The sequence below is a fragment of the Spea bombifrons genome, chromosome 5, assembly GCF_027358695.1.
Source record: "Spea bombifrons isolate aSpeBom1 chromosome 5, aSpeBom1.2.pri, whole genome shotgun sequence".
In the NCBI taxonomy this organism is placed as follows: domain Eukaryota; kingdom Metazoa; phylum Chordata; class Amphibia; order Anura; family Pelobatidae; genus Spea; species Spea bombifrons.
In genome coordinates, this window is record NC_071091.1 from 18,845,533 (window position 1) to 18,989,711 (window position 144,179).

General features: G+C 36.6%; 1 protein-coding gene across 1 annotated transcript; it reads right to left on the reverse strand.

Annotated features, from left to right (window-relative positions):
* Window positions 1-2,654: 2,654 nt before the first annotated feature.
* THSD7A (thrombospondin type 1 domain containing 7A) lies at window positions 2,655-99,731 on the reverse strand. Its single transcript, XM_053468186.1, has 29 exons — window positions 99,234-99,731; window positions 54,598-55,429; window positions 47,800-48,045; window positions 42,630-42,811; window positions 38,892-38,960; window positions 37,225-37,380; window positions 36,885-37,088; window positions 35,021-35,212; window positions 29,250-29,481; window positions 27,861-27,976; window positions 23,988-24,120; window positions 21,651-21,754; window positions 20,555-20,749; window positions 18,972-19,235; window positions 15,811-15,989; window positions 14,231-14,236; window positions 13,754-13,887; window positions 13,071-13,224; window positions 12,203-12,344; window positions 11,674-11,789; window positions 10,820-10,937; window positions 10,385-10,530; window positions 6,767-6,941; window positions 6,250-6,423; window positions 5,953-6,048; window positions 5,322-5,404; window positions 4,597-4,810; window positions 4,208-4,295; window positions 2,655-3,658 (listed from the first exon to the last, which is right to left on the reverse strand). The coding sequence occupies exons 1-29, from the start codon at window positions 99,373-99,375 to the stop codon at window positions 3,574-3,576; spliced, it is 4,977 nt and encodes a 1,658-aa protein (XP_053324161.1). The 5' UTR covers window positions 99,376-99,731; the 3' UTR covers window positions 2,655-3,573.
* Between the last annotated feature and the right edge of the window lie 44,448 nt (window positions 99,732-144,179).

A 144,179-nucleotide genomic window follows, 5' to 3' on the forward strand; every position in this document is an offset into this window, starting at 1 on the left:
CTGGAAGAGCAAGGTGGGCCGGTTCTCCATTCTACTAACAGGGTGTCTGCATCCAGTCCATATTTTCTTAGGACTGTGACTTAAGTACCTTGTAAATGGATTGGGGCCGCCTGTGCCCTATTAAGGGCTATAAAGAGCATTTATTTAAGTCAAGCTGCCCAAGGGTAATAAGCAAATTGTTGTTTATTTATTTATTTTGTTTATGTAGCCCGGCCAATGAGTGTGAAAATAAAACAGGCATTGGCTTATTAATCCAGGCGTGGTTCTGAGTCCTTCCTACCCTAGAAGACTGTGCCGTTACATCAAAATCCCATACAACATGTCAGTCTTAATGGGGGTTTGTCCATATATATATATATATATATATATATATATTGTTCTAATCTAAAGATGTATTCAGTTGAACTCACAGAAAAATGCATTATGTAGTCTGCAAAAGCGAAATAGTTGTTGTTTTTGTCAATGACTCATGTAACAAGAATAGTTGTAGTTATTTTGTGTGAAGTAAGGTTAAGTAAGGTTAATAGGTTAGAATAAGAAAATTACATACAAATACATTTCTACAAATAATTACAAAAGTAAAAACGTTTTATAGAAATTGTACACTTTGGCATATTGCTTACCATCTAATTGTGTATGTGGAATTTATCTGCAGGGATATGGGTGAAAATAACGTTGAAAAGAAAGTGCAGACACAACAAAAGTAACAATTAACAATGCACTCCAGCGGTTTAGCCTATAACAAGTTCTTATGGTACTCCAATTCCAGCTATGAGTGGATTTATCCATATATAGGAACTACTAAGGAACCTTTAACTTCTTCATAGTTTATTGTGAGTGTGAGTTGGGCCAGCTATTAATTTGGTGGAAACCTCACTGGATAGCATATATATATATAAATATATAAACTGATTAGGTCTATACTGGTCATCTGGGCTCCAAAGGTAACCTTATATCATTCATTTAAATATTATTACATTTTTGGGTTTGAACAACTTGTGGGATATTTTCATAGTTTCTTATTGTAAACTTTAAACTGACTTATTATGTAATTTTCCCAAGATAAGATCCGTTATATTAACAATGAAATTAAATAATTTACCCATAACACATGACACCTAGATATATTTTTTTCCCTTTTTTTTTCTTTGTCATCAATGTTTTTTTTCAGTATTTCTCATTCATTATTATTTCCTAACAAGCTATCACTGCTTTTTCCTTTAACACCACTGCAAATAAAAGATAACATATATAATCCCATATTATTTCTAATCATTAGTTAGCTAGTGATACATTTTTTTTATATTTGATAAGAAATGTGATAGATAGATATTGTAGGATTATATATATATGACAAGATACCAGCTGTTCTTATTATTCTAATGATGCATATAGGTTATTATCAAATAAATAATGGTTACAACTGACAAATGACAGTATAGTTAGGGAAAATTGTCAATATTAAAAACATAAAGGCAAAAAAACACACAATAGTTAATCGAAGAACATAAATATATAGTCGCCAGCAGCAATGGATTATATTGTTCCTTTAAGTGTTGTTTGAGTATAGATATTATGTTCCTGTTATATTAGTGTTTGGCAAAAGAATCGATAAAGAAACTTAGCAGCAACAAGAATCTATAAGTATGAAATTCCAAGGCTTTTGATATGTCACTTGTGATGCATTTTCTTTATGCAACATAATACATAATTCATAACTTAAAAAGCTAACCACTCACATAACCTGTTCATTAATTGGACTGAACATAGAACAACCTATTTAGAGTTGAAGAAAGAGAATTTTACCAAGAGAAAATTTCAACAGAGAAAAGGGTTCTTTTCGGTAAAGACAATAAATATCTGGAAATCACTACCTACAGACGCTTTGCTATGAATTTCAATTGATGCCTTTAAATATGTACAAGATACGTTTTTTTTTTTAGCAAAGAAGATACTACAGGGATTGAAGCTGGTTATAAAGACTAAGCGGTTTGGAGTCAAGAAGCAGCGTTTCCCCTTTTTGAGGCACAATGTGAGGTTTTCGCCTGCTTCTGGATCTACAGTGGGGTTGAATTTGACGGAGCTGTGTCTTTTTTAACCTAGATTACTATGTTAAGAAACACAGGGATGGGTTCTCAAAATCATAAAAATCAAATAGCATTCCTTATATCACTTGGGATCTTGTTCTGTTCATCTTAATCAAATAATAGCGTGTTAGCTGTATATTGTTTCTATTCATTTTTGCAGTTGGTGAAATACACAAGGAATTACTAACTGCTATATGCAAAAGTATAGAGTTGGCAGTCAAAAAACATGTACGAAGACTAACAGCTGTTTAAACCATATGGGACGTAATAGTTTCCTTAGTTAAAGACATATAGAAAAACAGGTTCAGAATTCCGGTAACAGACAATAGAAAAACACTGCATGTATAATCATGAGGAAAGCACAATAATTAACTGCAGTCATTCAAACCTGATTCAAGAATCCTCACAACGTTAATTTTCTAAAGGATTCACAAATTATATTGTATCAGGTCTGATGGAACCATATTTGAACAAGATGTATTTTACAAGGTAGTGAAAACGTCAATATTTTCGGGGAGGGGGTATTGAAATTATACCGTGTATGGATATGAAGAATGGCTATCATAGTTTTTGTTTTTTTGAGAAGCACATTACATCCATTCATCTAACTAGAAAACAGCTATTTTGACAAAAGTAATGAAATATATGTACACATGAAATTGTTGATTTTTCTCAGTCCCAAAACTCTACTCTCATTCCTATTTTAAACTTTTTTGCTCATATGTCTACATGACCCTTCTACACAAGACACAGCATCCCTTCTGAAAAGAGGCATTTTCTATGGCAATCCTAGTTAAGTGCATATCATGCTGCACTAATATAGTGCAAAATCTTGCCTTACACGTCGCAAAAAAAAGATGTAGGCAAAGTTACGAGAGATAGAGAAAGTAGAAACATTGTAACATTTACAAGTGAGTAATATTTATCAGAGAGCAGCTGCTAGAAAATACTGCATTTCAGGAAAATGTTCATGTATGCTGTAGTTGTGGCACAAACGTATATACAGTGAGTCTTGCGGTTCCATATGTGAGCTTCAAGTTCAGAGACAGGCTGTCCAGTCGATGAATGTCTTTGAAGATCAGTTATCTGTGCGTTGTTATATACAACTCTCATTTGACAAAAAAACACATTGTTAATTAAAGAAAAATGGTACGAGAGTCAAATCAGAGTGTGGTATCAACTCATGTGGACCTGTTGGGTCCAGCTGACCTACCAAACCTTTATCTGGGTTATTCGAATTGTGTGTTTACATAGACATGGGTTTTCCACCTGCATGTTCTTTGTAGGATTCTGGAAGAACCAAAGTACAGTTAAACTACCATGAAATTCGCAATTTACAGTTATTCTTTCAATAATCCATTGATGTACTATGGTTCGCCTTGTCTTTTTCTTTTTTTATAATGCATTTCTCAGATTACAAGTCTTCCGTTAAGTCAGTTGTCATTTTGGACGGTATATTTTTTCCAGGAATATTACTAAATGTAGTTTACATGTCTGCATCTCCATCGTATGCCAAGGTTAAAGGTTTCAGGCGGTTGTTTTGTCTTCTTGGCGGCTTCTTTGGCTTTTTGCTTTAAAGAAAAAAAGGAACACATATGAGCTTTAAAAAATATAAAGACAAAAACATCACAGTATTTAAAAAGGGGCTGTGAATGAATCTTGAAAAGATGGATGTAAGACATTTCTTGCGATGGCACCATTAACAATTTCTGAAAAACCTTAAATGCAATTTGCAATTTATTGCCTAACTTTTGCTTAAAACAACAGAAGTACCAGAGGTTTTATAGAAAGAAACAAAACCTAACCATCTCTCTTACTAGGTGACTTCCCAAGCTGTTAATAACTTTATATATAGGTAATGTAGGTCACCGAGCTAAGGCAGAATCTACATAGAGATCTCTTTGTTACTTTAAATGTCTACAGAAGTTCTAAAATTAGGTAAAACTATGTGTATATTTCACAATAAAATACAAGTTATTTGACGGTCTTTGAGCACATCTATACTAAATGCAAAACACTGTAAGAAAACAATTAGAATGATTAGTCAGGAATCTGTTAGAAAAGCGATGTGAAGGTTAGGACAGATCATTGTGATAATTGTGAAAAATCAGAAGACTCACCAGGCCAGATAGATCATGGACACAATAAACAGGAGTAAGACAAAAGCACCTGCTGCAACCCCATAAACCCAGGTTTTCAATCTCCCATCTAAAAGAGTGAATGTTAGTTCAGTTAGAGAAGCAGTAACTTCAGATACCAGTTAAAGAGCAATGATGATTAGTTGACTTGTGTTATTAAATTAAAGCAGCACTGAGATTAGCATAGTAATACAGGTCTGTTTCACCAATGTGCTATTGGTTAATGTCAGATTTGTATAAGCATGATGGTTTTACTTTAATGTTTTAATAATAATAATAATAAAAATATAATTATGTATATCTTATCATTTCTGTGCAGAGAAGCCTACCTTCTCTCACGTGGCTTTAAATATCACCTACGTCTAACTCACCTGATCCAAAAGGTTCTAAGATCCATGTCCTTCCACCGTACCCTGACTGACTGCTGGAGGGCTGGGTGGGGTTAACAGCTCTACTTGTTTTCACGTCACCCTTTTTATCTTCTATGGTGGGAATAACAACCACGGGAATTAAAGTGCACTGATCTAGTGTGCCGTCTGATGATGTCACTTCAGTGTAGCCATCTTCACAGCCGCAGAAGCCAGTCTTTAAGAAAACAGAAAACCGCATGATTCGCCCTAAAGCGCATATGTTTAATGTTATTACAAAAGTCAATATTCCATCCCTGGGTGTGCTTCTCATTCTGCTTAAAATTTGGTAGCCTACACTCTGGTATTTCTGATCAAATTAGTTATATAGATCATCCAGTACTCCTACCATTGCCTCCAGCCAAAGGTTGCTTCATTACTTTGTAACACTGTGGCTTTAAATCATTCTAAACATGTTCTACCAAACACCAGGGAGTATTTTATGCATAGCAGAAGGCTAATATGAAAAGCAATAAAATAACAGAGACAATGTGTGGAAACTATTACATTAGTCCCTACAAATTAACATTTTCACAGCAAGAGCACAACAATTCATTAATCATACTTAAGTCACACTTGACTCAAAGCAGTTTTGTAACGGAATGTTGTATTTATTTCAGAATATACAATAAATGGAGTGGAACTTCTTAACAATTTGTTTTTATATTACCAAGTGGATTGGTACATACCTCCGTACAGTATGAGTGAGGCTGAGTACAGGGAGGAGTGCATGTCCTCTCACTCTCTGGCTGGTAAACCTCTAAGCATCCTCCTGTGAAAAGAGACAATTATAATTTTACTATAATACTGCACCAGAAACACAAACCATATACACATCCCACACACATTAGATTTTTAGGTGGGACATACTCTCTTATTTCCAGCTATGATCATGTGGACACTGTCCACTGAAGAAATGGGCCATTCTGGTACAAAGTCATCCAAAGTGGAGCAATCAGCAAGAACATATACATTGATTGCTACGGGGATTGTGTCACTTTTTATTGTTTTGTACAAAAATATCCACAGTTGCAATCTATGCAAAAAGATCATTAGGTTTAATCTAGGCTCCCGTGAGAAACCACAAACCAAAATGCTTTGCAAATAGACAGCTCTATAGAAACATAGTAAGTAGTGGTATTAATATGTGTACTCAATATATTGATCATCTATGATCAGTCATTACTTACTGCTTAATAGCATTCAAATTTTTCTTTTATTACCCACTCAGATAAAATCTCGAATAAATTTGATCTGTTCTCCACTACAATCTAGGTGATGACTTCAATCAATTATTGTTGTAACAAGTCAAATATTTACCTGTCACATTTAAACCATCAGACCTTTGACACCAAACAGATCGGAATGATCCTTTCCATGGACTAGACAACCATTTGTACTCAAAACACTGCCCATCTGTGCAAAAATACATAAAATAATTATTACATATTGAAATAATAACATTTATTATCAAATACTCACATTTAATGTTGGATGGCTTTATCTTTGTTTAAAAAATCATGACACGTTGTTATTATGTCCTGATATGTAAAACCCCGGAATTCAAAGAGGGTGTACTGTACTTTCTGTTTCACACAGCTGTATTCTCTTACTTACCATTACATGACTTAGTTTCTAAAGTTTGTTCTGGGCAGAGATGTTGATTTTCCATTTCTTGAATTATCACTGCACGTGATCGTACTTTTACTCCTCCAAAGCCTAGATCTTCCCCATTAACACATGTCATCTGGCACAAACTCCATTCAGACCACTCGTTCAAGTAACAGTCTCCTAAAGACAAAAAAAAAAAGAGCTGCAAATATTTGTCTCCAAATAGATGTTGGGCAATCCCCAACACAGAGTTGGGTGTATTTAGGCATCCGATAGCCTATAAGTAATAAGTACATGCTAGGGAGCACATGTGAGCCTCTAGATAGGTTACATGGAAAGACAGTGATGTCCTTCAACCCCAGCCTAGCCATGATAGTCTCATGAAAGGAACTTGCACAAACCTTCTGAAGGTCAACAATGATTGCTACAATGTTCCAAGTATGTTTAATAATAACAATAACAAAATCCATGCCGTAACATAATGTTAAGAACATATATTTGTTGTCTTGATTAATGACTTTACCTGGACAAGGAACAGTGCAAGATTCCTCAAGGATAATGTTGTTTTCACCATTTACAACGAGTTCAAGATCTGCACAAAACTCTTCATCGACAATTTTACCAGGATCTTCCTTGGATCCATCATAAACTACACAGGAAATGTTTCTGAATCGTGTCCCCTCTCCACATTGAGCATCCTAACAAAAAACAATGACATAATAAAGAAATAAAGTGTGTAAAGCAAACTTTTCTGAAAATATTTTTGTAACAAACTACAAAACATGGAGCAGGTTTTTACATACAATATTTTAGCCTTTATAATTTAAAATGTAGTCATACTCTGAGAAATTATTTGCATCTATGTTCACCAAGAGGCAGGGGCGTAACTAGACCCCTCAGGGCCCGGGTGCGAGAATCTGTTAAGGGCCCCCCACCCCCCCAAAAAAACATGATTTTTACCCAACAATTTTTTTTCAACAAATTCAATTTACATATTGAATCATTTCTGTAAAAAAATCAAAGAAAAAGGGGCGCATGTTCAAAGGGCATAATCAAAGAAAAAGGGGCGCATGTACATAGGGCCCTTTTTGTACATGTGCCCCTTTTTCTTTGAATACATAAATAATCTTTCCACCAAAACAGCCTGACTGTGGCATTTTTGCCACCAAAACAGCCCGCCTGTGGCATCTTTGCCACCAAAACACCCCGCCTGTGGCATCTTTGGCCCCATAACAGCCCGCCTGTGGCATCTTTGGCCCCATAACAGCCCTCCTGTGGCATCTTTGCCACCATAACAGCCCTCCTTTGGCATCTTTGGCCCCATAACAGCCCGCCTGTGGCATCTTTGGCCCCATAACAGCCCGCCTGTGGCATCTTTGCCACCATAACAGCCCTCCTGTGGCATCTTTGCCACCATAACAGCCCTCCTGTGGCATCTTTGCCACCATAACAGCCCGCCTGTGGCATCTTTGGCCCCATAACAGCCCGCCTGTGGCATCTTTGCCACCATAACAGCCCTCCTGTGGCATCTTTGGCCCCAAAACAGCCCTCCTGTGGCATCTTTGGCCCCAAAACAGCACTCCTGTGGCATCTTTGGCCCCAAAACAGCCCGCCTGTGACACCTTTGCCACCAAAACAGCCCGCCTGTGGCATCTTTGCCACCAAAACAGCCCGCCTGTGGCATCTTTGCCACCAAAACAGCCCGCCTGTGGCATCTTTGCCACCAAAACAGCCCGCCTGTGGCATCTTTGGCCCCATAACAGCCCGCCTGTGGCATCTTTGGCCCCATAACAGCCCACCTGTGGCATCTTTGCCACCATAACAGCCCTCCTGTGGCATCTTTGCCACCGTAACAGCCCTCCTGTGGCATCTTTGGCTCCATAACAGCCCGCCTTTGGCATCTTTGGCCCCATAACAGCCCTCCTGTGGCATCTTTGCCACCAAAACAGCCCGTCTGTGGCATCTTTGCCACCAAAACAGCCCGCCTGTGGCATCTTTGGCCCCATAACAGCCCGCCTGTGGCATTTTTGGCCCCATAACAGCCCGCCTGTGGCATCTTTGGCCCCATAACAGCCCTCCTGTGGCATCTTTGCCACCATAACAGCCCTCCTGTGGCATCTTTGCCACCATAACAGCCCCCCTGTGGCATCTTTGGCCCCATAACAGCCCGCCTGTGGCATCTTTGGCCCCATAACAGCCCGCCTGTGGCATCTTTGCCACCATAACAGCCCTCCTGTGGCATTTTTGGCCCCAAAACAGCCCTCCTGTGGCATTTTTGGCCCCAAAACAGCCCTCCTGTGGCATCTTTCCACCAAAACAGCCTGACTGTGGTATCTTTGCCCCCCCCTTACACATCCATGCTATCTCTCACACACACACACACATATATATTAATTCACAAATATTTACTCACTAATTCACAGATAATCCATTCAATCATTCAGATATTCATACATTGATACTCATTAATTCCCTCATTCAGATACTCATTTACATATACTCATTCACAAACATTCATTCACTCACTCCTTCACAGATATTCATTAATTCTCTCACTCAATCTCAAATACTCCTTCATGCAGCCTCCCCTTACCTGAACAACCGAAGATGTAAAAAGTATGTGCCGCTCGGCGCTCGCAGACCAACTTGTTCAGTGCATAGGGGGAAGCAGATGCGCAGCAGGGTCATGTGACGTACGTCACGTACGTCACGTGACTGTTGGATTCCTGCGTCCCCCGGCATCCTCGTCTGCCAGTAAGTAGCGGCCCCCCGCGGAATTAATCGTGGGGGTTGCCCGGGCCCCCTAGAGTGGCGGGCCCGGTAGCAGCTGCTGCAGGGTTAAGGGGCAAGTTCCCCTTTTGCCCTGAGTTATAGACGGCCGTAGAGGCCGCATAGGCCCAGTCAGTCCGGTCCTGACTGGGCCTATGCGGCCTCTACGGCCGTCTATAACTCATAGACCTTGGGGCCCCTTGCCGCCGGGGCCCGATTTCGGGCGGCCCCTTGGCTTGGGCCCCCCTGCCACCGGGGCCCGGTCGCAGTCGCGACCCCTGCGACCCCGGTAGTTCCGCCACTGCCAAGAGGTCGTGTCACTGTGAAGACTTTTTGGAGTGGCAAAAGAAGACAGAATAAAAAAAAAACAGAAGATACAAGCTAAGAAGATACAAGCTAAGAAGCAGTGCTGTGCACCACGGGGACATTCAGAGTGAGAGTGAATCATTACATAAGCCATGTGGGTGAGTGAGAATTAAGCTCTTTGCTTCATTTCTGTTTGTTTTGTTGAAGGTCCCTCTTCATTTTCAGGGATTTGTATGAATTGTCGAAATTGGCAAATTTCGTTACAATTGCAATTTGTATGAATTTGAATGCACAAGTCTTCTAAATGGTACTCGTCATATAGAGGAGCACTAAGAAAAAACTAGAAATGAATTTAGTGAAAGCAGGTGTTCCGTACACAGCAAAAAAAAACAATTACTGAAATAAACAATACAAGTTGCACACCAAAAGCTGCTCCAGTCTTTTTAATTTATAAATCAAAGTACCAAAACATAAAAGCATACATAAATAAAATGATGCTCCCATATTTGCACGTGACTCAGCTTACAAAGAAAACCACAATACTTTTATATCATTTGGTTTCTGTTCTATAGTTGTAAGGACCATGATTCTGTGCTATTTGAAGAGCAAGTTCTAGGAACTTGGTAGCCTCTTGAAGATTAAAACATGGCACTGATTGTGTTCCACGTGACACAATGTGCTACATAATTGTGCAAATTTTTATGATGCATATATTGCCAAATGCCTTTAAGCGAGCCATTTGTCACAAAAATAGCAAAATGGTTCTTTTCACATACTAGCTCAGGCTAGCACAGCGTCAAAGGTAAAACTTAACTGAAGTGAACACAATATTTATTGCAAGATCACACTGGGAAATCAGGAACTAAGAGACACCCATGCATAACTTTATGTAAGTTGTTCTGCAGCAAGTAACAAAACCATACCTAGCACGCATTGTTGACAATACAAATATGACATTTACAGAAATCAAAACAAAAAGTAGTAGTTCCCCTTTAAGCCTTTATAATATCCCACCTTTTTTGAGCAACTAAAAAAATCACATCAGCATAAGAATTAAATCATATACCTCGACTTTGCAGACAGACCAACGTCCATATTGCCATCTATAGCAAGGCTTCACTGGGCATGGCTTGGATTGTTCCACTTGTGAGAGGCACGGCCTCCCATCTCCCTGTGCAGGCTGTATCACGGTTCTTTTACGTATCATTTTTCCTAAACCCCCCCAACACACACAAAAACACAAAATTAAATATCTACCTCTGAAATATGAAAACAGTCTTGCTTATTTTTAACGTTTGACTTTGTTGTTGCCTTGACTACATCAGTACCAGACATTTTGGCTATAATTGTGTAGCTGAAACCAGTAATTGCGGGAATTATTGGTGGTAGCTTTAAAAGCTTTTGACCTTAAAGGATGAGCCATTTTGAGCGTTTCAGTGGAAGCGCCCATCGAGCAATGACCTACCATTTCATTTTTAAAGATCTCACAATCATAACAAACCTGTAAGACCACATTCTTTGGAACACTCAGACCACTGGGACCAATCAGAGAGCTGACAGTTCACAGGACATTCCACCACACAAGAGGTATTCATCTGCCATGTCTTCTCCAAACCAAGCTATATGAAAGAGACATTTGACTTTAGTACATGATTGATGACACATACTGTAGTTAGGATAATCCATGCAAATCAAGAGGAATCAAAAGCATTTGTTTTTTTCCTCATCAATTCAAAATTAAATTGAGAGTTTATGACAATATGATTGTCCATCAAAGGAAGTCCTCTCTAAAAAGTAAAGCATTCCCTTCTATTCCGAGATTTTGATCAAATTCCATGCTGTTATTGTTGTGACAAAATACCCCTCCCCCATTTTTTTCAATCATAGGGACCTTTTATTCTTCTATCTCCATTCAACTGGAGTCCTTTTCATTTGCCACCTCTACCTGTCTTTCAATATCTTCTACTGTATTTATCCTTCTTGGCCTTTTCTACCCCTCTCGATTATCAGTTGCAAACACGTAACATGGTTCAACTGTATTATTATCACCATACAGATTAACTGTTATTTAAGCCTTTTAGGAGCACTATTGCCAATAAACCAGAAAATGTATTTTTGATAAAATTCCTATATAGTATCTCATGGTAAAAAAAAAACCATTAAAGATGCAGTATTGTTGAGGCTATGTCAGTCATTTGGAAGTATATTGATTATTAAACCTATAAATCAATAAATAAAATCTTCATTCCCCATTAACCAAAAATTCTAAAAAGTATTCTACAGCCATGCGACAGTGTTAACAGATGTCATCCAGAGTGCATTGAAGTTAATGGAGTCTTATATACTCACACTCACCTCTTCACAGTACTTTAGGTCAACAGATTTAGCGTCACTTCGAACACAGTCAAGCATTCTTGTTTTGATGCCATTTCCGCACACAGCCTTCTCACTCAACTGACAAGTACTCCAATCTAAATACATGGTTGGGCATAAATTAACGAGTTGGCTTTAACAGCACATTCAGAATGAGTTACAGTTCGTAAGAAAATCTACACAATAGTGTATAATGGTGTTCACTGTGTATGTTCAATTGATTAACTAAATAATTGTGCACACAAAATGGCGTCATATTATCTAGTACCAGAAAGGGTTCTAGTGAGCTTATTGGCCGTGAAGCATATAAAAACGTATTCAGGTGCAAAAATTGATTGAAGTGATCGCATTGCAACCAAAGGAAAGGTGCAAGTAACAGTTCATTGGTTATCGTGGTGATGAGACCCTTTAAACCATATAGTCTAGCATGTATTTTAGCTACTGTACAGAGCTAATGGCTGAATCCTTCCATTCGCTTATTGTAAGCATTTAGAAAACTTGTTTTCCGTACCTGTTACATTGTACTCGTAGTGGTAGCAATTCTTATTTAAATTACACGGCTCAGTTTCAATGGCAATATGGCAGGCTTTGCCGTCATCAGACTGTCGAATAGGTGTTGCTGATCTCTCCCGATAGGTGGTTCCATCACAAGGCTTAAGACAGAAAAATAGTGTTTGGTGGAAAAGTACATATTTCAATTCTGCAAATATGTTTGCCAAAGCTAGGAATGTAAGCTATTACTTTTATACACATTTTGTGATGAATCTGCAAATACTGATAACATACTAGACAAGCGGATTAAGCAAACAACCATTTGAAAGTTGAACAAGAGATTAAAATGCTAAACATCATTATCCATGCAGAAATGTGATTTGTATAATAATGAAAACCTTTTCGGCATACTCTTGTTATGGAGCCAAGTATATGTCTATATTATCATATTTAAGTCATAAAGATTAGCCCAATTTACAATCTTTCTCTGCCCATCAGTGGTTTCCGATCTATTACTAAAGGTTCCAGACAAAAATAACTATATTTAAGCAGAGATAACCTTCAACGGACATGCTGTTCTTTATAATACTCTGCTTGAATGGAGAACATGTACACCAAGCTATATGGTATTGTTGACCTAATAATCTAATATTCTGTCAATGTTTTTTTTATTTTACATTCGACATTTTTTACATATACACTTCAATCATTAATGTATTTCGGGAAGCAACTCATTTTTAATAACAATAAGCATTCTTTTCTAAGAGGCTGAGAAAGTTACATGCATTCCCACCATATAATGATGTAAAAGTATGTAAGTTTATGCGTACGTGGTCCATTTCTTTAGTTGTGGTTCAGTTTACATTTGAATTATTGAAGGGTCTTACCAAAGAGCACTTGTTCCATTGACTCCATTCAGACATTACGCAATCTTCGGGGCAAGGCAGTTTGCAGTTTCTTGACCCAAGAGGCATTTCTTCTGGTTCGCAGAGGTAGTCTTCAACCACGTCTGCAGGGCCATCTACTGTGTTCTGCATGCATCTAAAGCCAAGGGAAACAAAGACTACTATCTCAGCAACAGAACATTGATTTATAAAGTTTTATTGCTCTCGATCTTCTATATCAAATAGTCATCGTATTTGTGACAATAAAATGAAGCCGCCATTAAAATTGCATCTAAAAAGTGGTCCTATTTATCCAGTAAAAGCACATAGAAAACACCAGCTTGAACTCTGAAAATTTAAGAGATGAAACAATGTCCATATAAAAGTCTTTACAAATAGTCTTTATTCACGTCCTTGGACCGTTAATGAGAGAGCAACAAAAAAAGGTAGGTAGGTAAATATTTTAACTTAGGTCCCTCTAGGCTTCTCTACCTCATTAGCAGCTTGCCCTACCACCCTAACTAAGTTTTGCCCCCTCAATTCCCATAAGGAGTAGTTGGGACGAGCTCCCAGGTACCAGTCCTGGTCGGAGGCCGCTTTTGTAAAATAGTAATGAGCTTCTTCTCGGTGGTTTGTGCTGTAATATATGTATAGCTTTAAATTCATGTATTCTTGATTATTCTTACCTTACTTTTCTGGTCTGAACACCTTCTCCACAGTTCTGTTTCAGATCAACATTTGTTACTTTGCATATACTCCATGGCTCTGAGACCCAGATGTACTGATTGCAATCACTGTGACATGGAACTACTTCATACACCTATACCACAGGAGAGAATGCTGTAAGCCACTCAGTTTTTCTAAGGTTATTGAGGAAACATGATTAATTTATGCCGACCTGTATAGATATATGGAATCAGCAACCATCTGATTGCATTAGCCCCCCACCACACACACACTAAAAGGTTCAATTTAATATATTTAAAGTATCAAAAAGAAGAATGTGATAATGTGATAGGAGCTTACAAGAACATTTGCATTCCCATATGGAAGAGACTGCAAATGAAATTTGTATTTTTCTTACTTAACTATACATCAAGTTAAACACATTTAATATGGTGCAACGTTAGTAAAGACAAAAGGATTCAGAAATATCTTCTTACCTGAGCCTATTGAGTGCAGAAAACAAAAAAAGAAATAAAAGAGAATTAAAACATGCAATGATTATTATATCATAAAAATATATTTTGTAATTTAAGCTAGTGTTTCTCAATATGTGTAGGAAGCATCAATCCCAGTACTTCATGGTGTTTCAGTACCTACATGTCTGTTTGATTGCTGATGTTCATAGTAATTGGTAGGAAGAAGTTACATATAGGGTTATTATAAACATAGGTTTGGAGCTTTATAGTGGGAGTAAACATTTAGTTCTAGTCACTAACTCTCTACCTATTTTAAGGCTTTTGGGGGCTAGGCATGTCTTTATGTGCAGGTACCATTGCCTCCACAATTTTGTCCCCATCGCACCTATTTCCCATTAGAAGGTGTCATAATAGGGGTATATGGATAGAAAAATATGTTACTAGGTTCTTGATTGGAAAATGGTTTTGTTGATTTAGGCGACCCCCCCAGTTATATTCTGGCAACACAATAAGTTACATTATATGTTATATACATAGTACCTAACAATAAGAAATATATATTCCTGCTTGAATACCTAATTCATACATACATATATGTTAGACAATTTATTAGAATGATAACCCCAATGTAAAAAGTCTCAACAAAGACACATTTAATACAAATTTGGATGTTAAATGGAATAATTTGACGTGGAATTCTATTTTAGTAATTGAACCTGAACTCCACTAGAGGGCAGCACAGTCACATACTATGGAACACACTGAGCACAAAGGACAGTATCCTAAGCTTTTAACAAAATGAAGAATTTGATACTAAAATCTGTCTTAGATTACAAGTAAACCTTTCTGTCCATTTTCCTCTCTGCAGCAATATAATAAAATAGAGTGGTTATATGATGAAGAGTACATGATGTTTCAGCGAAATGCAACGCGGTGATGATGATGCAGTCCTACGGAGAGTTACTTAATATTCTGAGAGCACACTCTCAGTTTCCACATTCCGTTATATGATAATCAATCAGCATTATAGTTATTCTCGTATTTCTTTTCATTCTAGATCAGAGGTTATTAAAGTAGATCAACCACTTCCCAAAAGCCTTTCATTCTTGCTAAGCATCCTGTCTTGAGGTATAACAAATGCCCATATTATAGCTCAGAGTCTTTAGTTTAATATATATTGTGCTCTGTTACTGTACTCAATTACCTTAGTCACTAAGTATAATCCTTAAGTTATGTACATGAAACTCAGTTTAGGTGGTCCAAGGCACACACTGCTCCTACTCAAATAAGGCACTAGACCAAGTAAATATTCGGCACATACCTATAATAAGGACTGAACCTTGAGTGTCTGTTGAAAAAAAATGTGAATTTATCCTAGAAGCTTTACCTAGGGAGTGCAGACACAGATTCTGTAAAAGCCTACCTATAGCCGCCTAGATGGCTGCATTAGGCATGTTGTCATAATCAGGCCACCCCAGGCTTTAATATATAAACCCCTGTTTATGGAGACTTTGATGGCAATAATAATAACCTAATAAATTCTCCATATTCTCAGAAAGCTAACTAAATATCCCTTAATATAAACATCAAAGGCCATTTACCTGATTTACATGATCCAGTTTTGGGCATGGTCTTCCACCATTATAAGGCTTCTCCCGGAGCCATTTGGAACGAACTTTGACACCGCTCCCACAGGATTTACTACATCGGGACCAATTGGACCACTCGCTTAATTTACAGTCAGATGGGCATGGAATAATACATGCTTCCTCTATATAACCTAATAAGAAAAAATGTTAGGCAATTAATGAGGACCTACATAAAACCATGAAAATTATACCACTGGATTTAAAAAAAATACATTTTAGTTAAAGAAAACAAAACTATTCACCAATAATTCTGATATTGTATGCATATTTAAAAAATGAATTGAGTAAATTACTATACAATATATACAAAACTTGTTATGATGCCTTCTATAAGATATAATAAAGATTTGGCGTATCTACGGTATTTTCATATAAATAATTTATGAAACTATAAATGAAAGGCTCCTGCTGTACATAAATTAAACAGATGAAAGTTACAGCTGAGACATTAAAGTCAACAGAAAAGGTCGACACAATAAAACAGGCCTCATAATTTGACAGAGGCTGGTATTTGGAGACACCTGGGTATCTATTCTAAACATAGAACATGTTATGTGAAATAATAAAAACGTAATGGCTTCTCTCTTGAGATATTGGTACTCCTCTGCTGGTGAGTAGAAACAATTGGGTAAAGTCGAATGCTGGTAACGAGATGATTAGAGCTTCACATTTTCTAGGAATTGTCCAAAACACAAATGTTTTCATTTCTTACATATTTGATAATATATCTGTGTTTGTTGTGAAAAGTTGACAGATAAATAGATAGAGAAATTATATTTTTTAACTAATTATCTCAGTAGAATTTTGGGTATCATATATACTAAATATTATATTGTAAATTTGTACCATTATAAAACAAGAATTGAATATATACAGAAACTCCTGTTTTTCAATTTAATTTTTAATTTTGATTTTTATTGCAGGATAAAGTATTACATTTACACAGATGCAAACATTATTATTAATTGGAAACCCATAACTTTGAACTTTATGTAGGCCAGGATTATTCTGCAAATTTTTTTTGGTAGCGTAAACTATCACATTAATTTTAAATAAGAATTGACAGTAGTTTTTGTACATATTGTAGTGTTTTTTTTACATATATAAACTATTTCTTTATGTTAATGTATAATGTTGTCTAGTTGAACATCTGGTTAGCTGGCCAACTTGGTTACCAACCTTTTCTTTATTCTTTAAAGAAACTGCATCAGGTAGGAGTAGAGTAGGCAACAGGCATTATGAACAGCCAAGGAATGGGTGGAACCAGTCAGGAGGGGGGTTGGTTAAGCAACACACACAGATCAATGGTTTAGAGAGTTCCCTTGGTCAATAATGTATAGTATAGGAGAAACATCCACAAGAAGGGGCAGGGATGAGATGGGGTAGTCTTTCACGTAAATGCTACAAAAGCTAGATCAAAATATCCTGCAAGCAGTGACCAAGGGCTCAACCCTGAGATATCTGCCACCTTGTGATGAGTTTACAGGGTTGTTGCCCTAGGTCTAGCCCTCAGACCTAGAATGTTGAGAAGGTCCTCGTTTCTCCAGTATTCTTTGTGCAGAGTTCTGGAACAAGGTGTCATATGCCAGTATTCCACTTTGGTTCATGCAGAAAAGATACTACGGAGGTCCGCAGGGAAGTCAACAGTCTAAATGGGCTTGTTTAAAGGGAGATCCTAACAGGCCTATTAAGATCTGATGTGCATCAGGGTGGGTGATTGGCTCCTAGTAAGGATGTCACCCCCCTGTGGCCTAAGCCTAGTCATCTAGTGGCTAGAATATGCCACTACTGGCACCTATATATTCTTGACTATTCTGCTGAGATAAGGGAAGCTTACAAAGCTTATTCATGGAATGATGTATGTGTTCACTTTATTAAAACTTAAATTAATTAGGTAATCTTACAATGAAAGTTGTATTTGTAATTGGAAACATCTTATTTTGTAATACTACAAAACCACATACCTTTATTTATATATTGGTCTCAATCTCTTATAAAACTAGCTGATAATATAGATTTGCCTTACACTAACACTTGAATAATAACAATCATTTATAAACATTGGTTATTAGCTATAATAGCTCTATAACATGTCTGGATAAATGTGCAATTAAATGTGTAATTAGCTGAGGAAACTATTTTCATTAATTAGCTACAGTGTAAAGTGATAGTTAATGATCATACGGTTTGTCATTGGCTAGATATGTGCTAACATATTAGCTAATGTTATTAATACACAATAAAGCGTTAATGCCTCTAAATATAGTTATTGTCCAGCATTGACTGTTTTTTCCTTTTGTTACTACTTTTTTACTCAAGGTTTATTTGGTATGCGGGTTTACGGTTAACCCCCGACAAACTTACCAATACCAATATAACCTCCACCACCATTGCATTTTAGTAAACACTGAGGTTTGTGTTATTTAAGGTGGGATACTTGCATAGCAACTACCTAGTAGTCTTTACATAAACGTTCCCCGGTTTTGTTACTGCATCAGCAGCAGATAATGTTAACAGATATACCCCATAGGGAGAAACGGCCACCAAAAAATGATGAGAATTATCACTTAAAGTGAACATAATAGGAAAATGGTCATCGGCTTGGAAAAGAAAAACCACATACGGGAACAGGCTGTTTTCTTCTGGGCATTTATAATGATGCATATTGATTTTTTTTTCCAAGAAATGTTTGAAATTTGATCTCCTTACAGAACACACGTGAAGATGATTTTAAGAATAATCCTATAAAGATCATCTCTCTTAGAATTTTTTTAGAATCTCAGGATGTGGGGGGCACCCTAGAATCCTCATAAAGTTATGTCACTATAATGTATCCTTTTCATTATAATAGATAAATAAAGGTTTAAAGTCTTGGACATCTTAATTAACATATAATATTTTGAATCACCTGCATTACAGATGGGACTCCTATGTCTTTTTTTTCCTGCTCTAAAAATTAGGGCGACCGAGCCAATAGTATTAAAGAATATCAGAAATTATCAAGACTTATTACCAAGGATCAAGACACTTTATAGGTTATCACAACTGAGCTAGTTGCTTACACTACCAGCAAATCATTACAGTTTAAGAGAGTAAAAACAATATTTGCTTACCATGACTATTGCATCTTGAGGTCTCTACAAGTCTGTTGTTTTGATCATAACATGCCATGGCCTGGTAGCGATATCCTTGACCACATTCCTTGATGTCTCCTTGAACCTTCATTCCCAATAACACCTCCACTTTTCCTTCTGGCAAAATGCAATCCGACCAATTACCCACAGGCTGAGCACTGTATTTGTCACATGGACAGAACTGTGTCTCAATCAATGGATACAGCTGGGAGTTTTTGCACTTGTCCTTTTTCTTACTCTTCCCTGAATATTTTTTTAAAAAAAAGTTCATTTGAATAATATAAAGAAAGAACACAAAGCATATTTCACAGATATCTCTTGAAGACTGTATTACGCTAAGACATTTCCAGCATGGATTACTAAACGTGTTATTTTATCACAATTGAACAGAACGCTCCAAGATATGGATTCTGGCACAGGAGATGGCACATGAAGAAAAATCACTTAGCACATACTGCGGCTGCCCATTTACAGAGACTGGGTTCTCAGCATGAAAGGGATGCAAAAGAAATGCAAAATAAGATTAATATTAAAGCTGACACTTAATCTGAAGTCATTTCTTACATTTTATAAAGCCATGTCTCACTGCAAAGTTATTTATGAGATGTTCAAAAAATGACTTACAATAAGATTTGAAAAATCCTCCGTAATGACACAGAGCCAAAGAATAGCATTAAAAAAGTGTCTGAAATATTATTCTTCGGTCCCTCATACCACAATAAACACATTTAAATCAGATTTTACAACATTTTGATAACCCCAAAGGCTACACATTTTCTTTTAGATTTATTTTTTAATGTACCTATGAGAGAGACAAAAAAAGCTTTACATTTTTTTTAAATTAAAAAATCAATATTAACAAAACGTATGATTTATTTAAAAAGTGAGTGTTTTAATTTAACCTTACTGATGCAAATATTTTTCATATTATGTTATCTTCATACCCGAATATGAAGTATAATATTTAAGAAATGTCTTCTCGCTCTTTTATCATAACAGATAATATTATTCAATATCCTGTTTATTATATTACATATAAAAAGGGAAGACACCAATAAGAAAATAGTTCATTTTAGTGTTTGTCATTCCTTTGTTTTACATTTTATTATAAATTTACCATAACAGGCAAAAGTAAATAATAAAGTCACTTTCTGTCTCATTCCCTTTAATCTTATAATAGATTGTAAGCTCCTAAGAGCAGTGTCCTCTTCTTCATCTTCATACGACTAAATGTGAGTGCATGTTATTGTTAACTTTCACTTTTTCTTGTAATAAGGCTACATTATCTAGATTCATCTGTCAAAACAAAGGGGTCAGTTACATTTTGGGCATAAAAATGTGATTGCAATGTAGCATTTTATGGTTTTTATAAACTATATTTTCAAGGAATAATATTACAGAATTGTACATAATCTATAGATCTACAAACACATTGCAATAGTATAAATCATCAGTATTGTTTTATGTACAGATACGCTGTGGGTTCTCCTGCTTAGTATATTTAGTGTGATGGACTGGTGAGAGAAATGGTTTGGAAGTTTGGTTAACATTTTTAAACATACCAAGAAGTGAGCGCTTTCTTGTCCTGACTGCTCCACAATCCCCATTACATGGTGAGAATTTCGACCAGCTGGTAAATTGACAATCATCCTGGCATGGTATCTGACAGTGTTGGGTTAAAGCTGGAAATGGACCAGCATGTTTGAGGCAATCTGTCACATCTGCTTGAACTCCATCTTGCCTGCGACATGTAATTGCTAAGTAAAATAAAAGGATTAAAGGGTCAGTAGGGACAGTTGGATATCCCATTCAGCCCTACTGACAAGTAATATACTTGACATGGCGTTACAGAATATGAGGCTGCAATGCTCATCTCCAAATTCAAGTCATTAGGCTGATATGAACATAATGCAAACTCAGCTGTAGCGAGTTGCTTAAGAGCTGGGCTGTAGAGTTGGTCTACACTAAAGTCAAAGGGTTTTCAGCTTGGGTAAACTCAGCAGTCATGTGGACCATCATGTAAGATCAACCAGAATGCAGTCAAGTTCTTCAAAACAGTATTAGTCTTAATATGCTTAACCTGAAGATTGATTATATATCAACTATCATCTCAAGCTGCTAAAAATATTGCAGAACTACAAACCACCACTGATAAATATGTTTATCGATACATTTTCTGACACCTGGGTACATTATATACAATCGATTGAATAAAAATGATTTTTTTGTTTAATTTTAATTTTCACATAACATCTTAAATTAAATCATAATTGCAAATGAATTGTGATACATAATTGTACAGCAGAATGATGCTTAAGACAGGTGGCAAATCAAATTATGAAACAGAAACAACAGTTACAAATCTATTTTACATCAGATACTTTAATCAGTGCTGTATAAAAAATAGTGAAGTGACAGCTGCATCCTATCCTCTACCCCCAATCCATGCTGCCCTGAACTAGAAGAGAACCAAGTATGTAGAAGCACCAGAACAGCCAAAAAGGGAGAGGGCTTTAACACTGTTTGTGCCTGGGGCAACTGGAATGTAACTATGGTCATGCGAGTGTTGAAAAGCATAGGAGAGTACATTAATATTAGTTTATCTTTTTTTTTCATTTAGTAATAACGCATAGGATATATAATTGCAGAATGTCTCACCTCTGGCTTGTAGTCCTGGGCCACAAGTCTCATAAGCTCCAGGACTGTCCTGGCGGACATACCACGGTACCATTTGGCATCTTCTCCATTTATGTGTCTTCCACCTGTACTCGATAACATGACAATTCAATACCTTATTCATATACATACTGCCCAAATCATTATTAAATGCTATCCGTAACATACATACATTATGTTTTTTTATTGGACTAGGTAGATGGATGGGTTTGTGTATTTTTTAAAGAATAACAGTTAATGATAATCATTCGAATTTAGAAATCATATTTGTTTGTAAATCTGAAAACTATGGGGTGCCATATTGACATTTTACTGCACTACAATAACAAAAGAAATCTGCCCTCAGCATGTATTACGGAGACCCTACCATGTCATCATATTGACAGCAGATGTTTATTTTTATTTCCCGGAGGTGTCCCAGGGAAATCTTGATTCTATGTCTAATGCTAGCATATGGACCTTTGAACTCTTTTCATTATAGTTAATCACCAGGGATAGTAATACTGATGATTCCTAAGATTTTGTTTTTTTTAATATTTTGTAGGCTAAAGAGGCTCTGGTATTAAAAAGGCTGATCTGGTTCAACACAGAAAAGGTTAATAAACACAAAAATGTATTAATATATTAATATAAGCAAGATAGTTGCCTATATAGGGGAAGCACACCTAAAGTTATAGAACATAATGATAAAATAGGCCCTAGTCCCCAGAGATCTTTTCTTCAAATTACACAAATGAATATATCACTTGCTATGCAACTAAAGTGCTGTGGCTGTTTTTTCAATATGCTTAGTATTTTTACAGTACAACTGCCTGTAGAGGAGTTTTAGGGTAAATCAATGTTTATTGAGGTTTTCATTTTTTGTGAAAAGAGACAGGGGGAAGGGTACAGAAAATCTGTAGAGGTGTTTTAAAAGAGCGCTGGAAAGGGGGAATTCCCAATTTTTACTCATATGATTTTAGTTTTGTTTTTTTTAACCATAGGTTTTTTGTGTGTTTTACTTGTAATTCCGCATATAGCCACCAGGGTATCTACAATAAAAAAAGGGTAATTTACATGATGCACTGCACTTCTTTTTGGGGGGTTTCTGTGTATTTCCTTTATGTAAGTGTTTCAAACAGGACTGTATAATGCACATTTAGTGTATGGTCTACCAAATATATTTTGTGTTGCTTTATCAATGGGCCACTTGGTTGGACTTGCCCCCAGGACTGAGTGTAGCTAGTGCCTTTCCGAGGTGTCTGTTTTTCATGCCGTGTTATAGTACCTACATGATACCATAATTAGCATTTCTGACACAGGATAGGTCCATCCTTTTATTGGAGACAATTTTGGGTCTCCAAAGACACACTATTTTGAGGGATTCTATTTATAATAAAAAAATAGGAAAGTTATTCCAGTCTGTGACAGCTAAAGTGGGGTTCTACTACATGATTTACATGTTTCTTCCAGAATAATAGATACAAACAATTTAATAGCAGGACTTTACTCCACTATATAAAAAAAAGATCGGGAGGATTTATTTAATGACTGTGTTCCAATTACTTTTCATTTGAGTGCGCAAAGAATCACAGAAAAAAAGAAAAAAAATATGTTAGGAAAACGACCTGTCACTTATAGAGTCATCTTTTATTTTTCTCTTTCCTCTTAAACAATTTGCACACAATGAAATCCATTGCAGATTCTATGTAACGAGACCTGCTATAACAGGCCAATTAATGCAGAGTTTCTTTCTTTTAGAGTCTGTCACCTCCTGTCAACGTATATTTTATATTCGTATGCATGCCACATAAAAATTGCCTCTAAACTACGATCTAATGAACTTGGCTACTAGTCAGAAATTCCAAGAGAATTTGGATTTGTATGGTAAATGATACGGTCTCCTGCATGCTATTTGTAGTTGCTAAGTTTTAGCTTTCCTATGAATTCAGTGCAATTGCCCATTTATATTTGTCATGCAATAACCTATATAATGACAGGAATGTATGTTATTGTTGTATATCATTATATGTGAACGGGCCCTAGACCCAATTATAAAAGAAAAAACAAAACAGGAGATGGCTAATATGACACAGAAAGGTAGATGACCTGGTACAAGTGTAACTAAATATATATAACTTCAGATGACTCAAAATGTGTGATGCAATAATAAATTCATTACAGGTAATTTAATGTCTGAGGAAATACAATACAATTACAAAGGCTGTCAGCTCAGAAGCTGAAACGTAGAATCCATCATCTTGCTATGACAAGATCAAATTTAATGACTGAAAGTAGTTGCGTGCAAATGGTACAACTCCGCTAAGTGAATTTTCTCACCTGTAAGTGTGACAGATAGCTGGGGCTTCACAATCATTCTCTTCATACAATGTGTCAGGACAGTCCCGGCCACCATATGAAGGAAGCTGAATAATAACCCGATGTCGAGTCTGTTTTTTAATGGCAGCCTCACCTAAAGCAGAAAACATGGGCTGATTACTATAAATAAATCCTTTCTCCGGAAGGTGATTGGTAAAACGACCATATAAACACTTTGAAAGTTATAAGGATATTGAAAAGTAGATATCATCAGATCATTTTTGTACCCAATATCTGGAGAAAATCTCACCTTTCATAATTTAATGACTGGTTTTCGATAGACTATGATAGAAAAAAGATTTAGAAAAAACAGTGACACATTTTATCTCTGTTGATGAATCTGACACCTCTGTTTTTCCATCTTACATTTTCAAATTGCAGTCAATGATGATCTCCTGCTGTTGAGCCGAGCCAAACCAACCCTGTGCTAAGCAATACATATGGGGAAAGGGATATGGATGTTTGCACACGTAGTACACTGTTTCACAAATAAACAAAATTATATTGCCGTATTGATTGTTAGAGAATAAAAAAAATGGAGCTGAATTGGATTGAGAATAAGAAGATTATAGTATCCGGTTGTTTGGTTGCTTCTTATCAGATACCAGATTTTGCTCATAACGCTCATAACCTTTCACATTGGTTGTCCTCCTTCACCGCAAAAAATATAACTTTAAAAATAATTGTATTTTTTTTTCTAATTAATTATTAAGCAGCCAAAACCACAACCCTCTCACTCTACATGTTGGAGTTCTGAGAGTTCCAAAATCTTAGAATTTCAAACATTTGTCATATTCACACTGTACTTACACTATGTACACACTAAATCAGCATTAATATTTCAGATTCGATAAGGGTAGCACACCATATGTACAGAAGACTGCCCATGGCCAGAGCATTCAACAGCTATTAATTAAATATTTTTTAATATATGCTTGTGTTCTGCTGGTCACAATAACTCACATGAGCTATTCAGGATACATGTTAAACAAATACCACCAGAACCATTCCAATATTATATTAAACTATGCTAGACGCATGCATCAATACAGTTTCACATATTTCAAAGTAACCACTACCAGCACAGTATTCTGGATCTGAACCTTAATGATTTTTGATAAAATATGCAAACAAATTAACGCTTCCACATGGAGATCAGTGCAAAGGGTAAAGAAATTAATTAAACAGAGTGCTGATCCTATATCATTCCCCTTTCTCTTGCAGTCAAGATGAAAAGAGAGAAAAATAATCAGAAATACAATTAACTTATATTGCCAATGGGTTAGGGTTTTTTTTTGTTTTAGTTCTATTAGAATTAAAATTCATCATAATGTAAATGCCATTTATGAACATAGCTAAATGCTTTGATGCCTGTAGTGGGGCTTGCCTGTGTAAGAGGAATAAAATGCTAGGATGACAAAAAGATAAAAGGTGTTTGAATGAAAGCATATAAATTGAAAATAAAAATGTTTCTTTTATGTTAAAAAAAATATTAAAGACTTAGTTGATAAGTCTTCAAGATATAAAAGAAAAGATTTAATTTGGAAGGTTGATAATGCATACCCTACAGTTGATTTCACAGCACTGTGGCTTCTTTTATTTTAATCAGTCTGAAAGTGTACACATGACTCGGGCACCATCCAATCAGGTGGACCTACCATAAGCTACCCACCCATAACCCAATAAAGACAAAACACAGAGTTAGGGTTCGAAGAGGCCACATTGTTTTGTTTCTGAAAACACACTGTAACGTTAGCATCAAAATACTCATGGACATTTTTTTAGCACAAATTTTAGCAAACCTTCAGCAAGATCCCATGAGAAATTGGCCTCGGTGTAAGTGTAACAGTGCATGAAAGCTCAACCACCAGCTGCAATTCTCCTAGCACGGTGGGGCAATAAACCGGGAACACCGCAGGGGCCCCACTCAATGAGGATTTCGTGCACTATAGCCCCTCGGCTAGTGCTCTTAAAAGTCCTCCATGTGAGGGCTACCTCCTGCTCTAGTGCCAGATCCCACAGGACCATCCGCCAGACCAGACACTGGAAACTACCTAAAAGACAGGTAGTGAAACAGCACAGGGATTGTGAAAGGCATTGGTTTAGCTTTGGAGAACAGAAACTCCTGGTGTGGTTCTGAGTGAGTTAATTTTAGATGCATAGGATTAGGGATAAGAGAGAGATGGGTAAAAAATACCAAACATAGACCTGTCAGGGGGGAGGGAAGGCTTGCCAAATGAGGATATAGGAGCAACAAAGAGACTTCTGCAAACCAGTCAATGAGGTTTCTTCACCACAAAACTGAATATAGTCACAGCAGACTAAAAATAAAATACAGGTATTATATATGTATTGGAGCAGCAGTATCTTTCCTCACAAGCAGATCCACAAGAGTACCCGGATATCGCCAAACAGCACATCAGAGAACCAGAAAGACCATGTCTCTATTAGCAAGATGTTCACAACATCCATGCAGGATGTTAGAGTTAGAAGAGGAGCAGATGTGTTGTCTGCCCATCACTCGAAAGGCACTGAGGTGGAAACCTCAAGGCAAGTGGAAAAGAGGCTGTCCAAGAAATACCTGGAAAAGTGACCTTGAGACTGGCACCAAAAAGATGGGATACACCTAGAAACCAGCTAAAGATAATTGCCCAGGACAGAGGACTCTGGAGATCCATAGTTGGTGGCCCATACCCTGACAGGGTTGAGAGGCATAAGTATAAAAGTATTGCATTAGGCACCGGAAGATGGAGTTGGAACTTTCACTAGTTTACCCCATAGCTTACTCCAAGTGGAAGATTGGGAGGCCTACAGTAAGTTTTGGTCATATTTTTCCGAGCTGGGAAACTGATGAAATAAATTAATAAGGATTATAATGGCAAATATAAAAATTTCTGAGGAAGCACTGTGAGTATGGTTCCTGAGTTGGTGTGAGATATTCTGGGTGTGTGAATGCCTTCAGAATACAATAACTAGTAAATTTCATCTTAAATAAGACCTAAGTTGGAGTCTTTAAGGAGAGGGAACAGGTGCTGGAAATATTATTTGGACACCAAGGAACATATGTTGTTATATAGAAAGATTACAGGAATAATTCATTTGTTTAATGAGTAACAATAATGAAAGAGCATTGGTTAGGCAATACACAGTGACTATGTAAAGTTCTACAAAAAATATTTACAAAAATAAATAGTCATTCCCTTTTAAATATTTTTTTAGATAAAGATTATTTAAGCAGGACAGACTTGATAGTTTAAGTAGTTGCATTTGAAAATAGAGAGATTTAGAACCCTTTGTGTATTTCATTAATAGTGAATACATACAAAAAAAACCAATTATCATATGAAATAGCCCTTTTGAAGAAGTTATATATGGGTGTTTTGTCATATTGTGTATATTCTTCACTTCTCTGTAGTATGCTTAATAATGCTTTATGAGATCCTGAGTTATTTCACATAGTGCTTAGTCAGGGTTAACGCTGACCTACATCTCATGATCACTCTACTGTGTGGAGTTGATTTTTTACAGCGGAAGCATTTTCTAGGTCACAGGTTCAGTCAGGGATCAAAGATAACATGATTCAGGATGGAAATATAATCATACTGTGGAACAATGACAAAAATACTTGTAAAAGGTATGAATTCTTGTAATAACTCATATATGACATTCACTGACAAGCAAGATAATATAATTATATATATATATATATATATATATATATATATATATATATATATATATATTTTTTTTTTTTATTATTTTTTTTTTCAGTGCATGCATTTGACACACAAAGAATAATGTGAAAAGTAGAATAATTGTAAGCAGTAGTTTTACCTTCTTGGCAGGAGGTCGGGCAGTGCGTCCAGTCACTATATGGAGTCACAATGCAATCTTTTCGACATGGAAGCAAACATGGTCTCATTGTTTCTGGTCGTAGACTTTCGGGACATCTAAAGAATGCAATATTAATTAATTTGGAATGAAAGATGCATTTATTTATATGTATTAAAATGTCGAGGGAATGTTAAAAATAAATACATAGGATAATTATGAAACAAATGAACAGTGCAATATCAAAGTTAAGAAATCATTTTTGGAAGTCTCAAGTGTATGATGCATAGCACTTCACAAAACATTATGAACAAGTCAACATTTCTATTATTTGAGTGTTTGTGTAAGGACACATAGCTTCTTGTGTATGAAATAACCCTTTCAAAGGAAGTTGATACTTTTACATAGCTGTAGATATTTGAAATGGTTTTGGCTGCTTTAAATGGGAAAGCAATTTCTCCTGGTTTGTACTCATCATTTTGTGCTGAGTTCCTGCTGTGAAAACCAGCACATCCAATTTCAAATATCTTAAAAGAAAATTATATCCCAGAATTGGTTCAGCATAATTACCTTCATAAAATGTTTAGAGTCCAGCCAGCTGTTGTACTGATGAACGTGCTGGCAATTTTCTGATATATCTATAACTATATATTTAAGAAAATAAAGTTGCCATTTCCATTTTACAGCATCTACCGCTAAGGCTGCTTGGGTATTATAACAAGTCATAGGGAGATTATCTTTGGACCTCTGGACAACTGGGCAACTGTCAGCCCAAGGTTCCAAATTAAGTCAAATAATGGAAGCGTGTGCTGCTCTGCTTTGGATATATACATTTAGCTCTTCTTCTCTACATATAAGTAATTATTCATATACAGATGTACAGTATATAAAGGATTTCATATTCAAGCCCACAGAAAGATTTTTCTTCAGTTAAATTTTTCACTTATAAGGTTAGATTTTTTATAGCATAGCAGTCAATGCCTTTAAAGGGTAGCTGGATAACCCCCTTGAAACAGTAAGTTACATAGTTCCAATACCAATCTGATAACCTTTTAAATTTAAATATTGCCTATATGAATTGAAAATAAAGTGTCAATTATGTTTTTATTTTTCGTTTGTTTTTTCTTGTGCTGGATCGTTAAATACAGGTCATTAGAAAGGTTGCATGTAATGGATTTTATGTAATAAATTAGTTAAACCTACAACTGGTTTTAGGAAATATTCTTAAGTTGTAACATGATTTTGTTCAACTAACTTGATTTTAGTTTACTTGCAAGTGATATTTGCTAAATAACAAAATTTTTAATACTCAAGATAAACATGTAACAGGATACACATAAATAGTACTTCTTAAGCAGATTAAAGCCTAAAAACAAATTCCGTTATATTTACTTTTTAGGTCCAACCTGTCCCACGTTGACACGAACACATATGACTTTTCTTGTCTGCATTCCAAGAGCACAAGTGGATTCACCGTTCCAGCTTGTAGAGTTAAAACCTGACACTGTGACATCCTCTGTGCACTGGCCCCAAGGGCCTGTCTGCCAGTGATACACTGTACAAGGATGCTCATTGCAGCTTCTTATCTCTTGCAGTGTATTACTCTCTGGGCAGGGGACTCCTCCTGTAACATGCAGTATATAAAAATAAGCAAATAAGAATAACAGTGACACAAATGTATATGCATCCTACAGAAAATGTAAAATGTATATAATTGCTGTAAAATACTTTAAATGAGAGGAAATAAGATGAAATTGTGGAATAAAGCACTGTTATGGTTAATGTATGTAGTGATAGTTTTAAGGACTTCCAGACCAAAGCTCAAGTACCAAGAGAAACTTAATTTGTACTTAAACAGTATTGATAGGGTAAGGCCAGGGTATCTTTAAAGATACATGGGTCCAGGGCAAGCTTCCCCTCATAGGTCCCTTACAACTCCCCCAATTATACTTGAGTGGAGTTGAAGATCTGTGCATCTACCAGCACAGACCTCTCCCCTACTCTCAGTCTACATACCACCGGCCTCCAGCAGAACTCATAGGAGGAAGCATTAGGTATGGTCTGTGCTGGCGGCTGCTCAGTTCTTCACCTCAGGACTATGGCAGCTCTTGTAGGGGACCTAACGAACAGCTCCTACCTTTGTCCTGCATTAAAGATGGCCCTGGGTATGTCTATACGCAAAAATGAAATTATTGAAATTAGTCATACACATTAATGCTTAATCAAGCCTACTCTAAATCCTCTAAATTATATCCGCTATGTAGTGTACCTAGTGGGAAGCCCAGGGCTGTATAAATCCCTGTGTGAGTTGGCTTACATGGAAATAACCAAAATGCAAAAAATATCCTTTATCGTTCAGAAATCTCAAGCTGTTCATGTATCTCTCCCACTGGGATATATGTTACTCAGTTAGGAATTATGGACATTAGTGACCTAGATTTAGTAAAGATGACTAAGCCTAAGCAGTTTAAATCACTGGTTATATTATTACACCTAAAACATCTAAATTTAATTATATTTTATGTTTCTTTCACAGATAGATGTTAAAAGAAAAATAAGTCATCATATTCTACTGGTGTGAACATCACAGGAAAAAAAATATCTGTAGCAATACTACACACTATAAAAAGAATAAAATCCTTTGGCAAACTGTCATAGGATTAAATTATTTATTTTCCCAAATCAGGAATGTCAAGAGAGATAGATGGTTCTGCAAGCTGACTGGAGCTTCAGGGACAAAAGTTATTTCTTAAGAATCATCTTTTTTCTCGGTTCAATAGTCTCCAGGCGCAGACAATTCCTTATAAATTAATTTAATGTGAGAGAATAAAAATGGGGAAAAAACCTTTGTGGATATGAACAAAGAGAGCTACAGTTCATGTAATATAACTTAAATTGGGACACAACAGCAATTTTCCCTTTTCAAGGTCAAATCAGACAGAAACGTAGAATTTTTCAGAATAGGTTTTTAGTAGACTTGGGCGCCGGCCGACACTTAGTGTTCGTCTTCCTGTGTTCGGTTCAGGCGAATATTCGTGTACATTCTTCGTCTTCAGTTTTTGCCGTTTTTTGTAGAAGGGGTTAATTCGGGATTACCATAGTACGCACTACGCAGCAGGATTTTAAAGGTCCATACGAGCAACTCTATTGGTTGATGCCAGAGGAGGCCCCTGCAGGCTACCAATAGAGTCGCTCGCACGGCCCTTTAACTCCTGACGGCGAACCTATGGATTTCCGCTCCCGTTAACCCCTGTGATGCTGCATAGATAAGGTAGGCTAGATGGGGAAGGGAACAAGGAGATTAGTAAACGAATACGAAGATTCTTTGTCAGGGTCGGCCCTATCTGCAATGCTTCCAGTGAATGACCCGGCCTGTTCCTGACTATGAGTACCTCTCCATTCCTGGTCTTGGCGTGTATGACTACCTGTTCCAGTTCCTGACCTTGGCTCGTCTTATGTTTTTGGATTCTGATTTGGCTTATTATTTACTTGCCTTATATTTATTTACCAAAAAAAGTTTGTTAACTTGTATTCGTGTCTCTGTTCTAATTCTTGGTACACTGACTTGGCCACACCTCCTTGCTGCCTTTTATAACTAGCAGGATATGGTGTGCTCCATGTGGTCAACCTTGGGAAGTTTCCAGGTATGATAACCCCCAAAAATGAAGGTAGACTTATAAAAACAGTGGTTTATGGAGCCCAATCAGTCTCATGATGATTTTATTTTATGACCTTACTGTGTAATGATTACATAGATGTCAAGAAGGCACAGGGTGATTCAATCACTTTGTCATATACAGACAAAAGGCTCAACCTAGTCTCTCTTGTTTACAGAAAGTAAAATAGATACGATTTTTATGACTTCATCAGAAATGTAAAAATAAATGCTTTTAAACCAGGGTCATATGTGTTCATTGAGAACCCTTTACAATACACAGTGAAGTTAGCGTGTTAAAATGCCATAAAAGGCTACAAGTGTCTCTTTTAGTGACTATCCTGTACTACAGTCTAAAAAAGAATATCCATCATGGACTATCACTTCATATTGGACCTCATAAGCCCTTGATTTAGTCCTTACTAGCTGAGAAACTCTACAAAACTTAAGAATCCAAGTTATTTAGGGCCAGCTTTTCCAAACAGGTGTAACTTTGTATGAACATTGTGGTGCTTCCGTATCCCAATTTGTAATGTTCTTTAAAATTGTTCAACTCACCAACAATTACTGTTTTAATCTCCAAATTAATAAACTTTTGACTGTTGACTCCAGAAAATACTATTTTCATCTACAGGACAGTTTCTCTCACTTTTGTTTTTGTACTTTTACATCGTGAAACCAAATAAACAGAATACCAAACCATGAGAAATAGTTGTTTAAATTATAAGTATCACTTATACAATAGGCATCAAGCCAGCAGCAGAAGGAACCTTTGTAACATTAGCTGGACTATAATGTAGATATAAATCCTTGTAAATGTCATAAAATACCCCCTGACTTTAAATGTTTGCTCCAGAGTATTGACCTTTTTTAAGTAAAGTAATGTCATCCATGTAGCCCGAAGGTAATGGTATTGTAATTATAATTGTCATTATCAATTTAGGATCACTGGAAGATACAGAATAAATATGCAGCAATCTATTTAAAAGAAAATCTATTTTTTCTACCAATGCACATGTGAAAGGACCTTATTATCTTACATGTTAGAATTGTACGCTTTTAATTTTGTGGAGTACCGCCAATAGTACATTTGGATGGAAAATCCAGTTTATTTTATATTTTGATTTATGTACACATATACAAATCTGAAATGAAACTAAAATCACAATAAAAGAAATTCTAATGGTCAGTACCCAGGGCTGTGTCTAATGGTCAGTACCCAGGGCTGTGTCTAATGGTCAGTACCCAGGGCTGCGTCTAATGGTCAGTACCCAGGGCTGCGTCTAATGGTCAGTACCCAGGGCTTTGGGCAGTAGCTGATAAATTACTTGCAAATGTAACTGCAAAGTGTAAGTGGGAAGCTCTATCAGGCACTCCTTTTGAAAACATCATTACCAACAAATGTAGTTTCTCTATCTCTTGTTGGCACGATTCATGCTAGAAATATTTTCGATTCATTTTGTTAAACAGAATGATATTCTATACTGATATTGGCAACATTTTAGTAAATACATAAGCTATTTTCTAATACACATAGATTAGCTCAGCCTTCTTGTTGATTTTTGTTTTTCTCAGCATTTTTTCCAATTACATTGCCAGAGTGGGTCGGAATTAGCGGTCCTTTGGCTTGACTCAATGAGCCAAAGAAAATGTTAAATTCAGACTTTCCATGAAAATGTAGATTGGCCGCTAACTATATACTCATCATTAACCAATTCAGCTTCCAGGGCAGAAATAGTACAAACTCAAGTTTAGTGAGTGAATACCATAACAACTGATTCCACCGTGAGCATAATAGATCAAAGCAAAACTCTGTGCATCCGCTAAGTTAAGAGAATTCACAAATTAAGTTCAATTCAATGATATCAGCCGTAAAAGACGCTCCTTGACTTTAAGACATACTTTACTGTTAGTTTGTTTTAGCCTTCATAGGTCAACGATTTCTATGAGAAAAATATCACTTCTCGATTAAATAGACCACGTCAAAGGTTATAAAATAGAACTGCCTGCGAGGTGAGGTTTCACCAATTTAGAATACTTACTTGCCTAAGATCCATGCAATAAATGTAGCAGTCTTACATGGTAGTGGTTTAGATGCAGACCTTAGGGGCAATTTCGTTGTAACACGTGTCGTACTGCTACAGCAATTGCTGTGTAAGCAGATTTAAAAGATGAATTGAAGTAAATATCTTGTTTTTGTGCTCCTAACAGAATTAGGCTCTTGATGTTCAATATGGAACATACAGAGTTATCTGGAGCAATGGTCCTGAAACCAAATTATACTCCAAGGGGAACATAAATAAACCAGGATGGTTCTCTAAAAGTGATTTTTAATATACCGGCCTATAGAATATTTTTAAGGTTTAAACTAAAACTGATCTACCATAAAATAATCATAACAGTCTCATAATAAGACTGTATAATATAGCAGCAGCTATTTTACAGATGTGTAGCTGCTGATTTTTCACCAACTACTGCAGTTCACCTGTTTATCTAATTAATTAAGTGTTCTTTTTTCTATTTTATGACTGATCAGCTTTTAAAAAAATCCATCTGACCAATTGAGCCTCAGCTAAATGCGCTGCTTGTTAGAACGTTAGATTTAAGGTCTGCAATTATAAAGGGACTTTGTCTTCTTAGAATACAAATTTGCTTCACCTTGAAGCATTGGAGAGAGCCAGTCTGTCAGCTTGGATTGCTTTCATGTTCCAAGTCTGGTGGCTTGTCAGTCCATTCTGAATTTAAATTTACCTCCTGTAAGGACGTTCTACGGCTTGTGCCCTCTGAATGTTCTTTTGTTTCTTCTTTTGTGGAACGTGACTAGAATAAATCTGCTTTTCACTTATATATTATACAATATTTTGTAACTGTAGCTCTTGTAAATGCATCTCCATTATTTTTCGATACAGAGATTTGCTCTACTTTAGCCCGCTCCAGATTATAACAATTCTATGTGCCATGCCAGAGCCCTACAAGTTATCAGCCTTATTCTGTAACCATTTTTGAAATTACTCCAATCGACTTCTCTGCCCTGGTTAATTAAATTGAATGGTGGTTGCTTTGTCTCGTTATAACGGCTCACTAATTATCGTGTTCACCACAAAATCTGAGTTGCTGTGCCAATAAAATGCCAATTTGACATCCACTGTTTCCTATCATGCACATATTTTATTGAGGTATGTTACCTATTGCTCTTATGTTATTTTTTTTATATAACTATTGAAATAATAGTTTAGATAATTAATCTTAGAAAAAAAAATTCTGCCTGAAAACTAATTCCATGCCTAATCTTCAACAAATTCTGATTTCTAGCATATATGTTTATGCTTTAAGACGCTGGTCTACTTTACTTCCAATTTTTCTCTAATGAAGAAGATGTGAAACAAATGTAAGTTTACTGATCCGGAAGAATTTAATGTTCATGTTCAGCATTAGGTATAAGGTACGAGAAAAAAAACAACAAGCACCGCATTTTGGCAATTCCGTCTAACAGAATTTGTGGACTTACCGTCACCAGTATAAGCAAGGATAGAGCGTGCTCGAGTTTGTCGTCCTTCTGTTGTCTTTCCTGAACAGGTGTGTGAGCAGGAGGACCATTCAGACCACGTACTGAGAACACAATCCTTCGGGCACGGAACCTCACAAACAATAGGAATTGGATAGATGGCATCTCTGCATAGCTGTCTGTCAACTTCTTCTCCTGGGAGAGAATACAATTGCAAATATTGTATCTAATTTAAATAAAACTACATGGCCATTAAATTATTATGATTTATTATTTATATCTCATGTACAAATGTCTTTTTTCACTCTTGGGGCTATCGTTCTACTTGCGCCACTTTTGTAACTCAAGTGAGAATTATATCTGATTCATCTGTAAAATGATGAGTAATCTTAATTTTTCCTGTAAATTGAAGTAATTTATTAAAACTACTTATAGTTACTTATAGATTTGTTAGATGTGGCATATGAGTTTCCCAAAGTCCCTTCCACCTTCTCCTTGACGACCTTACAAAGGTTGCCTGAACTAGGCAGCCCAATCCCAAGGACAGTAACTTAAAAAAAAGGAGAAATAACAGCGGGGAGGAATAATCATGCAAAACTTGAGAACAGAAATTCAAAAAGCTCCTTGAGTATAAGGTGGTTCTCTATTTCATTTGTAATCTGTAAACAGTATGTAAACGTTTACTGAACTGTAAAATGTAGGATGAAGGGAAGATGACGGATCCTCTTTTAACATAGCTAGAAAGAAGTATAACTGGAGGATAAAATACATTTGCAATAACATTCATTAAACAATAAAACATTGCTTAAAAATGCCTCAAAAACTAGAGTATTACTTCAGGTCACCAATTAAATGTTAGTATTTTGTGATTTCTTTACAGGAACACAAACATTGATCCCTGCCTTCAGGAAAATGTTACAGATATCCCTGACCAATTAATTGAATCAGTATCTGTGATTCCTTCAGTTTAGAAGGAGAAGCGACAGTGCAAGATAGATGATGTGATAGTTGATATGGCCACGTGATGGCTAAAAGGTTCCGTTAACATATTGTTGTCAACTAAAATACTAATTAACGTCACATAATGACACTGATATATTCAGCTTGTTGCCTGGCTGCATAACAGATGTTAAAACATGTTATATATACATTTGCTGTTCTTGTTATACTGTATTAGATTTACTCAGGTTCAGTCATGTTAAAAGGTTTATAGAGATTACAGATTTCTTTTGCCATATTGTTTTTGACATTAATAAGTAAACGGGGAAAATGTTCTAGGGCCAATTTATGTTTGTAAACATTTTACTAAGCTGACACTGCAGTAACACTAAGACAAAATGCTCTCGTAGGTTTTATCCAAAAATAACAATAAATCATTGGGTCTACTTCATAATTATAAATGACTCATTCCGTGTATACCACGTGTTTAGAATTAAGTAACCTTTTGTTTTTAATAACTAGCTTGTAGTTAGTGTTTCATAAAGGAGTTCTTCCCATAATCCAGTTGGTGGTTTTCTTTGTTGAGTGATATCATTATGGGGCACAGAGGCTGCTGACAACATCAGGTTAGTCTGAACTTTCACATTTCGTGTTTTTTATGCTTAGAGGCATATGGGACATGACTCTAGAGCTCCCACAACCTCAATGTGGTCTAATGATGCAAAACATCATATACTGACACTGTTTCAATAGGTGGCATAGTGGCTGTGACTGAAGTCTGGGGTCTGATCTCCCCAATGACCCATGATCACCATTGCCCACTACAAACCAAAACAGCAGAGCAGCTCAGCAGGACAGTGCCAAACAAATTAGGACACTTAAAACGAGACAGTTGAGACATATGATGCCGTAGGGTCAATTAACCTACCATCACTATTAATGCATGTAACTACGGGCACCTGGGTGCCTGTTCCACAGTTGTTTCCATTATCAGGAATGCATTCTTCTAGTCTATCCAGCCGCCAATCATAGCAAGAAGGCTCTTCACATGGTATGGCCTCCACTAGATGAGGACAGTTACCAGTACCTCCTGTTGGCTCATTCATAATATGCCGCTTTCTAAGCTTGAAACCTATACAAACAGAAATAATGCATTTTAATCCAGAATATGATGGAGCTATATAAATAATTAAAAATAATAATGTAATAAATACATTATATTTAAATATATGGTACAAATTGGAGATTTTGTACAGCTCTCTACTCACCCTTTTTGCTCTGTTGATCATCACAACTTTCAAATGTGCATGGTCCCCAAGCTGACCAGGCAGACACTTCACACTCTATGGGACATGGGACATGACACAACTGGCTGGTACTTAATGGGGAGTCTGTGCATAGTTTTGAATCCACAGGTTTTGAAGCTGTAAGAGATCCAACACATGGATAGCATTATGTTTTCAATAATACCTAGAAAACAATTGCTTCCTTTTATGCAAGTTACATATTTGAAACTATACACTCCTTTATTTTTTGCTGTTGAACTGTAGTCCTAAAACATTTTCTCCAGTTTTGCCTAAGCAAGAAACATGAGTATAGAAATACTCTCTGACAATTGTCTTTTTTAAACAGGCAAATGGTTACGACTTACTGTAACTTGACCTGCTGTGATATTAATATTGTGTTGCCAATGATACATGTTCAGTCCTTCAAACAAGGTTACCTTCACACAGCTATAGTTCTTTGCAAAAATATTTAGGAAGTTAATACTAAAATAGGCACTTAAGAGAGCAAAACAAATGAGTATTTGTTCAGCCAAGGATTTCAATTTCAGTATTTAAGTGAATTTAAATAGTTTAAAAGAAGAAGTGGATCTATCAGTAAAAAAAATCTTATTTTATCAATGTGAGAGATCAAAATTTGTGACAATCAAGTTGATGCTGGTGACCATAGTGACAAAAACCTAAAAATATATACCATATTTGCTCAATTATAAGACGAGGTTTTTTCAGAGCAAATGCTCTAAAAAAAAAATAGCCATTGTCTTATATTCAAGGTCGTCTTCTAATCAGACCTCAAATAGAGGTCTGATTACTAAGATCCAGATCCCGCGCAGCACTGCAGGGGACCTGGATGCTCCTCTCCGGCAGCCGGTGGAGGTCTATGTGATGCACGCAGACAACCTCCCCTGCTGCCGGCACTTCTGCCGGGACTTCTATGATTGAGCGTTGGTGTCACATGACCTTTCGGTGCTTATTTATAGAAGCCACGGCGGACGTGCTGGCAGCAGCAGTGGAGGGTGTCTGGGCGCATCGCACAGACCTTCACTGGCTGCCACCACTACACACCAAGGAATCTGAAGCATGGGGAGAAGTCTAGGGAAGCACTGGTAAGTCGGGGGAGGGTAAGAGTGGCATATGGGGGGTTAAAAGGAATACCAGGGAGGCATCCAAGCTGTCAGGCTAGCATTGACCACCATTTCACATTATCGTCTTTACATGTTTAGCAATAAAAGGTTCTCACAATCTGTTTTTCATCTACCTGTCAAAATATTTTACAAGAGTATATACAACACTATTCTCCTACAATGCTTCCATGAGTGTCAAAGCTTGTAAGTATGACTTGACTCATACCGTGAAAAAACTCCTAGGTTACTTCACATTACAGGCAGAACATAGCTAAGTTAACACAACAGTAGTATAGAATCATCACTGGGATTGTTCAGTCAAGAAGGACCAGCAAATAGCCATATTTCCAGGACAAGGTAAACAGATGTAGAGGGAATGAAAACCGAGCAACGCTGGAATGTCGAAGAACAGAGAAGAGGCAATCAAATGAATTACTTAACACAACATAAAAATATTTCTTAATTAATTTGGGGTTCTAGGGTTTCCGAACAAACAACAAACCAATTCCAAGGTTTTATTCAACCCACCTGTTATTTCAAAAGTGATTGACAAAAATGGTGCTGCACTAGACTTCGATGGACTCTGAGCATGATTGTCTGAAATGAAAAGAAGGATGTACATTTTTACAACACTATATAGTTCAAAAATGAAAGTTAATTCATGCAAATGTTAGGTAAATATTAATTTGAGAATATTGAAAGATTTGGGCTATTAAAGAGTTAGCCATGTCTTTGTTTCAAGGACTCATGCAGAAAGACTCTGTAGGGCAAGGTGAGCCTCTGATTTTTTTTAATGTGAGGAACAGTCTTGTTTTACCATTTGTTTCATTTACACTAAATATTTGTGTCCCACAGTGTTCTGTTGCTCTGCTGTGTTTGCATATGTAACACTCTACAGAACTGTTTGGTTCCATACCTTTTAGCACAATGGCTTTTATAGCCTGCTAACAAGGTTCTGTCTTAAACCCTGCTGCTTGACTTGGGGAGGAATGCGTTGGGAACCATTGCCATTAGTATGTGTTTCTAGTGAAGCACCACTCATTTAGTTGAATGAAGGGTATAAATAATGCATAATAATAGAGTAACTAATTCCTTTGAAGAAAACAGATATTCTTGCTTCTTTAAAATGTTATAGTTTTTTTATTTTATTTGTTCTTATAAAAATGTTTCCTTGACTTTTATTTTCCATGGTCTCACATTCTAGCTATGGGTATCTAATCTTATATTTATTTATTCCAAAACATTTTTTATTAGTCTCCTCGATGCGTTAGATCTTTCCCGTTGAGGTTCTACATCCATCTGTGAACTTTTAAAATCAGAACACATTTTACATTAAAGATTTTTGTTAGATCTTCTATGATTCAGCAACCAGATGATATAAATCTTGAGTGATAATTTATTAAACCAACTTATTTGTATTTATTTCTATTATAAATATGTATTCTGTTAACATCTCATAAACTGTCAGTGGTCTTCAAGGCACCACCTATTTGTAACCCAAATGCCTCTGTGTTACTTTCCTAATATCCCTCTTTTTAAAGACATTTTCCGTATGCTAATTCCAGCTAACATGAGTAATTTTTTTTTAATTCACGTGAATTACATGTTAACTTGTGTAAACAATTAGCAATATTTGTTTAATATCACTTTTAAGTATATAGTATTGTAGACTACTTATTTGCTTGCAAATTTGCTAAATTTACCAATGCTTTTTAGTTTCACATAAAAAAAATATTTGAATTCATTATGTGTCATATTTTTGCAGCAACTAACGTGTGTTGTGTTCAAATGTAGGCTTCAGTAACTGATTTTTCACACATGGCTGCTGAAACACATTGAAAGGAAATAAAATTGATGGTTTAATTGAAAATGCTAATTTACCCTCTCCTAGTTTCAGCAATAATGTGTTTTGCTGGCTTTGCAATTTCCAGCTATTCTAGCTATTGACAATTTCTTTATGTGTTTTCTAGGCTGATTTTGCTAGTTCTTTTGAAGACTTCTTATACGGGAGTAAAGATTTATGAATGTTTGTGTTTGATTTCAGCATTTATAGTGTGGAACCATACAGTTGAATAACCAATTATTGAACTGCTTGCCAAATAGATTTTAAAAAGATCTTTAAGGCTTTAACGTCAATTTAATTCCATAATGAATTGCAAACAATATCCAAATGAGCCAAAAAATGTTCTATTAATTGAGCTACAGCTGGAAAAAATTATATTGGAAATAAGCATTTCTGTAACTTAAAAATCTTACTCAGTATACCATGATATAAAATAGTTCCTCATATAGCTGTACCATTGAAATGAAACAAAGAATAAGAGCAATGAGCCACCTTTGGCAGAGGCACATATTGGATAATGTTGTAAATAGGAATAAAGTACCATGAAAACAAAGTCAAATGGACATAATAAATAACCCAAACTTAACCCTTCGTAAATACAGCCAACTGTGTTATCAATCCTCTGCATTGTTAAAATAAGTTATGAAATACAGCTGCCAATAACAAAAAGCCAATCCAAGTTTTCGCGTTGCGTGTACTTTTTTTTGTGTTTCTTTCTTTCAATACTTTTTACAATTTCAAAAACATTTCAACATGATATTACAACTCCTCTCCAAAACAGCACTCCCCAATAACCCTATCTTGCCCTAGTTCAGATGTTCTAAGGTTGGGTTCTCTGTTGAGTGGGATGTCTGTCTTAACAGGAGTTTAATACCAGTACCCACAATCCAGTGGAAAGATATAGAGAAAGAAAGAGAGATCAGAGAATGTGAGAGATAATCCTGATTATGCCTCGGAAGATGTGTTGCTAATTCCTTGAATAGTTTTTGAAGTAGGCAGTCCACCCCTCAAGTGATTTTCCATATGGACCTATACTAGGACTCTTGCAACCATTCGGTAACAGTATAGCTCTCTTGGCATTAACCGCACCTCCTCCAAAAACAGCCATATGAATGTATAAAATTCATGTGAAAAAAAAAAGAGTACATTAGTATGAGGGAACACAAAAAAACTAAGAAATATTTCCTTATCAAAAAAATACTATAGAGAAGGTATGTCAATAGGTTGTGCGACAAGCTCACTGAGCAGAGCAAAGTGTATTCTGACGTTTTCAGGTCAGAAATATGAAATATCACAAGTACAAGAAGCTGAAATATAAGGAATTGAAACCTGGAGATCTATATATAAAACTCATCAATCACATTCAGTTGTTTACTGTCGACAAGAAAATCCATAAACAATGGTATTATGTGAAAGGAGGAACGCATCCCTTTATGGTGAATTACAGTTTTTTTAAATGTTGAAAACAAATATCAAAGGTAACTTAAAGTAAAATAGTTGAGGTGGATTTTGCAATTCCAATAACATTTCTAACAGCCACCTGTCAAATTCTTATACCTACAAAGGCAGATTTGCAGATATTTTATAGAATAAAAAGGCAAACCAGGATTCACATCTTAAAGATACACATTTAGCCAGTTTCTTCTGTCACTTCAGATAATTCTTCACCAGATACATAACCCATAAGAGCACCATGCTCAAGGGCTTAGTAGAGCAAACTAAACACTCGTCATATTTTTACTCACCTGCTATGAATATCCTAACTAATGTAACATCTAATAATCACTATCAGATGCTCTGTTTTTTTTTTTTACATAGATAGATAGATAGATAGATAGATAGATAGATAGATATTGATTTAAACTTTGATGTATTTATTCTACACAGCCAGTAAACATTCACAGTGCTAGTGGAAAAAGTAAGTGAACCATTGGGTTTAATAACTGGTCAAACCCCCTTTAGTAGCAATAACCACAAACAAACGTTCACGATTTTTCCTTACAGAACTTCTTAAGCTCAGCCATATTCCTACGATGTCTGATTGGACTTCGGTTTGCTAGCTCCTCACTCCAATTAGCTTTTGTTATTAGTTATTAGTTAATTGTGTTTGTTCATTATTGTAATTTAGATGAAGATCATATCACATTTTAAGACAATTTTATACGTAAACGCCGGCATTCCCAGAGCGTTCACTTAATTTTTTGCCATTGTTTATATTGTATTTATATTTTAGCTTCCAATAGTAACATAACCAGCTGTTGTTGAACTCTCGTCAACATCTAGGCATTATGGGAATTGTGCTTTATGAGAACCCAACAGGCTACACACAAACCAATGATTTTTGCTATTTTTTGTTAAATGCATAATGCATGTCATTAAGAAGTCTACACCATTTTCAAAATATGAGTAAGCTACGCATATACCTTCTTTATCCTTTACTGTGCTGAGATAAGAAAGAAGATTTTCATTGGCTTGCACACAGTAAATCTCACGCGTCTGAATTCCTCCCCCGCACAGGGCTGTCTGGTTACCTCTCCTTTTATCTTGTTGACTAAGCAAGGGGTCTATGCGACATTCTGTCCATTCTGTAGCTCTCCAGGCATACCTGTCGAAATCACACATAAATGAAGGTTATGATTAAAAATAATATATGTTAGATGTTAAAGTGTCTCAATCAAGGAATTCATGCTGAAAGAGGTGGAGGCAGGATGTGTTATGGGAGCCCATGAAGTCAAACATGAATCATACACATAGCGCACAATGCTAAATACATATTGTCATAATTTGGAACTTAACAGAATAAGCTATCCAGAGTGTTCCCTTTTTTTGAGAGGGTGGATTTGTGAAGGGGCAGCCTTTATTTACAGTAGGTGTGGAAGGGAATAGGTAGGGAGTAGACAGAGAGTGGGGATGGCTAAATTCTGCTACCCTAACCAGAGAAAAATAAACTGGCCTGGAGACCCGGGAAGACAGGGCTTCACCCAGAGACTCCAGGTTCACAACTCTGCATATCGTGGCAGATCACAAAAATGATTTTATTTTACATATAAATTCTTTATTATCTCAAATATATCTGTCTATCTATCTGCCTCTAGAATGGAAGGCACTCTCTAATCGAAAAATTTACTTGCCCTGGTGCTGATCCTCGACCACAAAGAGACATCTATGGAGAAAATAGGAGCACTCGCGGGACTTTACACAGAGCCTTCTTCAGGACATACCATATGATATATATGAATATATATATATATATATATATATACACCGTATTTGCTCGATTATAAGACGACCCTGATTATAAGACGACCCCCCAAAATCTAAATATTAATTTAGGAAAATAACAAAAAGCCTGAATATAAGACGACCCTATAGGAAAAAAAAGTTTTACTAGTAAATATTAATTCATGTAAACAATATTTTCATATTTAATAAAAGCTATGATTGAGAAAAATATATATTTTTTTATTTCCTTTTATTTGCCAACCTGCCCCCCCCAGTTATGCGCATCTGTCCCCAGGGTTGCCACTCTGCCCCCAGAAATGCCTTATACCCCCTATTTGCCACTCTGCCCCATGATGTGCCTTTTAACCCTCTATATGCCACTCTGCCTCCAGAAATGTCTTATACCCTCCTATATGCCACTCTTCCCCATGATATGCCTTTTAATCCCCTATATGCCAGAGTGGCATATAGGGGGTTAAAGGGCATATCATGGGGCAGAGTGGCATATAGGGGGTTAAAAGGCATTTCTGGAGGTATATATATATATATATATATATGCTAACAGCAATCACACTCCTATCAAGCCAAGGCAGCCAGTACATGCTGGAACCTGAGGATGATAGGGGTGTGAGTACAGCCTCCCTATGCCATGCTACCACCACCACCACCCTTACACATCCATACTAACACACACTCATTCACAAACATTTAAATACTCATTCATTCCATTATTCACACATACTTCACACATTAATCACAAAAACCCTCCCCCACCCCCTTACCTGAACTGCAGATCTCCCACTCGAAGACTTCTGCAGGGTCCCGGCTGTGCATGCAACTTCTCTGGCCCCGCCCCCAGAGGAAGGAGGGGGGAGGCAGAGTTATGTGACACGCTGCTAGCTTCTTGTTCTCCTGCTGCTCGCGATCAAAGCCCGGTAAGTAGCACGGCCCCAGCAGACATTTTGAGGTCTGATTAGAAGACGACCTCGATTATAAGACGAGGGGTATTTTTCAGAGCATTTGCTCTGAAAAAAACCTCGTCTTATAATCGAGCAAATACGGTATATATATATATATATATATATATATATATATATATATATATACATACAGTAGATAGATATACTTGGGATACTAAAGAATAATTTTTATAATATATTAATAAATACTATAGTATGTTTTTATTATATAAACACAAAGCTTCTTATAGTACATACATTCAAAGTATAGCAAAATTAGAATTTACAGACTGAGATAAACCACCGCATACCAACTGCCTGCTTGCAAGCTTACAATACAGATCGGCATTATTATGCATAAATCACCCTTGTAACGCACTGCAAAATCTGTCACTGCCATGTAATATGAAGATAATGAATTATTATAATTAATTTTATAGGTATATTTACTCATAAGAGACTGGAATTACATACTGTATCTTCACTTTAATTCAATATTGTGTGTAATCATACTGAACATACTTCAGTTGCATGCATAATTAATCACATAACACGTCCAACTTCTTTAATAACGAAACTTCTATATAAATATTTTATTTGACAGTAAAGTCTGCTAAAGAAATTCAAATAATTTTACATTATTTTAATTGCTATCACCCCATCCGTGTGTCTCTTAAACATGAGCTAGACTCTGCATTTTCAGACTTTTTGAAAAAAATGACAGCTCTGCATGAAATGCATGCTTTGAAAAAAGCATGAAAGAATTCCCCCCCTCCTTTTACAGTAAATCCATAATCACCTCATTTAAAAGTTGCACTGTAAGGTATTTTATGGCATAGTGCTGATTTCAGAACAGAGTATATGTAGTGCTGAGAATTGATGAATAATGAAGGATATGAGATGTTTCCTGACACTAATAATGTAACGCACCAAATTTATATTATACAGCATTATGATATACTGTATATAACATATAATATATCTATATATATATACGTACACATACCAGGGGTCATGGCTTTCTATCAATGAGTTGGGTTTCCCAAACTCAGATTATTGACCCACTGCAGCTGACTCCTAAGGTCCTTTTTACATTGCATACATTACATTTATTTATAAAGCACTAGCAGAATCCATAGCGTTGTTACAGTCAATGGGATAAATTAAAGTCACACATTATAACAACAAGTACAACAAGAGAAGAGTTTATATTCTAGTTGGTGGTTGGGGAAAGTGAAACAATAAGAGAGGACTGCTTGGATGGGGATTTCTTGATTGGGTATGGATGATCTGTTGAAGTTGTTGATCGTTCGGATAGCTTAATTATAATCATGGCAAAGAGTATTGGGAAGAAAGATTGTACATGTCTCGAAAAAGGTGGGTTTTCAGAGAGCTTTTGAAAGTTGCATATGAGGGAGAATGTGGGGTGCGGCACGGGTGAAATCCTGTATATGAGAGTGGGAAGAAGTAATAACAGTAGCAGAGAGAGGAATGAAGAGGTCGGTTAGAGGTGTATTTGTATAAGAGGGTAGGGGTATAAGGGGGGGCTCTGTAGGTCAGAAGTTCAAATTTGATTCTGAAGGGTATGGGGAGCCAATGAAGTGATTGGCATAGTGGAGCAGCAGATGAAGAACGGTGACAGAGAGAGAGACTTATCTAGCAGTGTTGAGGATGGATTAGAGCGGCAAAAGGCAGGAGACAGGGAGACCAGTTAGTAGGGTGCTGCAATAATCCAGACAGGATATCACAAGGGAGTGGTTTAGTATTTTGGTTGTTTCTTGGGTGGATTTGGGAGAGATTTGTCAGGTGAAGGTGTCAGGATTTGGTGAGGGACTGGATGTAAGGGATGCAGGAGAGTCCAGAATCAAGTGTGATACCAAGGCAGTGAACTTGGTCTGTTGGTTGGATAGTAGAGCTGTCAGGAATTGTGGACATAGCAGATGGTGCGATTACCATACGCATAGTCTTGAAGATGTTAAGCTTTAGGTAATGGGGCAAGTAAGAGGGTGAGGAGCAGAAATATAGATTCAGGTGTCATTAAATATAGGTGGTACTGGAAGCCAAAGGATGATATGAGTTGTCTGAAGGATAAAGTGTAGATCGAGAATAGTAGAGGCCCAAGGACTGAGTCCTGAGGAACATCAATAGATAGCGGTAGGGGAGAGGAGCTCCTGTTAATGAAACACTAAAAGCATGGTCAGAGAAGTGGGATTTAACCCAGGAAAGAGCTGTGTCACATATGACATGAGCATGGAGGGTTTATAGGAGGGGGTGGCCAACTCTGTCAAAGGCTGCATAGAAGTCCAAGAGAACAACTAGTGAGAAGTGACCTGTTGTTGTAGCTGTGAAGAGGTCATTAGTAATTTTAGTGAGTGCAGTCTCTGTTGAATGGTGTGGACGGAAACCAGATTGTAGAGTGTCAAGCACTACAAGTTACTCGTTCCAGCTGTTTGCATGCTAGTGGGAGAAGTGAAATTGGAAGGTAGTTTGATGGTGATGTGGGATCAAGGGAAGGTTTGATAGGAGAGATGATGGCATGTTTGAACAAGGATGGGAATACACCAGATGAAAAGGAGAGATTTAAGATGTTAGTTGGGGTTGAGGTATGGACACTAAAGAGGGATGGTAGGAGATGTGAATGTGCGTGGTCGAGGGGACAGGTGGTGAGGTGGGAGTACGAGAGGACCTCAGAAACTTCAGCAGGTATTACTGGACTGAAGCAGGTGAGGGTGGGTTGAGATGATAAGGGAGGCTGAGGTGCTATATGATTAACACCATGGGGAGGATGATATCCCTGGTGGTGCCAATTTTGTTTTTAAAGTAGGTGGCTCTTGGGCATTGAATTTATGTATTGTATTAAGCGCTGCATAAACTGTTGGCGCTATATAAATAAAAGATAATAATAATAATAGAAGTTGGAGGGCCCAGAGTGTATCTGTAAACTGTAGAGCATTGAGGTCTTAAAAACTTCCAGGGATTTCTCCCTAGTGGATGCTCCACAACTTCAATAGATGTAGCTAGCTGTAGAGCTCTGCAGGTTCAGCCAAACAAGACTTACTAGTTAAGGAGGAACCCATAAGTGTCTGTATAAGTAACCAAAGTTAACAAAAGCACATCTCTGGCTTATACTCCTCTGCTCTTGACAAGCTAGCCATTAGGTTGATGCACATTTGTACTGCTTGCGAATACACATTTGTACTGCCTGTGAAATAATAATTTTGAGATATTAAAGCAGATTTGTAGATAATGTTGCGTACTGCCTGAGAAGTTGCCTTTTATACATATTCCCTTTAAATACTCAGAATAGGTACAATTTACTTATCCTAATGCATATTTCATTTCGTTGTTATCTGTATATTAGGTACAGTATATATCTGGATATTGATATAGTTATTATTTGATGTTTACTTACTTAACACAATCGTGTGGAACGTCTGGTGGTAGAGTACACTGTTCCGTTTCTTCTAATTGTGGACATTCTTTCCCATTACCTATTGGAAACAGTTTGATAGTTCTTTTTCTAGTATGATGTCCACTAGAAGAAACTGCATCACATGCCTTAGAACATGAGCTCCACTCTGACCACTCTGAAACTTGACAATCTTTATCAATAACACAAGCCTGGAAAGTAATCGGCAGCTTCTCCTGTTGGCAAAAACTGTAAAAAAAAAATGTTAAATTGTTGTTAGTGCATGCTTAGATGATTTAGAAACATAGAAACATAGAAAGTGACGGCAGATAAGAGCCAGAAGGCCCATCCAGTCTGCCCAACCTCTGAGTACTCTCCTTTAGTACTTGCCCTTATCCTATATCTAGCTTGGCATTATGCCTATCCCATGCTTGCTTAAATGACTTTACTGTATTAACATCTACCACTTCCACTTCCATTTAGACAGACTAACTTTTTAAATGATGTATATCTGATGCGCCCCATTTTTCACAATAAGTGCTATAAGAAAATATATAGATTTCTATCTCTATAAGTCTAGAAATCTAGAAAATTAGATTTCTATCTCTTTTTACCATTTAACTCCTCCCCTAGATGCCTCTATTAAAAGCAGACAGCACACCACAGTATGCTTTCTGCACATGCTCAATTGATCTCCCATTCTAGTCAATGAGAGCTTCCAAAGGAGTCAATGGGTGTGGGAACAACCAATTGTTTGCATGCTACCTAAACACTAATGTGTTCCTGGCATGCATGCACTAGGGTGCTGCTCCAGTGACTTAAGGGCTACTGAGCATACGCAAGAGGTTTGCATATTAATTCTTCTTAATTTCAGTACAGGTAACCAAAGAAGGAGGAAAATGAGACAGAACTAATTTTCTAACTTGAGACTTCATTAATTAGAGTCCATGTAAGCTCAACTGCCATATGCATTAAAAAATATACATACAAACTTGGGGAACCCAACTCCACATTTTTAATCATCATCATCATCATTTATTAAGTTGAACTTCGAGGAAATGTAAGCATGGTAATATTAACATTTCCTATTACAATAGCTTATTAAACCTCAGATAAATTGTATTGAATCTCCTGTAATAATACAGTATATCAACGGCAATTTTAAGGGAAAGCCAACTGAGCAATACTCATAATTATAATGTATCTATAATGTGTAATTTGGATTCATATAAACATATGTATTTATATGTATTCAAACTGAATTTTGTACAACAGAAAAAGAGGACTAACAAGTCATATAAGTGAAAAAAATATTTTAAAAAGGTAAACTGTATTACATAGAGCTACCCATCGTAATATAAACCTGCTAGACATTGGATTAGTCAGTATTTTAAACATTCACATTTAACAAAAACTGCCTTACATAGACATTTATCGGCACCCGATATTATGCTCATCTCTGTGGATATAATTAAAAGCTCAAATTATAGCCCTGCACAGCAAGTCAAATCTGCCACACTGGCCAAGAGACAGTAGGCCACGGTATTTCAGAATATATTAACATTTATATTAACATTAACTTGTTTTGATATCCATCAGGTCATTGCACATTCCCAAGGACCCAGTTTTATGGGGCCACCAAATCTTCTTTTCATTATTTTGTGTGCTACATTCAGTACCAATATTAACGCCAAGCTAACATTTCTACATTAAATCTATTTTTGCTTAACTCTTGGCCTGCATAGTATGGGAAGCATAAAGCAGAGGAACTCAATACATTCAGGAGAATATTTCACCATACATCAAGTAAACATACTCATAGCTTACAATATACTTAAGCACATTTGCAAATATATAAAATATTTTTAATATATAAAAAGTATAAATCATGTGAGAAATAAAATATATATAAAAAAACTTTAAGTAAGTGTTACATACTAAAAAATACATAATAGCTAAGGGAATTTATTATTTATATATACACAACACACAAACATTAAACATGTATGTCTTTTTGTAGTATGTAATCTGATACTGTCACTAATACTTTTTTAATAGATTTTCTTAGTATTTGTAATATAGCTCACCATTGATTCTCTGCCCACTTTTCATAATTTTTCAAAAGCAACCAGAATTGTACTAATGAATGTAAGTGATTGACAGGTCAGTGAAATCTTTTGTGTGCTAAATTACAATGTATGAAATAAGAAAACACAATAGAATTAGGGACACGCAATTATGCACCACTATATTGAAATGTGTGAATAATGCATGAACACATTTTGTTAAAGTGGAGTTGTCAGGCCATTTGCATTACTCCTATACCAGGACCATAGTCATCTTTCTTGGTCCTGATATCTCCTAACATCCAAAGAAGACAATCACAACAAACCCTTCTTGTTACCCTGCACACATTAAAGATTATATGGAAAAGTGAAATTAGAATAGTAGAAAAAGAAAATAAAACCCAAAATATTCAATTCTTTGTTGCACCTTTCTACTTTACCGCTATCCATACCTCTGTGCTTATAATGGCTGCGTATAATTGACCTTCATCATTTTCGTAAAATGTGCTTTCCATCTAATGAATAGCTTCCATTATGACAGTCGTTCATGACCGGACTAGTTATAGTATAACTGAATAATGGCTTAAGAGAATCGGCAATTTCTGGTTTAGAGCTTGTTCTTCATTTGTACACTTTCATATTTTAAACGTAGCATTTTCTGCTAGAGTTAGTTGGTTACATGGAAAAATAGCATTTATCAAGGTTAATGTTAAGTGGTACGCAACGTGCCAAGTAGGATATTTATCTTAATGATAATCAACATATTCTGTTGCTTTCCCAATGTATCTAATAGGGCTGAAATAATAACCAAAATTTCTGTCCACAGCAAGTCAGTGAAGTGAGCTTTGTGCTCCAGCAACAGCCTAACACAGTAACTCTAACATATAGGACAAGGTTTAGGGGACCCAACTTAGGCATTAATACTACATCCAATCACACCCTCCGTCATGGATACGGCATATGGAATACACCACTGGTTGCACTCAGTATTGAAGGACAGGAAAGAGGAGTGGAACATGACATTTTTTGTTAATAAAATACATCTGTCTACTCTTAAATCACCCCTAACAATGCAGCAGGAAAATCCAGCCCTGCTTTCATAGTAACTAACTTCATCCTAACTTAAATTTATATTTTCAACCAATTTTACTCTACAATATGATGTTAATATGACTGTTGCTAAAAAATACATTTATACATTTATTTATAAGGGTTTGACGTAACCATTATAGCTACGTATGAACTCTGCAGGCAGCTTTTTACCTTGCTCTCTGGTTGGCAGCAGAGATTCTGCGCTATAAGAATATATATGGCGGAGTGGAATCTTTTCTAAAATAGCTCACTCCATAATGAATTTGGTACTATAATACTGAAATCTGACCTTCCTTGTGGCAAATTGGGGAGCAATGCATGATTTTGGAATGTATAGCTCACCTGTTTGGATTCCTAGGTGGTAGTTTAACCTCAGCATATTGCGGCTAAATCTAGCTTTACAAGATTGGAACTCATCAGTGTAATTGTTAACATGTGCAAGCTATGCAGGAGCTCATTTACTAATTACTATACATATTTTATTTGAACAAAAAACATTTCTACTTCATTTATTTATTGCTGTGAATGCCTGACATTAGAAAATTGTAGCTATTAAAATAAAAAAAACTGAACTACCGGTATTCTATATGAAATGGGAAGAAATATCTCCATGAGTAAAATAATAATAATAATAATAATAATAATAATAATAATAATAATTATAATAATAATTGCCATGTTTCATACATTTTGGATTAAACAAAAATAAACCGAATAGCTTTAAATGTCTATGCTGACATTTAGAGACAAAATTTTAAAATGCTAAAGGAGAAAATTGTTTCTAGTCTTTTTTGTAGTGCATAGTAATCTGGATTAATATATTATACTTAAAATGAAAAAGATTACTCTAGTTAATCTCCCTGCTATATATCCACTTCCCCTCTTCCAACAACCCAGTATTATTTATACTTACAATGAAAAAAATGTATTTCTTATGCATTGCTTTTATTATTTGATTTTCTATTTAAGACAACAAACAGTCCTGGATTAAGAGCCTCTAGGATCCCAAACTATCTTTTCTCTTACTTACTTGTACTCTTACAAGCCTGGCTCCACTTCTCTGTCCTGCCTCTCTAGTACTGTAGGGTCACGTAACATGACTCAGCTGAGCACCACCACCTTCCAGCTACAGTACACCGGACAGCTGCTGCTACCGCTGTCATGATTATCCATGAATGTAATTTATATAAAGTATAAAACAAAGACAGCGCTATACATATATACATTCTAACATTTGGGTATGACATATTGAAACATACTGTGTCAGACAGATGTTCTTCATCTCACAGCATCTATAGTGTACTTTCAAAGGTCTTCTCAAAAGCAAATGATGGATCACATCTATTGATTAATTGACCAGTCTAACTGCCTCGTTGATACAATTCAAGACATCTTACAAAATGCAAATTGATTAAGATGGATCATGATTGGTATTGGTTCTTAACAATCAGCCAACGCTGTTCTTTTGGAGCAAAATACAACTGCACCTCTCAAGTCTTTCGATGCAAGCCATTCAGAATTATTCTCTGTATTTTATTTGTTTTGTTATGTTGCAGGGTTTTTTTTTTGTTCTTTTACTAACCATTTAATGTGTTTTTATACATTTTATTGACTGTTTAGTTTGCTTAACTATTTGGAGGTACATCAGCTGTATTTACCAGTGCTTAAAAAACTAGATGTAATGTTTGCCTAATGTCCTCCTTCTAAATATCTATATTTTTGCCAGCTGGTAGAGGTACAGATGTAGTAAGAGAGAGGGGATTGGTCCCATTTATTAAACGCTGATCCTGGTATTCCTATTTGAGTCAGTATATTTCAAGTGAGTCTTTCCACTTGCCAAGCTTTGGAAACTAGATACTTTGAAGATCCTGCAAATCCTTCATTGCAATTTTAATTATGGTAAATAAATCCTGCTAGTAAGGTGCAGCTTCTCTGTATTTTCTATCTAGTTGGTATTGTCATGGAAAAATAGGTGCCTTCAAACTGTAGACTTCAAAAGCTTAAGTTCATAAAAGAACAAATATTGCTACATTGGTCAGTGCTGGGTTGGATTTTTTGGGTCCCCACAACAAAAATTTTAACGAAAACTTCAAGTACTCCAATATGATTGGAAATGAACATTTTAAATGTTACACCGCATCCATATCCCATTCCAAAAATGATGTTACAGGCATGGGTCTAGTTTGTCAAATGGGTTATTCTTACTGTATCTAACACATACAGTGCAAAACCCACAAAGCCTACAATTAGATGAAATATACTGAAGAAAACACTGAGGTGACACATCTGTGACACAGAGAGAAGGGGCCACAACACCACTGTCCAGTTTTGATGAGGTTGATCACACAAGCAAGACATTTATAATTCAGTTCATACAAAGTGTGTCCTTAACAGCACAATATAAGGAGGCTGCTTAAGTAGAACATAGCATCTTATTAAATGGTCAATAACCACAACATTATGAATGTAATACATTTTAAGCCCATGATAACTGATAATCAGGTCAAAATGAGGACACGATGTAAGTGTGAATTGCTGTAAGTTGAAACAATGTAAGTTGAGAAATACCGTACCTGAATTTCCCTCTTTTTAAGCGTTTGTTTTAAATGTTCAATGTGATGTAATAGCCAAGCTCAAAATTTGATTAATGCCAACTGTACTCTTTTAGCGATAAGAAATCTGTTTACTCTACTGTTCCCAGAGCAAACCTAGCCTGACAAGATGTGCCAAACCTATTACAAATTGCTGTCTAATTATAAGGGAAGTGGGACCTTTCAAAGTAATTAGTCTTTTCTATGTTACAGTTCAGCTAGCATCGCATACACATTAACAGTGGATCATTCCCCAAATAGATATTAGTTAAAAATCCCAATTTTCTTCCCATAAATGCACGCCAAATTAGTGTATAATCAAAAATGCATTTAAGAACAATTTTAATGCACATAATTTTTAATGAACATGGCAATAAATGCGGTAAGTGGCCTAGAAATATAAAATATTTAAACGCCCAGATAAGTGGCAAAATTGAAGTAATATGAAACCTTTTCACAGTCGCCTGCAACTCCATCCTAATATAATTTCCATTATTATGCGCTTTTTTATATTACAGAAAAGATACTATAACATCCTAATAATATAAAAACACAATTACATTCACAGAGACCATATCCATACCATTTCCAGTTTCACAGTACCTCAATTTATTTTATTCAGTCATTTTCACAGATTGCGAATCTACTTCCTGGAATGCACTTGGCAATTTCCTAAAAGTCTAATTGGAAATGTGTTTTGTAAATTGAGGTTAAATGACACCGTTGGTTGTTTAAAATATCATTTTATCTATTCCTAGAATGCACGCTGATCAATTTCTGAAAAACCTACTTGGCCTCTACTAGGAATACAGAAATAAAATCCAATATTAAATACATTTTATCCCATCCTGAAGATTGTGCAATTTGATTTTATTATTTTATTCATATTTTGAAACAACAGGTAACTTGCTTTTCTTAACCAAAACAATCAGAAATAAATGCAAATCCTGCTTTTAGTGTCATAATTGTGATTTTATGCATGTAGGGCGTATCAGATACATTTGTTAGCTGTGACTTTTTGTAAGTCAAAATTGGTAAAAAAAAGATTTTACCTGAGTGCTGCAGTCTTTCCGTTCCTGTGCATGCAGGTCACTATTCTTGTTTGATAACCGATCTGTATATCCCAGTATCTGCTGTCTTGTCTGTTTTTCCTATTGCGAGTTCTCTTCTTTTTTATGAGCTCTCGGGCCTCCGGATCCTTTACTGCCTTTATTTTCTCTTTAGCTCGTTCCCTGTTCCTTCCTCTCTTCCCAGCTTGTCTTATGTGCCTTGAAAGAGGTATGGAACATGAGCTCCATGGTCCAACATTTAGGCTGTATACGCTTTCTTCACCTTCACAGGGGGCAGACTGGCACATCTGGAATTCTGTCAGATTTGGACAAGCTGATCCTCCAAACTGAGCCATGGCAACTACATGGCGTGTTCTGTGCTGCAGTCCACTGCCACACGATTTGGAACATTCCGACCATGGAGAGAATTCTGACACAATACAGTCCTGAGGACAAGGAATTAGACATCCTTGCTCCAGACGGGGTTTGGACTCAAAGTATTCACATATGCTATCATCAGCTACAGCTCCAGTTGCCTTTTGGAGGCATGTAACTTCTCTGGTCTGAATCCCTTCCTCACCTTTAGTACATTCAGTATGTTTCTCAGATGTTTTGGATAAGATGGGGCTGCATTGATTCCAACTGCCCAGCTGCCAGTCATAGAGCTCCTTGTGCCAGTCGCAAACTCTAAAACAGTTCTGTTGGTTTTCTGGTCTGTCAGTCTGCTTACAATTTGTAGTGAGAGTTGACCATCCCTCAACATGGGCACACCAAACTGCCCTAGTCTGAATTCCTCCAGGTCCACATTCATCTCCCATACATCGGCCCCAAAGACCTATAAAACAAATTATCATTAATTCAATACAGATAAAATGCAGTGACAAATTCACTAAGCATCGGTGTTCAATGCAGATTACTTTTCAAATGACAGCTTGCCAGATAGATTCCCCCATTTGGGGAAAATAAGTATATGATAAATACTAATGCTATTTGTTTTTTATTTCACTAAGTTAGTTCATCTCCCATGGACTTTTCAAAAATAACATGATCATAACACTTCAAGCAAGAGTATACTTGAAACAAATGCAGTTTACATTTTGAATAACTCTATATTGCTCAGTTTAAGAACTCCTACAGAGACTGAGTAGTAAAATGACATTTAAGTAAAGTTCAATTTAATGGAAATCCTCGATAACAAGGTTTATTCTGGGGAAGGTTTATTGCAGTTTTATGTTATCACAAGCCTGCACATTGGTTATAGCAGTAGGCAGCTAATTAATGACGTCTTTTTTTATAAACTAGATCTTGGCTGCTGTTCTCGACACCAGTGAATGAAATAATGAACAAATATACCATAAAAATAATGGATTACAATAACTGGGGAAATCAAAGCCAGTTAGACTGATGAACCCAAACACCAACACCCAAAACAATGGGTGGAATGAAATAATTATAAAAACAATTGCAACCTCTTACTGTTTACTGGATTTGACACTTGCTGGGCCGACACTAGGATTTTTAACTCCCTAGTTGAACTGCCTTATGAGTGTCAGCCCCTTCTTCATTTACGTACTTCCTAACATAGATAACCTGCTGTCAGCACCTCTAATCAGTCTAGAAGTCAATCTATTTTGCCTAAATGGTAGAGCCAGCCCTGGATATTTCATACAACGCACAGTAAATATAACATGTACATCAGGGGTGCTCTAGTGTTTTGCAGGGTGAAGTCAACGAAAGGGAAACCTCATGCTGGTGGTCTGAGGCTTCTCACCTTCCTCATTCACTGTGTGTGTGTGTGTGTAGACAGATAGATAGGCAGATAGATAGGCAGATAGATAGTGATATAAGCACACATCCCAGACTTAGTAGAAAAGTACGAATATTTTACTTAACTAGAAGTCAACGTTTCAACTCCGGTATAGAGCCTTCCTAAATACATGCTACAAAAAATCAATACTTTTAACAATGGTCAGATACACTAGTACATTTATATTTCAATAAATAAACAATGGGGCAAAAGGATGCTTTATATAACATGAGAAAAAAATATTTTTTAAAATGGATATCATCCATTGGACATCAACCTGTCATACGGATCATTACATAGATTACAATGAAAAAATGGGATAGAGCAGTATATATTTTATGTCGGTTAATCAATGTTGGTCAATATTTTATGTTTTTATCTCATTTTATCTAACTACAATTTGTGATCAATTAATATCTGTAATTGAATCTAGACCATTGTGGATTTTGTATAAAGAAAAATACAAAGATATCTATTATTTTTACAAAACCAAATAAAATAAATTTGATTTTTAAAATTTGCCAGCCACTGTGTGTTGTAATAAGGTGTGCAAAACATTCATATTCCTACATAAAATCATAGCTGATTAGTTTGAACAGTGCAGCTGCCAATAAGTCAGTCATTCCATATTTCAGATCACTCACAAGGGAACCAATGCAGCCAGAAGCCGACATCAAAGTAAAAATGTTCACTGTAGTTAACATCAAAGCCGGTGTTTTCATGCAGCATGACCTTCATCTCCTGCCTCACTATTTCCCACTGAGAACCTTCCTCCGGTAACCTGTTCTGGCATAATTTTGCTATTTTTCAAAGTTCAGTCATACTTCTCTTTACTTTCAATAGCATTCAAAAGCCTTCATGAGAAGAGAAACTTAGGAATTTTTAACATTTTATTTTGTTGTAAATGCAAGAGCCTTTCACTCAGTATTTTCGTTGCTTTTTTAAAAATAGCATTTTGTAGAACTGCTATCCCAAGGAGGAAGCACACAAGTAGCAAAGAAGTAAAATCCTAAAACAAACCTTTGTGAAAATCTTTAAATCAAAGCAGTCCAAGTGACAAGTGTTCCCTGCTGAACTGAGATAGATACTTTCTTGATATACTTCTTAAAAATTGCATTTTATAAAATTCTGTGCCACTGTTGTGACAGATAGATGGGGTGTAACTATGTTTGTTACAAGGGTGTCTATTATTTTCATCTGTTTTTTTAAAAGGTGGCAAGGACACCTGGGGATTCTCCAGGTTTAACACGGAGTCTCCGGGTGAAGCCCTGCTTCCCCGAGTCTCTGAATGAGTTTCTTTTTTCTCCAGGCAAGGGATCGGTGCATGGCGATGCCTACTCCTTGCCACTTTCTGCCTGGCAAGGAGTAGGCATGGCCATGCTCTCACTAAGGGCTTACCCTGCCCCTTCATGAAGCTGCACCCTTTAGAAGAGGGAGAGCTCTGTGTACATTTACTCTGGGAAGTTCCATGGTAGGGGTTTTTTAATTATCAAATAAATCAATTTATGAAAGCTGTTTTTGATGTTATGGAAATGACACCCCACATTTCAAACACAAAACTTAAATGTAAATTAGAGCAGGGATTTATTCACAGGACACTGATTTGCAGCAAGAAACAGTTGCATTATCTATACAACATAGCCCTTCCACAAGAAAGGCGTTGGGGTTGGCTGCTCGTAACACATTGTTAAAATGTCACGTGTATGGTTTCATGAATGTCACAGTAGAGGACTAAAGATCAATACACAATACAACTGAGCGATATAGCAATTATTATAGTTCCCAGGTTTGTTGTAACTACATACAATCTTAGGAGGAGTTATAATGTTTTGGAGTTATAAGAAAGCAAAATGCATATTCAAATTTGTACATAGTGCCATGTCATCAAAGCATGAAGGCACGAAGTGCTAACTTGACTAATGTTCTTGGGTTTATGCTCAACTTGTATGACTTAAATCAAAGCTTTATTAGTTACTTATCTGGGGAGTAAACATTAAACTATGAAGACCACTCCAATTTCTATGAAAAGTCCAAAGTTGCATAGTGTCGATGGTGACAATATTGTTTCGTGAAGATGGTTCTTATACAGGTCGCAATTTTTTATATATATATATTCAGGAAGGGGATTGAAGGAAAAGTTTATTATGCAAAAAAAAGCTTTCTTTGTTTTATTATGTTTTCCGTTAATCGTTTTTCATCTTTTTTCCAAATGTTTAACTATATCCAATCTGATGTGACATTGTCAACTGCATGAAAGTGGAACATCATGAAAAGCACTGCCAGCTTGAATAATGAGAAAAGTCAACCAAGTCACACTAACAAGGTAAAAAAATGTTTACACTCTTTGATGCAAACAATGGAATCAGCTAGAAACATTTTTCCAGCAAACTGTCTTCACAGAGTAAAACATTTGTACTTGATGACTTTTCACTAGGCAAGAAACAGTAATAATAACCGACATATTTGGACCTAGGCTGCATAGGAGGGTGGAAGTCCCCTTGCCCCAAAACTGGAGGGGCAGATTGCCCTCTTGGGTTGTAGTTACTTACAAAATATGTGGTGAGGTTTATTTTTCTATCGAGACCCTCAGCTCTGTATTTTATCTTGTGGCAGATGGGCTAGCAAGGCACCGCATACCAATTTGCTATTAGAGCTTTTCACAACAAAGGATCAGACTTAAGAATCATTGCTTTTATTTTGAGCTGTTTTTCCTTAACTCAATGCCAGGGACGGTCATTATCAGATTTCAAAGCTGGTTTAATACATTGATGTAATGAGTTAGAAAATACCAGGGATGCATCTGCAATGAGGGACTTTTTAACATGACGGTATGTCAGCAATCATTTTATTGTTACATATGCAAATAAGCAAGGGACACAATTATTGTCACACCAAATGACTTATGCATATGCATAACCACTGAACTCAGGCATCTGGAGATGTCATCCTGTAACAGAAACCTGCTACATGTTGGCAAGATGCCATGTGTATATCACAACTGAATATGTCTATTTACAATGATCGAATGTATAGTTTTAAAACACTGAAGATACATATAGTGCAAATGATGACAAGCCTGTCTTTTAAACATTGGCAAATAAAAGCATATGAAAAATTACTAATTACAAATACTGGAAGATTTGTACACACATGCAAAAGCAGAGGTGGTTGAGCCGGCCAGTGATGTGGCATGGCTCATGCCACATGTCAACTTAGTCTGAACCACCTTCTCCCCTTTCATACTTATACTGTCAGTGATTCTGAATTGGTGGGCTTAGCTCAAGCCCACCAATTCAGACTCACTGACAGTATAAGTATGAAAGGGGAGAAGGTGGTTCAGACTAAGTTGACTTGTTCTGCCAAGCACTCTGTACTCTTGAAAGCTGAGCCAACACATTAAATGTATCAAAATAGCACTTAAATTAACCATAATGATACACATTACAGTTTACATAGAAAAGTTGGATCAGGTAAGAACCATGCGGCCCATCTAGTCTGCCCATTGTTCCTGGTGTAAAGACTCCGACCTTAATCAGCAACTGGCTTCATCTTAGGTCCAGCATTGGTTTATGCCGGCCTATCTACCACTTCTGTGAAATACATTCAACTAGGACCACGGAAAACCCTAATCTATTATATTACATGCAAATATATAAATTAAATATGTGAACAAGAGTTATAGTTAATGAAACATTCAATCGGAATAATCATTTTATGTTACTAAATGGGTTACGTTATAAAAATCACAATTAAAGAAATCAAAAAGTTACATTTGTTTTTTTTAAAAAGAGGTTTTCAAAATAAAAGTAATGGTTTTCATTGGTGTTAGCAATAACTATGTATTAACAATGGATTCTGGTACAGAGTTTAAAAAAAAATATTACCATAGAGACTAATGGGGTTCTCTTGATTATTGGACCATTTGTTTGGTTGCTAAGGTGAAAAAAAATACTATTATATCTTCCACATGACTCCTGTTATATTTTAATAGACTCAAATTCACCTTTAAATAAAACATTTCAAAATCCTGAACTGTCGTTCACTAGGATTAAATCGTTGTCCCAATAGCACAAAGACATACATATCTCCATCGCCGGAAACTTTCCGCTGCAAAATATGGAACCCATTGGGGCCAAAGGCCAATCGAACAGGCATGGCTACCTGCCAAAGAACTCCATTGGTCACTTAAAACTTTCAAACAAATTTTGACATTTAAATCTGATAAAATCACTTTTAAATAAAACTACTAAACTATTTTGGCAATAATTTACTATTAATCATCTGGAGTCAATTAAAATATCAAAGCCTTGGGGCATGATCATCTACATTGCCGGTTGGAAACTCAACTGTCTATGTCAAAGCTTGTGTTGTCGTTTTTTTCTCTTTTCTGTTTCCCTTTTATATCAGTTCTTCAGCTTTTAGTTTATATCATTGGACAACCCCCCTCCCCCTTAAAAAACCCTGATCATATTCTGAAACCAGTAATAAGCCTAAACCCTCATCAATACTAAATTGAATGGTCTGTCACTATGCCTATTCGTAATTAGAGGTGACATTGATTATATTGAGAACGCAGTGGACACCTTACATTAAGCAAGGACTAAAGGACAACGTAAATGTCAAAATGACCACAGATGGTCCTGTTTCTTTTTCTCTACTAAAAAAGAACAGGTTTTATATTCATTAAAATATTAAATAAAATATTACTGCATGAGATGTATAAATGTACAAGAATTTTTTTTAATTTCAGATTTCTTTAATATGTGTTATTTTTTTATTTGGGCTGTCAGGAACCGTAAAAATATCCTTTAAGATGACCCATATTACTTACTGCCGTGTGAAGCTATGGAAGTCGCAAAAAGATATTGTTGCCATTGTCATTAACATTATTTTCCACATATGGCAGTAATCTACTGAAATCTTGAATAAATGTAAGTCTTTTGTCTATAATTGTTTCTTTTATTAGAGATTTACATATCCAGGAGCTTAAAGTATGAACACTTACATAGTCATAGTGAATTTAATACAATTGAGTTATCAAAGATATTCGAAGATATTTAAATATGCATGACCCTAATTTGTTATTGAGTTCCAAATAAATATTCCTTTGACTTATACTGTCACTGTTGGCCGCATTAATTCAGAACTAGAACAATTAAAGAACCTGACCCATTTAAGCAAATTTAGCATTTTCTAAATAAAATGTCTCTCTTGTTATTTTTGTATTGGCATCATCCTAAAACATTATCAAATCTCAACAGAATGCTCTTTCTGTTGTGATTATATTTTTTGTATTTTATAAAAAAAAATCTTTTAGCATTTCAGCTTAGCTATAATCCATTGTCAAGGGACTCAAGAAAACCTAATAAGAAGTGCAAGTGATCTTACTTGCAGATAATGTTACACTGTGTGTCAAACCCTGAGAAAGCCTATTGACCCATCTGCAATAAATTTGATTTATTTCTTGGGCAGATCTTCACTTTAGAGAGTTATACATTTTTAAAGACCTGAAAAACCATGTTTAAGTGACAAGAACCTGCCTTGAAAATATAGGTAATGTGAACTATGGACATTTTATGCTGAAATAACAATAAAGGATTTCTTTTACATTCTATTGGAAAAGAGGAATAAATTTGAAGGTCATTAAGAACGGATTAAAGGACAGTTGAAGTCAGCTGGCTAATAGAAGAGAATACAGTAATATCGTCTTTTTTTGTATGTTAACCCAATACACATTTAGTATTTATTCTCTATTGATTAGTAGGTACACCTACTTTAACTAATGGTGTAATTATTACACCATTATACACAAATATGGCAACATGAATATTATATGTGCAAACGATACATTAGTTACATGTAAGAGACTTAAATAGGTAAACACTGTTCTAGCCCCCTACCATGATTGTTAATGTTTTTGCATCCATTTTTTGGGGGTCTATAGTGTATATCAGATGCCATTTTATTCAAGTAAAGAAAGTGAGGGAAACTGAATAGTCACAAAATGTTCTTTGTGTCTTTTGGGTTTATTGTTTTGTTTTTCCCTTTGGTTTCCTAGAAAAGTGTAAGATGTTGCAAGAATGGTTGCCCTCTAAATCTAACTATAGCAGAACCACCAAAATTGTCATCAACTAACTATATCAGAGCCACCAAAAATATATCTCAACCTCGACAATCAAAGGGTTAAGCCTTGGACAAATGCCATATAAATACAGATTTCTAGAAGAAGAACAAAAAAGGAGTGATCTTCCAATGTGTGTGGCACTGATTCATCTATTCACTGAACTGTGCAATTGTTTGATCTGTTTTATCAATGTTAGGAGAAAATAGATATACCAAATGTAAAAAAAAAAAGGTTTCTTGAATAAGACCTAAGGGAACAGAAGGCATATAATGGCTATATGAGAAGAAGAGGTCAAAACAGTAAGATATGTCACAGATACGAGTCCTCCGGCTCTACATCCAGTGTATAGCAATCTCGAATAATCATTACAAAGATAATCTTGTAGAGAAACAGAAAGAGCATATTGCCAATTTGTGCACGACCTATAAATTCTTCCACAAAGGGCATACCTGGTAAACTGGGAATGCTCGGGCATTGTATCTAAAGGAGAATTTTAAGATAGAAATGTATCTGCTTGTGTAAGTCATCGAGCGTAAGCAATTTCAGTTTTTCATTTAACCCTATTTCTGCTTTATAAAATATAAGGTTGGCTGGCCTAGCTTGTACAAATAAAGGGGAAGCATAATAACTCTGGGGGCAATTGACTGGGATTATAGACTAGTAATAACCATGCCCCTGAGATGCAAAGATACCAGGCACTCAATGAGCAAATGCTCATTAGGTGAGTTAAGTTACAATACACTACTACTACATACTACTATATACATACTACTACAACACTAAGGCAATACATACTACCAGATTGTAAGCTCTATAAATAATAACAACACACAGTATAACCCAGTATAGCAAACAAAAAAAATGTAAAGCTTTAGTAATGGTGTAACACTAAAGGTGACGGTGCGTACAGCAGTACTCAGTGGTACTTGGAGGCAGGGGTAGTAAGAGCTGTTCCGCCGTGAACACACGTCTTGCTTCCTGCTCCTCACTAGTCTTTCTTCTAAATATAGATGATGAGGTCATAACATGGTGCCTTAATTCTCTATGATAAACAATCCAGGCCAATCAGATATCAGTATCAAGATATAAAGTTGCACATTATGAAGGAGACATAATAATGTAAGCCTTGTTTTTTTGTATGATATAACTTGTGATCATGGCTATAACACGGGCAAGATGCAAGCACAATTTAATAATAAGTAAATTCTACTTTTTTAAAAGGATCATTATTCCAAGTATCTGGTAGCGTTCACATTGTGTAAGAACATGTTCTCCCATTCGCTGGTAGGCCTGAAAAGCAATAATTGGCAACTTCTTTCTCTGAAAAACTAATAGGAAGAGTGTTATTTTCTGTCAGATGGAGCCTCAGTTATCTAGTCATGCCCTAATCTCTACAAGACATTTTTATTGATTTGTAGATGCTCATTTGCTAGCTATACTGGTTTTGGTGCCTCTTCCCAGTTTCAGCTATTTCATTCCAGTTTACAGTCAATACTCAACACATTACAAAAGATTTGATCTTTGCTGTATACAACATGTTATTAATTTTATCGAGGATAATAAATTAATTCTATTGCAAGAGTTTTCTGGAATAATATATATTTTCTTGAGTCTAACACAGCATCACTTTGAATTACTGGATATGTCTAATGTTTAGTTATTCTGTGTCCACTGTATTTAAGTAATATCTCTTCTTATAGCTATTCTTATAGCTATTTTTGGGGTCAGATCAATGGCAAAAAAAACATTCACTTAAATAGTTTTGTTTACAAATTTCCAACTAAACCCAGAGCTGGAATATTTTTTCTAATCAAGCAGTTTATGTAGGATGAAGAAGGAAATTGAATATTCATGGCCTACTTGATACTAGTTTAGTTATTCTACTATTATAATTTTTCTTTTAATTGGCGTTCTGGAAAACGTTATCTGAAAATCTGTAATTCAATTTAAATTTCAAAATAAAGGGCATTCCATATTTTTAACGTCACTAAAGTATTACATATAGACTAAAATTCATTTGTGCAAAGTTGGATGTAAAATTGTTATATGTTCATTATGCATACAATATAACATTATGCAATATGTTTTTGGTCAGATATTTACCTTTTACCTATTAAGCTTAGATATGTAATAAAATCTAAAATTTAATGAAATGAAATTAATAACATTTTAATTTGTGGATTCCAAACATTTGTTATTTAATCATACTTATACATCTAAGGTAACAGTTTTTATAAAGGACTAAAACTGTATCCTCTCTATACAATTTCACACTATAGGAATGTAAATTGACTGAACTGTGGTTAAAAATTGGCTCTTAAGGCTAAGGGGAAACTTCTGCAAATGTAAGTGGCCTTTTTAAAACATAATATTAGGCCTATGAGAATATGTCCCGAAGGCACAATGAAAGAATACGAAACACATCAAAAGTAATAGACACAGCAGTTTGGGTTTCCTCCACAAAGGATAACAGTACCACAAACCAGGAAGCCCTGCTATAAATTTCATTGATTGCATAGTGTACATCACTTACGTGTTGAAAAAAAGAAATAACCTATAAGAAATAATTTTCTTAATATATTAATTAGTATTTTCCTCACACTAAACTGAAGGCACTGGCTAATTATTATTATTATTATTATTATTATTATTATTATTATTATAATGTATCCCATATCCTATGCTTGTAATGTACCCCAAGTTGTGACTGGTAGATCCAAAGCAATATCACTGTATAAAAAAAGGTATAGTTATATGACAGCAGTAAGTGGCAGTTGAGAGCAGCAATAAAAGAACATTAACATAGATCATTCAAATGAGGTTTCAGGGTAGAACGGTAATGAAGTGGGACAGGAAAAACAGGTAACCAATTGCAGAACATAGATGTCCCCCAACGGGAAGATTAGTCATTGAGACCAGTAACACAGTAGATGTAATATGAGCTACTTATAGCGATTAGCTCAGGCATTCAGTGTTAAACTTTATTATGTGCAATATGTTGACTCTATTCTCATTTAGCTCTCTTCTTGGGCTGTCAAAACTTGTTTAACCCTTCTCTGTTACAATTACATATAGAATAATATGATTTAAACCATGTAGAACTTGTGCAAAAATAGGGCAGCCGCGCCCAGACCTACCATGATACAGAGGTCTTTTCTGTTCTCTGCTTGTGTTGTGTGTGTAGGGCACTGGGATAAAATACCATATTCCAGAGCTCCAGATTAGGCCATACTGAAAAGATACTACCACTGATAGAAGAGACAACTTTGATTGCTATTAAATTGCATAAACTATGTCCGAAAAATACAATATTGGGCTAGGAAGAAAGTTTACAATGTTTAGTTTATTTGTTTTTCCCAACTGCAATATCATTATATAGGAAGATTTAATCTCAACATTCTCACGGTTTGTGAAGAGGATAAAATTATTCCCTATCCCTTTACATAAAGACACACTTAAAAAGGCAAACAGTTTCCTCCGATACTTACTAACCATAATATCTTGGAACAGTATGTATCTATTGATAACAATTTCTCATTTATTCATCAAGCATTCTGGAATTAATTATATATTTAGATAAGCTAATCTTAGTACTCGCCTGCTCTTTTCAGATAAAGGAATTACTTCATAGACACATTATTCTCCTATTATAATTAATTTAGCATATCTGATCATTCATTCGTGACACATCACTGATAACTAACAATTTACAAAATATGACTAAACTTGATTAACTGCGGCAAAAACAGTGATGCTTATAGTTATTTATAAAATAATATCAAATGGTTTAGGGAAGTGTAATGGGGTACAATAGGAGAAGACAGATAGTAAAATAGTTCCAGAACTTTTATTCCAAATTGCTTTGATCTTCTTAGATAAGTGATTTTGAATTGAAGAAGTAGCTCAGAATTTGCTCATACTGAGTGCTTCTTACATAAAAATGTGTCCTAGGAGTTGGGTTGCTTACTAGCAGCTCCCTAATCACTACACTACGGCAAATGATGCCAAGCGCCAGGATATGGCGTCATTCCCGCGCTCTGCATCAATACCCGGTGCATTGTAATTAGAGAGCACTAAAGCAGAGGTCTGAAATGACAGACCCCGCCCTCCCATGAAAGGATATAGGATGGAGGATGACAAAGGTAAGAGATAGGGAGAAAGGGGAGTGTATGTGTATATATATATATATACAGTATACATGTGTTTGTGTGTGTAAGAGCAGAACTTTAAGCACATTTCTATTTAACACTTCTATTTAACACTTCAGAACTGCAGCATGGTTCCCCGTGTCATTTTCTTTCCAGCTTTGCAGGACAATTATACACATGTAGCCAGACTCCACTCAGTTCCATTCCACACCTCAGACCATCTTTGGAATAAGTGTATTTGTGTGTTTGTAAGCTAGTGTGTGTATGTATGTGCATATGTGTGTGTAAGGGCAGTGTATGTGTATATGCATGTTAATGGGCAGATGTGTGTGAAGGCAACATGTATGGGTAGGTGTGTTTAAAGGCAGTGTGTACGGTCAGGTGTGTGTAAGAGCAGTGTAGGTATATGTGTATCTGTATGTACATATGTGTGTGTAAAGGTAGTTGTGTGTAAGGACAGTATATGTATATGTGTGTTTATGGGCAGGTGTGTATAAAGGCAGCATGTATGGGCAGTTGTGTGTAAGGGCAGTGTATGTGTATATGTGTGTTTGTGGGCAGTTATGTGTAAAGGCAGTGTAAATAAAATAACCTCTGTAAAAAATGAGGTGGGGGCACAATTTTCTGTTCTTGCCTCGGGCGCAAAAGGAGCTAGCTAAGGCTCTGCTTGCTAGTATGGTTTTAATGTTCGGTGGACCAACATTTTCACTGAACGTTCTTAAAAGCTATGTGACTCATGGTGCTATCTTGTAAAAAAGCTGGACCGCTAGTCACAAATATCACATATTTATAAAATATTGGAAAATAATGCCTCAGAGCTTTTAGACACACTTTTTCACACTTTAGAACTTGTTTGATCAAAGTTTAAACAAATTGCATTTTTGAAACTGCAAATTGTAAAGTGCTAAACAGCTGTGAACGGTTTGCGTACACAATATGGGATAAGCACTCTAATTTCAAGGGGACAGATATTAATACATTTCATAACTACTATTTTTTTTAAAATGTTAGCGTATATTATTGTATGGAGGATTAAGGTTTCCTGGTTTGCATGGCCCAGGATAGTTGGGCTTGTGGGGTCTATTTGTCCTTAGGAAAGGACAAGCCAAACTTCCTCATGCTTGTGATCCCTCCATCGCTTAGAGAAACATAGTGCTGAGATAAAAGTCATATCTCAGGTCTCCCTGCCTCACACAGAAATGACTAGACCATGAGCGTAGGCAGCAGAACTGTGGGGCCTGGGGAGAGAGTCCCACTTGCCCTGTCCATGGGCAGCCCTGTGATGATTAGTTAAGAAGTAGAAACAAAAATGCCCTGCTTGTTCAACACCTTTTACTAAAGCATATTGCTTCATTGTAGAGCGTACTAGCCCCAATTTGGTGAAGCTGGTAATCGTTGGCAATTGTTCTCTCTGCCTTGCATAATGCATAGTTCAGTAAGATGACTTTCAAGAACTGAATATAAAACGCTTTATGCAGGATTATCAAACCTATCACAGAAGCTGGAGTTGGCTCTTCCTAACTAAACTCAATTCAGCTAGATGGTTTCTGAAGGGCTGTAATGGGTATATAGTTACATGCTGGGAAAAAAAAACATGCATCCATCAAGTTGTTGTTGATCTAATAAAATATCTTTTTCCCAACAATATGTATTAAAATAACCATGTTAATTACTGAGCAATGTAAGTGTTATCCTGATAACCAAACCCTCTAGAACATGAGTTTTAAGATTCATGATTTACATATTATGAACTAATGTCTCAACATTTGGTATTTTGTATTCATAAGTGTACTTGAAATATCTTATAAATCTAAGAAATGCAGTTCATGAATTTCACAAAATCTGTACTTAAACATATAATTATCATACATAAAACCCACACAATTCTCCTTTTAGGAAAACAAACCATTTTCCATATTGTTTACAGGTGAAAATGATTCCACTAATGTGGCACATGACACGGACCACTGAATTAAGGAGATTCGAAGCAGTAAAACTGTGAAATATGCACTCACTGCATATTTAGACCTTGTGCTTTCATGGAGATTAATAGGGTACTTGTTTCGACATGATAAGCATGAAATTATTGTAGCTGATGAAATAACATTTATTATTTCTAAAGACTGACTTTACAAAACACTAGAATTTTAAATGAGCTAACGGGAGGGGAACTTTATGGTGTTTAACAGCTAAAAAAAAGAATTAAATCAATATTATTTTGTATTAAAGAAACAGGATGCCAGTTAAATTACTTTCCAGGATGCATCATCTTAAGTTTTCATGGAAATACTCCTCGGTTGTATATTATCCCAGTCTTAAACAAATCCACACTTTGCCTTTTATGAAATGTTAGTAGACAGATATCAATAGTGTTTGTGGCTCATTTTACTCTACATGCTGGATTTACCATAAAACAGACTAGACATGCTGAGGTTGATCCATAGTTCCACGTTCATCCATAGTTTTTCTTTTAGTTATTTTTTCTTTTTTTGTTTTTTTTTTAGGGCACTGCCACTTCATATAATATCCTTTCAATGGAATCGGAGTATACAATTTTAAAAATTGTTACTACACTTACATTTCCAGATTGAATGTCTACTACAATAAATTATAAACATATTTCAATTCAAAACAATGAATGGATGCAGTCACTAATAGCAAAGTGTTAATTAAAGAATCTCATTTAACAATCTCATACTAGCTGTGTCATCCATTGTTTTGAGGATAATCTACAATATCTCCAGAAAGCAAAGAACCAAGTCATTCAAACTGAAAGGCTCATTGGGCACATAATGGGAGCCGCACAGCAGCATTTGTTATGGGAACAAAGAATTCTTCCTTTTTGATTTCCAATCTAATTTAGAGTCTGCTTGAGGTGAGGCACACGACATTCATTTCCAGTCTTTACACGGGATTACTTTAAATATGAAGCAAAGCCAACTGTTTTGCTGAAATGGGATGTCTATTCTGAACAATGTCTGGCCTGCTATTAACCCTTTTAAGCACTAAGGATATGTGCACTTCAACATTATTCTTTATTAGTATTGATTTGTAATTAAAGGGAGTGTTTTTCTTCTTTCTAATCCCCTGAATGAATCAGTTTATCATACGCATTCAGAATTAGTTTGACCAATTATTAAATGGCAGAACTTAAATTTATTACAAATCAGGGACACAGTGGAGGTGGGGCATATGATAAGCACAATGCCCAAAATCATGCTTGTATATATATATATATATATATATATATATATATATATATAGATACATATATATATATATTTACCAGCTTTTACACATATTTTTGTTTTTTTATTCAATGCGCTACTTTTAGGATGGTTATATTTATACATAACATGTACCACTTTTGATGCTGTGATTCCTTGTCTTTTTGTACACAGACATTCCTCAATAAAAGTGACTGATACATTCCTTAATTGCTTGTTGCAAATCTGTTTATACATTGATCCAATGGAAATGTTCTACCTTTTTTGGTTTTTACACATTCATAAATAATTTCTAATGGGCAGAATTTAATCATACAAATGCCAGTTTTAGTCTTTGTTGTATTACTTGACCACTTTCTAAGCTACCATGTTGTAACAATGTATTTTAATGTTTGTTTACATGTTCTGTGCATATATGCATTGACGGAGCAATTACTCCTAAATGGAGTAATGAAAATGGGATCAAAACAACATCTTAACTATTTCCCACCTGATACTTTTACTCTACTCATCTCACCCCTTTCTCTACATCATTTCTCTGCCTTTGTCTAATCCCAATAACAAAGGTTATGGTGGGTAAAGGTGATGGAAAACCCTTCCACTTAAAATTAAGGGGGTAGTAGAAGCATTATTAAACACTCATCTACAGACACCAGAAGGCTTGTTTTTTCCCTCAGAAATCTCATAGTGCTGCCACAACCACAAGGGATTCTGGGTAGGCACATGCAAATAAAGTCAACAATAATCACTATGTGACCTTATTTGCATGTGTCTACCCAGAATCCCTTGTGGATGTGGCAGCACCATGAGATTTCTGAGGGGAAAAAACAAGCCTTCTGGCTTGTCTGGTGTCTGTAACTTGTCTAATCCCCACAGCATGACTTTATTTATTACCCTTTTTTGTTGTACAAGGAACCTGGTTAGTCAACCAGCACTGCAAATGGCACAGCGTGATTATTTCTGTTGTGGGTAAATGCCCTTTTTTACCACTAACTGTGATTATCGAAGCACAGGCAAGCCTAGTCAAACAGTAATTCAGCCGACTAGCAACACATTTGGCATGAAGACATTGGATCAATTTCAATGCATCCTGGCCAGCTCTTATATACTAGCAAACTCTACATCAGACTTCCCAGGAAGCCCATTAACCCATAGAGCATTGATGTTCAGTTTGGCACACCAGGTGCCAAATACCATTCCCATAACATATAATGATCTACTATATCCAAACCAAGACACTGGGGACATGTCCTCAACTGTATGTGTGCATTTCTGCAGTCTCCAAGTCCAAAATAATACAAAACAGTTGGTAGGTATGACATGAAGACTGCAGTCTGAAGTGCCCTACCAGAGTGAGTACACTGATATTTGCTCCTTGAGTTAATAAGCATTGACATGTGACACATTAGCATGTGACCAAATAGCATATTTTAAGCAAAAAAAGGTGAAAAGAAGGTGAGATCACTGCAGGGCCATGATCAGCTACCACCTTTCCAGCCAATCTACCTCTTTACAAAAATGATTTTAAAGCCCATGTTGCATTCAATGTAATTGTCATCCAATAAGGTTTGGATGTTTGTGAGAGCTGCATGCTGGATAAGACCATTTACAAATATTTTTTGGAATGGCTGTTCCAACACATCTTCACTAGAATCTACTGTCAGCATTTTGTGCAATCACATTTCTCTTGAACCAATAGTGTAGTAAAATGGTTTGATTCTTAAAAGCTAAAGGCTACTAAATAATTTCTCCCCTAGCCCAATGCACTATTATTTCCATTTTTTTCATATTATTTATGCAATGCCGAAAACCAAAGTACTAAGGCAAAAATATCTTTATAGTTCATACAATTATTATCATAAATAGAAAGCATTTATTATTGAAAGAAACATGGTTTGGTCAGTTTGATAAATCTATGGTTGTCGGTATAAAACAGAGTGACATACAATAAGGTTTTTTCAACATAAAACTGAGGATCCATAAAATAAAAATAAATTGTTTTCGCTATCACCTATTTTCACAGGTTTTAACCATTGCTACATAAGATTGCTTGTGCGTGGCCATTGTTTGACAGAAATCTATTGCTACCATAGGTGATGGATGCTGGCTAGTCATGTAAGACTTTGGTTCTTTCCGATCAATAAGCACAAACAACATCAGAGTTGAAAATCTCTTTTAGATAAAACAGAAAGAGAAGATGGGTGTGTGCGCTACAACCTAGGAGAAGTGAAGGTTGTTATTAATAAGGATTCCTGCTGTTACTGCAGTCATTGATTTATCACCTCCATGCAAAAATAGCAGAAGGTCAGGGTGAAGGGGAAGCCATTCATTTGAGGTGACATTACTCATTCTAGAGCAAGATGCCACAAAAAGTAATCTGCTTATAATTAATGATGTTCTCCTGTGGTTTTATGATCATGTTCTTTGTGGTCCACAACAAAAAACAGCTTTCACTGGGTGTCACATTCATCAGGAGCCTAATATAAGAATAGATATGAATCACTACAATTAGGAATCTCTATTTTATCCCTTTTAACTTTAACACATCTGGTGTTTTCACCCAGACCAAGATGGATTCCAAGATCCCATAATTCACTTATATAGATTAGTGTTGAAAAAATGAATGTATCTGTTTGGTCTTATCACTACAGTAGGTATCCTGTGTTTGACACTTTTGCTCATTAAATCGGAGAAAATAAATTATGTTGTGTGTTGATGTATGGTATGGTTAATATTTCATTACTAATTTCTGTTATCTTTCACAAGCACTTGAAGGAAGAATTTGGGATTAACAACTGTCACTAGTGCTAATTTTTCTTGTGATATTAGGTTGTTGAAGGGACAATAAGCACTGTTTACATTTTTATTACTCTACAACACAATCAATACAATGCTTTGTAGCCTTAATTTAAAACAATTCAATTGTCTTTGGAATGTTAAAAGAATGAGAAAAAAAGGCATTCTGTTCTCTCTAGATGCTAATCTAGATCTATATTGTTATATCCAAACCTATAATAAATATGTGGTAAAACAAACCTCATATGTTTTAACCCCTAAAGGGAAAAAAGGTCTTAAGATATACATGTAAACATTAAAATGTATGTACTGTATAATGTCTAAAGGGACTCCTAATTGTGTCATGATTTCATAACTGGGGTCTCTAAGTATTTGTTTTTATTTTATTTTTTGGATTAATTATTTATATGTTGATATTTATTTTATTTTTTTAGCAGGGAAAGACTTCATCTCCCTTTTTCCTCAGCAGGGTCTGTATAAGACCCTGTAGGAAGTCTGTTAGACCAAAGGATGCCCCAACTTAGATTTGATTGCTTTTGTTTCTATCAATGATGAGCCAATGATGCTGTCTCCTGCTGATAAGACTGTCATGATATGTAAATATATGTATATAAAGTGGGTTAACTATGTATCCAAACGTTAAATGTATAATTCTTGTAGAAATACTTCAGACTTTAAGAGTACTTTATTGAGATGGGATAGCATTTGCCAATACAAATTTCTAGATACATCCAGCTAGACGTTTGCAATGTATTTTGTTATAAAGTTATGATGCATAATGTAAACAGTATTACATATGTGCCTTTTCAGAGAGATGTTCCTAGAGGAAAAAGCCACATTCCCCCTTAGCAAATACAAACAAAACCATTTACGGTGATACTGGATCATTGGAATGATATTTAAAAAATGGTCTCTTTGAGTGGATAAAACCAACCATATGTCTTGTAAAACAAAACTCTTAATTGACACATAAAGAATGGCCTGTATGTATAAAGCATTCCAGAGGGAAACAAAAAAGACGCTCACTATTTTTCATAGAGGAAATAGATGGAGCATATACAGGATAGAACCTTAATGTGGATGATAACCCAGTGGCTGCATGTGGGATTGCAACCAGAACACAAAAAGGGAAGGAAAGCTTTGTTTCCACAACTGAAATGGGCATAAGGGGCAACTGCTCACTTATTCCCTTCCTATCACTCCCCTATTATAACCTAATTCACTCAAACCAAACCATAAATATCTCTTATCTTTATCTTAAGCTGAAGTATTATTCAAGTTTAGCAAGATTTTCAAGTAGATATTTATTCATGAGACCATGAACAAGATATAAACTATAACCCTTGCTAGTTAACTCCAATAAAATAAAACACATTTATGTAACCACTGGCAGCCAGGCCTCCCTATAATACAACTTGATGTCCCAGTCTAACTTACTGTGTATAATTCTATGTCAATTGCCGCAGCTGAGAAATAATAGTTGTAAATATTTATAACTAAATTTAATGTTTTTTCCCTTAAGGCAAAGTGAATAGTCTGACCTTCAATGTATGGTTTATATCTGAGAGGGAACCACTCTAAATCAAGGGACATCCTTCAGCTGCTGAATGCCTTAAGCTGAATATACCGCAGCAATAATGTACAGGTCTCTGGAGCTTTTCCAATGTAATGGGTTTTGGAACCATATTCCGATTTTGGTTTAAAGATACACCACATTAAATATACATACTTTTACATGGAATTAAACACACAAATACATACATCTATTATATATATAAAAATCTTGATAGCACGTATTCTACTGGACAGTGTCATATAGTGGGGTTGATTCAAAATTGGCAAATTGTCAGAGAATAGCTTCAGGATTACACTTACTAAACCAATTTCAGTTTGACCAATGTCAACCCTGGGAGAAAACCTGGCCAGTTGTTGAACTTGGGATAAACCGTTGGCGCAAGGGAATGTTTGGCAAATATTTACTGTCCTGTAACACCCAAATGTAATTTGTAACAAAGAGTGCTGGAAAATGTTCATATAGGGCATGCTATTATGTACTTGTCTATAATAAATACTCCTTCTCTCCTTTTCCTTCTTGAAATAGCGAAAAAAAAGGTAATACAGGTGAGACTTTAGAGTAATTTATCAGTATGTAAAAGCACAAAGTAGATTTTACTGTCTTTATCCAGATGAGAACGCTTTTCATATATACAAGTGCATTCAATGGATGTTCTATATACTTAACCACAAGTTGAGAGAGAAAGAAAAAAATAAACTTGTCTAATTATGTAAACTGATACCAATACTTGCAATAGTTACCCATATGGTGGTGTCAATGGGAAGGTTCTTATTGGATAGGTGTAAAAGTTAAAAAGGGTGCATTTATCTTTACCACCGCAAGCCACTTTTATGGACTGTTGTCTTAAGCATCAATGAGTGTAAATAAGTGATAAAAGAGGAAAAATAGAATGTATGAAAACAGCACGAGTCGCCTAAAAAAGTACTGCAAAATTAATGTGAATAAAGCACATACACATTTTATATTAAAAAGCAACCAAAAATTCTACCAGAAAATATTACAGTATAACCAATGTTCGACACACAATATCCATTTGTATCCATTTCTGCTTGTCAGAGAAGAATTCTCTAGCTTGCTAGATACATGTTGCCTATTGACTACATGTTCAATGTGAAAAGGTGGATTGATTGCGCTATGTTTGCACATCAGCACTAAGCACAAATATCATTTGTTAAAGAAAAAAAAGAAAAAATGAATGCTGCCATCTGCTCCTGAATGTTACCTCAATAGATGTTTCCATACAGCATGTAGAGTTTATTACAAGAGTCCTTTAGAGCCCAGCTGTGCGATTTGTATCCATATTAACACTGCAATAAATTACGCCATTTTGAAATACAGGAGTAAGCCTAGCTTGATGTACTAAATTACATGTGATGGTAATGGGGAAGTCACAAAGGAGTGTCATATTCATTAACACCTCAAAAAACACGTGATGAAACACAACAGGGAAATCTATAAGTTATATATTTTATGATTGCAGCACTCAGATTATTATAAGAATTATTATGGATAATGGGGCAGTATAAAGTGCATTTATTTTCAGTTCAGTGTCTTTAGAGCTTGCTTGATGGAAAAAAACCATAAAGTTCTAATGCTGGAGAATTAGTAACCATGGCTAATCAACTAAAACATAATGTTCCCGTACACCTGGACTTTGGTCTTCATTCAGAGCTGTTTATGTTTAGGAGCTCAGCTTGATCACTAATGTCCATGTTCACTAGGAGCTTGATGCTTGCTAAGGCCAACATGATATTCAGCTGTGTGTTGTTCCACCCTGGGGTGCTCCCTCTTCTCATTATCGTCTTGGTTGATAGGATATCAGTACAAATGCATTCAGCTCTGATCCACAAACCACAGCTTTGTATTTAGGGCTCCCATTAGATCAATAGCACAGGGAGACACCAAGTGGCCCTATGATGGGCCAGGCTTTAGTTCCTAGGTTTCTTCTAAAAAACAAGCAACCAAACAACAATTGGTTGCCGATCTGGCATAACCCTTAGATCAACAGCTTTGTAATGGTTTCCTATATCTTACTCATGTTTAGTTCCAGTACTGTATATCTTTTAATCATACTGACATAAATGGGTGTATTAGATAACTAATTTGCCACCTAAAATAAAGCCCTTTGAAGATAAATCTATGTTAAATGTAAATAACATCCTAGTATCAGATAACTGGCAGAAACTATATATGCACTATATGGACAAAAGTATTGGGACACCTGGCCATTACACCCACAGGGACTTTCATGACATCACATTCTAAATACATAGACATTAATATGTAGTTGGTCCCCCTTTGCAGCTACAACAGCTTCCACTCTTCTGGGAAGGCTTTCCGCAAGATTTTGAGTGGTTCTGTGGGAATTTTTGCCCACTCATCTAGTAGAGCATTTGTGAGGACGGCAACTGATTTGGATGAGAAGTCCTGGCTCACAATCTCCATTCCAGTTTATCCCAAAGGTGTTCGATGGAGTTGAGGTCAAGGCTCTGCGTGGGCTAGTCAGGTTCTTCCGCACCAAACTCACTGGGGCACAGTCCTGCCTTCCCCAAACTGTTTCCACAAAGTTTTCTTGGTATGCTGGAGGTGACAGGGTGTCAGAAATGTCATTGACACTGGACTGGGCTTAAAGTATGGTCAAGTCAGAGTGCACATGCTGTTTGGTCCCTGTTCTGTCCAGCGTTACAATTCCCTAAAGTACAAGTGTCTGCTGCTGCCTTCCCTGTCTCTCTGCTCCCAGCAACCTCCCCGCAGCCTCTTTAGCACCCCTCTTATCCTCAAACCACTTCCTGCACCATGTTCTTACCTGATCCCTCCAGTATCTCTCTGCTCCGACCTGCACATTCCCTCTTCCCTGTCGCTTCTCACCCTTTACGATCCCCTCTGTTTTAGTCTGCCCCTTTAACACCTGGTGAACAGGACATCATAGTTCTCCTCAAGGTAAGGTGAAGGAGAGGGAGGGCAGCAGCAGGCAGTAGAGGGGATTAGACAGGGAGAGGAGTGGACAGAGAGAGCTGGTGTATGTGTACTTGTGTGTGTGAAGAAATAGCTCTGCTCAAGGTTACAAGTAGAAAGGGGGAGGGGAGAAGATGGAGGGGAGAAGAGGAAAGGAGAGTAGCCAACAGCACATCAGTAGAGGGGAACAGAGAGGGTGAGGAGTGGACAAAGAATGTGTCTGTGTGTGTGCTTGCTATAGGCACAAGACATCATTGCACCTAACTGTAATCAAAATATGTTTGTGTGCCAGGTGGTATGAGATATGATGGGGTCATAAGAGTGAAAAGAAAAGGACAATAGAAGGATAGGAGAAAGGGGAAGAGACAGAACAAAGAAACAGCGGAGGACAGTGAAAAAGAGGGAAATTAGGGAGAAAGGATGGAAGAAAGAGTGACAGAGTGGAAAATGGGAGTTATAAAAAGAGCGGGAGAATGAAAAAAGCCATTAAAGACAGAGAACGGGAGTAAAGAGAAGAGATAGAGGCGAAATGGAGGGAGAAAGACAGAATGAGAGAAACAAAAAGAAAGATATATGGAGAGAGAGAGAGAGAGAGAGAGAACTAAAGGAAAATAAACAGAGAAGGAGGGAAGACAGAGGAAGTGAAAAAAATAATAAGAAGAGAGAAAAAAGTTAAGGGTTGAGAGATAATAAAGAAATGGAAGAATAAAGGAGTGAGATAAACAAGAAAGGGAAGAAAAGAGGAGAGGGGAGAAAGAACTGCACGTCGTTTTAATGACAAGCACAAATGCCAGTGTGTGTATATATATATATATATATATATATAATATTTTCTTATAATTTTACTTTTCTTAATCCTGTATAAGATTAAAGTGTCTACATCTGGAAAAAAAAAAAGCTTAACAAATTGGTGTCCTTTATCTCTAGTGACAAGGTGAGGGCCAAACAGTCTGAAAGTCAAGGCTCGATGAACACTTGCCATGGCTTTGTGCAGTTTATTCAATGTGACCTTGAGCTGCCTACTTTATCTTAACGTGCCTGGCTTTACTGAAATGTAATTAGTTAATTATATCAAAGCATTTGTCCTGACCAGAAGCTGCAGTTCCTTTGATATATCTGTGGACAATTGTGTTACAAAAATAGTTAACATCCTGTACAAATTCTGTGTTTCTGTGTCCAGAACCTAAAGATTGCTATAAACATTTCAATAATGTTTGCCAGCAAATATATTACAAGTATATATATTGTATATGTACCATAAACAGTGCATATGTTACCCGAAATGTAATGGCTTACAGATATATTAAGACCTATGAACACACAATTTTTTGTTTTCGTTTCCCGTAAGGCCCTGTCAATCTCAGTTTTTTGTTTGAATCGAATTAGAATCTGCAGTAGCTTTTCAATTCAATTCTTATGATCAAATCTTCACAGGACCCTACTTTGGAGACAGTTACATATACCTACACATCTTTTTCATCTGATTACATATCATTAATATTGACATAAAGGAAACAGATGGGAGATTTTGCATATTCATTAACTGCGCCATTTTCAAAAAGAGCATATATCACTAAGCAAGATGCAGATGATTTTAGGCTGGGAATGACGTTCTTCCATATTAATACACTATGTTCCAGAAGACGGATGACATGCTGTTTTACAATAGAGTACTTGGAATGGTGGAGCCTTTTAAATTACAACCCTCTATAATGACTCGGTGGAACATGTATATTTTAATTATTAATGGTATGTTTACATAATGTACACAAATGTCCAACCAACCAACCTTTTTAATAGATGGAACAAACCGTCAAATGATGTCATCAACAATAAATATGAGCAAATGACATGTTAGAAATGCCACCAATTTGATTTTACGATGTCAGCTCGGTATATAGATATTTTGTCCCCCTTTGAATATCCATATGTATAACACTGCCCTGGTTATGCCCTCCTTACATACCCTATCTCTCCGTTCTCCAGAGTGTAAAATATAACAAGAATATAACCAATACTATAGTCTGACTTCAACAAGCTTGATTGCATAGAGTCAACCACGCTTCTTTATTACCCATGTGCTAGATTACCATCACAAATATAAATAACTCTTCATTGATAAAGCTCACTCTCTAAGACGGTAACACAGTACTCTGCATTTTATTATGTTAATTTATAGGAAAAACCACAAACACGGAAAACCAACTAATTAATCTAAAGGGCAAATTACCTTAATATTTCTAGTGGCAATAAAATCTAATTAGTTTGAGTCTAGTCAAGGCTGTGCTGCAATAAGTGATATTATGATTAGCAAATGTTAATAAAAAAATGTAAGCAAATTATTCTGTTCTGTGTTGAAAATGACCTTACACGTGTAATTAACATATAAATCATCATATAATTGTGGGGATAGTATTACTTTACTAGTACTGTTAGGAAGAAAGATATATTGGAAATATCCAAAAGTAATGAAAACATCTACATTTGATTAACACTATTATAGTCCAGACTTAATGGAAGCATAAAGCAAAATGTTTAAGGCCAATACTACCAATGGTTCTCTGGCTACAAATGTTAATGTCTTATAAAGATATAAAACATAATAATAATAATAATAATAATAATAATAATGATGATGAAGGGAGTTTCCATGCTTGTGTTAACAAATGCTAGGCAGATACTCCTCTTAATGCATAGACTGATTCATTGTTCATCATGAATTAACAAATAAATAAACCAATATTTCTTCTAAAATAGTAGATCATGATATGCCAAAGCCACGGGAATCTGACTGAGGCTTCCCCGAAGTGCCATAGAAATCACTGGCATCCAGAACTATATAAAGTACATGCAAAGGTGTTACTTTAGCCCTTTGGGTGCCAGATGGGCCCACTCTCCAATTACCTCTCTGTCATTGAAAGGGTTAATCAGAATAGTAAATATTGATCTAAAAGGCTGGAATTTAACAATAACGCTCACAATAAAACAGTTATTAAAATAAATGGCCTGTGAGCTTTTCCTATTGCCAGTGTCCAGTGGACCTTATCTTGATAAATGAGGGGAGCCTTCTAAGTATGACCTCTTATTAAGGCGTCAGAATTGTTTCTCATACCATTGATCAATTGAGTAACCATTGAAATGTTGAGGGTTCTGAAACTTCTTATATATCGACACTATAACCTATTACATTATATTATTAGTACATTTGTATCATTTGGTTCTTGAATTATGGTAGATAGTGAGGGCTGCTGCACAGCAATAGATGGACTGATACAAAATATTTCAACATAATATATATACCGTACATTTCAAATGGTGAAGTATAATATCAGCAACAATTTCATCTTCTAGGAGAAAATCACAGCACATAAGTAGCATAACAAATCAGACTTTCAATCAATTATGAAATTCAGCTTAAGACCTACTACTACATTCATGACTGTAGGCCCCCATTCTTGGTGGTGCTTCTAAATGTTTCTTTACCTTATATTATCATTTGTGCTAGATTGTTAACACTACTAGTGGCCCACTATCTGGTTTACATTGATGGGAGGGGATTTGTTTGTCCTTTTGGTCTGTTCTTGTGAAGATCCTTCTTGTATGATGTTTTGTGGCATCCAGTTTAATACAAGATGTGGTCTTTTTTATTAAAATCCACTTTCCTATCCACTAACATGGACCTCCCCATCAGTAGAAGATGAATTTGTAGCCACCCAAACATACAATTGAATGACAGGCATAATATCTTGTATTCTATAAAAAAAGATGTATTGTGTCCAACAAACAAAGGTAATTTTGGAAGCTCTAGGGAGTCTCTGTGCCTTATGAGTACACATGGGGCATGACCATCATACCTGACAGTATAATCGCTTTGTCTGCTGGTTCCCAGCCTCGTGTTCAAATAGAAGCAGTACTAGTAAACATATAAGTTCATTAGTGTTTGATGGATTGAATCGCAAAGTGGGCTGGCAAAGCATTGCCTTAATAACTCCTCTGGCATGTTTGGTTCTATAAAATCATCTGCCTCATACATCTGTGTGTTGGGATAATTCATTTTGATCCTGAAATAAATATGGCAACATTTTTATTTCATACTGGGATTAAATTCCTTTACTACTAATGATTTTTTGCTATTTAAATACTTATAGTAGTATTATGCTATGATTATTTTGTGAGAGAGAGTTTGTTCTAAATGCTGCACAGTACAATTGTCATTGCATACACATAAAAATATGTATATATAAATATTGTGAAGGCCGATAGGCTATTTTATAAGGAATCAGTTATCATTTTAAGCCATCTGGGAACAATTTTAAATTATCGAAATGTATGCAAAGGATTATTCCTGTTTCATTTATTACATGTAATGTCTGGGTAAAGCTCGTATAGAGCCGTTGCTGAAACCGTGAGTTCTTTCCATATAAATTAATCCTCTCTTTGGAGAGAAACTGGTATGTGGGCAATATCATTAAATGGACGGCTGAAGTTGGGTGGTTGAACCCATAGACTGTTTACCTGATTGGATTCAAGCACATGGGGAAGTTACTGCTTGTGGCTAGGACTATTATGTGTCCAGGTGAGTTTTATTATTACTAGTGTCAGATTAAAAATAAGTCTCTTTAAGAATATTGTGCTGCTTTCTGTTTATAAAGCAGCTGTAGCTTTTGCATAATATAATGTTCTCGGGCAGTTACATATTAGCCATTTGTATGTATTGGCGCTCTTATCAATGTACTACGCAAACACCCTATTTCCTTATCATACTGTACAGTAAATAATAGAATGGTTCAGTCTTAATCACTCTGGATACTCTGAATAGTGAAAGTCTATGGAGGAATGGAGTCATTATCATTGACATAAAGAATGAGTTCAATGTGATGTTTGAGCAGGAAAATGCACTCACAATATCACAACAGTAGGAGCTTCAAGGTCTGCAGATAAAGGAAGTTTATTTATACACAATGAGATAACACCCTGTTTTGTCAACATTTTTCCCATGTGATTTCTCCTTTTAAACAGAATAGGAAGCCCTAGATTCATGTTTTAGTTAATCTTTCATAATATGTTGTAGAAAACATACAAAACATATAGTAATTCTGGAACCACGGCTCTCATAATAAACTTGTAGGAAGTGCTGGCGATCAGAGTTTTCATTAAAAGAAGTGCCATTACTAGTTAGATTATATATCTTCCACTCATGCTTTTTGTGAACACTTTTGACAAATGAACACCATATCCATATATACTTAATTATACAAGCTTGTGCAAAGTAGTTTTGCTGCCAACTATGTTTAATAAAGAACTAGGAATAATTACTGAGATGAAAGTTATGTCTCATGACCCACTAAGTATGCCACAGGCATATTTTGATCTTTCATAAATTTAAATATGTTAGAATTTTGATATTTCCATAGGCGTTCTGCTAAACATAGAAATATACTTAAATGTTCAACATTTTATTAAATAAAAATCACACTATTGGTATTAATAAACTGTGTAGGATATGTAAACCAGAGGTCTCCAGCTTTTTATTTAATGAGAGCTGCTTGAAATGAACAAACATTATTTTAACAAGGATATAACGACATTTTATGAAACTGTCCTAAAAAAAGGTCTAGTTTAGGGATTAATTATATATTTTCCATAATGTGCTTATTTATTGTATTATATTTTGCATTTATTTGTCTAATTGTATTTCATTCTAATGGCTAGTTGTTGACATGAAGACATGGAGTGCACTGTTCTCTCAAGAGCTATTCCTTGGCAGCTGCCAAAAGCTTGGTGTGCATTTATCATTAAAGAAAATGGGTTAATGAGTTAATGAGCACAGGGCAAAACATGGTAATTAAAGGGAGTAGTTCATTTAGTAGTATTTTAGGCAATCCATATGTATATTTTGAGCAATCGATAAGTTTATTATATTTTGTGGCATTTTTTTTCATATAATGTAAAGATCAAACACATTCCTAAGGTGGTCTCCAGGTCTAAAATGTTTGAGGTGCTGTGTGCTAAACCATCACAGGTACAGGTACAGGTACTGTTAAGCTGAATCTTAACAGATATGTGCTGCTTTATGTAAAAGACTTTTTATTAATATTTATGTTTTTAAGATTCCCTCCTCAACTGCTCAGAAATTATGTAAGAAATTACATAAAACCATCATTGGAGGTCCTACCAAGACACTTGTGCTGCTTAGCAACAGACCCTTGTCTTTCAACCCTAGCTTCCCCTGTTTGTTTCATCGCTGTATTGAGACCTCATACAACCTTGCTACAATTACTGCAATGACACTGTCTATAAAATGGGGGGTTTATGGGAGTAGAGGGATTTTAATGACAGAAGTGAGTGTTCTCAGGAGAAAAGATTACAGTACAAAGGTGAAGAATTCTAGAACTGAGGAACAGTTTATTGAAAAATGAGAGGCACGTATTATAGTTATTAGTTTGTAACACTAGTTGAAATAAAATTTAAGTTGAACTATACCTTTAACTATTTACTACAGAAGAAGCTTACCTGGGCTGGACCTTTAAAACAAACAGTTAACGCGACAAGATTTTTCCTCACACTCACGTGGAGCTTGCAGCTTTGTGAATAAACTCAATTGTTTACCCTTATAGGTGCCTTTGGACAGAATTATTCAATAGAAAAAGCCCACTTTTATATTCTGGTGACAACAGCCATGTCAACAAAACATCTCCAAGGAAACAAAGCAAAGTTGGTATGCAGATGACTTAACAATGGTTGACAACAAATGGAAACTGTACTAAATACTGAGTTGGACAAATCCCAAAAGTCAGGCAACAATGGGCCCCTAAAATGTTGCTGTTGGCTCCTAATTTTTACATAAATTTGCTTGCTCCAGTACATGTACAAATTAAGTATTTATGGCAGATACGCATGTACCAACTGTACCTCATACACCTCAAGAGGGAATTGGATTCATTTTCTGTTCTGACTTCTAACCTCCCAATTAAGGACCCTTATTTGTTATATAAAATAATATATATAATAAAGTGTTAGATTGTATGACTATAGTGAACAAAACACTGAAATTGTTTAAGCGTAGGTAATTTACAAAATTATGCTGAAAAGGCAAACTTAATTTATTTAGAATCCATTGTTTAGCATAATAACATTACATGACACCTATTTACCCGCTAACAACATTCATGCAATTAAGTTTTATTTCCATCCCCATGAGGTTGAAGGAAATTAAGCGCATGAATTAATAAGGAGATGCATTCCAGGCTACAATTTTATGCATTTGGTATTAAGAGGAAGAAGAGCACAATGTGGTTGCCAACGTAGAAAAAACAAAGACAGAATTATTTTTGAAGCATTCACATTTTTTCCCAGTACTTGCATAACGCTATGAACCAGGTTTGTCAGATAAATACATTGTGGTGCTTTGGACTGAATATTTTAATGTATTTAAAATGCTGTAACCATTATGCTTCCGTTGTGCATAGTCATTGCTGTTAATGCAGTTCAGATAGAAAGGCATTATGTCTCCCAAATACAATGCTGGGGGTTGGTAAATGTATAAGGAACTGTACCGTGCCGCTGTATATGTTAGCATTATAAGGATAAAAGATAACAATAATAACCCTTGGAAATTATCCTCTTGTCTAAACACAGGTACCAACATCCAGTTCTTGAGCTACCTATATTTAACCTTTTCAGTGCCTGCTAATGAAATAGCTGCCACTTTGAACTCTAAACCTTAAATACTGATTTGTTAATAGCATTCAAAAAGAGATTAGTGACCAAATAACCTCAGATTCCACCACTCCAAAGTAACATATCAAATCTACTCAAATCCATTTATTTATTAATATCGTTTACAATATATATATATATATATATATATATATATATATATATATATATATTAAAATATTATATGCCATATCCTTCATCATAAATGACTAATAAGGATAACTGGAATTCATTTTTGGGGGGTTGGGGGCATTGTGGCAAAGCAGCCACTATGTCGGAAGCTCTGGAGTACGGTTTCTCCTTAAGGCAATATTAAATTCAGTAACAGAAACTGCTACCAGACCTCACAGATGAAATTTGGCCCCTGGGAGTTAATCTGCACATGAACAATCAGCTCTAGTAATTACATTCATTGTGCTTTCCTCACAATATGTCTGGGAGGAACAGCATGCTGTGTGTGTGTGTGTGTGTGTGTAAAATAGGATGTTAAAATTGATGCATATTTATTATAAAAGTGATTTTGCTTACAAGAAGGCGGAGAATGGTTATGTTTACAGCAGATGACAACATTTTATAACCAAGTCGTTTTTCCTGCTAAGGTATTGCAACATATCTTTATATGACAGGGCTTTACGATAACATTATCTTCCTCACATAAAATCAAAATAATAAATGGTAGGCATAGGTTGCAAGTATGCATATTTCATATGCACTCACACACGCACACAAAATAAAAGAAATATTTGTGTATGCCTATAGACTAATAGCCACATGCAAATATGCTCAGACAAACAATATACCGGTATATATTTTAGAGTTACAGTGGTTAAGTGACACGAATTGGATTCCATTTGCAGATTTCATGTTAAAGCACTGAATAATTTCTCGAGTCTCCATTTACATACTGCCGTGCGTGACAGAGGTTTGAACCATGATATAGTTTAACACAAAGCATTAAGGCTTCCATTTGTAACTGCTGTCTTCCCTTGTCTTGAAATAAGAAACCCCCTAATGAGATTTACATTATTTTTTAGCGGATGATGCATGGCTACGGAAGCTGATGGATTAATCTATGAACGCAGTTGGCTCCTGATGCTCCTCTTAACTGCTTCAAGACTCCATACAATAGGCAATGCGGTGTTCTGCCATCGTCTACATTAAGATGTTTATACTTCACAAACAGTGACACTTATTTCCATTAGCACGTGTGTCTCCATGCTATTTCCATTAAAACAAGAATAACTTCATGATGCTCTTAGCGTGTGATTCATAGGGCTATGGTAGCAGCAGAAATAAATTCATGTGACATTTATGGTTGAGGAGAGAAATTAAGAAGGTGTAATGTAACTTATTCTCCGAGAGGGACAACTATCTGCCCAGATGTCACTCAATATACATTGGACTAAAAGGGGCCCTGTGCTTCTGGTTCCTGATTAAAGAGGCTCAGACCATCTGCTATAGATCCTGACTGCTGCTAATGATTAAACTCTTAAGTCCAAACTTCAATGACAACAACCAAAATAAAGACAAAAAATAATAGCTTGATCACAAGAGATACAAGAACAGAAACAATAGCGTTATTTCCTGAAGGATGTTTGGGGCATGTTATTATACTAACGCCACATGAACAACGGAAAACACGTGAAGATAGATACGCAGTTGAAGCCACACAATGATGTTAAGTTTTACTGACAGGACAGATGGCTCGGTCATTATTCTACAATACTGTTATCTCGAGATGCCTTATTTTGTGTTACTTGTCAACCATATTGTGCAGTGTAACAATTTAACTCAAAGCCCCAAGGAAAAATGATTTTAAAAGATGTTATGCAGTCAAAATGCAAGTGTCCCATGTTATTAATATATTACAAAGAACTGCTTCAATTGTATCCTCCTCAAAAGTGTTGTATTAAGCATGGTGTTCCTGGTTACAAGTATAATAATTCTTTTATTTGCTGATTAAACAATGCAAAAGTGAGTTTAAAAGTGCACTACCTAGTTCATACCACATATAAATGTCATTTTGTATGGTTTCCAATGTGTAATGTCATTCGCATATTGCTACAACAATTCATGCTTACACTTAAAACAAAAAGTCTCAATCTATTGCATTACAGTAAAGTGGGAAGTATATTTTATCAATCTTTTATTAAATTATGTGATATTAAACAGATTTCAGTAACACCCAAACAATTAATCAGTTCTCCTCTTCTTCATACCGGTTAATGGTTTTGTTGGTTTCACTGCTTTATGGAATCACGATGTGGACTGCCTTTGGTACAGTACTTGCAAAGTACTTCCGATCAGTAACTTAATGGGTTTATTTTCAAGGGACAGAAGATAATGCAAATAATGTTATGCAAATGTATAATTTCAAACCAATGAAACATTAATAATATATTTCATTTTCAGCCAATTTGTACCAACTCATCTCTAACTAGCTATCTGACTCACATGACTTATTTATGCAACCCTTTAAATAGACCAATGATTGCTTTGCAATGGCAAACATTAGGCACCTTGTAATGAGTCAGGCATAATACAGGAGAAAGGACATAATGTAAATCATAAAAAAGAGATGCAAATTAGTTTTTATTTGATAAAACTGTCTTTTTTCAATGTATTAGTCAGTAGAGCATTTTGTTCTTATAGTCACACCTAGGAACCCTCCATGTACATGTAGGTAGGTCTACTCTTTCGCAAAGGGAGAGCTTTAGGCAGTATACCTGCCGAAGTTTCCCCTTTATGAGTCAAGCTACACACTGGATTTATAATTTGTAGAACAGTTACACTACAATATAGGTGGTATTGCAATACGAAAATTTAGCAGATACTTATTAAGACCTCATTGGTGTAAGGGGACTCCTGAGAAGATGTAAGTGGAATGGGACACAGATTCCACCCATATCCCCATCTAAGTATCACTATGGAACTAAACATCTGCCACATATGTGGAAACCTGTTCTGTTTAATGGGATTTGGTTTATACTTTAGCTATTATGGGCAAAATAATAATTGTTTTCATTAGAAACAGTATGGTTTACAATACAAAAAACTTTAATTTGTATAGTACTAGGAGGTTAATAGCAAGTTAATAAGTGGCAGATAATGTGAACATACATTAAGAGGAGTCAAAACAAATGGTGTAGAGGAAAAGACCAGTGGAATAATGAACCTACCTATAGCATCCCACCACTTCCTCTCTTTTTATTACGTGTCAGAGAATTGAAATTGGGTCCATCAACGGAGTTACTGCAGTTTGTGATTATAAAATTGTTTTGTTAAGGAATACTTTTAATTGAACCTTTTTTTATCTTATTAAGGTATTTAACATTAATTCTTGTTATTTGATAGACCTACTTGATATAGTCCATCAGTAGACTGTGCCATTTTTATATAAAGACGGCACAGTCTACTGATGGACTATATCAAGTAGGTCTATCAAATACCAGGAATTAATGTGGGACAATAAAAGTAGAATTGGGCAATTAAGGTCAAATAAAATGGATTGGCACAAAAATACACATAAATACCCTGCTGAGATGTCTTTCCATAATAAGTGTTTAGACAGATATCGTTGCAAATGGCCTCTAAGTCTGGAAATGCAGATCAAACAATTTTCAAAGGGAGACTTCTGAGAATGCTGCCGCTTTGTAGCTCCACAAAACTTGAAATAAGAAAAACTATATTTTCAGTTGCAAGTACTAGGAGGAGGACTATAAATTCATAGCCCACAGGCTGTAATTTCATAAGGCAGAGAAATATGCATACAATGTAAGTGCTTCGCCATTCATCTGAAGGTTGATCTGATACAAATACCACAATATTTCACGATGGCAAGAATTTAATTTTCATTGCTCAGGTTTCTGCAATGTCAAGTGTATCGTTGTTGAAGAAATCAAAAGCATATGACTAGCGGGGAAATAAATATATATCTGATACACATAGTATCAAACAATATTTTACAGAATAGTCACCATGAATTTTAGGAGCTGCTGTACTGGATGAACGGGCAAAAACTCCCATAGAAACACTCCAAAATCTTGTTGAAAGCCTTTCAAGAAGAGTGGAAGCTGTAATAGCTACAAAGGGGGGGGGGGGGGCAGCTAAACATTAATGTCTATGTATGTAGAATGTGATGTCATAAAAGTCCATGTTGGTGTAATGGTCAGGTGCCCCCATACTCTTTGTAGATGTAGTACACAATGCATTGTCCCAGATTGAACTTGCCTGGGACCCTGGACTTAAAGTCCCATTGCGGGCTGTCCTGGGCAATCTGGGACATGTGGTCACCTTAGGCGCTGCACCCGGGCAGATAGTTATTATTGATTTCTAAATACCGTATTGGCTCGATTATAGGCCACACCTTTAGTTAGGTGCTTTGTTAAAGAAAAATTGTAACTTAAAGTGTAATGGATATGCTGCCACTCTGCCCCCCCGAGACATGCTGCCACTCTGTGTGTCCCAACGAGACATGCTGCCACTCTGTGTCGCCCACGAGATATGCTGCCACTCTGTGTCCCCCTGAGATATGCTGCCACTCTGTGTCCCGCCCTCGAGATATGCTGCCACTCTGTGTCCCGCCCCCGAGGTGTGCCCTCTTCCCCCAGACTTACCAGTGCAGACTCCCGGAGTCCCCGGTGTCTTGCAGGGCCGGCGGGGGACATCTATTCTATGCAGAACGGTATACAACTTCCGGTGCCGGCACTTAAAGCTTACCGCGCAGACGTTCACCGGTGAGTGTAAACAACCTCCGCTGCTGGCAAGTCTGCACAATGTGCTTTAACAATCTCCCTTGCCGGGACTCCCCCGTGGGAATTCCCGGCAAGGGAGATTGTTAAAGCGCACCGAGCAGACGTGCCGGCAAACATCTGCGCGATGCGCTTAGACAATCTCTTGTGCTGGCACTCCCCCGTGGAAAGTGCCGGCAGGGGAGGCTGTCTGAGCGTATCGGAGAGTACGATGCAGGTCCCCTGCATGTCCCTGCATGTCCCGGGCGTCGGGCGATACAGATTGCGCATTCCTGCGCTAAACCCCAAATATAGGCCGCACCCATAAAGACTTAAAGTGGGGGGGGAAAGTGCGGCCTATATTCGGGCAAATACGGTATATATATATATATATATATATATATATATATATAGTGATTGCTATGTTCCTCACTATTAAATATAATTGTATATATCAGGAGAAGTCAGATGTTATGATAACTATAAATAAACTAAAATGAGAAAAGCATCTTGAAGCAGCAAATTCCATCGATAACAAGGGATCACGCTATTACAGGTCAAGAAAGATACACAAGGGAACTGAGATGGGGGATGTGGTAAAAGGTCATATTTCATTAGAGACAGTGTACAGAATAATAGTGAACCACTTCATGATTATCAAGTGCATAGACAGCAATTATCTATAAATACAGGCTTTTTTTGTCCTACTTTTTCTACATATGTATACTAAAAATACACAATGAAGATAAAATATTTTATTGATTATTTTGACGACAGACTGAAAATTAAACCAAATAGTAGTGTTATTACTATGTATAGTATATATGTTATTATATACAATGTTTTACTAAAGAAAGAGCATAAGACAATTTATTTGTAAAGCTCTACATACTGTATTAATGGTAATTTTATGACATCTCTTTCACTTCAGCTATAGAGTGAGACAGGCATGGACCTGTAAGGAGGCAGTTATGTAGAATTTAATTAGAAATTAGAATTTCCTAGAAGAAAACATATATATATATATATATATATATATATATATATATATATATATATATATATAAATATATATATATATATATATATATAAATGTGTCAGTGTCCCAGCACGTTAAATTACCATTCAAACGTTTGGGGTCACTTAGCTGTTTTCAATGAAAACAAGCACATATCTAGTTTTCTAATTATGTATTAGTCTTTTAAACTTAAACGTGGGTTAGCGATCACAATTTGCCACTGGAACTTGGGAGTGATGGGAGTGATAAAGAGCCTATGTACGCCAATGAAAATATTCCAATAAAAATCACTTGTTTCCTGCTACAATAGTTATTTACAACATTAACAACATCTAACACAGTATTTCTGACCCATTTCATCTTATTTTAATGGACACAATTATAAATATTCAGCCACACCCATTACTATCAGGTGTATAAAATCAAGCACATAGACAGCCATCTCCATAGACAAACATTGGCAGTAGAATGGGTCGTACTGAGGAGCTCAGACATCAATATATAATATTATTATCTACGTAATGGAAAAGTCAAGGTTATTGTCAGCTCTTCTGTTTATGGCATCTATCTTATAATTACAAAATCAAATGATGTCTTTTGCTTCTGTTGCCAGTTATGTCATCAGAGATGTTTCTCATGGTTGTCTCTGTGCTAGAAATGTGCTGTGAAATGTAAATAGTGTAGGATGATGTAGCCAGGGTTTTACATGAATTCAAATGAGTTTAAGAAGAATTAAGATTAAACAGCTAGCAGGGGTGAGGCCTCAATAAAGGAAATATATGATTAAGTAGACAGGTCGTCTGGATTGTACTGATGTCTATTTAAAGTATTGATATTGGAAAAACCAAAGGGCGATCTACAATATAAATAAATGCTTAGGCTCCTCATTGGTCTAAGCCAGCCATTGAGAGGGTATAAGAATTGTGAAATAGGTATTGTTAAGTATGTTATATTACTATGTATGGTTTTAAAACTTTGATGATGTGTTCATTACGTACATTAGAGATTGGGTCCCCTTAATCTTTTCCCTTATTGATCAACAATTTTGTCACATATTTTTTCAGCACCTGCAGGGAGCCGAAGAGGAGGCAGATTTGCACCTGGCACGACCATACCTACGCGCCGCTACCAGTGGCTGATTAAAGAGCTAGGGTGCCTGGCTAACATACTTGCACATAACTTAAATGTTACTATAGCACATACAGCAGCCTCTAATGCTAGACAGTATTCAACTATACTGGCCAATGTTGTCATCAAAACCCATAGGTCAACAAAGCCCTGGCATTAAAATTCGACCTGACATAGTCATTGCAAAATCTATACCATATTCTAAGCATTTGGTGTCATAAAGAATTTGTGTTGCACTATATTTAATTATTCGCTGCGGTCTCTGTCATTATTTCCTAATTACCAAGTAGCTAATGTCAAAGATCGCTTTCATTTATCTTCATTTTCTTCTGTACAAAGAACAGCACTAAACAATAAATATTTTCAATTACCTAACTGTACAGCATTCTTTTGGATAGAAATACATTTTATCTATGACTTTTATAGAGGAAAAAAAAACATATGAAACATCCATTAGTGAATCAATGTAAACTTAGCTGGACAGAGAGAACCCTCAGACTTTATTCAAGATGACAATGAGTTACTGGCTATATTAAGCCTTATTAGAACTGGAAACTGCTTGTGTTGTAATCTGAGATAAACACTTAATAAATTGATTCAGAAAATATGTACCCTGGCCATTTCTTTTTTTTTTTTTTTTATTTTTTTTTTTTTTTTATTTTATTTAAATATTTTATACTTTATGTTCTCAGATTTAGAATACATCGGTAGGGTATTACAATGTCAAAAAAAAAAGAAAAAAGGAAAAAGAAATACATTCTTGAATGGAATTATAAGCAATTAAACACTTATTCAAAACGAACAATGCATCCATTCATTATTATGTTCCGTTCTACCGTAAGATATATGATTATTTAAGAATTTTATAAACAGAAAACAGTAGACTGCTACCCGAACCGAATAAAAGAAAAAAAAAAGCAGAGAATAAATTACAGCATATTATCTAATATAAGCTGTAACTGTGGCAAGTAGTTGCCAATCACAACACCACCCATAACATTCATCCAACAGGCAGTCATACATGGGAGACAATGAGAAGCATCTAGGAGCTAGCTATTAATCATAAAGTAGATCATAGTGCAGTATAGTATAACGTCCGCCCAGGGGAAAAAAAAAAGGAAAAAAAAAAAAAAGCAAGGGAAGTAAAGAAATTAAACCTCAGGTAGAGAATTTCAAATATTTTCTGGATCAGTGTCTCGAAAGTGTTTCCAGGGTAGCCAGATATTATCGAATTTAGAAAGCTTGTTGATTTTAATATAGTATCCTCTTTCCATTAAGTACTGATGATTAGTTTGATTAATAACTGATCCCCAGTCAAATAGGCCTGCCTGTCTCCAGTTTCTAGCAATGCATATTTTTGCGGCCATAAGTACATGGATAATTAAAATTCTATGATTTAAATGGTATTTCTCAAGTCCCAAATGGAAAAGAAACATCTGTGGGTCTAGTTGGTCCTGAAAGTGGAGAAGTGAGCCAAGTAGTTGCAAGAGGTTATATCTCAAGTTTAGTAGTTGCGGGCACTCCCACCAGATATGGGCAAATGTGCCCATGTGGGAGAGACACCGCCAACATCTGTTTGAATGTGTACTACTGATTTTACCCTGGCCATTTCTATCAATTACTGCCTGCCAAGAACTTGGAAACTGCATTACATTTTCTACCTACAGTACAATTTTTCTTTGGTATTTTATCCATCTTAGCTTTGGCCACACTTCCTACCCTCCCTGACAGCCCCACCAGAAGAAAGCATATTAAATTACACTGGAAGTACTTTAGTAAACATTCTTAAAAAAAACTAAACAAAAACAAACCAGAAGCTGTCCCCTTTATCTATGGTTTGATAATTCTGGTCACTGATTGGCCACTTGAAGCAGCAAATCAATTGCAGGAGAGAAAGCACGGGGCTCTAAACATACCAGCACAGTGTGCCACGGTCTAAGTTATCAGTTTGAGGGAGAAATGATGAGCGATCTTCTAGATCTTATTGTGTTCTGCTGCTAGATCATCATGAGTGGGATCTTAAAACATTTTAGGCTCCAAGTTCTGTTACAAATGTGTATCCTAAGCCCTATAGTTACATTTAGACATCAATTCATATTCAGTTATCTTGATTGCATCAGCAGGTGATATCAGACACCAAACTACATAATGAACGTAATCATGAATATCCTTTAAGTTACCATTAAAAAAGACAAAAATAGCTCTTCGCTTAACACTAGACAACCATGAAGAAAGGTATAGGAAGTACTGAACAGGCAAAAGAGAGAATTGGGGACAGGTCACTGTTGCACCTGCTGCAGCTTATGTTGTTTATTGAATGGTCTTTAGGCAAAAATCCACAGTACAACTCTACCTTGTACAGTATTCCTAAATAATTTATTACTGGAAATGCATTATTAACTATTTAGTCTGTTGATCTAAATTCCACATTCTCTCTTCAAACTTCAATAATAACCTGAATGAATATGAGTTATGAAAAAAATCAAAAAAATAAATCACTTAAAAAGATAATTTAGTGATCATTCCTCTAAGTACCAAATAACTAATGAGCTTTATGTAATATATATGCATCATGCAACCCATTCCCAAATTATTACTTGTTCACATCTGTACAAAGTCAAAAAACTAGAAAATGTGGCACCTTTGAATGTTTTGCTCAGCATTTCAATTGTATAAACAAGTCATAAAATACACTGTCACAATCATGCATGTACATAGCCAGGAGATATTGCTTATACAAAAGGGAATCGATTTCATCGCAAATTGTTATTTTGGACTTTCTACCTGCCTAAATTTTATCTAAAATTGAATACATGAATAGTGTTTCCTAATTTATCATATAAACTTGTTTAGATATTTATATATATATATATATATATATATATATATATTGTGTCAACCAACCTAAAAGCAATATACTTGATTTAAAAATAACTTTTGTTTTCTGTATGAAAGCAAAAGTTATTTTCCAGTTGGAAAAGCAATAGTATATTTTTAATGTTTACAGGCTGCTTGTTTTAAGAAAGCAAAGTTGTCTGATTGCAGACAGAGATTTGGTCTGGGCTAGTCACCCTAGTGCTCCGTCAGCTGAACATTCAATACCACTGAGAGAATATCTAGATCGCTTCTACTGATCTAGGGCTTGACATTACATAATAATAATTAATTCATATAATTTAAAATTATCTAACATCACCGCACATTTAGACATTTTGGTATAGACAGAAGGGAGGGACATGTTCTTACACGAGCGTACAACCTATTTGGTTCAGGCAGGATGAGACAGTAATATGGATATGGGTGACTTGATTGTAATGAGGGTGATGTAGAGAGCTGAAGGGAGGAAGTTAGGAGATGTCTATGCCAGTGACTCCACAGACCTCATCAGGACTGTCACTGTTTAAGTAGTAGATGCCGTAGACCCCTAAAATAAGCCTGCTCCCATGACAGCTGCCCCTTTGGCCCATCCAACCCTGTTGGAAACAAACTGCTGCAACACAAATATTGTGCACTATATCTTTTATTTTACAATGACATATTCTTGTAATAGAAACATCATTACTAGCACTATTAAATGCCCAAACCATTTCCAAAACCAATTAATTATGTAAAAATGTTCTCCATTCATAATTTCTGCTGGTGAGACTTAATCCTCATGTGACACAAAAGCAGGCACTTATAGGCTGTTGCCATGGAAACTTAAAAATGCTTCTAAAATGGTTTTTTTTATGTGATTAAACCTTAATAAGGAGGAATAAGACAACAAATCTGCAAAGATTTATTTGCTTCACATAATGACATTGCAATTGATGTTTTGTCTAAGTGGAAAAACACCCTTAATTCTATAATTTAACATACAGATTTTTTCTGCTCAGTCTAAAGAAAATACTCCGTGAGAATAAGAAGCTGCACATGCCAATAAGTGACAGCTTGTCCCTAATAACAAACAATAAAATATTTATTCTCAGGATAACAACCATTTGTTATGTTGGCAAAACAGTAGAAGGGCTTTTCTTGGTGCACTGAAGTCGCAATTTGTTGTGCCTAAAATAGCCTTTTGTTATTCTGCTCAGTTCATTGCACGCGTAGAGCAACAATAAATGGTACCGTATTCCACCCCACATTCATTCTAGAACAAGAACCATGGGACTTTTAAAAACAAACATAAAATTTGGTATTTAAACTAATATAAAATGTATAATAAAGTCGTTAGATTAACTTAGAATTTCTGCAAAACAATCTAGGTTACCCACTTGATTTCCTTAGAACTAATTTACTTTGTATTGTTTATAAATTGTTCTTGAACTTTATGCCAGAATAAATTAATATTCCATCTCTAGTATATCCTGTTTGATTTGTTCAAATCCATGATTGTTGTCATGGCCGTTTCCCGTATTTGCAGGTTCCATCTTAGGACAGCCTACTACTGCATCTTGCCCCCCATTCCAGTCCATCACAATCCCCTCAGTCATGCCTTTTTTGCTTAACAATATTACCTAGAACTGATAATGGATTCAAACAAGCATTTTTTACCTACACACAGCTGTCTTCAACATAACTGTTAAGTATTTTATTTGAAAAAGCTTGATGACCCTTGAGTTAAAGTGCAGAGAGCATAACCCATAGTAACACACTTAGATATCTGGTGGTCACAAGACCTTCTAAATTGATTAAACAGTGACAGATGGTTATAGATCGGCTGCCCGGTATCTTGTGAGAAAACAAAGCAAGTATAATTGGGTTTTCAGCTTGCACCTTAGACACATTCAAATAAAGGACAATGAGAAAATATGGCGTAAAAGATGTTATTCACTAAAGTACTAATGATGTGTCTGTCCAGAACATGACATGGGTTTCTGTTAGCTGTATATGGTACAAATATTGTGTAAATATGTATGTAGCTAATAATCAATACTTTTATAAATACTCAATCATCAAACCAAATAAATAATTGAATACATTTATCAAGCACCTGCAAACTCACTTTTGGAACTCATCTTGGTACAGCCTGTCAACAAATATTCCTGCTGTTCTGTCGCCAATGATCTTCTGATATACATTATCCATAGTACATATGGGGCATCAGGGCCCGAAAGTGGCTAGGGGCTCTTTCAGACAGGTGTGCTTTTAAACGATTAAAGAGATAATATACATAAAACTCCTGATGCTAATATGCAGATATTTGTTGAAATTCACTCTATACAACACAAAATCCTTGCCAGGGCAGGACTAGCGGCTCTTCCTTTCTAAGGCCAGTGGTAGTCGAATAGGGTATGTGCAGATTCACATAACATTTTTATACTTTCGCAGAATGCAGCCACACGTATCCAGCCGGTGGCCCTCCACTGCACTTCCTGATCAGTCTCTGGAGCGGCACTATTGGTGAGTATCAGGTTCTAACGGCCACTGGCCCACTAGACATTTACCTGGTGTGCCAGATGGCCATTCCAGGCCTGAAACATACCATTAGAAAGAACCAAGTCAATCAATATAATCATGCTTGCTGAGGTCAACCAGATTTGGATGAGGTAATAGCGGTAACTATGGTTAAGCAAGTCATCTTATGGGTGTAAAGTGGACTGATTTGATTAAGAGAGAATACTGGAGAAAGTGAAGAATAATGGAGCCAAGCACCGCCAGACACAGCCATGTTGTATAAAAATCAAATAAATCTCATAAACAGTCATGGTCTGTGGCACAAGCCCTGAATCTTTTATAGACATGTGCCTTTGTAAACATATCGGGTATATATTCTAGCTATTATTTAATTCTCATATGCACTTCATAATCGGAATCACATCACATATAAAACAAGTCTGTCTCCTCCAGGCATCTTTGTGAAGACAAATGAAAGAAACAGTTCCTTCCATTACTGTGATAAGCTAAGCTATCAGTGAGATGGAAAACTAACCCAGTTTCCAGAATCTCAGCTGTCAGGGTTATGTGTAATTTATAGACACACATGTATATTCTGTATCTATTTGGGTTTGAACATACTATTAATCACAACAACAACTACAGAAACGATTCATTCTTGGCGTATTTTATAACACAAGAAGCAGATTCATTTAGCCTAGTATCTGATGACCACTGGTTCACTTTCAGTTGTTTGGATGGTAGGTCAAATTTAACTTACCCAGGGAACAAATGTATTGTTTGTAATTTGTAATAATAATTAACTTTTTATAGTTGTGAACAATGTTAATATTTAGTGGCAGACAAATCAGGAAGTAACAGTTTTCTATATATTGTTCTAGAAAGATTACTAAAAAAAAAAATGGGATTTCCAGTAGAACGCAGAGAAGTCAACTTTCTATGACCATCATCTGAAAATCTTCACAGCCAGACTGCACAAAGCATCGTAATATGCCTCTCTCAAACCAAATCCATTTAGCTTGGCATTATTTGGACAGAATGCCTTCTTTGGTTTAAATGAATTTGCCTTTAATCTCTCCGCTGAGCTTCCGGATAAATGCGGCAGGCTCTTAAAAAATTCAGGATATCAGTGTAATTGTACATTGATCTGTCTTCATGGCATACAGCCAGAGGAAGTTGGCATCCAGAAAGATTCTGTTTTCTTATTTGAGGTTTTACAAATGAAATCAACAATTAGATTTGGATTTCTCCAGAACTGGAATACTGGTTTCTGAATGAACGGAAATCAATTGGTACTGGTATGGAGCGCTTGAAAAATGCCATTGGTAGTCACATTTAACCCTTAATGCTTTAAAAGTAGAAATTTCTTTCCATAATAAATAAAACATTAGCTCTATGAGATTTCGCCAATACCTGTGCCTGTGAACATTCTCATTTTCCCAATATATGTCACTGCTGATGCATGCACGTCCCATTTTCTTTTGTAAATCAGGTCATCTGTAAAGTTACAGGACTATGCCTAAAAAAACTGCCCACTCCTTGCTACAGCAGTAATGATACTTGCCCGTGACCCTTGGGTTACATAACCTGGCATCCCTTAGACAATGCACCTTTACAGCCAAATGTACAGGGGCAACACATTGTGCTGTGTGATAGATAGATAGATAGATAGATAGATAGATAGATAGATAGATAGATAGATAGATAGATAGATAGATAGATAGATAGATAGATAGATAGAAAGATAGATAGATAGATAGATAGATAGATAGATAGATAGATAGATAGATAGATTAGATAGATTAGATAGATAGATAGATAGATAGATAGATAGATAGATAGATTGGTCGATCTATTATTTGATTATGTTTTAGTCTATTTAAGACACACACACACAGGACATGCTATTAAAATAGTAAGCATCTATTAAAGACCTGCTATCTAAAAAAAAATATTTTTTATGAGCAGATTAACTACTATTCATTAATATTAAAAAATATATATGGTAATATATAAGCTTCTCGATTGACTTACCAGTCTTCCATATGTATATGGTTTGGCTTTCTGGTTCACCCTGCGAATCAGCTCTCCAGATCCCAGCAAGAACAACCACAATCACTCCAATACACCGAACAGGAACAACAGAAAATCCTGTGTGTCTCTCTGCCAGCCCCATGCCTTGCGAAAGGCAGATATATGTTTAACACCGTGAGAACACAATGAAGAGCCCACTTCAAATTGTGCTTTTCTCCCCTGTTTTTCTTTTTAGGTAACAGGCAAGAGAAGCCTCTTTCCAGCTATTGTGCATGCCAGTCGAGAAGGAAAAACCATTTGACACCCAGGAACAATAGAGCCCAGGGCTCCTGCTTGTGCTGCTTCTGCATGTATTGAAGATGCTGTACCTCGCACTCCCCATTCACTGGCTAGTGGCAGTTTTCCATCAGCTAAAAGAGAGACAGCTGTCCACAGGGGGCTCCAGCTGACTGAGCAGGTTATCTTGGTCTGGGAGGTAGTGCGAATAAATTATACCAGCTGGAGAAAAGGGGGAAAAAAAAGAAAGAAACATTCTGAGAGAGGAAAAGGAAAAAAAAAAAAAAACTCAGTTGCATATAATTGAAGACCCCAGATGCCTCTTATCTAAAACAATACGTCCAAAGAAAAGACAAGCATTATCAGTGAAGAATTAGGAGTTCAAGTGTTATTAATCCAGTTTAATGTAATTATATACACTTTCCTTTTACAAAGGCCGTTGTTATTATAGTCACATAATTATGGACACATTGATTTCGTTTCTAAAGAATACTGAATGGAGCTGTTATTGCCCGCAAAGACCTACAAATTATGCAGTCTATTAAGACACGAAAAATGCCACACTTCAATGATGAGCTATATTTTAAAATTTAAGTTATATTTATTTTTAAAAAAAACAAAAAGCCAAGTGGATTGTCTCCTACTGATCACAATTAAATGTGAATGTTGTATAGTGATTAATATAAAATTATCACATTTCCCACAATCTCCTTTTGTTTCCTCCCCCACTCAGTTTCTTAACCTATTCAGTGCCAAGAGAGTGATCAACACAATTAAATGAAATGGGCATTCCTGTATGTCACTGAAGGGGTTACAAGATTTTTCTGCCATTAACCCTATCAATCCATAACCTTGCACACATAACCAAAAACTGACAGGTGCATGTATGTGGTTCAGAGAAAACAGGTAATTTTGCTTTTCTAAGATGGAAACATTATTGAATTTGTCTGCTGAGACAGGTTGACCAGTTATGAAAAATTTATACTAAAGGACTGTTTCATTACTAGTGTTTTCACTAAAATGTGCATTGCACTAAAAAGGGCCTAATTCTTCTTATGATCATTTAGGTACGTGTCGATGTGTTGTACAATGCTCTGCTCCAGTGCTCAAAAGGTTAAATATTCCCTCCGTTGTACCAGCCAGAAGATAATGAGCTGACATTGAGCTCAGGAACTCAGAACAATGCTATGTTTACAATAGAATTAAAGAATAATTGTGGGAAAGGAAATATTTAATAACTTAATAAGCATTTAAACGTACATTGGGAGGGCCCAAAAATAGAGGGTATCAAATTGCGTCAACAGCATTTGTGAGCTTAAAGTGAAGAGGCACCTTTTATTGAAAAAAACATCAGTAATTTATTTTGGGATGGTTGTCATCCTGTGAAACCTGCACATATCATGCCTTTTCACATGCAATAGATGAGGAACAGCCTTGATCAAATAATTCCCAAGCACTATCCTGTTTAAAAATTCTGAAATCAGGGCAAATTAGCAATGTTTAAGGTTCCAAACTTCCCTTTGTGTTTACTTTCCACTCTCTCATGCATTTAAGAGTGAATGAAATGCTCAGGGCATTGCTAGCAATGTGAGGTTGTGATTACGAGCGTTAAGAAAGTGTGGATTACTGTGCTTTAGCTGTTGAAAGGCAGACAGCAATCAGAAGATTAAATGTTGATAAGGGATCCATAGAAAGCCGCCATCTTAATAAAATCAGATTAGTTTTACTCACTGGTGGTTCAGTTTTTTTCTATAGTTGGGCTTTCTAATAGCATACATTGTATATGTAGTGGAGAAAAAATATTTAGACAGTGAGATGTATAGTCCATGACAAAAAGTGAGATAAATATGACTCTCTCTCAGGGACTATACCTGAATGCCAGCATTGGTGAGAAGGCTAGTGGACATTATTGCTTTTTGTAGGACAATTAGTGAAATGTTCACCATACCACGCATCCGGACCCTCCGAAGAGATCTGAAATTTCATCCTAGGTGATTTGATGCACAGGCAGGTAATGTTCAAGCAAAGAAATGCATTTTGCGGTGGGGCTGCAGAGGGAAGGAAGCAGGTCATGGACAGCACTGGGTGGCTTTATTACTTATACGTAGCTGCATGGTCCTCATGACAATAACAACAATGGTACTCACTCAAGGCAGGTTTTGCGTTTTTTGCATGTGGTAGGAAAATTGAAATGTCAACTGAGGCATCAAAATGTAAAACATAAGTCAACACTCTAGTTTTAGGATATCACTTTACAGATTGAGGCCTTTACCCTTCCATCCTATGCAGGGATACAGTTATATGTGATCAAACAGCTTTCCGGTATGGTGTCAGGTCAAGTGCTGATCACAAGGATCCCAGTTTTTAAAGATAAAATACAGTTGAACACAGTTGATTTTAACATGGGGTAGAACTAAAGAGGAGACTAGACTTGGGCACAAGGGGGCTCTTCGTGTTCGTATTCCGCGAATATTCGCCCGTTCCTGTCTCTCTTCGGGCGAATATTCGTGGACATTCTTCGTGTTCGTTTTTTTTTTGTTTTTTTATGAGGAGTTAATACAGGGTTAACGCATACAGCAGCAACTCTCGCGCCAGGAGTTTAAATGTCCGTATGAGCAACTCTATTGGTCGCACTGCCCTGTAACCCCTGATGGCGAATTTACGGATTTCCGCTTCCGTCAACTCCCGCGATGCCGCGAAGATAAGGTAGGCTAGATGGGGAAGGGAATGGGGAGATAAGTAGACGAAGAAGATCACGAAGATCTTCGTGGTGTGTGTCTTCGTCTACGTTTTACCGCCGCTGTCTTCTCTTCTTCGTGTCTTCGGAACGAAAACGCACTCTTCGTGTTCGTTTTCATGTTCGCCCGAAGACGAATGCACAAGTCTAGAGGAGACTCTATATATCAGTCCTTGGCCTTATGTTCTTCTCGCTTTACAGTTTGTCTCTTGGAACACGAATCAACTAATTTGACTTCTAGTACAATCCATATGTAGATGATACTCAAATCTACCTGTCTGCCCCTGACCTCTCTCGTTCTCTCATGTCCTTAATCACCAACTGCTTGTCTCCTTTTATTTTAGCTGGTTCTCACTACACCACCTGGAATCTATCTAAAACTTAATTCATTATCTTCCCTCCTTTCCATCTCCACACCAGTACATGAATTCTTAAGCACCATTAAGAAAACCACTATCTCTCCTACTAACCAGGCCCAATGGCTTGGGGTAATTTTAGACCCAAACCTCTTCTTTATCCCACACATTCAATCCTTTGCAATATCCTGACCCTTGCATCTAAAAAAACATCTCTCTCATCCACCCATTCCTCAAACAAGAAGCCCAAAAAATGGTTTATTATCTTATTACCTCTCATCTTTACTATTGCAACACCTTTTTGGTTGGTGTCCCTCTGTGTCAATTGAAGAGATAATTAAAAATTAATTGGAGTCATATTTCTCATACATCACCAACCCAATCAGCCCATTACATTGCACATATAACCAAAAACTAACAGATGTATGTAATATGGTAATTTGGCTGCTAAGAAAGGTTAACTGGAGTTATAAAAAATGTATGCTGTTGACTGCTTGAAATTTTTCAAATGCACAGATCCCTTTTTCATCTGAATCTTTGGTCGAAGAGGATATTGGGTTACTTTAACCTTCGCTAAAATTTGTGTTGAACTAAAAAAAGTCCTTATTTTTCTTATGACCATTTAAGTGTCAATGTTTTGTACAATGCTCTGCCCCAGTGCTGAAAAGGTTAAATATTCTCTACTGTGAAATTTGTAGCAGCCGAAAAGATAATGAGCTGAAATTGAGCACATAAACTCAGAACAATGCCATGTTTACAAAGAAATTGTAGAATAATTGTGGAAAAGGAAACATTTAAGAACTTTCTAGGTGGGGGCAGTGCCAGGAGTGAGTGGGTAACAAATATGATTTAACTCTTTATGAGGCAGTGAGAGAGCAACATTGTGTGTACAATATTTTCGCCTTACAGCGTAAAATAAAAAATAGCTTTGCAGTATTCATTTATATTAAAACATATAAATCTCACAAGTAATAAAATAGCATTTAATCCTACAATTGGAGGATTCAAAAAAACAGAAGGTTTCTATAAAAACTAATTCAAGCGCAAAGATTGAGAAGTGGTCTAATCACCATAGCAACAAGTGTTGATTGGTCTATTCCATAGGTTTCCATGGGATTGCCCCAGAATCCCCTATTATACATAACATATATTTTTCTTATGAATTGCGGATTTTTATATCTATATATTCTAGAATTATAAAAACATTACTAACCACCTTGTTATCTGAGGAGGGTGCAATACATTGTGAAGCAGAGCAATGCATCACACTTGCCTGGAAATGTTATTCAGCCTATTTATACTGTAACCATAATGAAATCATTGTTTCAGTGTGTATTCAGTACATGTTATATCTGATACGCAAGACAAAAGATGTCTTCTCATTAGTGGTTCTTCTCATAGAATCATAAAAATCAAATAGCTTCAATGATATACCTTTGTGTGAGCTAAATATGAAAAAAAAGGGAAACCATCAGTAATCTCTCTTGGGATGGTTGTCATACTGCAGAAGCTGCACATATCATGCCTTTTCGCATGCAATAGATGAGGAACAGCCTTGATCAAATGATTCCCAAGCACTATCCTGTTAAAATATTCTGAAATCAGGGCAAATTAGCAATGTTGAAGGTTGCAAACTTCCCTTTGTGTTTACTTTCCACTCTCTTACACATTTAAGAGGGAATTAAAAGCTCAGGGCATTGCTAGCAATGTGAGGTTGTGATTAAGAGCGATAAGCAAGTGTGGATTACTGTGCTTCAGTTGTTGAAAGGCAGGCAGCAATCAGAAGATTAAATGTTGATAAGGGATCCATAGAAAGTCACAATCTTAACAAATGGGTAGATTCCTCCAGCAACCACTGAACAGGATTTTTACTTACTGGTGGTCCTTTTTTTTTATTTATAGTTGGGCTTCCCAATGACATACATTGTAAATATACTGTAGTGGAGAGAAAATGTCTAGACAGTGAGAGGTGTAGTACATGACAAAAGAAAGACTAATACGACTCGTTCTCTCAAGGAATTTACCTCAATGTCAGCATCTGTTACAAGGCTAGGTGGTGAAATGCCTACCACACTGCCTTTTACCGCATATCCTGACCCTTTCAAGAATAGGGGTTAACATCTTAGGTGAACTGATGCACAGGCACTTCAGGTAATTCAAGCAATTGAATGCATTCGCGGTGGGGAAGGAAGCAGGATATAGACAGAACTGGCTCTATTATTTATCCTCATGCTCCTCGTGACAATGATGGCCATGCAAGGCAAGTTTTGTATATTTTTGCATCTGGTAACAAAACTGAAATGGCCACTGAGGCACCAAAATTTAAAACATAGATCAATGCTCTCATTTCAGGATATTGCATTATAGACTAAAGCATTTGTCCATTGGCATACTTGAGGGCTCGGCCCTGAGTGCCAGTCATCAGGGGGGCCACCAGGGCTGACATTAGGGGCAACACATCAGAGGCCGCCTCCTCTGCGACTCTGCTCAATCCCTTTCTCTGCGGGGGAAGGCAGCTGGACACTGGTGTCCACCACCCTGTCAGCTCTCTACGGGGACTGGATTGCCCGCAGCTGGAAGAGCAGGGCTGGTTGGGGATATCATGGATCACCCTCTAACCAGTCATAAATACAGAGAGGGGGCTCAGGAAAGGTAAGGTAAGAGATGAGGAGAAAGGAGAGAAATAGACAGTATAAAATAAGATATATATATATATATATATATATATATAGTCCCTTTGAATATATGTATTATAAGAAATGCTGTGTTAATTGTTGGCATTATGTAAATACAAAAAAAATATGCAATAATTATTATTTTTATATTTGTTTAATAATAATAATATATACATGACCTACAAATACAATGTATATTTATAAGTAATGTGTGTTTGTATGAGTAGCCTATATATTGTTTGTTACAAAAGTAATTTGAAAGCCTTCAATAGCATTAGACTTATTTGACACTCACAGCAACCGACCAAGCCTGGACTGACCATCTGAAAACCAGGCAATGCTCAGTAGGATGGTGCCTGTTAGAGTCCTGTAGTATATGTCTGTCTGCTCTGGCACTTCTGCTGGAATCTTATAGAATTCATGAGAATGTGATTTACATTTTTATCCTTGTAGTCTAATCTGAAGAATCTAGTTTGTTAGCATCCTATTTATACATGCCTCTTCATTCAGTTCTTGACCTTTCAAGGAGTATACCTACTCTGGTGGTGCTTTTCCTTATGTTTTGTTGCTGCTTGTGATATCTGCAGTTAAGTCCCAATGACTAATAAGAAAAAAACTGGAGTATTTTAAATCTTAACTTTTATTGTGTTCAGAAGTAGGCATACTTAGTGATGTTTCGGGGCCTTACAACTGTGCATGGACCACATTACACCTTTTGTGGTCCACACAACAGTAGGTATTTTAGGTAGGCTACAAATTCATGGTTAGCTATACATTTCTTTAGGACTAATGTAGTGCCAATTAAGATATACTAATGATTAATTCAGAAACAAGCTAAACATTTTAAGGTCAACCATTATTTTATAATTTTGTTTTTAACCCCAAAAAAGTTACGTTTTAAACTTTTTTCCCCTGGATATTTAATGTAACAACAGCAACACTTCTAAATCGGTTTTGTTCTTTAGGGTTTGTTGATTATTTCTTCTTGACAAAAAGGAGTATATGTTTTGTTTCTGACGAGTGTCTCAATCTAAAACCTGCAAGGATTTTCAGTTTGTCTAAGAAGTTTGTAAATTTGAAAATAACAGGTCTGGGTCTGCGACAGCCCATGCTTTTAATGGCATAGGAACAATTTGTTTTCTCTGGGAACAAAAGTCAAAGTAAAGTTTGTTGCTCCCGGGGAGATAAATGGTAATTGTTCCAAGACCCTAGGTTGTTGCACAGGTATTCACATGTTTGGCTGACATATTACAAATGAGAATTTAAGAGAGGTTAGCTTTGTTATAAAAGGTGTTTGTTATGGTACTGTGCACGTTTTGATTAATCTCATGTGGAGGTTGCATAGAAACCTGTGAAGCTAACATTGCAAAATCAGAGGGGCAGTTGCAAGGGGTACGAACAAGAAGAAAAAGAAGTGGTGAGTGCGTCTGTGGGGCTTGGTTTATGTATATTTTCCCTGGCACATAGACATAGACCCTTTGTAATGAATGCCCAGTTCATGTGTCCAGTCTTTGGGGGATAGTGGGATGAAGCTCTAACAAGGAGACAATGGAGTGAGTGCCCCCTCAACCTGATTTAGAGGGGTAACCCAACGAGAGCATAAACTGAAGTGCAAAAGCTCAATTGTAGTGACATGTTTTCAGGGTTGTTTTTTAATATATGTGGTTAAAAAAGACAAAATATCCTTTTTATTTAGGTTCTTCTTCTAAAGTAAACTTTAACCTACCCTTTCTTTAAAAAAAAAAAACATTAAATACTGCACTTTACAGAAATAAAAATTAGAGTGATTGAATTGAATTAATATAAAACATTTTATTTATTTATTTTTGTAACCACTATGAAGTTGCTGTAAGATAATTCTTCACCAAAATCTAGTTAGATATAGTACCTAGGGTTCCCAAATGAAAGCAAATAATGTAAATATTTAATTAATAGAAAAAAACCAAAATAAACTCCCATTGTTCATGAAAGAGAGACATTTTCTCATAGTTCCTTTCATATAGATAATAATGTCTTTATGAAATGAATTATGAACATTTCACTATGCAAAGTTAACCTCTTTGCATTATATATATCATTGGTTCTGGAATAATGAACAACTGAAGGTATAATAATATTGTGGGAGAAACAATCTATAACAATATATTATGTTTTCATTCTTTAAATTACCTTGAAAGAAGACAAATAACGTGTGGATATAAGAGTGAGGCTATGAGGATGCATAAGAAATTGGCAGAAGCTTTTCTACTTCCCTGCGGTGACAACACATCATTAAAGAACATTTCTAGATTCCGACCTCCATTACACCCCCCCCCCCGCTAAAGTTTAGAGGAAGCTTTCTAATTAATTGTTAGCAATGATGTTTCTACTTTCCAATTTTCTTCCCCAGGGGTTCATATATAACCTATGTCATACATTCATTTAAAATGACATAAAAGATGATATTCTTTATTTTTTGTTTTGTCACAATAACATTTCCTTATGAATAATGATGTCACTTATCCTAAAACTGCAGTATGCCCGTTCATTTTTTATTGATTACAAAAAACAATAACCATTGTAAAGGGACGACATTAAAGACTTTGCAATTATAAATAACAACGGGATAAGCACTTAGGTACATGTGTTAATTGATTTATAATGTTGTCCTGTGTGATAATGAATTCCTGCTTAGCACACGCATTTATGAGTTTATACATATATTTTTATTTATTAGGTCTCAACAGATGTACTTAGCTCTTACAATTATATTTTAACTCATCAGTTATCAACAAATACTATGTGGTCACACACAGGAAGAAATATAGTTAAGGAATGTTGAACATGACATGTATAAGCATACACACAACTCACACCATTATATTAGAATCCCAACAGAAAGGAACATTTTGCAAAATATTTTTTAAAAACAAATAAATAATAGATAAAAAAGAGCTCACTAGTGCTCACTAGTGCTCCAGGTCACATGCTATGTAGCGAGGAGGGTTTTATGCTCATCACGCTGAGACAATTGCAGCAGTTACTGTGCTAGAGTCTTAGCTCAAGGCTCAGAACAAGCTGCAGAATCAGAGGGTGGTAAAGTCTAGTTGTTAGGAAACAGATATTACTGGCCTGAGGCTAGAAACAATAATGTATGTTGGTTACAACAACATAAAAATGTGCAGTCATGATTTTTGAAATCATTTTCATAGGTGAGAAAAGAAGATAATATATTTTGTAAATAATGCCATTTCTGAATATAGGATTTAGCAATAAAATAATGGGCCTATTTTTAACACAAACAGAAATGATTTGTATATCTGCATTTATTTTGTAAACATTTTTTAACTCACTGGGAATATTTGAATCAGTTATGACACAAAAAACTGCTTGTCTATCAGTATTGAAAAAAGCACGGTAAAAGTACGTTTTAAAGGCAATGAAAATTTAGATGAGTTCTAGAAAGAATGTACTATATAATACTCAAAACAGGATATATCCCCCTTTTATATTTATATTTAAGAAAAACCAATCCTTTCTGATCTTGTTTTTTTTAATGTGTATCTGATCAGAATAAATTATATTTTTTATATTTTTTACTGAGGGTTTTATCACAAATTCTTAAAAGTATTAATTCAGTCAAGCAATTTAATAATTTATATTATCATAATTTAATTATTTATTTATGTTCTTTCAGCACCAGCAGTGCACTGGTATTCTTGATAAGAGATAATACATTGCCATATGCAATAAACAATATAAAAAGTATATGAAAAGGAAAAGTATATTCCAGCCACTGTCCTTGGTGCTGATGGGCAATTAAAGCCAGTTCTTGGTTTTAGTATTTTTGCTTCACCAGCATTTATCTAGGTGGAAAAAAAGAACATTTCAAACAGACAGTGCTGCTGTGCTTAAATGGAAGGTTCCTTAAGAGTTCCTGTTTTCTCATCACTAAATTATACTTTCCTGAAAGCCCATTTTATCTTTAAATGATTAATTCTACCTGGGTACTTGATCGGTTCAGGAAGAGTTCAGTTGCATAACCACAATTTCTAATACTGCATCAAGTAAAATACGGAATAGTAGATCTGCTCAGATGAATCCATGTTATTCTTAAGTTCTTTGCTAAAATCCAGTTTTACGGATAATATTTGTAAAATGTATTATAATTAGGATATGATATTTATAACGGTTATAAAATATTGAGGTAAAAAGATGAAAGAAGTGTATGCAAATCATGTAGTATTAAAAGGGAACTGTGACATTTTGTCACCAGTTCTTAAACATATATCAAACATATTAACCATTTTCTCATCATAAAACTCTCTTCACATGTTATAAACTGGGCTGTGTCTAAGATACTGTATTTGTAATTATTTTGCAAGGGAACTGAAATCTGTAGTTCTAGAGGATGTCAACCAGCAGGGGACCCAGCATTAGAGCCCAGAGCAGATTTGGGAGTAGTCGCTGCGCACACTGCACATATATACATATAAATACACACACACAATTATATATATAATTATATATGTGTTTGTGAAGTTATTCGGTGAACTGATTATTGATTATATAGAAAATATAGTGTAATTCAAATTAAAACATGCAATATATATCTAAGGTTGCATATAACATTTTAGAAATAAACCCCCAGGTGGCATGCAGAAGGAGAAAGAGCAAACTTGATGGAGAGGTCTGTGGACATGGTTGCACAGAGCTCCACCTGGCCTTTAGATACTATTAGGCTTGGAGGGTTGCAAGGTAGAGGACTGCATTGGCATGCAGGACCCGCCAAAATACTTGCAGGCGCGGGCGTTCTTGCTGGTGTTGTGGAGAGGAGCGGGCAGTCAGACACCGCGGGTCCCAGTAATCCCGCGCAGTCCTGCATGGCTGCCTTCGCGCTGCTCCCTCACAGCGTCTCTTCTCTGGTTCCGCCCGTGACTCTGCTGTGCTCCTGGGCGGAACAAAAGAAGAGAGGCTGTGAGGGAGCAACGCAAAGGCAGCCTTGCGGGACTGCGTGGGAAATCTGCAGTTCAGGTAAGGGGGTGGGCGGGATTGGCCACATATGTGGCGGGAGCGGGCGGGATTGGACACACATGTTGCGGGAGTGGGTGGGAGTGGAACACACACATTGCGGGAGCGGGTGGGATTGAACACAAAATCAGTGGGAGTGGGAGTGGGATTTAAAAAATAGTCCCGTGCAGGGCTCTATTGCAAGGTATAAAGACGTCCTGTCCACCATATTATATTCTTAATTTAATCAAAATCATTATACCAACTAATTTGTGAATTTCAGATTGGAAAATGAGACTTAACAAATGATTACCTTGTTTACATATTTCCTTGAGAGTTGAAATAATGTAGAAATAATTAAAATGCAATATAGAATATTGTTTGGAAAATACTATGACATTGTTAAATTTCCCATGGCATTATGCGTTAATAGGTATTTGTTTCCAATTTGTGATTCTATTGTCTGTTTTAGCAGTGGGATATGTGCTGTGCATTCGTGTATCTAACCAGCATAATGAGACAACAACGGTCGTCAGCATTATTCTTCCCCAAGGACCTCACATTTGCTCTGTGCTGAGATGTAGGCAATTTCACAACCATTTCAGAATTCAGGTTCTTGTAACAGAAGATGGAGCATCAATTTCACTATTCAAACATCAAAATCATTACACATATTGCAGAAGACAGATGAAAAATAATCATTGTACCACATTATGTAACATGATTTAAAATAAACATATATATATATATATATATATATATATATATATATATATATAATTAATACACAAGCAAATGGAGTGATTTGTATATATAGTGTATATAATAACCATAACCATAGGAGAGAGAGATACAGTAAGCTAGTGTCACCAATAACTATAAAAACAACACAAAGTATTTATCAATGGATGAGTATTTTACACTGATTTAATAATAGCACTTATTAACAGTATCAGTGTGGAAACAGTGACAGGTAGAAATGAAAATGCCTACCAAGAAATAACTGCCTGCCTTGCAACTATACTAAAAAGGACTATTCCTCTTTAGCAAAAAAATGTAGGCCTTTGTCAATCTTATTGCCCTATTGGAAGCACAAGTTTATACCACAAGTTTATATAGTATATTGAAATATAAAATATAACGTTCAGTTTCAAGTAACTGCACCACTATAAACCAATAGCTAATAAACATCCCAAAAGATATAGCCTAAAATGTGTTTTCAAGTGTTTCCAACATGCTGCTATACACAAGTACAGCTATTTACTGTAGCTCATATCAACCTATTTATTATTAGTTCAATTAAAAACTATATAAATAATTACTCATTATTGCATTTATGTTTAGATAACCATGAGTATCATTGGTATGGTCTTCCCTTGTAGCCAGCAAGGAATCCTTTATTTCAAAAATAATAGCAAATATCACAGGCTTTATCTGGTTATATCTGATTAAGAGACTGGTTATGCCCAAATCAGAAAGTCTTACAAGACACATAGGAGCTTATTTATGAAAGAATGAATAGAGATATTCCAGTGTCAGTCAAAATCTGCTCATCACATTATTTAGAATATCTGTGATTTTTTTTCAGTATACATCTAACATTTTAACTATAGATCAAAGGGGAAAGTGGTCATTTTTCTTCCTTAAAAACCAGAGGCCAGTGTTGAAAAACTATTTTTTCCTCATAATATAAATCCCTTAACTACTATAAAATAATATGTGTAAACTATAACTGTAGAGTTCTCATTCCCCCTAGATACATTTGTAGAGTCAACTGACTAAATATAAAATAGTGCTATGACCCTGAGCCATCCCTTTCTAATAACTCTATAATGTGGAAAATTACACTCTTAACATTTTTTTTTGTCCAACTAGCTTATTATATTACAATTGTCAATGCAAAGGTCAATGTGTCAAAACCACAGACACATTCTAACTGGAGTCTCTATTTTAGCTGGAAATAAGACTCTTATTGCATTTATTATACTTGTGAACGCTACTTACATTTCCTTAGATCAATGATTTTTTTTTTTGCCTTCAGGCTCAACTCTATTCAGTGAGAAAATAGAAAAATGCTTACAAAACTTAACTATGAATAGTCATCTAGATGTGGAAGCTTATGATAAGGCTCAGTATATAGCCACGAGTACTTAAGGGGCTGAGTCTGGAAATAGGTGGACCTCTGTTTCTAATCTTCCGGGATTCTTTTCTTTCAGGAATTGTACCAGAGGATTGGAGGAAGGCAGATGCGGTTCCTATATTCAAAAAGGGTTCAAACTCTTTGCCTGGAAATTATAGACCTGCAAGCTTAACTTCTGGGGCTGGGAAAGTATTTAAAGGGCTATTAAGGGATAATATTCAGGGATTCATGGGGAAGAACAGTGTTATTAGCAAAAATCAGCATGGTTTTATCAAACATAGGTCAGGTCAAGCTAATCTAATTTCATTCTACAAAGAAGTAAAAGTGTAGACCAGTGTGTTTGAATTGAGAGCAGGCTTGTCTTTACATACGTTAATATTAACATTTAAGAAGTACATATAACTCATCAAGTAATGGCATTTATTTTCTCTACCATTCAATAAATGTTTTCATTTTATTTTTAAAATAGTTTCTTAAGGGGTCATGTTGGCTATTTTATTTCTTTAGGTAAAATAACATTGTAAAGTTATCAGTTTATACCTTTTTTCAGCAAAATTACTCTTTAGACAGCTGATAATCTGGCACTAGTGGTGAGCATAAGCATAGCTAGGTTCAACTAGGCGTCTCCAAGTGAAGGGTTACTTCCACAGAATTCCAGGTGAGTTTCTTCAATCAATGAACAGGTAGTCTCTACTGCCTACTCCCCACCCACACTCAGCCTACCAAAACTGAGGTAAGCTCTGCCCCAACATGCGGCTACCTCTATTCCCTGAGTGAAGCCCCACTCCAAAGCTCTGGATAGCCAACTTCCATATGGACATAAGCATACACAGGTATTGAATGCGCACATTCATGTGATTTTTCTGCATTATCTCTTAGTAGCCAAGTGAAAGATTATGCTTTGGCATGGTAACCTGCCAGCTGTAGATTCTACGTAGACTGTAGAAACAAGAGTAGCTTAGCAGCACTGTAGAGTGTTCCACTCAGGGTATAGTGAAGCTAGGGGGACTCCACTTCCGTGAATGTGTGACATAAATCAGCAATAAAATCTTCTGTATAGCTCCTACACTCATTTTTTAAATTCCAATTTTAAATGAAGTTAATCATGGTATAAACTACTTTTTTTTGGCATAGATAAAAAAAGGATCTTGCTGTGTAATTGTCAGCTATCAAGTTATCAAATGACTAAAAGTGGGAGACATTAGACTCCCAACATCACTAACTTTCTTAAAATTGGAATGTGTTCGCAAGCCAGCAGGAGTTCATTTATAGGAAGCTAAGTAAAGGCTTTTGATGTTTGTCTCCTCCTGAGATACTGATTAAAATCTATAGGGGGTATGGGTGACTCATACGTAGGAACATCACCAATCCCATACTAATGCAATAAATGTTACATTTTATTCTATTGTTTTAAAACAGGTTCTGGACTCTACTTTGGACCAAGCAAGTACTATTAAGACTATAATTCCCACAGACACCTTCATTAACAACCTTACTAGGTCTCAGCAGTATTAACAAGTATTTTTTTTTTAATTTACAACACATTATTGTGCTTGAAACAACAAACTACTGTTATGATGTATCCTGTGTTTTCTAACACTTGATTTTTATTGTAGCTCATCATAATTTATGATACAGTATTTCAGGAATTACCAGCATGTACGTAAAAATGTATCTAAAAATTATATCTAAAAAATATATACAGTATTGTATAAGTTAAAATGCTGTAAGGTAAGTCAGGGATTTTGTAGGTATACAGGTAGGTGATAATGTTATATTTAATACGTTAGTTGAAACACAATCATTAACTGAAATGGAAACAGCTGTATAGGGGGATAAAACTATATGAGAAACAGCCAAACTTACTAACAAGGTGAGGTTGCTGTAGTCAGTTTATTGTCAAAAGTCAAAAACCATGGCAAGACTGGGCACAACAACAACAAGGCACTAGGAAGTTATACTGCATCAGCAAGGTCTCTCCCAGGTAGATATTTCAAGGCAGACAGAAGTTTCTAGATGTTCTGTCTAAGCTCTTTTGAAGAAACACAAAAAAACAGACCATGTTGCTGACTGTATATGCAGTGGTCGGTCATGAAAACTTAGTGGAGCAGATGAAAGACACATCATGCTTACTTCCTTTCTGAAGATGGGGATCCTGGTATGATCATCTGCTGTCCAGAGAAGTCATTTACTGAGTTAGCCAATAAAGGTATCATTCAAACTCCACTTGTCTCAAGAGAAGTCTGGTCAGAAGTAGTCTTCATGGAAGACTTGTGGCCAAAAAGCTGTACCTCTGACAACGAAACAAGGTCAAGCTACTATTCATGAAAACGCAGGAACTGGGGTGCAGAAATATGGCAGCAGGTTCTCTGGACTCAAAACTTTAAATATTTGGCCGTAGCAGAAGGCAGTTTGCTTGCTGAAGGGCGGGAGAGCGGTAGAAGTATGAGTTCAGGCAACAGTGAAGCATGGTGTAGGTTCCTTGCATGTTTGGGGCTGCATTTCTTCAAATAGAGTTGGGGATATGTATAGAATAAATGGTCTCCTCAATACTGAAAAGTACAGGCAGATACATCATGCAATACCATTAGGGAGGCATCGATTGGCGCCACATGTATTCTGCAGCATGACAATGACACCAAACAGACAAAAACTACCTTTAGCATAAAGAAGAACAAGGAGTCCTGGAGGTCATCTCAACATCATTGAGTTTATCTGGGATTACGTGAAGAGATAAACAACTGAGACTGCCTAAATTAAAATATGAACTCTGGTTAATTCTTCAAGATGCTTGTGCTTGGAATAGCCTACCTGCTGAGCAAGTATACCTATATGAATTAACGCTGATTAGAGGGCAAAGGGTGGTCACATCATATATTGGTTTAATAAAGTTTACTCACACATTTTTTCACACCTTTCTAAAATGTTTGCACAGTAATATATATATATATATATATATATATATATATATTGTATCTGAAATGTATTCTACTAACAGTGCTGCGGAATCTGCTGGCGCTTTATAAATAAATGTAATGTATATATATGTATATATATATATATATATATATATATTTATATATATAAACAAATAGTGGGAGGGTCAGGTTTAATCATGTGATGCAGCATCAAAATGTCTCCCAAGAGGTAAACAGAGTCAGTTTATTTTATTCTATTTTATAATCACATAACCAGCATATTAGGTTTCTAAAAAAAACATGTAGAAATAATGTTAATGAATAAAACCCTATAAAGTTGAGTGATGTAATAAGAATCTTTAATAGAGCTATTGAGTTGTTTTGCTAGTATTGCCAATCTCTACAGATAGATGGTCAGTACAAGTACAAATAGCTTTTGTTCTATTAGTATACAGAACACTGCGGTATTCCACGTCTATTACTGATATATACAGTAATTGTCTATAATTGGCTGACAGTAAGGCAGAGACTGGCACTGATTGTAATAGGTTTAAACATATTTCATTATTATCAGGAAATAAGGCAGGTGGTAACTTGCAACTAATGACTTGTGTTTTGCTCGTCTCCAATCTAGTTTGAAACATTTTACTCCACTAATGACCAAAACTAATGATAATACATTATACAAAACAACACAATAGTATTTCAGAAATATAACTTTTAATAAGGGATACACAGTCTGGGTTTCGCTTATGATGGGTATAGCCTGAAACTTTATATATGAGCTGACCCAGGTCTGAAACATAAAGCATCTATTAATCCATCAAATATTCTGTTGCAGGGACTCACTAATGGTGGCAACAAAATGGGTCTAATAATGCCTTTCTGAAAACCATAACTTGTCAGTAGATAAACATATTCTGAAGTCACCTGTAGTGAAGCAGGGATTTCAATTGTAAAATACTTATGCAGTGACTGGGAACAGAATACGAAGGAGTCAGCTAAAGACTACATAAACGTGAGAATTTACACTCTCAACCAAAGATTGGGTTAAATTCAATTCAAGAGGTTTAATCAAAGGGTTACTGGTATCATCATGGGGGAGATATTCGATAGAAGAGGGTATCACTGTAGGCAAGGCACTAATCCTGAAATAATGCAAAGTAATAAAGCAAAGATTGACATAGATTGTAAACTCACGAGCAGTGCCCTCAAAGCCCAACATTTCTGCCAGGTGTTAAAGTACCATAGGGCTAGATGCCAGCTCCCGGGCAGGGTTCTGATCTCCTGATGTCTCTCTATCTATGAATGTATATTTGTCATGTATGTGTTAACTGCCCCATTTAAATAGTACAGCGCTGCATAATTTGTTGGCACTTATTAAGTAAAAAGTAGTAATAATAATAATAGTCATTTCTTCATCATGGTAAATACAATTCAGCATGTAACCCATTTATAGAACTTGTGGTTGGCTTACATCTACTAAGAGAAATAATAATGGATTTATACCTTCACAGAAAACAGTGGCACACCATGCATTCTGAAAATTCATTGTGGATGGAGGCACACAGAACTCACCCATGCCTCCAACAATAATGTGTACCACTCATAGATTCAGGTGTCAGGTGGTCTGTGTGGTACACCTAGATGATACCTTCATGAAAAGTTAAATATACTGTATATGAAAAAAAAATCTACTTGTAAAGAGAATTATGATTACCCCAAGCCAGATCATGAACAGTTGTTCTGAATGATTAGACTGGAGAAGTTCCCAGGTATATGTGTAGGTACTCAAGAATACCTTTAATATTACCGTATTTGCTCGATTATAAGACGAGGTTTTTTTCAGAAATGAAAAATTTCAGCAAATGCTCTGAAAAATACCCCTCGTCTTATAATCGGGGTCGTCTTATAATCAGACCTCAAAGTCTGACTATGAGATGACTAAGATCCAGATCCCCCGCAGCTGCAGGGGATCTGGATCCTCCTATCTCAACCCCCCCCCCCCCGCCCCACTTACCGGTACTTCAGAGTCCCCGGTGTGCAGATGTCATGTAGCTGGGGCAGCGTGTAGACTCACGCTGCAGCCGGAAGGAGGCGTGGCTAGCACCGGCGCGGGGAACTCTGATCTCTGACAGCCGGGGAATGTCTGCGCGATGCACGCAGACAACCCCCGCTGCTAGCCACGCCTCCTTCCGGCTGCAGCGTGAGTCTACACGCTGCCCCAGCTACATGACAGGAGACTCAGAAGTACCGGTAAGTGGGGCGGGGGGGGGAGTGTTAAATGGGGGGCATAAGGCATTTCTGGAGGCAGGGTGCTCTGTGAAATGCCTTTTAACCCCCTTAATGCCACTCTGCCTCCAGAAATGACTTTTTAACCCTCTATACACCACTCTGCCCCTTGAAATGCCTTAAACCTCCCTAAATGCCACTCTTCCCCATAATATGCCTTTTAACCCTCTAAGTGCCAGAGTGGCATATAGGGTTAAAAGGCATATCATGGGGCACAGTAGCATATAGGGTTAAAAGGCATATCATGGGGCACAGTGGTATTTTGGAGGGTTAAAAGGCATACCATGGGGCACAGTGGCATATAGGGGGTATAAGGCATTTCTGGGGCAGATGTGCATAACTGGGGGGCAGGTTGGAAAATAGAAGGAAATAAAATCAAAATATTTTTCTCAATCATAGCTTTTATTAAAAAAATAGTTTAAATGAATTAACATTTACTGGTAAAACGTTTTTCCTATGGGGTCGTCTTATATTCAGGCTTTTTCTTTTTTTCCTAAATTAATATTAAGATTTGGGGGGTCGTCTTATAATCGAGCAAATACGGTATTTAATGTAGGCTGCAAAAAGAGCAGATTGAGGCATGGCCATCCGTAGTAGAGTAGCTCTCCAAGTGGCACAGTTTTGTGTCAAGGCGATACTGGAAATAAAAGCTTCATTAACAGAAATGTTTAGGATGTCTTTGATTTGGTTGTTATACAAGCTATTAAAACAACATCTACCAAGTCTGAAAGCTCCAAATTATTTTAACGCTTTTCTAGTGTGAAAGCTTAAGGTTGTTTTAGCAGAATCCTTAAATATATTAATGTTGTCTGTTTGTTTTAAAGTATAGTCTATTAGATTTAATCGAGAGGTGGCCAGTTTACGGCTAACATTTATCTCGGTTTTATTAACTAAACAATAATCTAGACATTTGGTATTCCATGGTGTCCATATAAACGCTACAATTTTAATATGAGTGTATAGCAGACATTTCCTAGGGGTATTAAGGCTAAGATTTTGAATGTCTCACAGTCTGTGGAGACTTTAGTATAACAAATGTGTCTACAAGACATCTTTAATTATAATATCAGTTATTTTGCAGACATATACTAAGGACATTGCTATGATTTCTGATAACAAACACATGCTAAAAGACTGAAACTAATTTTCCTATTTATCTTTAAAAATCTTTTCCTATTTATCTTTAAAAATAGGCGTAGGATCTTGACATAAAACAAGAAAAAAGATGAGAGTTGGTACCGTGTTAGCCGTAGAATTACAGGAGACAAGTGGAGTTTGAATGATACCTTTATTGGCTAACTGAGTAAATATATGATATTATAGAAGACATAACTTATTTGCATAGTCGACACTAATTTGTTGATGATGAAAGTTAATAATACATTTGTTGGACAAGCATGGGTCATTGTTGATCCATATATCGCAGGTACATTCTAATAATTCACAAAAAAAATAAGCAATTTAGCCAAACGTCAATTGGTTTGACACCTTAACTCAATGCAGCCCTGAGCAATGTGACCTTAAGTCAACACATAAATTCACATTTGTACTTGCAAATATCAGCATTTTCTGTTGAAAGAGACAACAATCATTGCAAATTGTACTTAACATATGTACTGTCAAGAGGTAGAGGGCTGCAAAATCAGCCATGTGGTGATTATTGTACCAACAAAACAATGGTAAACAATACAGAACAAATACCTACATGAAATATAATGTTATGCTACAGTTTAGAGTAGACTTAGGCGCCGGTTTAAGTTTTTTTTCATTTTTTGGGGAAAAAATTCTTCGTATTTATGAACTTGTCAACTATTTTCGTTTTCAGAAATCCCATTCATCTGTCTGGATTGCCATGGAAACAAGAAATATGGCTTAAAGTGTAGTTAAAATGGTGGCTGACAAAACTTAGATAAAAATATCTAAAATTTTAAATAAAATACTTAAATTACATTTTGTTAAAAATTTTGCCTCATTCTTATTTTTGCAAGGACAGGTTTATTCGATTAGCATTCTTGAGAGTGCAATTAATATTTTGTGTGAAAGAGCACCTTTCAGTGGTATAGCTTTCACTATGTTTAAGTTTAGCATCTTAACAGAAAAGTTATAAAAAAAACTTGCATAATTATAAATAATTATGTATTACAAAAAACTCTGAATAGTTTAAACATTTTCACAGAGCATATTCATTTTATGTTCTGTTTTTTTAGGATTTTTCTTCAGGGTTTATAATTATAATCTCAAACAACAATGGAAATATTGTAATAGCAATGCAGAAAATAACATTAGCATTAAGGAAAATATTCACTACATGTACCAATGCAAATATAATATTAGAAACAGAAATATAAAATATTCTCCTGCGTTATCTGTATTTATTAAGAAAACAAATGACTAATCAGATTTTTTATCAAGTGGGCTAATACCAGCTTTGAAAAATATGACTGTACTAATACTAATAATAATTATGAGAATAATAATCCTACTTCTGCATATTTCCTATTACTTAATCATTATGTATGAAAATCTCATTTCAAATTTACCAGTATATTTTTTATGGTGGTGATCTGCACATGACCTATGTGAATATGCCCATTAATTGCCTGATGCGTGATAAAGGTGTGGGGCAGAGAAAATTAATAGTAGGGCTCAGGTGCAAAAGCTTTCCTGTTTGACATAAGATAACCTCGCTGAAAAATGATCGGAATAAGTTTAGCAGCACCAAGCTAACCTCTTGAGACTATAGGACTACAGAAATGATGCTCAGCTGCACCAATGGTTTGCTTGCCCCAGGCATCATATAAAGATAACATTTATAAAACATTATTACAAAATTGTTAAATAGCATAGGGTTACTTTATTTTATTCGTGGTGTTTCATCTAATGTTATGTAATGGTCATATTAATAATTAATGTATACAAATATGAGTTCATTGGTAATATTCACTCATCAATATTCTCATACATTTTTCCCAATGGGACGCAAACCATCCTATGCTTAGACAATGTTCTGAGTTATGGTCACTGTGGTATAACAGCTGGGGACAACTAAAATAGCTCATATACAATACATTTTCTTACTGGTAACATACTGGTTTCCTTATTAACATTTGAAACCCAATAGGAGACAGAAGTGTAGTAAGGAGAAGCCAATGTGCCAAACAAGGAAATACCAGTCAAATACCATTGCCACGGTGCCAGAGGGCGAAACAGGGTTTTTAGGAATATGTGGTCAAACAAGCCTATTTCCTCTTAGGTTATAATCCCAAAGTACTACAAAATGTACTTTGTCAAATAAGAAAAACACTAACAATATTAACAATAACAACCCTAATGCTTTTTTGCTTTTTGTTGTATATTTTCGAGTCTCTGGATGTTAAATTTCAACTACCCTGAAATGGTATATCAATAAATTATATAATTGTTGAAGAAGCTTTCTGGTTCAACGTAAGGCTAGGTTATAAGGATTGCCCTACTCTGCAATAAATCAACACCCTTACATGGTGTAAAATTGTCATGGATTGCTATGATTTTTAGGTATTTATTTTATGTTGGCTGCAAAGCAGTTTTACCCAAGCTACAAAATATACATAGTAGCTATCTATATATCCGTCCATGTAATATAGATAGATAATTTATAACTTTAATCTTCGATTCACAAAAAAAGATTTATCCTAGTCTGAATCTAATTGTCTTGTTGGTGTGATCGTTTTTTTTCTTGGTTGAGTTATACTCATTGACTAGTCTTACTAAGATAACTTTGCAACTTTTACAAACCGTTGGTATCCTACCGAACTTCGTCAAGTTAAAGCACATAGTAGATTGCAAGTTAAACATAGCAAGAGTAAAAGATTTGAACTTAGTGATTGATATTGGGTTAATCACCCAAAACCTGGTTTGGGTCTTGTGTATACCCTTAAATATTTCATCAGAGATGTAAGTCAAAATGAAACAGTAACTCATTTATTTGCATTCTTAAATTAAGCACCTTCTATATAACTGAAATATATTTTAACAATCAGGTCTACAGCTTTAAGCAATTAGAATGATGCATTACATTCTGCCGCTATCTCCAAATGAGGCTTTTAGTGTCGTGCTCTTCTCTTACAAATCCTTATAATGTGACAAGATTAATCCAAATCTTGTTTTTTTCCTTGTACTGCTATTCTAAGCTCTTTTTAAATCCTTTGGCCTTTTCACGAACTCTGTAACAATGAAGTAACAAATAATTGTAAGAGTCCCGGAGAATGCCAAAAGTAGCCGTTAATTAGCAAATGAAAGCAATAAAAATACTTAATCTTGAACAATAAAGAGGAAAAACAATGTAACTATAACAGGTAGTGCATAAACAGTACATAGCCAAAATATATTTAAGAATTACAATTGCCCTGGTTGAACTTTAAATATCAATCAACATTTACACATAGTAAAGACAGGGAGTTGAAATGCTTATCTCGTAGTTTAGTGAATATTTGTGGCAATAAATATCTTATGTCAAGATATTTTCCATCAGGCTAGGGAAGTACATTTTTTTTGCTTATCACTAAAAGTGTAAGTACGCTAGTCACTTGTGGTTAGGATTACAAATCATTTCATCCGCCTGCCCAAAATGTTCCACTTTGGGTGAATTGATTTGGAAAACAGCCACAATGTACACTCTGTTTTAGAAATACAAACTTTTAACAGCTAAACCAAGAGGGACAGGACATAGCGTTCTTAAACACAAGAAAGTAAAATTATGGAGCAGGAATGGTTTTAGGGAGCACTGGGAATCAAATACAGGAACTACCAAGTGTTACTATACCTTAGAATCTGTGCTTCTGTATCTTCAAAGATGTAATACATTCTAAGAACTGCCCCTTTGACATAACAAACTTAGGTTATTGGGTGAATGGATACAATTTTGTTTTGTTCCCGCATTTTTTATAAACAGATGAAATGCATTCATAAATACAAAATATGCACATAGCTTCTCATTTTAAGTTTTTTTATAATGACTATATTAACTGATCAAGGCAACACTCGGGGCCGGCCCTACAATGGAACAGAGTGGGGCAATTGTCCCAGGCGGCACTTTTGAAGAGGTGGCACTTTGCACTTTTTTTTAAGCGGATGAGAGAGAGAGGGGCGCCGAGTGGTTTTCGCTTACCGCTCAGCGCCCCTTTCTCTCCTCTGCGAGCCCTCTAGCTCGGTCTCGGTGCCGGCTTGTAAATGACGTCATTTCCGGTGCTCAGCAGTAAAGCAGCGCGCACCCTGGCAGAGCAGGGAGACTCGCAGCAGGACTGCTGAAAGGTAAGTGCAAAGGGGGGGATAGGGTAGATTATAGGGAGGGAGAGGAAGGGTAGATAATAGGGAGGGAGGGAGAGGAAGGGTAGATAATGATCCCTGGCGGCATTTTAAACTTCGCCCCAGGCGGCATTACGTCTTGGGCCAGCCCTGGCAACACTACAGCTTATTACAGATCATTTGCGAAAGGGACTGTTTTGTGTCACACACAACCCCCGGCACATATTCTTGGAAAATCCTACCCAAAAGAAATACTATCGTGACCCATAAAAACAAACAAAAAGTCAAAATGCTGAGGCTGGAACATTAAGACCTCACAAATTCACAGTCTGTATGAGGCTTCAATCTAATCCTGACAGTTATCCGATACAATATCATAAAATCCACAGAACCAGAATTACACGAAGGCACGAACTGCAACTATGCCTGTGCTGGAAAAATATAAGGAAAGTTAAATATATTTAACCCTATCACTGACAGGTATTGGCATCCAGACCAATGACAGAAAAAAAAAGTTGCTAAAATAATTAGTGAGTGATACAACTCCCAGGATGCATAGTTATAAGTGCCACACATTTATCTGTGAAACTCCTCAATGTTATTTTTTTCTTTTTAATCACTCCCCGTCTAAGCAGATGAAAAACAAAATTCTGAACTATCGGAGAACAAATAGGTTCAATTAAGCTAAACCAGCCATAAAAATGCCCATATCCCCTTGATATGAACTAAAACTGATACAAGACAAATACAGCCTTTATAATTTGGTTTGGATCTAGGAGCAGGCCAAAAAATTTAGGAGCCAACTTTTGTTTTCTTCCCCAATAATGTTTTTATTTTCATTTATTACCCGCTGGTCTGCAGTTTGTGCAGCACTGCAGTTAACCCCTTCATGACAAGGGGTATTTTAAAGATACACTTTAATGCTATGCACACATACATACTGAATCTCGCACTGCAATACAGTAGACCTACTGACTCTGACACCATACATTTACACATACATCGATGTTAGCACTATACATATACACACATACACACTAATACTACAGTAAACACACACTCACAGACTGACTCCAGCACTTACATATACACTCAGGCAGTGCTTTCCTAACACTGATTGGCTGGTTCGAGCAACAATAGGAATCAAGGAAGCAATAGGGATAAGAGGGAGCTGCTTTACATAGGACTGGGGAATGACTGTCAGCTAAGGTAATGGTTCCTGAAGTTTCCTATGAGTGTCCCGGCTGCCTGGTTGCCTTTAAGTGCGCAGGCTGTTTCACAGCACTTAAGCGAGACTACAGACCAATGGGGTGGTGACATCCTGATGACATTTTTTTTAAAAAAAAATAATTAAAAAAGTAAACAATAGTACTTAAACATTTAATGCTTTGTTAAAGAAAAATGTGGGCAAGTTAATGTGCACTCACCTGAAATTACTTTAGTTAAGACAAGTTTAATTGAAAAAAACATTAAATATTTTTTGTTGGTAAAACCAATAAAGGTTTAGAGGGGTCATTGAATTGTGCCCATTGTTGCTACCTCCCCCACTTCAGAGAAATAGCGGAATGACATCATGACCATTGTCCTCCATCCTGCAGATACAAGCAGTCCTAAAGTAAAGCTCCAGAGACTGCAGAGGCACAGATCTCTGCCTCATTCTCAGATTATCACTGGGAATGACCCCCCCCCCCTTGTTCCACAGGAAGGGGCTCAGAAAATGCTTAGGGGAGAAATTTCCTGAGCAGGAAAAATTATTTTCAGTGGCCCTGGCTAGGAACAGAGTGACAATCTCCGTAAAAATCAATAAACTTTAATAAGATTTAATGGATTCAATAAATAACTGGTTTGCTCTATAAGGTGAAGTATATTGGTTTTTACTGTAGTTGTATAGTCACTTGTTGCATTCTCTTTTACTATTCTTACCACAGATTTTGTATATTTACGGTGACAGAAAAATAACTCTTATCCTACAGCAAGAACAGACAAGCGAAATAATATACACTTGTAAAAACAATCCTGCTCTGATTTCACAAACGATTAAAGTTTCTGTCTGAGACCAGTGGCGTTACAAAAATTTCCAGGGCCCAAAGCTCCTCCTACACCCAGTAAAATACTGGCATACCGACGTATATATTGACACATGTATACACTAACATACTTAAACACACATACTAACATTATAGCATACTTACACACGCACACTAACATATTTACAGACCCATACTAACATACACACAAACACACACTAACATACTAACACACACACACACACATATATAGTAAAATACTAAACACACACATACAGTAACATATGTACTATGTATGTAAGATACACACAAACATGCACATACATACACACACATACAGTAACATACTTACACAGACTAATCTCCCTACTTACACACACATACTGTAACATACTTACACCCACTAACATACTTATTTACATGCACACACCTTTTCAGCTCAAGAGGGGGAGGCTGGTGACAGCTCTTCTGCCCTCTCAAGGTCCTCACACACACACCCTATGTCTAGGCAGGGGGGATGGAGGAGCTGGTGTTGGGGGCTCCCACTTGACAGGTGGCCCATCAAAGTGAAGGTGCTCCAGGGGTCTCCATTAGGCCAGTGGCTGAAACTAGGTATGTCACTTACTGATTCCTTATACACTGTTTTATCACCTCCTACATTTGCATAAGTCCTGTCCTGTTGCAGACCCAATTTGTTTTAAATGAAGTTTAATAAACGTTTTGAGGTGTCCACAACTCCACATGTATGTTTAACAATTGAGCCTATTAAATATTATTCACATATTGGCAGGTGTGTTTTAAAACATGTTTATTTATATGATATAGTTTAGAAATAAATCTGCATTTACTTTTTGAACTTCTTTTCTTACAAAATGGTAAAATCCGATTGTTATTAGGTCACTTGTACATCCCTTGGTGTGCTTTGGTTTGGTACGCCTTTGAGTTAAGCACAAGAAGAAGAAACCTACAAGTTTTCAATAGGACTGTCGCCACACAATGTAGCCAAATGTCTTTGCAATCTGGATGCATAATATATTTGCTCCCTGTGTGGCCTCCCTATTCAGTCCCATATGGTGAACACTAATGTGTGGGACATATCTGGCACATGCTCACACTTTGAGGGTATCGGGGAGAGTTCTTTTAAGGAACTAGTTAGCAGATGTGAACAAATATAAACCAATAGCAATTCTAGAACTTGAATTATCAGTGGTGTTAGATATTGTGACTTATGCAAATGTTAAGTGTTAAGTGTTAATTGTTGGCATTTATTGGTTTTGATTTATCCTTTATGGTAATCCATTGTGCTTGTGATACCAATAGGTCAACAATTTTCTTTGCATGGGAGTAGCTGAAGCAGCTCATATTCTTGCAACCGAATATATATCTTACCGTGTAATTGGTCTCATTGATGATAGGTAAAATATCTCAAGTAACTTGGTTAAATATATATCTGTGCTAGAGCTGAGTCTTCTTAACTGAATTGGCATAGGTCAACACAGTAAGGGATTTGAATGTGCATGGGATAAGCATATTGCTACCCTGAAAACGAGACCAAGGATTAAGGTTTGAGTTTTTATAGTAGGGCCAAATTGGGAAGACTAGGCAGGCAAAATGATTCTTATCTGCAGTCAAATTCTATATTTCTATAGAAAATAAATTAGAAGGCGGTCAATGGGAGCTACAAATGTGGTGTCCTGGTAAAATATCACCATACAATGGAATTATTTGCATATATATTATACCATTAATCACCCACGAACCTTATCATTATCATTAACCATGCATTCAATATGCTAATAACACTTATGGTATGGTTTGGCTCCTAAAGTAAGACAAATAAAAATCTTTCTTATGAAGTACAATTATATATTATAAAAGAGAACACACAATGAATAGAAAACTTACAATAACAGGAAAAAAAATTAAAAAAACAAAATAAATTCTGAGCTCATGCAAGGAAATGAAGTTTGGCCAAATTTCCAGTAGTATGTATATACAGAAATGTAATAAGTAGATACATTGTCTTAAAAACTTTAAACAAATAATTTGCAAAATAACAAAATATCACAGTCTACCGTTGGTCTTTCACACAGCCTGAGAAAATTATAATGTTGTGTGGAGTGTGTGTTAGAAGGGGTTGTACAAACAAATTATAAGTTGTGAAAGTGTAAGGAACTTGTTTTTGCTCTCTGACATTTTTGGGGTAGGTGCCCATGATGTTTTAGTATAATTTAATATTTCAGCACCATCTAGTCTAGACAAGTTGTTTTTTATATGAAACTTCACAGTATGGGTGTTTATATGAAACTTCATAGTAGAGGTCCTGGTTTGCTTTCCATTTCCCTTTCATGCTCTGCCTAATGGTTATGCGGTTGAGGATGCTAGGAATTATAGTCCAGCAACAGCTAGGTATCCAACAGACCATGTTAACCAACTATGCAACTATTTTAACTTTGGAAGCATTTTTCATGCACCTCATCCTTCTGTCTCCCCATGCAAGCCAGACCACAGGAGCAAGCGGCAAGTGAGAGGAATTGGGGAGAACTAAGCTGGGAATCAAGGCATGCTAAATGTCTCTTAGAGATCATAAAACTACAACAGAGGCCCAAGAACCAACTGTCATACCCAGAATCCTTGACTACAAAAGTAGTAATTTCCCAGGAATGACAATAAACCTGATATGAACATTGCTTATAGAGTAACAAGAAGGTTTTTATGGTCATGTTGAAGTAAATAATCTAAACGGTGGTTTCTCAAGTGGCTTCAAGTTTTTAACCCACCTATTGTTAAGATCTGCAAATATGTTTTAAGATAGGATTAGAGTCCTATTCACCTACGTTGGTGTTCGATTAGTATCTGCAGAGTTATAGTCAGCGTGCAGATCATGGGACTATTGGCAAACAATGATCTACTGATATCTTTATAAAATGAAACCTTGATATAATAACACCTTTTACACAGACCTGTCGTTACATTCATTTCGACCATTTATCCAAATAAGCATCAGTATTGCCTGCTACTCTTCTGCTATACAACATTAGGAATTCTCAAGCCACATCCATTAGTTAACCTAATCAGCCACTGAATTTAAGCCTCATTAAACAAAAACAGTACACAACACTATTACATTCACTCACGCAATTGCCTGATTTAATTGAGTGCAGATGGTTTTCAGAACACTAATTGTAAATATGCTTATATCTCCTTAGAATTGATATGCATAATTGGAAGAACTGAAGTACCTTACCATATGTATGAGTAAAACAGTTATATAATCAAATCAAGTACTTTTGCATTTGTATAAAGTCAAAATACTCTGTCACATATATGCTGAAGAGTAATTAATATTATGAGGTCCCACAATGATTGAACTTCCTGATGGATGACGGCCAGTAAAACCAAGAGCAGACTCTATATTAATACAGAAAGTATAGTAACGGGATGACTTGCACCCTATCTACTTTGTGTGCCTTTTCACTTTTTTCCAGCACTCTCTAGCTGAGGTAGAACTGTTAAAAGCCGGGATAATATAAGGCAGGGACATTTACGCTATAGCAGCATCAACTTTTCTTTTTTACAAGAAATGTTTTAGTTTGACAATTATCTCAATATCTCAATTATCTTAATAATTATCTCAGACTATAGAAACTAGATTTCAATCTACTTACCAGCGATGATCCGGAGCACATCATATATATATATATATATATATATATATATATATATATATATCCTTTTAAAGCCATCATCTTTTTTTTTTTTTTACCCTACATTAGGCAAAAGGGTATCTTATCGATCGTTCTGCCCAGAACCCACAATTGCAGGGATAGAAGTAATTAAAGGGATGGTTAGAAAATAAAAGATATTGGACTGGTTTGTTTTCTGCGTCGACTTGATTTCAATTATATTATAATCAAATTATATGAAAGCAAGACATGCTATGTTCTGTGATATTTTATATAGTCCATCCCACCAATAAACACAATAAGAAAAAAACACAGTGTGATCAGCAAAAGAGACATCAGAGGAATGAGATAAAGGAACAGCATTTAAAAAATCCTTTTTTTTAAAGAAAAGCAAGTAGAATAGAAATAATAGGGAGCCCATTGATGTCACCATGACATCACTGGCATTCGTAAGATATAAAAGGGACCCCAGAGGTATTTCAATTCATATTGCACTGGGTACATAGCAAAAAAATAGAAATAAAAAAGAAATTAAGAAAACATAAAACATAGGGTAATATGTAAGGGATGGATGTGTCATTGTTCAGCAGAGACATCTACTGTGTAGAGGAAATACTAAGGGAAATTGTAAACTTGTCTATTTTAGTATAGGTCTTTACATATTAGCACTAATAATTATTAAGATGTATGTATTTCTGATTTATGTGGGTATATCAAATATTGAAAATGGGAAATCATGGTTTAACAAACATATGGTAAAAATGACAAAACATCTTTAGGATCTGAAAAAGCTTTGGTCCTGAAGGGATGACACAAAAAATTGCATGAAATTATTATGTCCATCATATCACAACATAAAATATATTTTATAATTGAATTATTTATATGTGAAATGGAACTTGTAGGTTTAATTGGAATTCAATTCAAACCCACGAAAACCAGGGATGACAAAAGCCATGTTTCCAGATTATACAAGGTCTTGCACTCTGAAAATGTATACAGCAGATGGTGATAGCTTCTATTTTCTGTTTACCTACTCAATAAGCCTTGGTAAAAGGTTTTTATTTGTACTGCAATGGTGACACACATGTCACAACCTTTGCTTTAACTATGTTTTGTAACCTGCCACTCAATGTGTGTTTTGAAATCTGCTAAATGATAGAAAGGGTTAAATATTTTTTTCTGATTGTAGGGGTTTAAAGGTTATGAGCATTTTGAATTTACAAAATCCCACTTGTCCACTTGCCCTTACCTCATTTCACTTAAGCCACTTAAACCCTTCAATGTCTAAGGCATACACAACATTGTTGTTAAACGGTTTCTTGAATAACTTTTGTTATCCAGTAGTCCACAAAAAATGATATTGCAATTGAACCAGTTGAACCAAAATATATATTTTACAGCAAATGATGAAGCTTTACATTTTGATTGAAGGCAAAAGAATAATTGCCTGATCATTAACATCATTTACTATTTATCAAATTATTCTGGTGTTAAAAGTGTTGCATTGTATAAAGAGACTTTAAAGAAACCTAGCTACCGGTTAATTTTTCTCCCAAATCTTCCCTGTCACTTAAAAACAGCATTAAAGGGTTTACTCAGATGCTAGAGTTGTTTAGCAACAGAGTCCCGTCATTCTTCCAAAGCCCTCCTCTATGTATTACATTACAGCATTCTGACTTCCTACAGACATTCCCAGCCCCTTCAAACTTTTTTTTTTGCATCAAATGATCAGAGCAGTTTTTGTGTTTTTGCTATGTCTTTATTCAACTGTAATTATTTAGTGCACCCTACACATTATATATTATTGTTTCAGCCAGGGCCGGCCCTACAATGGAGCCGACTGGGGCAATTGCCCCAGGCGGCACTTTTGAAGGGGCGGCACTTTGCCGCCCCAAGCGCTTTATCGGTTTTTTTTTAAGCGGGGGGGGGAGAGGGGCGCCGAGTGGTTTTTGCTTACCCGCTCGGCGCCTCTCTCTCTCCTCTGCGGCGAGTCTCCCTGTTCGGTCTCTGTGCCGGTTTGTAATGCCGAGCGCCGGAAGTGACGTCAATTTCCAGCGCTCAGCATTACAAGCCGGCACCGTGGCAGAGCAGGGAGACTCGCCGCAGGACTGTTTAAAGGTAAGTACCTTTAAACGGGGGGGGGTTAGGGTAGATAATGGCGTCGGCGAAGTTTAAAATGCCGCCCCCCCGGCGTCGGCGAGGGGGGGCGGCATTTTAAACTTCGCCCCAGGCGGCATTAAGTCTTGAGCCGGCCCTGGTTTCAGCACATGTAGGGCTGTCTTTTGAAATAATAATAATAATAATAATAATAATACAAATAATAATAATATATAAACCATCATTTAGTATGAAAAATATCTAAAAATATGGGGAAAATATGGGAAAAAAATAAAAACACAGTTTCACCTATAAAAACTATATATGACCAGTGCAAATGGGGAAAAAAAGCTTCAAAAGTGTATATAGGTATTTGTCCTGTTTTTGGCCTGCACTTACAGGGTTAAATATGAATGATGCATATTGCTGTTTATAAACAAGATTTTTTTTTAAATGTGGTATGCTAAAGTGAGACAGATCAATAATTAGTGACCAAAAACGTCAATAATCAATGGTCACATAGTATTTTTTTAGGTTAAATATATATTGTATTTTTATATATATATATATGTATCAGATCACTTGTAAGTGACAAGTTTAGGCCACTGACATTGATCAGGGAGACTGATCAATATTCAGTGACCTGAACTGTCACTGACAAGTGATCAGGTAAGAATAATTATGTATTATTTTTATTAATATTACCTTAGATGACCCCTCTCTCTCTTTCTAGAGAAGGGCCATCCAAGGGCTGCCATAATGATCATCATCAGCCCACTTTAGATTGGTTCTGCAGCATTGCATTTTACTGGATACAATTTGGTGCAGGTATTCTTTAGTTATTTCATTCAACTCCCCTGGCTGCCTTTACTCAAACCAGTTATGTACACTTTTTGTACATACTCAGTAACACTTCAATTAAAGTAAATGAAGCAGCATCAATCACTTAGATGCTAGCAAAACATCAGTGATCAGATGAGATATATTTGCTACTGAGCATGTTCAAGAAGTGTACTGACGAATGCTCCCCGCTTTCAGTCACTTACAGTTTGGTTGCATGTTAATTATGACTTTGAAATTAATATTTAGAGATCCCCACTTTATTGCATACCTCTTATGTGAGGATCACTAGGCACTTGGGTCTAACATGATGCATAGATGGAAAAAATACACAGAAAAGGCCACCACATACTATCTGATAGAACCCTCGTAGATGTCAGTGCCATAGAAGTGTTAAAGTTTGGGTAATAATCCAAAGAAGAACCAGCCTCTAAAAACTGACATTTTCATCAGTGGTTTGGGATTCATGTTTGTTCACATCATGCTATAATTAATAAGGTAATGAGTGTGAATTATTGGTCTACTGTACTCACACTGGAGACTTTGAACCCGGAATGCAATCTTATTACTATTTATAATACGGTCCCAGAGTGATAGTTTAGAGACTTAAGCAACCATAGGCATTTAAGGAGATGATATTTCAGGAAAACTGCCCAGCTGGGAAACTATTGTGGAGGATACTATAAAACATAAACTGCAAAGGCATATTGCATTATATTTTACCTGAAATCAATACAAAATGTTGGTGATTATGAAATTGCATATATTTAAGGAATAATCAGAAAAATATGAAATAGAAAAACAAATTTTTAATGTACTATAAAGTCACAGAAGGGTACTGGTGGCTTTGACATATTGTTAGGTTTTGTCAAATAATTCATCTTTGGGTGCCTAATAAAAATCATTAGCAAATGTTGTATGTTGAATGGATGATGATTTTGCTGTTAATTACTTGACCATGAACTTGTCATGCCCTTAGGCAAGTTTGCATATGATGTGCAGATGTCCAAGGTCAGAGAGGCATTGTTGACAGGCAAATACCTTTTTTGTGAAAATATAGAGAGCTCTGAGAGAGCTTTTTCCTAAAGGGTATAATAAGGAAAATGGATATACCCATAGCGGTGAAGAGAGGGTATTGTCTTGAGTTGCAGTTGAGTCTCTGAGAAGGGACAAACATCTCTGAGAACAGGCAGCAGCCTTAGCCTCCTTTGGGAGGTATCTACTAGAAGCACAGGAGTAACTGATGCAAGGTATGGCAGATGGCAGGAGACTGGGGGGGTCTGAAAGACAGCAGGAGACAGAGGTGGGGTCTGGCAGGTAGCAGAGGACTGAGACAAAGTACAGAACACTAACTAATATGGATAATTAAAGTTGGGACCGAATGTCAAATTCCATAAGATCCAGAACAAGCAAGGAAAGTACCAAAAGGTATATATATATATATATATATATATATATATATATATATATATATATATATATATATACCTCTCATTATTGGATGAGCCACAAGTTATGTCAGAAACCTGAAACAAGCATGACAGGGGACTTGGGGGAGACAGGAATTACAGAGCCTCCTGGTGGTGACATTGGGAGGTGCATCATCCTCAGGGTCACTGGTTCAGCTTTAGACAAAGAGGTGCTTCTGTTACAATCAACTCTGTGCTGGAGTACAGGAACCAGACACCAGCACATGAGGTGAATGTTGTCAAGAAACAAACACTTCATCACATAAGACTCCCATGTGATAGAAAAATTGATTTCTTGTGCTAACTAATTTATTATCTTCTCTGTTATACAATAAACTTCATCGTAGCCAGCTTCCTTTGTGCCTGAGGTAAGAATAGAAAAATACGCCCCCACTGTATTTTTACAGAGGGTATATTGAAGAAGGTAAATAAATAAATAACAAGGATACTAATGATATTGAAACTGCAGTGAATTAAAAATGGTAAGACAGGTTTGTAATAAAAATATAGGGCCAATACAAACTTCGATCGGGAAGAACACATAAATATGTATGTGCGTCAAAAATAGGCAAAGTCACTTAGATGCAAACAAAGGTGAAACATTTAATACGAACAAAAATAGACGAATATAAAAAGTAGATAACAAAAATACGAAACAAGTCTTACAAAACCTTGGAAAGGAATTTAGTTCATAACATCTGTCCTATGCATTCCTGAGGATGGAGGGAGGGAGTGTTCAAACGTGAAGAGTCCGTGGATGGCAAGTACATCTTCTCTCAACCTCTCTTCCCATGCCTTACAAAAGCCTAGCTTATATGTGGATTGGATAGTGATGTCAGTGTATTGGTCTTCACCTAATTGGGTAAACATGCTCACTAAGATCTTTACACGTCGAAACCCTATTTTAGGTGGTCACTGTACGTATATTGTAATGCCCTTTTAGAGTTACAACTATACCATGCATTAGCAAGTTACTATCCTATCTATGGAATGTCTGTTTAGCAAATCCTTCATTCTATATTTAAGGTCAAGGAAACCCTGAAGCCTATTATTGAAACCTATTAATATATCTTAATAATCATTTATTTATGAACAATGATTACATATCTTTGACTATTGCCTATACCAATAATTATATATGGTCCATTTCTTAATTGAGGTTAGAAAATGTATTAGAATCTTTTACAAGGTTTCAGTACGGTGGTCCAGTATAATTCCCCATCAATATATATTCAGCCTGACAGTGGTACACCGCAACTCCCATCATTATATAGTGAGCCAGACGCAGATAGTGGTATAGCATAATACTAACAGGGTACAGTTTAACTCATAACATTATATAGTGATTCAGACACTGATTGTGGTACAGCATAACTCCCATCGGTATATAATGAGCCAGCATTGATGGTAGTGCAGCATAACTCCCATCCCTATATACTGGTGCAGTATAGCTCATATAATTATATAGCAAGACAGAGAGTGGTAGAGCATAACTCCCATCACTCACAGATAAGCTGAGCCATAGCCTCCTGATTGGTGGGGGGTGTCACCTGACCAGGGATGACCAGAGAGAGGCGAGCAAGGGCCAGCTGCTGATTGGTTACTGGAATCAGCTGACTAGGCTCAGCCAATCAGCAGCTGGCCCTGGGCTCTAGCCTCCTGATTGTTGGGTGGTGTCACCTGACCAGGGTTGAGTAATCGCAGAGAAGGAAACCAGGGTGTCAGACACCCGGTCCCGCAGCCGTGTCATGCAGGGGGTCCCTACCTTCCATGACCGACCCCGCATCCTCTGGGTCTCGCGAAGGGGGTCGGTACCACCGTGTCCTAGGCCGCAGCCCCGGCCTTGCGTACCTCACGTACAACTTACCCTTTAGCAGCCTGCTGTGCCTCCTCTGTCCCTTTAGCAGCCTGCTGTCTCCTCTGCCCCTGAAGCAGCCTGCCTGTGCCAACTTTGCTCCTGAAGCAGTCTGCCTGTGCCAACTTTGCCCCCGAAGCAGCTGGCCGGTGCCACCTCTGCCTCCGAAGCAGCCGGCCGGTGCCACCTCTGCCCCCGAAGCAGCCGTCCGGTGCCACCTCTGCCCCTGAAGCAGCCGTCCGGTGTCACCTCTGCCCCTGAAGCAGCCGGCCGGTGCCACCTCTGCCCCTGAAGCAGCCGCCCGGTGTCACCTCTGCCCCTGAAGCAGCCGTCCGGTGCCAGCTCTGCCCCTGAAGCAGCCGGCCGGTGCCACCTCTGCCCCTGAAGCACCATCTAAAAGCACGCCTGTCCCATTTCTGCCTCTAAACATTCACACATTCACACACTTTTCCACACCCTTTAACTCTTTTGCAGATTTCATTGGTCTGGGGTCCGGCCGAGCATCACTTTTGCTGCGCAGACGTCTATGAGGCCCGAAAGCTGTCCAACTCTGAGTAAACTTTTTCCCCACCCAGGGGGAGCCGAAAACTGTTTCCTCACACAGTGTGCAAGCTCCACAGCGGTAAGCTGTGGGCCTGTGTTACAAATTTACAAATGCTAAAAGGCTACATTTGAATTGCCACGTCTATTTTGTCACACTAACAGCTCGGTGGGTAGTGTCACCTGACTATGGCTAACCAATCAGAGATAAGTGAGTCAGGGCCAGCTGCTGATTGGCTGCTGGAGTCAGCTGACTAGGCTCAGCCAATCAGCATCTGGACCTGAGTCCTAGCCTCCTGATTGGTGGGTGGTATCACCTGACCAGGTTTGACCAATCAGAGAGAAGTGAGTCAGGGCCAGCTTCTGATTGGTTGCTGGAGTCAGCTGTCTAGGCTCAGCCAATCAGCATCTGGACCTGAGTCCTAGGCTCCTGGTTGGTGGGTGGTATCACCTGACCAGGATTGACCAATCAGAGAGAAGTGAGTCAGGGCCAGCTGCTGATTGGTTGCTGGAGTCAGCTGACTAGGCTCAGCCAATCAGCATCTGGACCTGAGTCCTAGGCTCCTGATTGGTGGGTGGTATCACCTGACCAGGATTGACCAATCAGAGAGAAGTGAGTCAGGGCCAGCTTCTGATTGGTTGCTGGAGTCAGCTGACTAGGCTCAGCCAATCAGCAGCTGGCCCTGATTCCTAGCATCCTGATTGCTGGGTGGTATCACCTGACCAGGTTTGACTAATCAGAGAGAAGTGAGTCAGGCTCAGCTGCCGATTGGTTGCTGGAGTCAGCTGACTAGTCTCAGCCAATCAGCAGCTGGTCCTGAGCCCTAGCCTCCTGATTGGTGGGTGGTGTCACCTGACCAGGGTTGACCAATCGGACAGAAGGAAACTAGGGCCAGCTGCTGATTGGCTGAGCCAAGTCAGCTGACTCTAACAACCAATCAGGAGCTGGCCCTGTGTCCTGATTGGCTGAACCTGGTCAAGTGACTGCACCAGCCAATCAGGCATTGGGATTGACTTCCAGGGGCTTTTTAAGCTTCACTTTCAGCCCTTGATTCTTTTGATGTCCATTTTCCTTGAGAGTGTCAGATGCTGTGGTTGCAATGGGATGTGTCCAGGCCAGGGCTTATCTTTTTACAATGTTTCCCCTGTTTCTGGTTTTATTTTGCCATTGGTTCTATGCTTTTTGTTTTGTTTGTTTTTTTCCTGCCTCCACCTTTGCTTTTCATGAAGGCACACGGCTTCTCTGGCCTTGTTGTCCCCAGTAATACTAATGCCTTTTTTTCTTCACTTATCATGAGTAATTCTCCTTTCCATTGCTTTAATGTGTCCTGTTCAGTCCCTTTCTGTTGTGTCTCTGTAGCTAACTGGTTTAACGTGTGAATACCAGGCCCATTATAAGGCAGGTGGTATGGTATAAACAGCGGGGCTTATTTGCTAAAGGGAGAGTTTTTAAAAGAGTTTCCATTTCAAATACCTTACTTTGCTGTTTATTATAAAGGGCTAACACTGGCAGCAGAGTATAGCACAAGAGTCAACGGGGTTATGAAACTGACGCTGATTGAACTCTTCGTTGTACAGGGTAGCTAAATTCTTCCTGCACAAAAGCTCAGCAAAATTTTCTCTTTATAATGTGAGACCTCAATTGGTCCAAGGTCTCATGTTAGCTTTTATGCCTATCCCATGCGTGTTTATATTCCCTCGCTTCATTAACCTCTACCGCTTCTGCTGGGAAGCTGTTCCATTTCTCTACCACTCTCAAAGTAAAGCCTCTAAACTGCTGACCCTTTAGTGTAATCTTATGACTTTGTTTAAGCATTTCTCCTCTTTTGAAACAAGCATCCCTCCTGGGATACCTTTAAGGATTTGAAGCATTTCCTCCAAACGTATACATATTGAGATTCCTTAGTCTTTCCTGATCATTTTTATGCTGCAAACTATTGGTCATCTTAGTAGTCCTCTTTTGAACTCTCTCCAATATGTCAATATTCTTCTGGGTATATCAAACCACAGACCCCAACAAACTTGCCCTTTACTGAACAGACCCCAGTGTGGTACATGGTAGGTTTCCAGCCCATCTACCGTATTTGCTCGATTATAAGACGAGGTTTTTTTTCAGAGCAAATGCTCTGAAAAATACCCCTCGTCTTCTAATCGGGGTCGTCTTCTAATCAGACCTCCAATAGAGGTCTGATTATGAGACTAAGATCCAGATCCCCCGCACTGCTGCAGGGGACCTGGATCCTCCTGTCTCCCCTCCATTTAACACCCCCCACACACAACCCACTTACCGGTGCTTCCTGCTGTATTGCCGGGGCAGCGGATTGACGTCTACGCGATCTGCGTAGACAATGTCCGCTGCAGCCGGAAGGAGGTGTGGCTAGCAGCGGGGGTTGTCTGTCTCTGACAGCCGGGGAAGGTATCCGCGACGGACGCAGACAAACCCCTGCTGCCAACTCCACCTCCTTCCGGCTGCAGCGGAAGGAGACGTCAACCCGCAGCCCCGGCAATACAGAAGGAAATGGGAAGCACCGGTAAGTAAGTGTGTGTGTGTGTTACATAGGGCATTTCTGGAATGCCTTATACCCCAATATGCCACTCTGGCATTTAGGGGGTTAAAAGGCATATTATGGGGCAGAGTGGCATATAGGGAGGTATAAGGCATTTCAGGAGGCAGAGTGGCGTTAAGGGGGCATTTAATAGAGCACTCTGCCTCCTGAAATGCCTTATACCTCCCTATATGCCACTCTGCCCCATAATATGCCTTTTAACCCCCTAAATGCCAGAGTGGCATATAGGGGTATAAGGCATATCTGGAGGCAGAGTGCTCTATACAATGCCTTTTAACTCCCTTATTGCCACTCTGCCTCCTGGAAGGCCTTATACCTCCCTATATGCCACTCTGCCCCATAATATGCATTTTAACCCCCTAAATGCCAGAATGGGATATAGGGGTATAAGGCATTTCTGGAGGCAGAGTGGCAGGGGGTCAAAAGGCATACCATGGGGCACAGTGGCATATAGAGGGTTAAAAGGCATATCATGGGCCACAGTGCCATACTGGTGTGGCAAGCCTGGGGCCAGATGTGCGTAACTGGGGGACAGGTTGGAAAATACAAGGAAATAAAAACAAAAAAAATATTTTTCTCAATCATAGCTTTTATTAAAAAAAATAGTTTACATGAATTAACATTTACTGGTAAAACTTTTTTTCCTTTAGGGTCGTCTGCATTATGCTTATCTACAATGGTAAGTTGAAAATCTCCTGTCTCATCTGCCAGCAGATTTCGTGGGGCTGTGCCGCTTTCTGGCATGTCATGCACATGTTCTGGTTGTGAATGCACCGTCTTTTTCTCATATCCCTTTACCATTGGATATTTCAACAATCCCCTTTTCCCTTCTGCGTGTGCCCATCCTCAGTCTTTCTCTCTGTTTCATGTCTTTTCTGGCCATTCACATGGATCCTGTATATGATTTTTCTTTCAAAAAACATAGTTCTTTTGTTGGGTGGGGTTGTTACCACAATTCCCCCAGTCTTTTTTACCACCTGTTTCTGTTTCCCTTTTTTTTGTTGATGGGTACAAATGTTACAGATACAAAATTGGTTTACAAGCAAAAGTGGTGGACTCTGTTGATTCCACATAGATGTGGCAGAGACCCTGGCAATTATTAGAATATCTGACATTCTAGGACATGCCGTGATCCTTTGCAGCTGGTAAGTCTAACATCAACGTGCGATCAGTGGCCAGATGGTCCGTAGTTGTGCAAGCATTTGCAAACCCGCCATTGTTTGTGGCCACAGAGTGTGGGACCAGCCTTTGAGTGATCCTTTTAATGAGTATGAACATGTAGGTTTATTTTTATTGAATAAGTACACTGTCTGCGCAGCACTCTCTCCATGTCACCCTTCTGTACATGGTCCCTCCTATTCCTCTTGTTCCCTTGATAATATTGGTTCTTTGCCTCCCCGTTTAATTCCCTATTTGCATGCTTCTCTGCTAAATCCCGTAGGTGTTGCAACACCCCAAAATAATGCCGTCACTCAATCTCGTTCAGTTCTCTCATACCTCCCTGTTTGAAAGGTATAAGGAAGATACTCTTGTTTCGAGAGCCATTACTTTTAACAACCCATTGCCATTTTAGTAACATTTTTCCCCTCTAACCATTCTGTTTTCCCTTAACCACCTGATCCCAGTGGTCATGTTACAGCTAAATGCACCACCACCCTAAAATTGTCAGATCAGGTAATAATCTGTTTATTATCCTGGTATAGCCATAATACTGAAATAAAAAAGGCATCATGAGTGTTACTCACCTGTCCTCGGCTCCCACATTGCCGCAACAGCCGCCGCGGAGGAGAGGGAGACCCCCCTCCAACGCACGATTACCTCCACAGCAGCCACCACGGAGGAGAGGGAGACCCCCCCTCCAACGCACGGTCACCTCCACAGCAGCCGCTACGGAGGAGAGGGAGACCTCCCTCCAACGCACGGCCACCTCCGCAGCAGCCACCACGGAGGAGAGGGAGACCCCCCTCCAATGCACGGCCACCTCCGCAGCAGCCCCCACGGAGGAGAGGGAGACCCCCCACCGCACGGCCACCTCCGCAGCAGCCACCACGAGGGAGACCCCCCTCCACCGCAAGGCCGCTTCCGCTGCCTTCCTCTGAAGTGCCGCGCAGGAGAGGCAGACCTCCTGGTACACGGCGTCCTGCTGCTGCGCATGCGCGACCTCTAGTGGCGAACTCACATACTGGAGGAATTTATGAAGGGAGATTACGCCATCCACAAGATGGCCGCGAGTCACAGACACCGGAAGTGATGTCATGAGGGGCTGATGGGAGATTCAGACTTCCTCCGCGGTTCTCCATTTAAACCCCTCAGACCAGTTTCACCTTGCCTTCTGATGGTCGTCTATGCCTTGTGCTAGCACCCAGATAGCGTTTACCTGCCTGATTCCTGTGTTTGACCTCGGCTCGCCTGACTACGTTGTTTTCCTGTATCCTGACCTCGGCTTGTTTATCGTTTATCCTGATCTCCTGAATCCTGACTTCGGCTACGTTTATCGGCTATCCTGCTCTCCGGAATCCTGACCTCGGCTTGTCTGAACTTGTTCTTTCTTGGAGTCCTACCTGACTACGGTGTCTCCTATTTACTTGTACGTGACAATGAGGTCTCAATTGTTTTTTTAACAAAGGGCATCTTCTCAGGTACCATAGGAAGAATTGACTAATGTGCTGTCCCCAACAATTGATGTAAGTTGGTTTAGTTTTGCATGTAGAATTGCAGTAACAATTATTCATAAACAGAGCTAGCTTAAAAAACATTGCCCGTATCTATTTTCCTCTTTGCGAAATGTGCTATGGTCACTGTGGTATCATTTTTTGTCTGCGTTCCTTTATAAAGTGTTATTTTTGATAGTCTTTTGATGTTAGTAGAAAAGCAAAGACTCTCACATGAGATATAGCGCACATTACATTAATGTACATGTGTGGGATACCCGTTTCTTAATTCTAACTAATTTAGCAGTCTCGGTGCTAAATGGTGCAGTATAGGCTCATTCTAAAGGGGAGTAAATAGCTTTTAATTAACAATTAATTAGCAGCACATTTGCTTATTACTTTAGCAGAGCTATTTACACTCAACATTATTTTGTGGAACATGTAATTACGTTACTGTTAATTGCTGCAGCCTCTTTAATATGCAGTCATTTAAAGAAACTCAAGAACTCTATCTTGTGATGGCAAACTGTTAATAGACCTCCATTTAGGGAAAACATTGGTAATATAATTGTATATTTTTGGGGGGAAATTTTGGGCGATATTTGCAAGATTTAATCATCAGATGGCAATTGTGCTTTTTATTTTACATTTTATTAATAAAGGAGTAATTTCAAAATACGCATTAATACCAGCTATGGCAACAACATCTGCATTTATGATGCCTCTTAACCAAGCTCAAGGAGATAGGAGGGACGAAGAGGGCTAGTAATGATCAGCCCCATAATAAAACACCCCAAAATACAATTTGCAAATAACAAGCTCCCTGCTCTGTCCAAGACACATTTACAAAAAGGGATTGAATATGAAAAGCATTAAAGAAGCAAATAAGTAATCCAGATATTATCCAGATATTATGTAAATGCTGCTTAAAGGCATCCCAGTGGCTTTTGTGAAATTCAGGTAATCAGCCCCTGACAATAATGGAATCATGAATCTGTTTAAATAAAATCCTCTGAAACTTTTCTTTCTTTGCTTTTCTCCACCATACTTTATTAAGAACTTTTGCCGATTGCATGGATTTTTGACCAAACAGGAAAACTTTTCCTGGTTCCATTTTTTGAAACCAGAGCTTGTCACCCAGTACCATAAACACGTCACACATCATGCACACTAGATGAGCATTTGTATCCTCAGTAATTTTAGCTTGTTGTGCCCTTTCTTCGTGATTCTGCATGTTTAGGAAGTGTAATGAATAATGTTCTAGGAAGTGTAATGAATTAAAAACATTGAACCCATTCACAACGCAGAGATTGATTTTATGTCCTCTGAACCAGTTTTCCCCTTTTTGCAGAGCTAATTCATAAATACTTTATTGAGATGGTGTGAAGGCAGCCATAATTGTCTCTGACGGATTCAAGTTCTAATTAATGACTTGCTAAAGAATATGGAGTGGCTGAAATGTCTAAGCAACTATAATATTGGTTAAAAGATTCCTGTCTAATAACATACATTTCATGTCAACTCACAAGTTCTTATTGGAACATACAAGTCTGGAATCACGTAATATAACATTAACCAGAAGATGCCTAATAGGTAAAAAAATAAAATAAAAACAAAAGTCCAAAAATCTATACTGTCCCACAAAAACTGTTGGGACTTATGTGGATGTGCTGTTTATAATAATAGTGTTACAATATATAAAGACTGAAAACAGGAATATGAAATTGGTTGGTATTTTTAAATTTTGTGCAAAATCTTTGCTTACTACTTGAAAATAAATTTGGCTTTGACACCTAAAAATTTCATGAATGGCCGCAAAATGTTTATATGGTTTTTTTTAACATCCTTGTATTGAAGGTTTCTGTTTGTAATACAAATCCTTTGGATAAAAAAATTGTTAAATGAGCATCCAATCAGGAAAGGGGGGCCTGTTGAATTCTGAGTTATGTCCCAGATAGTAATATAATATAGAATAGAGTCGTAGGTTGGGGGAAAATCTCCCTTTTCCAAGTGTGTAAAAATATAATGTCTTTTACATATTTACATGCTTGATGATTGAAAAGGTTGAAAAGTACAGATCCATCAATCATGTTGCCTCATTGAAGAGTGACCTTTGTAACAATAAATAACATTCATACAATGGAGACATTAAACATGAAAACATTTCAGTACATTCTTCAGCCACTATAACTATATTTTTAGGCCCATTTTTTCCAGTCGTGTACTGATGGTCTTCCTTGAAGTGAATCTGCCAGCAATGATTTATTTTACTTGCTTGAGTAATCTTGTATTATTTTATTCATAGAACATGGATGTAAGGCCTGTAGTAATATTCACTTTGTATAAAATGTTATGTCAAGTTACAGTCTACATGACTGATCCTGTTTTGCAGGAACACCTCGTCCTCATCTACATCTAAATAACAACTGTCAATCCAAAAATTCAGACTACAGCACACATTTGTTTCAAGAGCATAAAGTACGATATAATGAACTACCTGTGCCCAGACACTAGTGTGCATTACCATTTTATCATTAACGGCATGCTTTGAACTTCCAGCAGACTGTGATGGAGACATAGCTGGTAAATAATGCAGCTCAACTATGTAAGTAAGTAATACGCCATGGGAGACGGCAGCAAATATATGTCTGAAAAGAGAGTACATATAGCTTCTTTTGGCTGTGGTGCTTGAGGTAAATCCATACCTTTCATTTCCAAAAACTAAACTCCATTAACTGTATTCTTCCATCTTAAAAAGGGCAATTAACCTTATAAAAACTATGACAAACAGTTAAACAAGTAGTGAATGCATATATTTATAGCGAAAGTACAGTAAACAATGATTTGCATCACCTTACCAACACTTTACAAATCTATATATGAAATAAACCCCCCATACAACATCAGAAGCAAGCATGTGGCATCAATAAATTCAACCGGATTAGGCTATTCACTTTTCAGTATTAGTATCTGGTGCACTGGAGAATATACTAGTTATTTAAGATGGTATCAATGCTGTAGAGCAACATTTGAGGGGGCTGTTCCATCTGTGGCGTGTTGGCAAGGATGAGCAGGTGTTTGTGTTTATTTCACTAATTATTGCTAATAATTATTACTAGTTATTGCAGATGGCTCCATGTTGAGGAAAACCAAGACTTGATACAACATTTAGAGTCTTTCTGGAATATTTGCAATATTTGATTTTTTCACGTATTAGTAAATATGTTTAGGCTACCATCCTCCCAGGCCAGAATTAGATACCCCTTCCCTGTTGCTACTGTATGTGAGCCATGCAATGAAGCCCCACAATCCTTAAGTTGAAAGACATTCTCCATATGGTCTTGGCTATTAAAATATTTACTTTAAAATGTTTCATAGCTTTGTAAAAAAAAAAATTATAATAAATATATATATATATATATATATATATAAGCATTGAAAACAATGTCATTTCATCTGAAGGTATGTGCAGTTTTATAGAACGCCAACATAAGCAAAACTATACAATGAGTGATTTCAACTGCTTGTAAAGCATTAAAAACTGA

Coding starts and splice junctions, on each gene's coding strand:
- THSD7A (XM_053468186.1), bottom strand. CDS start 99,375: ATGGGGCTGGCAGAGAGACACACAGGATTTTCTGTTGTTCCTGTTCGG. Junction 55,430..99,233: donor CATATACATATGGAAGACTG/GTAAGTCAATCG, acceptor TTTGTTTTATAG/GTCTTTGGGGCCGATGTATG. Junction 19,236..20,554: donor AAGAAAGCGCTCACTTCTTG/GTATGTTTAAAA, acceptor AAAAATATTCAG/GGAAGAGTAAGAAAAAGGAC.